At 41.5% G+C, this 103,937-nt stretch overlaps 8 protein-coding genes across 17 annotated transcripts; 6 read left to right on the forward strand and 2 right to left on the reverse strand.

The window, feature by feature from the left end:
* The first annotated feature begins 10,021 nt into the window (after positions 1 to 10,021).
* On the forward strand, positions 10,022 to 13,727 carry rpl27a (ribosomal protein L27a). Its single transcript, XM_080474370.1, has 5 exons — positions 10,022 to 10,054; positions 10,598 to 10,661; positions 10,754 to 10,829; positions 12,649 to 12,823; positions 13,558 to 13,727. Exons 1-5 carry the CDS (start codon positions 10,052 to 10,054, stop codon positions 13,684 to 13,686), a joined length of 447 nt encoding a protein of 148 aa, XP_080330496.1. The 5' UTR covers positions 10,022 to 10,051; the 3' UTR covers positions 13,687 to 13,727.
* Positions 13,728 to 15,298: 1,571 nt separating this feature from the next.
* Positions 15,299 to 17,442, forward strand: akip1 (A kinase (PRKA) interacting protein 1). Of its 5 annotated transcripts, none has more exons than XM_080474592.1 (6): positions 15,328 to 15,428; positions 15,699 to 15,838; positions 16,161 to 16,353; positions 16,469 to 16,543; positions 16,624 to 16,740; positions 17,017 to 17,442. In XM_080474592.1, exons 3-6 carry the CDS (start codon positions 16,195 to 16,197, stop codon positions 17,170 to 17,172), a joined length of 507 nt encoding a protein of 168 aa, XP_080330718.1. In that variant the 5' UTR covers positions 15,328 to 15,428; positions 15,699 to 15,838; positions 16,161 to 16,194; the 3' UTR covers positions 17,173 to 17,442. The 5 variants fall into 5 exon arrangements, with proteins under 5 accessions (XP_080330716.1, XP_080330718.1, XP_080330720.1 ...); XM_080474594.1 differs by having other exon boundaries at positions 16,231 to 16,353; XM_080474593.1 differs by having other exon boundaries at positions 15,335 to 15,607.
* Positions 17,443 to 25,707: 8,265 nt separating this feature from the next.
* Positions 25,708 to 36,384, forward strand: znf143b (zinc finger protein 143b). Of its 6 annotated transcripts, none has more exons than XR_013935803.1 (15): positions 25,708 to 26,157; positions 27,370 to 27,482; positions 29,068 to 29,256; positions 29,355 to 29,435; positions 30,136 to 30,332; positions 30,491 to 30,559; positions 30,650 to 30,766; positions 30,923 to 30,998; positions 31,249 to 31,374; positions 31,858 to 32,037; positions 32,810 to 33,037; positions 33,475 to 33,623; positions 33,846 to 34,005; positions 34,544 to 34,624; positions 36,033 to 36,372. XR_013935803.1 is itself a non-coding variant. In XM_080475431.1 (15 exons), the coding sequence occupies exons 2-15, from the start codon at positions 27,377 to 27,379 to the stop codon at positions 36,114 to 36,116; spliced, it is 1,884 nt and encodes a 627-aa protein (XP_080331557.1). In that variant the 5' UTR covers positions 25,708 to 26,806; positions 27,367 to 27,376; the 3' UTR covers positions 36,117 to 36,384. The 6 variants fall into 6 exon arrangements, 4 of the variants coding, with proteins under 4 accessions (XP_080331557.1, XP_080331554.1, XP_080331555.1 ...); XM_080475431.1 differs by having other exon boundaries at positions 25,708 to 26,806; positions 27,367 to 27,482; positions 33,846 to 33,998; positions 34,496 to 34,624; positions 36,033 to 36,384; XM_080475428.1 differs by having other exon boundaries at positions 25,708 to 26,806; positions 33,846 to 33,998; positions 34,496 to 34,624; positions 36,033 to 36,384.
* A 1,232-nt stretch (positions 36,385 to 37,616) lies between these two features.
* wee1 (WEE1 G2 checkpoint kinase) lies at positions 37,617 to 43,465 on the forward strand. Its single transcript, XM_080475432.1, has 10 exons — positions 37,617 to 38,606; positions 39,145 to 39,359; positions 39,723 to 39,789; positions 40,251 to 40,423; positions 40,755 to 41,023; positions 41,342 to 41,431; positions 41,532 to 41,617; positions 41,714 to 41,884; positions 42,032 to 42,177; positions 42,287 to 43,465. The coding sequence occupies exons 1-10, from the start codon at positions 38,121 to 38,123 to the stop codon at positions 42,441 to 42,443; spliced, it is 1,860 nt and encodes a 619-aa protein (XP_080331558.1). The 5' UTR covers positions 37,617 to 38,120; the 3' UTR covers positions 42,444 to 43,465.
* A 2,494-nt stretch (positions 43,466 to 45,959) lies between these two features.
* ireb2 (iron-responsive element binding protein 2) lies at positions 45,960 to 59,628 on the reverse strand. The gene is made up of 22 exons (XM_080475759.1): positions 59,550 to 59,628; positions 55,977 to 56,063; positions 55,472 to 55,637; positions 55,124 to 55,261; positions 54,793 to 55,035; positions 54,566 to 54,635; positions 54,169 to 54,352; positions 53,430 to 53,569; positions 53,082 to 53,253; positions 52,851 to 52,951; positions 52,533 to 52,649; positions 52,266 to 52,425; positions 51,997 to 52,132; positions 51,409 to 51,493; positions 51,179 to 51,335; positions 50,144 to 50,268; positions 49,592 to 49,696; positions 49,360 to 49,502; positions 48,057 to 48,204; positions 47,730 to 47,852; positions 46,811 to 46,996; positions 45,960 to 46,733 (listed from the first exon to the last, which is right to left on the reverse strand). The coding sequence occupies exons 1-22, from the start codon at positions 59,572 to 59,574 to the stop codon at positions 46,623 to 46,625; spliced, it is 2,922 nt and encodes a 973-aa protein (XP_080331885.1). The 5' UTR covers positions 59,575 to 59,628; the 3' UTR covers positions 45,960 to 46,622.
* Positions 59,629 to 62,480: 2,852 nt separating this feature from the next.
* slc25a44a (solute carrier family 25 member 44a) lies at positions 62,481 to 67,993 on the forward strand. The gene is made up of 4 exons (XM_080475815.1): positions 62,481 to 62,772; positions 64,284 to 64,983; positions 65,102 to 65,229; positions 66,292 to 67,993. Exons 2-4 carry the CDS (start codon positions 64,350 to 64,352, stop codon positions 66,481 to 66,483), a joined length of 954 nt encoding a protein of 317 aa, XP_080331941.1. The 5' UTR covers positions 62,481 to 62,772; positions 64,284 to 64,349; the 3' UTR covers positions 66,484 to 67,993.
* A 337-nt stretch (positions 67,994 to 68,330) lies between these two features.
* On the reverse strand, positions 68,331 to 76,408 carry skic8 (SKI8 subunit of superkiller complex). The gene is made up of 11 exons (XM_080474349.1): positions 75,870 to 76,408; positions 75,560 to 75,607; positions 75,455 to 75,482; positions 74,968 to 75,073; positions 73,467 to 73,639; positions 71,179 to 71,327; positions 70,899 to 70,992; positions 70,517 to 70,610; positions 70,119 to 70,211; positions 69,866 to 69,944; positions 68,331 to 68,818 (listed from the first exon to the last, which is right to left on the reverse strand). Exons 2-11 carry the CDS (start codon positions 75,569 to 75,571, stop codon positions 68,729 to 68,731), a joined length of 918 nt encoding a protein of 305 aa, XP_080330475.1. The 5' UTR covers positions 75,572 to 75,607; positions 75,870 to 76,408; the 3' UTR covers positions 68,331 to 68,728.
* A 2,738-nt stretch (positions 76,409 to 79,146) lies between these two features.
* On the forward strand, positions 79,147 to 97,393 carry crabp1a (cellular retinoic acid binding protein 1a). The gene is made up of 4 exons (XM_080474371.1): positions 79,147 to 79,475; positions 84,064 to 84,242; positions 94,124 to 94,237; positions 97,066 to 97,393. Exons 1-4 carry the CDS (start codon positions 79,406 to 79,408, stop codon positions 97,114 to 97,116), a joined length of 414 nt encoding a protein of 137 aa, XP_080330497.1. The 5' UTR covers positions 79,147 to 79,405; the 3' UTR covers positions 97,117 to 97,393.
* Positions 97,394 to 103,937: the final 6,544 nt, after the last annotated feature.

Below are 103,937 nucleotides of genomic sequence, written 5' to 3' on the forward strand. Positions count from 1 at the left end.
TGACAAATTACGTCGTGGAGGAACAAAATGTTCTACAAAGAGTATAAAGTTTAAAGACCTGAAAGAGTGAAAACTCCAATCATAAAACTGAAAGGGAGAGAGAGGAAAGACCACCGAGCCATATAGCACGGTCTAGGAGAAACACAGGCTGCAGCATCTGGCAAAGCAATCCACATCAAGATTTCGACACCGATGGAAGAGGTTTGTCAGCACATCTACTATGTGTAACTCTAAAGACAACCTCCAAGAAAAGCAACATGTCTTTAAATGCATCCGCCATTTTACCACATTTTTTTGATGTGGAATTTCTTTTCACAGCCGTGGGGTCTCACTAATCACACCCCGTGTCCTGCTTGTTCAACCATCCATTTTCTATTGCTTTCATTGAGTGGAGGTAGGATTCACACCAGTGCGAATTTAGGGTCAGAAGACACACAAGAACAACATGTACACTCCACAGTCCCACCACTAAGCCAGCATGTTCGTTGGTCTGGTTACTGTATACATAAAGCGGGTATCTCTGCTTGACTAGTACTTAAGTAAGTTAGTCAATAAATAGCTTTTAATACTATTTCCATACAAATCATCTTAAAACTATACCATCACAAACATCAAATTTAAACTAAGACTGACAAATATATTAAAAACAAACTGTCTTCCAGCTTTACTGGGGTCGTAAGTCTAATGAGACATGTGTCTCATGTGGGCTTGAAGCATTTACTCTGCTTTAATGATGTCGATCTGCATGATGTCACGCAGGGAGCACAGGCACACGTCTCATGTTTGTGAGACACTTGGCAGGTCTGTGTGCTCCTACAGAGACGATACACTGACCAGACAGGATGATGGAGCTCAGCAGCAGCTGAGGCCTCCTGCGAGGGGTCCTGTTTCCCAACAGCCAGCATCAAGGTGCTGTAATGAAAACTGTAACAGTCAGGCTGAGTAATACCTCTTTAATCAGTCATTTATGTTTTATTTCTGTAATTGTACATCACAGACTCCAGTTAGATTTGTTTGGTGAATACCAGGCATGTTATAGGTTGTAATTTCTTTTTATTGTCCCTCAGTGCTGCACTGGTAGTTTTCTTCATTTACTCTAGTTTTTTCACACAATCCAAAAACATGTGTTTGGGGTTAATTAGGGGTTAATTGTTGACAATGAGTTCTCTGTAGGTGTGAATGTGTGTGACTGTTTTCCATCCTGTCTTTGCCCTCTGAAGGTCAAACCTTCACTCACAGTGATTAAAAAGTGAATGGATGGACTTTCTTTCTGATTTCTATTGTACTCCAGTGTGTTGAGGAGCATTTTGATTATTAATCCCAATTCATACAGATAAGTTTTCTTATGTCAGATATATTTCAAATTTCTTCTGGATTTGCACATATAAGTGCTGTATTTACATTACATCACCTGCATGTATTTGCTAGAGGTTTGTATTTGTTGTATTATTTAAAATGACTACAATAACACAAAATCTCAGCATGGATGAGGACATGTTGTTGCAAGTCTCATTTATTGTTGTCATGAGGGACTATACAACAGAATCGGCATCGACCTCAAGATTAAACCAAACTCTGCAGATCACATTTACAGGAAGAACATAAAGGTAAGCAACCTGGATAAAGACGATATGACTGGAAAAATAAAGCAAAAACAACTGTTTTAAAATCCTTACAACAAATACTGTAAGTACCATTGTATGTGGCTCCAGCATCACATCTTTTAAGCACGCCCCCTGGTGGTCATGATGTGTAATAACAGCATGAATATGGGTTCAAACAAGAGTAAATGGAAAGACTTGGGATGGTGAAATGTCATCAAATATAGGAAAGATTAACATATTTTATTTTGGGGGGGGGGGGCATCTATATACTATATATTTGTTGCTTACCATGTTTACAAAGAACATTTAGACCTAGGTTTAGCTTTAAAATTACACAAAGTAGATTTCTCCTTTTGTCATGTTTGGGATTTACTGAGTAGTTAGGCACTGTTACATGTGTCTTTTTTCATGGCAATAGCCCAATATAAATATATTTCAAAATAAATAAATAAACAAACTAAAATATAAATGTTTAACAATTTAATATGTGTCATTTAAATGTAGTTTCCATCAACTGAATCACTCCAATGAAGTTTGATAAGGTTATAGGATATATTTTTTCCCGGGAAAGATGAATTTCTTCTGTCGGTGGTTTTCTTTCTTCTTCTTGGTGAGCCAGCGGAGGCGAGCTTTGTCCGTTCTGTCCTGACTGGCTGATGGGAATGTTTGGTCAGGAAAAATTTCTTTTAGCTTGCTCAAGAAAAACACCTCAAGGCTTCGACCAGCCTGGGCAACCTCTGAGTCCGGCTGTACGGGGGGGAAAACAAGATAAAAACCCATCATTTATCACACGGTGTGACTTGAGCCCCAAACACAATATAACCCTTCAAACCTATGAGCGTCCGTCCTTTACTGTTGCTTCAGGATTTATACAGTATGTTCAGGCATGGCAGAGCGAACAGAAGCAGCCTTCAATCGGTTGATCTACTGCTTTTTAAATATTCTTGCATCAATGATGTGGATTTTCTGGAACATTTCATCAGATTGTATCCATAAAACTGCCATTTCTCCTTTTAACTGCAATTTCTTAACACCCATTTGATATCATGTGATGTTGTTTTAGCCCACAAATATATTTGTCCTACTCAGGATTCATTGTAAGAACTCAAGTCAAGTCAACTGCAATCCTGAAGATAAACCCACTAACCTCAGTAGTGAAGCTGTTACTATGCTAAAAGAGCAAAGATGTATCATATTCTGAGCTGACAATTTTTTATTTCAATTTGGAGTGACTGAGATTTGCACATGTGGAAACTGAAGTATTCAAGGGGTCTGTGAGGAGCAGAAATGTTAATTATTTATCAGCATTTCTTCTGTCATGTATTGACTTGCACTGACATGAAATAATGGTAATTAAGGCGACCAAATAGAAAATTACTTTTGGAACTTATTTCGACAGGCTATAATGCAGACCATAACCGCAAAGTGAAAAAAGAACTCGGGATTAAAAACGTACGTAGTTGAAAGTAGCGCAGTTCTTGAACATGAGGAGGATGTCATCCACAAACTGCTCAGGGGTGAAATAGTGGAGAGTGTTGCTCTTGTCCAGTTTTTTGCGGATTACTGACAGGTCAATGGGCCTCTTGATGATCTGGTAGTAGTTTCGTGCCTGAAGCGAATCAAAGGAAGTTCAGTCACTCAGTATTGTGTCAGTCGTTTAGCCATGACAGAAATCATTTCATGTGTGTTTCTTCATTCATGGAAGAAGTATGAACCCACTTAACCTACATAGATGTTAAAAATCATTATGTATTTTTCATGTTGTGTAAAAACAAAAAAGGGGTAAAGATAAAGTAGGGGTTCTGAAGTCTATTCAAAACATAAAACTGAAGAAATTATTTGAAGGACATTTCTAATGACAATTTATGGTCTTTGGGGAATGGGGAATTTTGTTGACGCACTCCTTTGATGTCTTTTTACATTATTTTTGTGTCTTTACGTCAAGTATGAAGTACTCTGATAGATGCGCAAACAAATGTTATATGTCTATTTCTGTATTTTTGCATTTTTCTCTTCGTTGACAGAGAGTAAAATCAGTCTTGATATCAGGAAGGGAAGTGATCTTGCAATAATCTTTGTCAATTCATCTCCCCCCAAAAAAATGTATTTAAAGCTTGGTTGCAAGTGTGTTTAAATATATCTTATTATTGAACAGAAATTGCCCAAATAAATGAAAAAGATCCAATAAAACTAGACGAGTGAAAAAGAGCATTTTTACTTTTTACTCACATCTAAATGTATATGTGGACTAACAGCTGAGCTGGTTCATTCAGAATTTCTGTGGCATTTTAACCAAGAGGCAGAACACACAGGGGCATTTAGTGTTCGGGATGGTGGTGGCGCTGCTTTGGGGTCACAAACCCAGTAATCCAATTGGTCCTAATTGTGCTTATTTCTAAGTGGCGTCAGTTGTGATGTCAAGTTGCCTGTCACTGTAATATGAAAAACAAATTGTATTAACGAGCAGAACTAAGTTCAGTTGAACTTTGATATAGTTTTAGGAATATTTCTGTATGTCTGTTACTGTGCAAACTGAATTTTATCGACATCACATTTCTCTTCTTGCACACAGCTGATATATTTGATGTGATTCTGCCGGACTCACCAGAGGACTGACGGGTTCATGAAACGGAGCGCTGAGCACATGACAGTACAACAGCAGTGTCCCCCTCTCACACCTCTGCACAGAGTGAGAGAAAGACAGGACAAGATGACGCGCTGTCATATTTCAGACTCACTTTAATCATAATTATACAGCAGCACAGAAACCTAACCACTGACTTTCACGGTAGGGCTTACCCTCTGATCCCGGTTGGACAGTGTGTAAGGAGCTTTGACTCCCGTGCAGGATTGCATGTCCTCACAGTCGTAGGCCTCCACGGGCTCCTGGTCAGTTCTGCACAGTGTACACACCCAGTCACCTCTGCAGGACATGCAAGACTTCAGAAAGCTGTGCGAAAATACACTGAATGGGCTGCGCAAACAAGCAAAGCACGTTTTAAATGATAATCCTCTGCTGAGGCAATGATGAACAAAGACAGCAGAGAAACACACAATATCAACATTTGGCAATGCCAGGAAAAGTCTGAGTGCTTCTTTTATAGAGGAAAAGATTACAATTTTTTCATCACAAAGACCAGAAAAAACACATGGGGGGCGGGGGGTCAAGACTAATGCGGAAGAGAAACAGTAGCTTGTGAAAATCTTTAGCAAACTGCTTTCCTTGAAGTTATAAAAACAGAAGTTTCTATTGGACAGGGCTCAACCACAGGAAGTCATCACAACTAGTTTTTACACGTGTCCACGTCCTGGCTTGACAGGACGCTTCGCTCGGGGACACATTGTTACCAAGTGATATGTTGGCAGTGTATTCTCATGGGTCGTCCCTCCACAACAGCTCTATGGTTTTTCACATGGCCACTTGGGGTATATTATTGTCCCAATTGGCCTTTGTGCCATTCTGACTTATTTCTGGGTGTTCTACCATCATCTCACAATCTGGAGAGATGCTTGATAGTTTGGGTGTCCAGGTGAATTTGTAATTGCCTGGTCTTCACCCAAATGGCAGATCTGCTCCAGCTTCCCTAAGCTTGGTAAAGACTGTGTACAAGATGAATGGATGGAAGTGTGTATGAAGGACTAAAGGTTCCTGTGTATACCCACCAGATGTTTGTGTTCACGCGGTACTTACACTGGAAAGCCGATTAGCGGAGGTATGTGACAGGCCAGGTGGTAAACTTTCGGACAGCGGTCACAGCACAGCAGATCTCCTCCATTCAGACAGACGGCGCAGAAGTCCTCGCTCTCCATCGCTTCCATCTCAGCTTCAGCTTCACCCTGCTGGACAGGTGAGTCGGTCTGTTCCTGCCAGCCGCGAAGATCCAGTTTCTGATCTTCGCCGTCATCCATCTGAACAACATCTGCTTCATATTTAGTCTCAGAATCACCCTCCAGCAGCAGACATCGACCCTGATCCGCCTCCGGATCAAGTTCGATCAGCAAGGTCTGCTCTGCGTCTGGATCCAAATAAAATGTTCCAGAATCAATCTTTCCATCATCAGATTCAGAGTCACACAGGATGTACGGCTGATCTGAATTAGATTCACAGTCAAAGCCTGAGTCCTGCTCTGGTTCTATGGAAGGGGAGCTGTCAGGACAGTACGGTTCAGTCCAGGACGTCAGTGTTGTTTCTGTCGGACAGGGATCAGAGGAGTCGCCCGGGTTATGCTGAGGTGATCCTTTACTTATCTCCAAAATGTCTGCCTCGTTCTGGCTGAGTCCATTCTGTTAGCCAGAGATTAAGACAGACGCATAAAAACAAGAGTAAACTAATTATGAAACAAAAGTATTTTGTTTGTCGCCGAATGCCTTCATCTCTTTACCTGCGGAGGACGGTTTAGAGACGCATCACTCTGTCTCTGGCTCGGCAGTCGAGACAGACACACCACAGGCTGCAGAGATGATAAAGACACAGACTGGAAGTTCAGACGCTCCAGGCTTACCACGGCTATGGAGGCATTACCCAGGATCCTCTGGGCCTCCGGATGAATCCTGTGAAAACAAACCGAGGCCAGGTGGGCTTACCGTGAGAAGAACAGCACAGGGTTATGGCACACTGTCATATTACAGCAGTTTACAGTCAGAACATAGTGGGTTCTTTCTTTTTAAATGAAATGCCACACTTTCAAAAGATTATCATCCAAAATGAGGAATTTAAATGAATAGTGAAACACTTTCAAGGATTTTTGTCAAGCAAATTAAGAAAGTTAGTATGATTTAGAATTAAACGTGAAAGCGAATAAACTGGAGTTTAAAATCCAAGCCAACATCCCAACGCAAATTATCATGTGAGCTTGTTTGCTGAACACAAACCACAACCACATATTTTCAGATCTCATGCCTGACTTCTGGCGATATTGCACAGTTTGTCAGAAACATGCTATTGCACCTCTGTAAAACATGACAAGACTACCAGACATGCTGTGTCTATCCAAAATTAAGCCAATTATTACCTCAGCAAAGTAACTGAAACAAATAGGTCATACCTCTGAAGCTCTTTGCGTTTTACCTGAGTCTCTTCAAAAAAGCTTTCACTCTTTTGTCTGGATGCCTTTTCCACTTCTCAGAGGAAGGAGCGCGCACGTTAGAAATCCCGTTGTGGGACCAGTTTGGCCTCTTTTCCATCTCATGGGAATCAAAACTGTTCCGCTACACAAAAAACGGAGACACAAGCTGTGTTTTGTCATCATAACAATATTAAAATAACGATGTAAATGAGAATGACAATCCAAAATCACTATAAATTCATGTATGACAACTGAAGTTGTATTCATGAGGCTACTATCATTACATAGCTACCAATCCACCCTCATAAGGGTTTTTTTTTTGTGTTTATGGATCCAAACAGCCATTAAAAAGTAAATCTTTTCATCTCAAAATCATCAGGAAGTCAGACGTCTACCAGATTTGCTACTCAGCATATTGTATGCATACTACATGTTGTGTCTGAGTTTTAAGAGTTAATAGCCTGAGTTTCCCTGTATATATAACTAAGATTGTGTTTCTTAAAAAGACTGCTACCACACTGAAAATGTATAGGAAATTCCTTCTGCAGAATATGCATGTGCAAATTTGTCAGATTTAATATCTAATATTTATTATACTTTTTCTCTGATACATGAATATTATGTGAAATATCATGTACAATAATATTATGTAAATATGTAAATTCAGTGCGGAAAACAACATAAGACCTCGTCCTTTATCTGTTTGGTGCGATAGAAAATAACCAAGTGAAATGAAGCCCCTTCTTAACACTGTGTGCATTTGGTTTACATGTTCTCCTGGCAGGGTTGCCTCTCCTGGTGCGGTTGCCAGATTTGAACCAGTCTCAAGTGACCGGGCCTCCAGTGCCAGCAGTGCTACACACTTGGCTGCCCGGGGCAACACGGCGTCTCGCCTCTGTGGGAAGTTGCCATAGCGTCTGCGAGTCAAGTCTGCCATCTCCAGGAGCTCAGGCCTCTTGAGATACAGAAACCAGAGCAAAAACACAGAAGAAGCTGCTAGTTTGAAATCTCCCGAGTGCTCAATGTTTTGATGACATTATTCAGATTCAATATCCCCCAAGAAACAAAGGAGGAATCCATTGATTAAATATTTTGAGACCAGGTCGGCTACACTTTTTATCCAAAATGTATCCCTACGAGTCAAGAGAATGATTAAAATGCACATGGACCACTTTGTGAGCATAGTAATTAGTAAAAGATCACAATCGCCTGGTGAGAATCAGCTGCAGGTTGCATTATGAGTTCAACTTACCCGAGTGTGAATAGAGGGAATGAAAAAACCCCACAGATGTCTGCTTCAGAAATCCAGGTGAATGTGCCCTCAGGTGTATGTGAGCTGAGCAAAAGAGGGGCGGCACTGCTACATGTGTCCAGTATCAAGGGGAATACAAATGACCTGATTGGTAGAAAGATGAATCAACATGGGTCCCCTGACATTACATGGCTGCAGCCGAGCTCCGCGGTCGGAAAACGTTTCACTTCAAATACGTTTCAGGACTCGTTATGCGATGTTTTAATTTTTAGTGGTGGAAGAACGATGCAATTTCTTTATCCGTCCACGCATCCATCTGCTTTATGGGCTCAGGACAAACACAGAGATAAAAGACAAATCACACACATTCACATTCACATCAACAAGCAAGTTAGAATCACCAACGAGCCTCAAATGTATGTTTATGGACAGTGAGAGGAAACCAGAGTGCCCAGAAAGATCATGTATACTCAGAGAGAACATGCAAACTCCAGACACTGAGGTCCCAAGCCAAAACCCCATCATCATCAACACCATACTGTTCCTAATTAAAAAAAAAAAAGTACTTCTTATACATCAAATAAATTATTAACAGACCATTAGTTTGAATTTCCTCTGATATCAATATGGTACCAAGTCATCTATTCCAAATAATCACTTGACTATTGAGGTGAATATGTCTACATTCATATGTTTTATGCCTAAAACAAATATTTAAAATTAGTCTTTTGCAGCTAAATCTCTTAACATTTCATCGAAAGTTTAAAAAGTTTTAAAATCTCTTTTTTAAACAGAAAACAAAGTTTGGGGGAATTTATGTTTTTTTTTGTTTAGAAAGGAAAATTCCACCTAAGATTGTAAAAGAAAAATTGAGGTAAGACCAATAGAATAGAATAGAATAGAATAGAATAGAATGTTGCATGGTGGAGCAGTGGTTTGCGCTCTTTCCAATCTCCAGGTGTGAATATGAGTGAGTGTCTATCAAACACAAAGAGCCCTGTGATGGACTGGTGATTTATCCTGATTCCTGCCCTCAACCTATCGTTAGCTTGGAGTGGCTCCAGTGGCCCACAACCCTTCACAGCAGGGGTGTCAAACACAATGGCCTGGGGGCCAAAACCAGTCCAATCTGGACCACCAAACCACTCAGCCAAATTGTAAGAAATTCAAAGTAAACAGTCTTTTTTTTTTAAACAAATTTCTTAAGAGTAGTGGACACAACACAACACTGATATCCAAGATGAGATATTGGTCATGCTGCTGTGAAAGTGAGCTACATCATTTCTAGAAACCTTGCCTCAACACCATGTTGTCAGAGTTTGTTTTAAAAACACGTATAATGTAACAGCTTTTTGGACATTTCACTTGATTTTCCACCAAAATGTATCATTAAAAATGGGTTTAGTTTGAGATTGTAGTCATTTTCAACATTATTTGTCTGGTTTTGAGAAAATATAGACATTTTCTTCACATATACTCTGCACCACAACAAAGAAAAACCTAGGTTATTGGGACATTATTTTACCAGCTCCACCCAGTCAAGTTAAAATTGGGCTGCATGTTGACACCCCTGCTTCACATGAGAAGGCAGCAGAGGATGGTTGGTTAGTTGGATGGATGGATGGATGGATGGATGGATGGATGGATGGATGGGTGATCCCAGGGAGAAATTCTTTACAACGTTGATCCACAAAATCGTAATAATGATTTACAGTAAATAGGATCAAAAGGCTAAAATATTGACAAAATGTCAAAATAAAAATATGTCAATAGAATAGAATATTAAATAGTTAAATATAAGTATATACTGTATATGTCTGGATGAATGAATGAATGAATGAATGAATACAATCACCATCATTGACTTTCCACAGTTCAAGAGGGAAAAGAAAAGAAAAGAAAAGAAAAGAAAAGAAAAGAAAAGAAAAGAAAAGAAAAGAAAAGAAAAGAAAAGAAAAGAAAAGAAAAGAAAAGAAAAAAAATCTCATTGTTGTGTATTTGTCTGTAGTTCTGTTATTCACCGCTGGGTGGTGCTGAGGACTTTTTCTGCGCTCTCGTCGCCATGAAGGAAATCTCGCACAAAACCGCGTTGTTTGCAAATCCCGTTCCTCTTTCAACTAGCCTCCAAGATGGTAGGTGCTATCCTGTCTCCCTGGGCATTAAACCTGGGTTAAATCTTCTCCCATCCGTGGGCTGCTGTGCTCCAAACGCACTGTGGACGATGTATTTTCGTTCAATCACTTCTTACGACGAAGTGTTCGGTGTTATTAACGCGATGATGTTGACATTAAGCGGGTTTGTAGACGATGGAATGTGATAGCCCGGTCCTCCTGGGCCCCGTCTGAAGCACCCGGCTAGCAGTTTGTGTCTACCTGATTTTAACTCGCGTATTTAACACATACATACTTGTTGTCAGTGTGGAGTACGGCTGTTCACCGTCATCAACCTTTTCTTAGTTGTACTAGTGTTATTGAGTTTTGTTGCAAATGTCGGAGCTCGCCTTAGCTACAGAAGGTGCTAGGCAGCATGTTAGCACAGACACTAAGTGTTCAATTGAAGTCTCGAGTCTGTTGCTATTATTTCCCAAATAATTGTGCTATGGTCATAACATCTGTAAGTCAGTCCTCTCGAAATCTGATTTAGTTCTGTAATTTACATCCAAATCTTTGCAACAGCCCACCAAGAAGACCAAGACCAGGAAGCTCCGAGGGCACGTCAGCCACGGACATGGTCGCGTTGGTAAGCATCTTAGCTCTGCTGTAGGGTACACTTATAATTCATTGTATAAATATGAGAAGCTCATACTTTACTCTGGCGTGTGCATCCAACAGGCAAACACAGAAAGCATCCTGGAGGTCGTGGTAATGCTGGTGGTATGCATCACCACAGAATCAACATGGACAAATAGTAAGTCTCCCACAATGAAAGGTGCACACCTTTGTAAGTTAACACAAGTGTGTAACCAAAGGCCAAAAAACATGCAAAACTGTGATCAGAAGAACATATCTCTATCATTTCTCCATGGTTATACATTTCATGCTGATGAGTTATGTATATGTTGCACCATTGGAAAAACATTTGCCAAATGGAGCATTCTGCTATGGACTCTTTATCTATTGAGCCACGGTAACGCGTTGGACTTTATGCAGCTACAACAGCATGACTCCCGTTAATGCAGTACATTAGTCTGCACACACACTGCTGTGGGATTCAACCGGCATTTGTCCAGAGTTGATCATCATGGTTATGTTGGTCAATTTTGAATCAAGGGCGCAAATAAACATCTCTAAAGTTGCCACCAGGGTTGGGGTGAATAATCGACAGCCAAATATACTATGTGCATGAGCTTTTATTGTAGCTTTAACAACAAGTGTCTTTACTTTTTGTGTTGTTTACCAACCATCTGTATGAGAACCTCTGAGTTAAAATGTTTCTTCAGTCACTTTTTATAGAACTGGAGAATGCATTTTGTGTTCCCCGTCAGTCACGGTAGATATAATAAACGGTGTCTTGTTTTCTGTATCGATTAGCGAACATTGAATTCCAGTTTTTGTAGAGACTAGAGTCTCATCTTGACACACGTTATTGTCTTGGTGTGCTTGAGTCCTCTTAGATTGAAGGCTGGTCCTATTCACCGACTGGCCTCCTCTATAGTCCAGTCACCCACATGGGCAGTCACAAGCTTGTTTACATACTCCTCTGGTGTTATTGGGCATCAGTTGTGTTACGGTTCACGTGTTTGTACCTGGATTACGTGTTAAAGTGTGTTGTTGAGGTGTGATGTGAAACCTTTACTGGACATTTTTAATAGGCCTGTGCATCTCGTATAGCTAAAACAGTAAAGAACGGGTACAAGTACTAAGCTTTAGTTACTTGCCGGTACTGATGCAAGTACTTATTAAATTCCGTAAAGCCAAATTCAGACTTTATATGCAAAGGGTATACATGGCTGCAAACCACCTCCTCAAAAGCTCTGCTGAAGAATCATCGCTTGTGCTCTCTTGCGTACCAGCTTGACAAATGATGTTGTGTACTACTCGTTTTTGGTTTTTTTACGAGAGAATTTTATTGTGCCACTGTCAAAATATCAAGAAACATTACTACATCATAGTGAATTGTTTGTCGCTGCATCCATGAAAAATCATTTCCGTCCACATCGCGATGCATCGTAGAAACGATTAAATTTGACCTCCCCAACTTTTAGAAAGTATAGAAACTTTGTTTCTCTTGAACTGAAGTGAACTTGTATTGATATTGTCAATCGGTGTTATGACTCTAAATCAGCTCTTCTTGCTGGTGTGTTGTTTTTAGTCATGTTTCTCAGACTATCTGGGCATGTTGAGGTTTAACATCAGTTTTAATGTGCCGTTTCGTGCTGCATTCATTGGCTATTCAGATTTCTAGAGTTGCTGTTTTCGACTTCTCATGTCAGAATGTTAAAGTGCGGTAGAATATTTTCTCGAAACACAAATCTTTGTACAAGTTATTGGATTTCCCTAAATTGTTTATATTAGATTAATGAATTCGTTGTGTATTTTGAGGGGGTGAGATTGTACTCTGAAGTGGGGGGGAAATGTTTGCAATCCATTGTGCAAATACATAAATGTTAATACCCCCTCACGTTTTCACAGAGACTCTCAGTAATGTAAACGTGCTCATTACAGTGAATCTGCTTGACGATCCAGGTGAGATCCAAGGTGACTTAACTTCCTGTCTCCGTCCTCAGCCATCCTGGGTACTTTGGTAAGGTGGGTATGAGACATTACCACTTGAAGAGGAACACTTCCCACTGTCCCACCATCAACCTGGACAAGCTGTGGACGCTGGTGAGCGAGCAGACCAGAGTCAACTATGGCAAGAAGCCAGACGGCCCCGCGCCCATCATCGATGTCGTGCGCGCTGTAAGTTACTGCCACTGATTGTTTGGGGCTTCTTTGATAAAGACACAAGTCAAACACATTCTCTGCATTGAGAGAAATGCTGAAGTAACTAAACAGTTGGAGATTAAATGGTGTTTTGTTTTTTTAAAGACCAACACACGAGTGTGGTCACCTCGATCAGATGGTGAATAGCTTCTCAGGAGTTTAGTGTCAAATTAAATTTATTACTACTTGGGTACGGTTGAGTTTAGAAAATGCAAAGCTACGTGTAAATAAATCCTATCACGTGATATATAAAAGTGCTAGATGAGGTGTTGTAAAAAATTTTTTTAAAAAAAGATCTCCATGTAGTCTGGAAGCTGATCTTTGTTCATTTGTTTGGAAAAAACAACTGATGAACAATCAGATACTTTCATGTGTGAATTTTAAAGACTTGCATATCATGGCTTGTTGCTCTTTATCCAAAAATAGAAGTGATTATTGATGCTATGTTGATCAGTTTGTCCGGTTTGGCATTGAAATCTAATCTTTTAATGCACATTTGTTAAAATTTGGCTTTTTTTTATGTTATGGTCTGACCACGGGAAATCTAAGTCTGTTTTTCATCCATTTGTGTTATTTCTTCTCTCAATACCACTTTATTGTTGTGATCTTGTGTGGTCATGTGTTTACTTTCATTATTTGCTTGGTGTCAACACTGCTTCAGTGGTTTTCCCAGTGAATTAAATCCTGATGGGTTGTTTTTATCTTCACAGGGTTACTACAAAGTTCTTGGCAAAGGAAAGCTTCCCAAGCAGGCTGTGATCGTCAAGGCCAAATTCTTCAGCCGACAGGCCGAGGAGAAGATCAAGTCAGTGGGTGGAGCCTGCGTACTGATGGCATAAAGCGCCTGTCAGTGTGTTTTTGCAAAAATAAACTGTGTAAATGGAAACTGTCGTGTCTTATTGGTGAATATGTGAACGGTATCTGTTTTATGAAGGGTTTTTGTATTTTTTTGTTTTTAAAAGGCAAAGTTGAGCCCAATGAGTCAAGTTAGAAGTGCATAAGCACTAAAATTCACTTTTGGTTCTGATATTACACAAAAACCTTTTTGGTGGAAAAATAACTTGAGAGCAATGACATTGGAAACAATTTAAATCTGATTTCATGGAGGACATTCATCTTTCTACACTTTATCATGTTTAAAAGCCCCAAGAGGTGATGACTGGCATTTGTCGTAGTGTTTTACTAATACCAGTTGCACACTATTGAATGAATGAAATGAACAGGGTCGACATGTGTCCAAAATGTTATCTTAAAAATGGCTCATTACTGGTTACCTGGGAGGAAATGAAAGAACATCCCGGCTCCATAAGGAATCTGGACTTAAATGCTGCTTCAGTCATGGTTTTGAACTGGAAGGAAACATAAAATCACACGCAAACATCCAGATTTTTTTATTTTGAAACTCTTGATTTGAGGTTTGAGTGATAACCACTGCTCCACCATGCTGCCTGGAATTGAGCTTTGTTTTCTTTGTATGTGTCCTTCAGAGGTGCTTTTGGGCCTTGGCTTTGTGGGTTTGACTGGACAATAACTTGGTTTTGAACCTGTTGTTTGAGTTTTGAACCGAGAATGATCACACAAGTTTGTGCTATGGTTGTTCAGATATGCCTCCTGCCATTGCAGGTTACTCCCAACTTAATATAAGTGCACAAAGGTAGAATTATCTTATATGATTAGCTAATTTTTTTTCCCCACAATGATGGTTGCAGGTTAAATTCATCTGGAGTTCCAAATCTTGTTTCTAGTTTCTGTTTTGACATTTGATATCCTTGCACTCTTTACATGTTTCGCTATTTACATTTTTAAAGAAGTGCAGTTGTTAAATAGTTGCAACTTCCTGAAGGCAGATCCATAACTTGAATTGACATTATTGAAGAAACTGCAAATTATGTTAGAATTAAAAACTAAACATTTGGGTTATTCATTCAAAGTGGTGCTGCTTGGGTTTCTAGCAGGTTTGGCAATATGCATCTCTTGATTTGAGTTATCTCTTGATTTAAATTCTTGGTTTATTAGATTTATGTCTTGTTAATTTCTACTGGAGTGTAAATGTAAAGTGTCATGCCCTGTGTACATGAGATAATCCCTGTTGTTTGGCCAAAAGCAGGGTTCATGACTTGTGGGATGAAACTACAATAACCTGAGAACACCCATGCACATGAAGAACACGTAACTGCTGCACCACCATGCCGCTGTAATACAGGATTGGGGAGTTGACCGTTCAGTGAGTTTGGAAGTTTTTTGTCAATGAAATGCAGAACTTCCCATTAGGGATTTCTTTACCAAATTATATATTAGATTACTCATTATACTCCTCGTGAATCATTTTCAAGATTATTTTCTTTTGTTTTGTATTGAAATGCTTTGTTTTCTTTTGTTTTTCGTCCATTAATGTTAATAGCGACCTAAAGACTTTTCTATAAATTGTATGTTCGCTTTCAAACGGACCTTGAACGCATCACTCTGCGCCGGGTGGGCGGGGCTTCCGGGTGTGTCAGTAATTCAAAACAGCGTCACATGCAGAGCGAAGAGTCCGCGTGAAGAGATAAACCAAGGAAATGTGATCACTACACACCCCGGGGTAAGTCCAGATAAAAGTAAGTCTGTCTGAGGATGCGCTTTTTAAAGCTGTCCTCCTGTTTGACCCGACCGGAAGTTCCCGAGACGCGCTGAACGGGTAAACGGCTGTCACGTTCAGGCGTGCTCTCAAGATTCACATTAACTCACAAACACTCGCTTAAACTCTGTTAGTCAGTGAAGGTGAGGAGGATTCTGTAGCTGCTTACTACTCCGGATCAACGAGAGATAATCTCATTGCTCATAGTCTGTTTATCCACGTCGATCTCTGCAGGAGTAGTGATGCATTCAGGAGCAACTGGGAAGAGGGAATGGTCACATGTGTCCAGCCAGACCCCACTTCGGAAGAAGTAAAAACGCTGTTTAGCAGTGCGTCCGTACGCCATGCTTGACCGGAAGAGCATACTCAAACAGGTACAAAATTAAAGCGGCGTTCCCGTGAACGAGATTTCACCTTTTTATTAAGTTAGTTATATTAGAATGGTCAAAATTACATTAAAAACTCTCGAAGGAGAAGTGAGCCAAAAAACAAAGCAAAAAAGCGGAAAATAATGGTGCGATTCCTCCCAGAATTCACACACTTCTTTGTAAATGTCTGCAAAGACACTTAAAGGGAGGTGAAATTTTGATGACATCACGTGATGTCATATGTGAACTTTGTCATTGATGGCATATGCCTCTTTTCATAAACCAAAAGGGAAGCTGACTTGACTCTAGTGCCTGTTTCACTACACAGGTGAGTGTCACCCGAGTCTCTATTCAATCCGTTCATGGCCAGCCAAGCCAGGCTGGATTTTTCTCTGCAGCGCTCCGCCCGCTTGGGTTTGGAGGTGCTGGCACGCGCCTCCAGGCGGAGCGTCGACTGGACAAGCATCAGTGCGTCTCAGACTCCCACAACTACCGATCAAGACGTGCGCTCATCAGCTGAGGTTTCTTTTTCTTTATCTTTGAGTCTGACAGGAGAAAACTGACCTTGACTGTGGGATTCATTTATTTTTTTAGCTCTCTTTGACTGGTTGACCTGTTGTGATGTTGCTCTTTCAGAAAACTCCAACAGCACTGAGCGATGCCTTTGCAAACATTACAGAGTCCATGGCGCAAACAACATATCAATGCAAGGTGGGTGAATGTTTGTCACACATCACATGATTGCTGCAACTTCGAGATACAATAAGGTGGGCATTTTGATTTTACTGCAGAGGTTTTATGACTCGGGCTGTTGCACTGAGCCCAGTGACGCTGAAAGGATCCACATGTCCAGGTTCCACACTCGACTAGCTGGGATGACACATCCAGCAGTACCACCCACGAAACAGGTAAAGGATGAATTGTATTAATCTGTTGGATTAAAGTCTTCCAACGCTGAATTTACTCTCATCAGTATGTGTGTTGCGGTTTTATGTTACCAGTGTCGTAATAAACTAAAATACTGACCTTAAACTGTTGATTTACAGTGAGAATGACTGTACAAGCAGCATGTATATATTAATTAACCCTTTCATATCAGTGCTGATATCAAAAGCTGCTTTAGCTCACATTGTAGTGATGTTGGTTTTCAAAAGATTTAAAAACTGAAGTCTTGTCTCCATCAGCATCATGTGGTGGCGGCGGCGGCGGATGAAGATTTTTACATTGAGGTTTGGCCTGGAAGCTACACCATCACTGCCAGCCTGCCTGAGTCACAACAGCAGAGCCATGTGGTCAACTTGAAAGCTGGAGAGAGTGTCCACCTCACCTTTAACTTCTGACCCTAAACCTAATAACAACAATTCCTCATGCAGTTTGTGTGTCTTACTTGCTTTTGTACATTTCTTTTTTTATTCAGACTTTACAACAAAATGTTATTTTTGTGCACCACAAAAAGCCATATTTTTATTGCATTTAACTGACGTGTTTTATTAGATTGTATGTCAAAGTTTGGCCAAAATCAGTATATTAAGCACTCAAGAATATATTTTTTTAACTGTGCCTGTACCGTCTCAGTATAATGAAATAAAGTTGTTTTGTTTGTTTCAATTAATCTTTTGGTTGTATTTTCATATACATCATCAAAGTGTTCACTTTATACTGACATACAGTATCATGTATGAATCATAGTGGCTTTGTTGCAAGAAAAAGGGTGGAGTCCTGCAGGTGGGCGAGGTATGAAGTTGACGCTCGCCGCTCTTCCTTTAGTACCAGTGAGGGACTGGAACAAGGAGCTGTGGTTGTGAGAGGCACTGAACTGTGGGACGGGGAACATGAACCTCACTGGTTGTGGAGTTCTCCTGGCGAGTACACTACCTGTGGATGAAAGCAGAATCTTATTTAAATAGGTTACAGCATTTTGAATATCCGCAACACAGTATCATAAATTAGACTTTAGGGTATTTATTCAAATTTAAGGGGTGTGTTTGCACTCAACTGATCAGGGTTTCTGTACCAAAAAGATTTAAGTGATTATTAAACCTTGATTTTTCATTTAAATAATGAATATAAGACCACTGATCTCACAAGGTAATGAAGCTGCAAGTGCATTGTCTTGGCATAATGGCCTTTATACATTGGGAATAGTCTCCAAGATGGCTTTCACTTTGAAGGCTGTCACAATACTTTCAGTAGTACTTTCTGCTGCTCTGTAAACAAAGTCTCCTCAAGAAAAGAGCATGTTTTGCACCCTGAAGATATCAAAACATCGGTGTGTTACTTTTAATACCTCTGATTATATCCCCCTTTTAGTGTTCAATGCATGAGTATGACCTAATCCTTACTGGTTGTTGGATATATTTAATCAACTTAAGGTTAACAAAGCTAAGAATGGCTGTGGTTACCAGAGGCAAGGTTGACCTTACCGGTTGCCTTGTAAAATTATCAAGGCCGTTTCTCAAATTTTATTCTACATTTCAATGAGGTACAAAGATGCTTGCCATGTTACTCACTCCTCCAAGAAAAAGTTTCCTTTTGTTTTCTTCAGCAGAATTAGAGTAAAACTCCCTGACTGCTTTTCCAGAAACAAGGTTGTAGGAAGTGACAAATAACCAAGGAAGATCCGTTAGGGCCCATCAAAAATGTGTGGCGAACCAAAACTTTAAACTGACATGAATTTAAATGATGCCAAAGTGTATGAGACTGAGAGTATGGTGAGTCCATAGTATAAGCCACATCAAGATATACAAATCAATCAGCAGGTGACAAATATATTGTGACATTATTGTAAAAACTTTTGAAATATTCAGTCATATCTTATTATTTTATGAACGATTCATCTATTGACCTTGGCGAAGGTCTTGGATAACCTTTCTACTTATAATCACCATCGTGTTGAACAAGGTAACATATAGTAAAGAGGAAAACATAATTCTCGGATCTCGTGTAGAAAAGAGCTGTCAAAATGGTTTGCAAGATATTTACATTCATCGATCAGTATGAAACATGGAAACTGATGGAAACAGGAAGACCTGTTTTGTGATCTTCTGTGGAAAAAAATGGTCTAAATCCACATAGAGTGTCAGTGGAAATATGATTATAGAGAAGCTCAGGTGTTTTGTCTTACACACATTCTCCTACTTTATCCTGAAGACTGTCAGCTAACCACAGGCCAATTAAGACATGATCTTTCCTGCAGATCTTAGGCTTGTTTAAGGCGCTTGTTCTGAATTTGAAGTGTATGATCTCAGTCTTGTCTCTTGGATCCCACCTGGCTGTCTGTGCTGGGGTTCAGGTCCAGTTCTCCTCCAGTACCTCCATGGAGGACGCTGCGGTTTGCTCCTCGGCTTCACTTGGGGAGACATGGACCCAGTGGTCCCATCCTCCCAGAGCGACATAGAGGGGGAGGTTGGGATTTCAAGATCGCTCTTCGTCACATCACTGAAGTCCATTTGTCCGTTGTGGTCTGAGCTGTCAAATCCCTCCACGGTCCCAGGACTGGACCCACAGCTGGGCGAAGCGACACGAGTCTGATGGTTTCTGAACGAATAGCGGCAGGAGGAGGACACGGGGCAGCAATCAGTACAGAGCAGCTTTGGATAACAGGAGGAGCTTCGGGAGGAAAGCCAGCCACAGTATGGAAGGAAGGGTGTTGTTGGGATTTGGATCTCCCTCACTATTCCGTCATAGTGGGCAGATGAAATGGGCAAAACAAGGTCATCTGGGACAAGTGATACACAACTGTTCCACATTACCACCCGGAGGCTTGTCACAGCTTTCGCTGCAAAAGAGCAGAGCAAAAATTAATGCTGATGACCGCTGGTGGTCAAGACTATTTCAGAGTTTTTGATCATTTTCAATCGAAATTTCTGACCTTCTTAACTTTCAACATCATGGATTTAGACCTTACCATTAACGCCGTCTCTCCGCTCTGTGGCTGCAACCACACGCCCCGGACCGTATCTCCTCAGATCTGGTTCCCATGGAGACAGGACGGCATCACCCGGTAGCAGATGATGTGCGAGAGCTCTTCTGTTGTTTACCATGTCAAGAGAACAAGTCAACTGACGCTGAAAGGAGGTGTCGCCCAAGCTACCACCTCCTGGATGATCAAACTCAACCACCCAAACTCCGCTGCGGCCCTGAGTTTGAACAGGTGGGAAAAGGTGTCGTCACACTCTGCAGTGAATGTGTGGCATTTGTTTTTGATGTGAGCAGCACAGTCGTGCTGCAGTTAGCAGTGTTGCATTGCAGCTGTGGCTCAGTTGGTCCAGTGGGTTGCCTTTTAATCCCAAGGCTGCAAGTCCGAGCCCCTTTGTCTATATGTCAAAGTGTCCTCGAGCAAAACACTGCACCCGGAAATCTTCCCTGGCAGCCGGCGCCATTGCTGTCTGAATGGGTGAATGTGACCAACAATGTAAAGTGCTTAGAAGACTGCTGATTCAATGAAAAAGGAACATATGAGTAAGATTGAATTAGCATCAGTAAGTTTTCTAGTTCAAACCCACCAACTTACAGATTTCTGAGTGTGAATTTTTATGTTCTTTGAGTTTATTTATATACTTTAATTAGAGGGGGGATAGTAGATGGGTGTATGAATGTTGTCAAAGAGTAAAGTTCAAACTAATATATTTTCAACCTAATTTAAAAAGTATTGAATAAACAACATAAAACATGTCTATAAACAATATCAAGACCATTTCTAACACTTTTGATTTCAGGTGAATTGTTCTTTTCACACAAGCTTAAAATAAAAATTGGACTCAACACATGTAATTACACTGCTTAGTTTCACCTGCACTTGTTGTATCACGGTGCCCAGGTGGTACAGGCCATCCACCTGTCTTCTGGCGAGCACTCGGCATCCTGGGAAAAACTCTGGACCATCCAGGGTTTCACCAGTCCGGAGACAGGACACAAGTGGACAAGACGATTTATCAAAAGTGCACCTGGAAGACAAAGTCAAGCAAGAATAATAAGCTAGTGCCTGATTATTATTGTCTATTTACTGCACAATCATACAAACTAACCTGAGAGAGGATGGAAATGTTTGCTGCTGTGGTGCAATAAGAGAGGTGGATGCACAGCAACATTTCAATGGAGAGACCTTAGGTACTGATGATGGGATGTCACCAACATGCAAAGGAATCACCTGTCAATACCCACAGAAGCACAAACGGACTGATTTACACAAATAACGACAACCTAGAATTGTTGCATGAACCTAGTTTGCATTTGTGATTTTATCATTGGCTGGGATACTAAACAAAGTCAAAGTTAAGCTCAACGATTCCGTCATTGCCCAGGTGATTGATGGATTTACACATACTTTTTTTAACCCGCCACTCATGTCAAAGGGTATCAAAGAACAGCTCCCACGTGTGGCCTCGGCCAGACACTGCAGATAGTGCCTTGTGTTCTTGTTAAGCATGATCCCCGAGTGCTGCAGGTAGAAGATGCTCACAGGTCTCCCGGCTGCTAGAGCAGGCAGGGCTCTCAGCACAGCCTCGGGCTGCTCTGGGAGGTCTGTGCAGAGAAGGTGAACCGCCTGGCAGGCGGGGTCCGTGAGAGCCATGCTCAGAGCTGCCAGGAGATCCCTGCCGGGACTGCAGCATATTGAGTGAATCCAGGTCAGGGCTGTGTATACTGTGTCAGGAGTACAGGGGAGCATGTGGGTGGACCAGAGGTTCACCTGCAAGGTCAGTGTAAGAATTAGTAACTTGAAGGAGTGATTCAGTTTAATCAAAATCCCAAATGAAAGCATTATGTTCTCATTTCAAATGGAATCACATCAGTCAATACATGGGCCTATGCATAAAGTAAAAATTAGGACTGTTTTTAGTGATTGTGTAAATTTCCCAAGCATATTCATCTTTCTAGGAATCGACACTTCGGACTGAAAAACTCCACAATCAAGGCACAACATCTGCAAGAGATCAATGGTCCAAGCTTGAAGAGGTTTATTCCTATGAAATCTGGGACTCTGAAATCAATCGTTGGGGAAGGAGGAATCAGTCCCACCTCACCTTGCTGGAAAACGTCATGATGTTGAAGAGAGAGTCCCTGAGCGAAGCTTTGGTCAGCAGCGTTTGGATCAGTAGGCGTTTTACTGACCCCAGGATGGCTTTTGTGTTCTCGGAGTTGCTCACCACAAAAGTGATGTTGCATCCCTGCTGTCCCAGAAACAGTGGAATCAATGCAGCCTCCGAGGCTGCCAGCGTGACTGTCATCCTAACGCTGAAAGTAAGTGAAGACATTTATTTATTTATTTTGTCTTTGTCATAGCTGGCTGACAAGAAGAAAAAAAAGATAATGTTTGGAGCCATTTTTATTCAAAATATACAGGTGTCAAACTGTCACATATTTACAAGGATCAACTATCATAAATTAAATGTAATCACAGCTATTTCATTGGTGTATCATAAATTGAACCAACATTTGTGGGGTTTTTTTTATCTGGAACTCAACGTATATATTAAAATCAGCCATTGCTAGAGAGAGGAGGGTCCACTTCCACTGCGATTGCCATGTTTTACTATGTAGTCAGAGTTTTATGGCCTCTGTAGTTTTCTCCTACATGCAGAGAAGGACAGGCTGAAGGAGCAAATTTGCATTTTGCAATCTCCTTCTCATTACATTTAGCACATTTTTAAGGACTACTCGACATCTTGTCAAAATCTTTGTGTAACTTTTCATGTGAAAATATGTAATTAATATGAAAAGCTTTTCAATGCAAACATATTTGCATGATTAATTTATGTTGACTGATTTTGCTAGTCAATATCAAAATTAAACTGATGAAACGCCTCAATTTAGTGTACTTTGTTCATTTCTATACATCATTAAACATGTTTGCTACTTTTATATTAACAATTTCACCGATGTGACAGTGTTAAAACATCTTTATTGCATTCACTACACTCTCAAATTATGATATGAATCCAGCAGCAATAGAAAATGTAGCTGATTGGTCATTAACATGTGTACTTTTAAAGGTCAGAAATGTTCATCGGAATCACTCAACGGTAATCAGTAATCTTGTTTAGTTCATTTGCTGAAGAATTTTCCAAGTGTCTTTTGTATTGTTTGTCTGAATCACCATAGGAAATGAAGGTTTTAACAGAGGAAATTAATGTAGTAAGAACATGGAGATAACAGCAAATGGAAAGTAAAAGAGATCAACTGTACTTAAATACATTACTTAGTTTGTATTTGTACATTACCTAAAGTTTCAGTTGCTCACAGTCAGCTGCAGAAGACAACTTCATCACGCTGTTGTCACTGGTTCCCATGGACACACAAACAGGACTGAGTCTGTTTGGGTCATTGCCACCAGAGGTGCTGTTCACTTGCTGATCAGCTGATTCAGATCAGTTCCTACATATTACAGGCAGTCCCACAGTCAATGCAGCATTGAGAAATGACTCTAATCCTGCCTGGAGCATTAGTGATGTATTGCCCCTCCTCCTCTACTTTACCGTTCACTGACAATTTCCATTATGTTAGAGTGGTAGAGTCTTGTTTCATTAATAGCACTGGGGGCTGATTCTATTAAACCAGAACAAGGCCATGTTGTTTTGTATTCACTGAAACACTTCAAGTGGTGAATCATATCACAAGGATCACGTTTTCTGGAAGTTTGAAGCACATTTTACTGTCACAGGAAGTACAGAGACTGGAGACCTTCTAATTCCTATATGTAGAATACTAACATTTTTCATCAGCAGAAACTGAAATTTGCAGGTTTGACTCTCACTGCCAACAGGTTGTAACTGTGGGTAACTGAGGCCACAGCAGCTCCCCAGGCGCTGGATTGTGTGGTGAAGTTCGACTAACAATAAGATTGGTTATATGTATAAAAGAAAGGGATGGGCACAATCTACTTTCTCAGGAAGCTCAGATCTTTCAACATACTGGATGCCAAAAAAGGCTGAAAAAGTGCACAAGATCAATAGTTATCTGAAAAGCTATTTTGGGACAGGACCTGGAGACGCTTGAGTTAGTGCAGAGATTACATCACTGAACAAACTGCAGTCTATCATGGACAATAGGTCACATCCACTTCATAACACTTTACATTGAAAAGGAAGAGTAATCTACAGCAGGACCAACCAACTCCACTGCCAAAATATTCCGCACTTCATTTATTGCATACACAATAACGCTGCACAACAAGCAATTTCTCTATGACAGATAGGACTTCACTGCCTCCACTGGCCACATTCGCACCATGTACAGGCGTTCTGTTTGGCTTTTTCTGTACCTGTTCATTGTAAATATATGTCAATACTTACACGTATGTATACGTTCTTGTTTTCATCATTAATCTTGTTTGTGATCTTTAACTAGAAGGCCATCATCACCTGTTCAGGCTTCCTGTAGGAATTACAGACTCATACAGACTCTTAGAAACAACTTCAGACACTCCTCAACACTTGCAATGTCCTAAATGCTCTGTTCTGATTTGCACTATTGATGTATTTATATATATCCATATCTATATATTTATCAAGAGCTGCATAACATGTTCTAGTTGTTTCTTGAACAATGATCAACAATCATCAAGTTCACTGTTAATTTGATGAAAAGCTGTGATTTCAATGCAAATGTGTATTTTCAGTATGTTTAAACAGTTAAAAACTTTTTTCAACTCGGTCGAGGTACACTGTTTTCGACAGTTGTTGTAAGCAGAATCCTGAAGCTGCATCTCTACAGCTTCGAAAAACTCCACTGCACTACACACACTCCTTTAGTGAGAGTCAATACAACACATATACTGTGAATTATGTGGCTTCTAATGCTTTAAAAGCAACTTTTGTTTGTGTTAGCAACAATCAAGCATGAGAATGCTAAAATGAGATGCTTTTCTGATTGTATGGGTGAGAATGGAAGTTCAGTGCCTGAGGTCTCTGAGGCTGAGGAAGTTGTTGTAGAGAAGGGAAATGAAAAAAGAGAAGTGATTTTGAAAGGTAACACACTGGGGTTGAACAGATCACTAATGTTTAACGAATAACCTTCTGTTCTCATGCTTGAAATACAGCTGTCACTGCCTACACTTAGCTTCACACAATTTTGTTGTATTTGTTCTCCAGCATATCGAGGGTTTGAGTATTCATTCGGGAGACTTGTGCAGAGAGATGAGTAGAAGGGTAGGGAGATGACATATGTAATTTAGACTTGTATCACTATGTATCTGCATCCTTATATAATTTCCTGCTTCATCTCGTGAGGCTGTGGTTCGTGCTCATGCCTCACAGAAAAAAGGCCATGGGTTCAGATACTGGCTGGGCCTTTCTGAGTGATGTTTGCATGTTCTCCCACTGTCCAAAAACATGCAAGGGGTTAACTGGGGACACTAAATTGCCTCTCTGTAATATATTTTGAGTATGTCTGTTTGAACTGTGATGGACTGGCAGTGTGTCCAAGGTATATCCTGCACTCAATCAGCTGGGATTGCTCCAGCATTTTGCTACTCCTGCACAAGATATATAGCAAGTGGTATAGAAGATGGACGGATGCATTATCTGAATGCTCTTCCCTATAGAGCTGAATGCATCGTGTTTCGACCTTTTACGAGTAGATCATGACGCTTCTGATGTAAATCGATCAGCGCATCCCTCCATCCATCATATGGCGAGTGTATTTTGTAGTGTCAGCTTCATCCTGCAGAACCTCTTTTCACTGCATTGAATACTTTCCCTCATTGTGTGGTGAGTGTAGTTTGTAATTTTCAGTTCTCAGCTTCAGCTTGCAGAATCTCATTTAACTGCACCGATCACATCCCCGCATCATGTGGTGAGTGTAGTTTGTAGTGTCTATCGGCTTCATCCTGCAGAGCCTCTTTTCACTGCATTGCCCACATTCCCCCTTTTTTACCCACACGACCTTGTTTTCAACATGGATGCCGTCAATTCTCCGCACACAGCTCTGTTTACGTTGCCGAACCAGCCATTCGACGGCATTCTGCGGGGCGTACCGGCTCGGGATCTACAGTGTCGGCCTGGCGTCGTCTCACTTTGATGTTTAAATATTTATTTTCAACAACGACGCTGCGCATTTACAGTGAAAACCACGAGACAATACGAAAACTGACGCGGAATGGCGTCTGGCAGGGGCCCGGGACGCTGAATGACAGCAAGTAGGAACTGATGAGCATACACGTCGGCCAATGGGAGTAAGATGTGGCAATGATTGGCCAATCAGGATGAGGTTTGTAGGAATAGGCGGGACCCTACATGCGGGGATCGTGTTGTTGTACCCGTTCCCGGTGGTTTCCTGTACTGTTGCATGGCGGTCGAACAGGAGGAATTGTTGGAAATTTTTCGGAGGTTAGTATATAAATTGGTTTTTACCCAGTGTGCATTATTCCCACAGCCATCTCTGCCGGCGGAGGGAGTGACAGGCTGCGGTGGGGACTCAGTTCAGGGCTGGAACATGCTTCTGCATTATGTAATAAAGATGACATGCATCGAGCCAAAACGCTCAAGTTAACATTAATTAGCTCGCGGATTCCTCGCGCTTGTTGCTGAACTGCGTCGCTACTTATTTGGTTCAAACGAGGAGTGGATAGGGTTTTAACTAGCAGTCCGGCAGCCACACAGACCCAGGCGCAGACGCTACACATCAGTCTTAACATCAGAACCATCACCTGACAGCCTCGCAGAGACGGTTTGATCACAACCGGTGAAAAGTCGTGACTACTTCGGTTGTCGTAGTTAGCTGTTAGCATGGTGGCTAGTTAGCTCACTAAGCTGCGTTTGCGATGTGTTTGCTCCGTCATTCCTGTCAGTCTGCTCACGGAGCAGCATTACCTGTCACAGTTCATATATAAACGCCATAAAGGCGAAATAACGCAGGAATAATTGGCAAGACATAGCTGCGCTACATCACAGCTAGTCAGTTAGCCCGATGCTACATTCAAAACAACAAGCGGCAAAGCGGGAGAGATGACAGGAGATGATCAACACAAGAAAGCAGGTACAATCGTCCACTGATTGGGCATTTAACAGCTTACAATCACCTCAAATGATGCCTCTCATGGCTGCAATAAAGTCAGGTAACACTAGGATTTAAATTTTCAAACCAAGCAACCACGAAATGCATCTGAATCCCCCCCTTGCCCCAGTGACCCAGAACATCTGAATCAAGATTCTCCTCTGGTCGTCATTTACAAACACAATTTGTACGTAAATGTTTGTGTTCAGGACTTTAAGTGTGTGTTATTTTGTCACATCTACTTTAGAACCAGTCCTGAATCTTGAATAATTTTTGTGTGTCCTAATAAATTATGCAAACAAGTAAGTTTGATGACTTTACAGCACAATATCTCAATATTTATACATGTCAAAAAGAGACCTGCAGTTTACATTTACTTCCCTTTCTATGTCAGCTTATGTATTGCAAGTCATTGGCAAAACATAGTTATCGTTTGGCTTGTCATTAGCCCACTAGCAGCCTCATTTAACTGGAGTTTTTCCTCCATAGTTCCGTGCATATCTGTGTGCTTTTTAACAATCCTGTTGCTTGTGTCACTCCAGCAGCTGAAGCATGCTCTTGGCTCAGATAAACCGGGACTCCCAGGGAATGGCTGAGTTTCATGATGCAGATGGGCAGCCGGTTACTCTGTGTCTGACAGAGGCTGTGACGGTGGCAGGTGAGATTGAAAACCTGGACCTCTCTTTGTATCTTTATGTACTAAGATTTCTGAATTAAATCCTCTTAGAAGTATAGCCGGTTCAGAACAGTGTTTTCATGTTAGCTTGTTGAGGTAATGGGTTTATAAGGATTAAAAAAAAAAAAAAACTAGAATTGTTTTTGAAAGAATAATCATGTCAGTAGGTATTTGTCATATCTTAAATAATGTCAGTATAAGAATGAATATCCTTTTTCACTGTACCTGAAATTTTGTCATGATTACATTATTGTAATTAACTTATATGTTGTAAAAAGATAGATTATTTGTTATAAATTAATTTCAGTCCAATCCATGCTTATTTATAAACAACTAAATTAAGCCAAAGTGTCGCACACAAAGTAGATAATGGAATAAAAACTTAAAAGACAAATAAAGTAAATAATATTAGGCAAATTTGTATAAGTTCATAATGACATGACAGCTAAAATAAGTGTTATTGTTTTCAATTCCTTTTGTGATATATAATCAGTATAGTTTAGTCTTGCTTGTTTTCTTTAAATTTTTGAATGAAAAGAGAAACTTAATTTCAGGTGTAACCACCTGCAGAATCTAACACAAGTGAACTAAGGGCTCAATGTGGAGAAAATTGCAGAAACTGTTGGGTTTTATTTTATGTATTTATTTGTTTTGTCTGTCAAATGTCTTCCTTTTGACTGAGAACAACCTTAAAATATGATAAGTACCAGTCCATTGTAAATACAGTAAATACACTCACACTATCAATGCAACACTTAACATTTAGTTTTTACATTTTGTTTCTCAGCAGCACAGAAGTATGTTGTATGGTTACCTTTTTATATACAGTCGTAACATCCTGACAGTTGTCTTATTTTTGCAATAAAATTCCAGTTTAAAAAATCTACAGTCATTTTGCATCAGTGACAACATGCTATATCTAAATAAAGTAGAATTGGAGGCGGAGCTTTCAGCTTTCAGCTTTCAGGCTCCTCTCATGTGGAACCAGATCCCAGTTTCAGTTAGGGAGGCTGAAACAGTCTCTTTTAAGGCCAGACTCAAGACTTTTCTATTTTTACTAAAGCTTACTGTTAGGGCTGTTTCAAGACACTGCCATGCCCCCCACCCCCCCACCTCGCTCTCTACACCAACCTCTCTATTTGCCCCTCTGCCCCCTCTTTCTAGCTTTGTCTCTCTATACTTCTCAGCCTCTCTCTCTACCTCCCTCTCTCCCACCCACCAAATCCCCGCACAGGGTGTGAATCCCTACCCCTACCCTCCTACCCTGGCCGGAGTCTGAATCTACCCCAATCTGTCTGTCTGTCCTGTCCTCTCCTCTATCGTCTCACCCCAATCGGCCAGCAGAAAACCGCCACCCCAGAGTCTGCTTACTGTAAAGGTTTCTTCCTGTTAGAGGGAGTTTTTCCTTTCCACCGTCACTCATGTGGATTTGTTGGGTTTCTCTCTGTTAAAAGCACCTAGAAATGACTGTGTGGTATTTGCTGCTATATAAATATAGTTGAATTGAAATAAATATCTTCTTAAGGTGACAACTTTTAAGTGTGGCCACTGTCAAATCTTTTCTCAGATGGTGATCAGATGGAGAGCATGGACACAGTCAGCCTCCAGGCTGTTACTCTCGCAGATGGATCCACCGCGTACATCCAGCACGACTCCAAGGCCGCCTTTTCAGACAGTCAGATCATGGACGGCCAGGTGATCCAGCTGGAGGACGGCTCTGCAGCCTACGTACAGCACGTGTCCATGCCTAAAGCAGGTAACTAATGAGCCCCTGTGAAATATCAGTTGTCAAAGGCTTACATTTTTCTGGGGACTGACGACACAAATGTTTGATTTAATTTTTACACATTTTAGGTGAGGACAGTTTGCAGCTTGAAGACGGGCAGGCAGTCCAGCTGGAAGATGGAACCACCGCCTATATTCACACACCCAAAGGTAAACATTTATCTTTTAAAAGTTTTGATTCCTCTCTCTTGTGGTATTTTCTCATATTGTTTATCTATGGTAACGAAGGTTGACAAAAAAGGACAAAAGCCATTACACAACCATGAGAAAGGTTATTTGGTGGGAGGTTAATTCTAGCCAGTGAATGTAAACATGATGCATGGTATTTAAATCTACTTCACAGCATTTTCTTGCAACAATCAGTTCGAATCGGTGTGGAAATTCATCTTTATCGTATATCTACACTGACATCAAAACCTAAAATTAAGTTTTAAGATTTTGATAAAAATAAAACATTTAATTTTACAAAGGGTTTATTTATCTGGAGGGCCGATGGACCCTTGTATCGGGGGTTGTTCGGATCACATGGTATTTGTTGGGGTCAGGTGGTCATTTGACCATATTTGGGTCGGTCGCCTGACATCCAAATCAACATCAATAGCAATAGGTTTCATCTTGGCTGTTTACAGAAGTGAAGATTGTTCGAAGAAATGTAACTACTGGACTTAGAACTATTTGATATGTCAGTAAGATAAATTATTTTCCTTTTTCGTGATATTTGAAGGAGCTGATTTTTTTTATGTAGTTTGAAGTTATTTGATAACTTTGTGTACAGACAGAGGTTGTTCCTGAATCCGTAGCAATTTCTTTTTTGATACATGTTTGAATCCCCGTCTCTGTTTCTGTCCAGATGCATATGAGCAAGGCGGCCTGCAGGAGGTGCAGCTCGAGGATGGCAGCACCGCCTACATCCAGCACACAGTTCACATGCCTCAGTCCAACACCATCCTAGCCATCCAAGCTGGTGGAACCATCACAGATCTGCAGGCAGAGGCCACGGCCATCGACCCGGAGACCATCAGCGTGCTGGAGCAGTACACCACCAAGGTGAAGCTACTGTCACTACTTGTCAAGTGACACAATGTCAACCTTTACATGCTGTTTTTGTTACTTAATTTGACGAATTTTTACTCATGACAAGTACATTGTCAAATTGTTGTTGTTTTGTTTCTTTTCAATAAAATCTTTTCTTCTGTTTTTCCCAGGTGGAGAATATAGAAAACCCTTTAGGATCCTATGGTCGAGTGGAAGCAGATAATGGTGTCCATATGAGGGTAGCGTATCCTTATCGTCTGTTGTTTTTTTGTTTGGATCTTTTAGTTTGCACTTAACATTAAAGACGCAATTGTGATTTTGTGTCTTAGATCGTTTTACAAGGTCAAGACAACAGGCCATCAAGGGTCTCAAACGTAGGAGAAAAGTCTTTCCGCTGTGAATATGAAGGCTGTGGAAAGCTCTACACCACTGCCCACCACCTCAAGGTAAAAGCTGCTGCTTTTTATATGACTCTTCTTGTGCTCATTTATTCAGTAAATCTGACAGTTGGCTGCAATGCTTCATTTATGCTTCCTTCTATGTGGAATCGTCGGAATTCCTTCAGCTACTTGTTTGCTAAATATTGTTGTTCTGTACTTTAGGTACATGAACGCTCCCACACTGGAGACAAGCCGTATGTGTGCGACTATCCTGGGTGTGAAAAGAAGTTTGCAACAGGTACCTATGAACAGTTTCATGTTTCACAGTCAAAAGCGCTTCAAATGATCGCAGAACGTTGTCACTTTATCTTCTTGAGAAAAATGCCATCCTGACCTCACAGTGACTTTAACAAATTCACAGAATCAAAGTCTGTTGATTTAAAATCTCAAGTGTTTTCTTGTTGCTACAGAAAATAATCAAACTGAAATGATGCCGATATTGACCCGGTTTAAAACTGCAGCTGGGCCTCACTTTGTGACTCTTGCAGGGTACGGATTGAAAAGTCACTCTCGCACACACACGGGGGAGAAGCCATACAGATGTCAAGAGGCGAACTGCCTGAAATCCTTCAAAACATCTGGAGACCTTCAAAAGCACACAAGGACTCACACAGGTACAATGACTGCTGTCAGTATTTTAAAGTAACCGCAATATAGTCGGTTTTGGTCTCATGTGGAGTCACTTGTCTGGCTCTGGGGTTCACTGCAGTTTGTGTTTTTTTTTTTATTGATAACTGCTACTTGGCTTTGAGGCACTTAATTTAAAACAAAGAAGGCTGTTTGCGGTGTTTGTCGTTTCTGTGATTTTATTGACTTAAATTGTAAACTAAGAGGCAATAGTCACGCGCCACTGGCTTTAAAACTCCTTAGACTGTTTACAAATGCTTGGAGTGTAAACTCTGGGGTTGTATTGAATCCTTGGAACAGAACCGATAACCAGCTCCTGCTGGTAATATTAAAATGTTAAATGTTGTAGCTTCAATAACATTTATAATTTTTAGGGTTATAAAGACTAGTGAACACACAGTCACAAAATGTATTAGCACCTGTAATTTGCACATCTGAACACAGAGATGGTTTGTTTTCTTGATCTGCAGGAGAAAAGCCGTTCAAATGCCCAATTGAAGGCTGTGGAAGGTCATTTACCACCTCCAACATCCGTAAAGTTCACATCCGAACACACACCGGAGAGCGGCCGTACTACTGCTCAGAGCCGAGCTGCGGCCGCTCATTCGCCAGTGCCACAAACTACAAGAACCATATGAGGATTCACACGGGTGAGTCCATTTATACTGAGGAGGAGGAGGAGCGATTGAAATAACACATGAAAAACTAGGATATATATATATATATATATATATATGTTTTTTAAAATAATTCTGTTGAACCACAATTCAAAAGCAATGTCTGATTGTCATTGCTTAATATATATATATTTATACTTTTGTCAGATTCAAGTTATTCCTGTGACCATTGTGGGTTTTTCTTACATTAACAGAGAGTTCCCAACAATTTTGTCCATGTGTGTACATACATACATACATACATACATACATACATACATACATACATACATACACACACACAACTAAGTCAGATGGTGTTTTGAATTTATGTTTACAACTGTTTATCATTTAATTCATACAGATCTCGTAAAAATAATAATTTTTTTAAATAAACAGTTAAAGCTACACTACATCATGCTAACCATTGTAAACAGTGTGCTTACAGCTGCATGGGGTGGATCTAATAGTCCTCTGCATATTTTAGGACATCCATGGCACTGTTTTAAACCCCTTAGTAATGTCAGTCAGTACACAAAATCCGACACAGCCCACAGGATCTTGATTGTCTTGTAACATGTCTTCTCCATTTAAATGAGCTTTTTTTTCCCATGTGGAAGCTTAAAATAAAAAAGTAACCTCTTTGACAATACACAGAAACTCCTGAGCTGCTTTACAACACAAATGGAAATGGACGTTTTTACAGCTCCTTACAGTAAATGTAAGTCAACAGAACTCATTGTGACTGCTTGTGCTGCTTCCACAGGAGAAAAGCCGTATGTGTGCACAGTGCCTGGCTGTGAAAAACGCTTCACAGAATACTCGAGCCTTTACAAGCACCACGTTGTTCACACACCATGCAAACCTTACAACTGCAACCACTGTGGGAAAACCTACAAGCAGATCTCCACCCTCGCCATGCACAAGCGCACAGCCCACAACGACACCGAGCCCATCGAGGAGGAGCAGGAAGCCTATTTCGAACCACCAACAGGTCAGTGAGAACACGGTGGAGAGCAGCGGTTCTCGGTAACATCCATTTGTTAGTGTTAGTGGAGCAGCAATAGAACAGGTCTCTGAACATAATCTTTCAGTCATCACCACACCGACACGGTTTCCTTTCTCAGTGTAAATAGTACAACAAAGAATAATCCAATCTGCTCAAAAGGTGACTAAAACTTGCTGACTAGATGAATGTTTTTCTTCTGCTGTATATTTTTCCCGCTGCAGTGCTCCTCCTGAGTTTTTTCAGTTGCTTAGAAAGGTTTCTCATCAAATTGTTGGCGGTAGTGTAACATGAAGTAAAACATTAATCTTGAGCTGCTACAATCATTAGGACCAGTTGTAATCATTAAAAAGTTAAAATGTGAAGGAATTCTGCAATGACTCTGTTACTTGTGAGTTTTCATGATCATTTCTCTGAAAAATCAGATGCCATTGACGACCCAAATGTGAGCTACACGACGACGGTGGTGGATGCGGACGACTCCGGCTCAGAGCAGGTTCCTATGGAGAGCTCGGACATGGTGGGCCAGCAGCACGTTGCCTTGGTAACGCAGGAGGATGGAACACAACAACAGGTAAACAGGATGCATAGATAAAAGGAGAAACAACCACAACTAGCATTGTTTAATTTCCTAACAGTAGTTTTATTCTGTTATGGAGTACCTGTTGCATAACAGAGAGGGGTGTGTCTAGGCAGTAATTCATTTTAAATAAATTCATTAAAACCCCAAAGGTTTGATGGCTTACAGTTCATCAAGTTTTTCATGTTCTTCACTAAACATTGTGTTTCATATCAGGTCAGTATTTCTGAAGCCGACTTACAAGCCATGGGTGGCACGATCACCATGGTAACCCAAGAAGGCACAACCATAACCATCCCGGCCCACGAACTGACAACACAAGGGGCTCACTCCGTTACCATGGTGACAACAGACGGCTCAGAAGAACAGGTAAACGGTTACTGGAGCTCACAGTAGACTGTACAGGCGCGCTGGATTTTGTTTGTTTTTAGAGGGCTTCCATGTGAAACGTTAAAGAATGAGCCACTTACACAACACAGAGTGAGTGGAAATAAGATACTGCGACAATGAACCTCAGCACTGGACTTCATGTTTTCTCTCTGACTTTGCTGTGTTGGTGTCGTTTTTGCTGTTTTTATTTTCTATTCTGTTTTTGTTATTACAGGTTACTGCAATTGTAGTTTGGTAGTGTATATATTTAAGTAATTGTCTGTGGGCTTGAAGTATTTATCCAGCTATTCGGCCACCCCTTACAATCATTGAAAGCAGCCCCTTTGCAACATTCTTTTTTTTGGGGGGGGGCGGGGTTCTAGATTTATTATTGCATATTTAAACCTCTACAGTGTCCGTCTACTTCTCTACAAAACCTCACATAAAGATACATGTTGTTTCACATAACATAATTGTTTTTTGGTTTTCATCCTCAGGTTGCCATCATGACACCCGACATGGCCTCGTTCCAAACCGTGGATGAGGCCAGCTACAGCCATGAGCAGGATGACCTTCATCCTGTCACACTACTGGCCACGTCTAACGGCACTCACATTGCTGTGCAGGTTGGTCGACCCACGCTGTGAAAACTTAATCTTCTGGTGGAGTGTCTCCGTCTCTCTAACAGTGTTGCGTTCACCTCATAAAGAGGACGACTGGACACAGCTGCCACATCACATGTAAAATTTAGTTGCGGGAAAGTGTTAAGCAGTTAGAGGCCCTGTAACCATGGAGACAGTTGGTTCTGCGGAGTTTCTTGGCATTTTGTCATTCACGGTTTTGACAGGATTTTCTGTCAGGATAAAAGATACTCGTCGTATTTAGTTTCTGCTCCTTGAGGTCTCTCAATCAAAGCACCAACAAAAGCCAGTTCAGATGTCTAAAATTGTGCAGGATAGGAGTTTGTGTGTTCATTGTTAAAGGGTTGTTGTTGCCAGGCTGCATGGTTCACAAAACTGGGAGGATATTTTACCTCTGGCAGAAAAACTCAATCAAAGAGACCTTTTATGTTATTTAAAAACTGTAGATCAGGCTGGGTTTGAATCAGGTCAGAAATCAAAAACAAAACTGAATAAAAAACATGTGAAATTGTTGTAAAATGTGTTAAAGTGTGCCTTGGACCTTTAAGTTGATGTTCCCTAACCTGCAGAGTAGTTAACAATTGAATAAGGTTGAGGCAGGCCAGCCCAGGGCCATGTGTGGCGCAGCCCTCCTGCTGCTGCACCTACTGAGGATCAAAAGTAAATCCACACATTCATCTGAATGAGCTCATGTGTCTCACCAACTTCTCTCTGAGGGGGGGGGGGGGGGGGGGGGGGGGGGACTCTTTGTTTAGATAATGTTACAGTGTGATTAGATCTGATTCCATGACAGTGACATGGAAACAGTGAATCCAGGTATTTAACAGTGGTTTGACTTAGTGATTTCTTTAAAATATATGTTGAATTGGATATTTTAATGAAGGCAAACCTGATTCTGTTTTTCGTTAGGAAACATTGTGGCCAAAAAGTAAATTGAAACAATTATAAGGATGAGTGTGAATCAAAACAACATTTTGATTATATGTCTAATTAATTTGATGGCATTAGGAAAAAGTTATTTAATTAACAAAGTGGTCATAGCTTTTTAATACAATCCTATATTTACCTGTGATATGACACTATTTACCTTTAAAACTTCCAGTGAGGCCTTGAATGCATGAAAGGCCTATCAACAACTAATCTTTGTTCTCAACAACACTGTTTTCATTGAACACCGAGTGTTCCTTCTGTCTTGCAAATCACAAACAATTGCTCTCCTGCCTCACTCGTTATTTTCAACCATGTGATAGTCATCCATGAAATTCAGAAGCCCGTAATCTTCAGATGTTGTTTTGTTTTAAAGGAGGTGTAGAGGTTGTAGTGCTAATAGGTTGCCTGTGGTCATCTGCGAAATTAGAGTTTTAGAGGCATTGATGATTGTTTTTCTTTACAGTTGAGTGATCAGCCTTCACTGGAAGAAGCCATCAGAATAGCATCCAGAATACAACAAGGAGAGTCACCGGGACTGGATGATTGATGGACAAAGTTTTAGACCATTTGAAATGGACTATGTCAATGGGAGGAATTATGAGTCTTCCATGTTTCTTTTCCACAGAAGAACCTAGCTTTTACGTGTATATAGGATTTTGATAACTGGAGCTCTGCTATGCTATTTTGTCTCTCAACCAAAAAGAAGGGAGAGGGATAAAATCGTGCTTTCTAATGATTATAATGCACAGTTCACAGTGCAGTGTACAGCTAATGCTATTTCTAATAAAAGAAAATTATGTGGTATTACTCGACTCAAAATTTGTCCATGTTTACATGTTGCCTTTCCTTAAGTGTTTGAGATGTGATGGTTACAATACATACTGGAGGTAAGGTCAGTAATGTAATGTTGATGGTGGTTGATGGAGTGTCTGATCCAAGGCTTATTCTCCTTTTACCTATTATCAGCTGAGAAACACTCCTGAGTTGGCTAAAGCAGTAAGGAAGGTGGCTGAATGGATAATATGCACCACCTTAAACTTATTTTTAGCACAGGTGCTCAGTACAAGAAAGTGAAAGATATTTAGAGATCGGTTTTCAAATGTACAGTATGTGAGTGTGTGTCACTGAGGTGTTATAAAGCATATGTGGGGGTTCAGCAGAAAATAGGACCTGAATAGCATAACAACTTTCAACAAAACAGAGCCAACATATTGAATGAAAAATAGTCTTTCAATCCAAATTATGATGCATAACGGTGTCATACCAAATAACTTGGATCATTTCTGAAAAACAATACATGTATTAAATAGGATGATTTGTGACTTTAAGTTCCTTTTATCACTATTAATATGATCATTTGCTGTGGTTAAGAGTTCTAATTGGGCCTAATTTGCAAGCATTTTAATTGGTGAAGGGGGCCGTCAATTAGAATCGAGTTTCTTTATATCCTGATTAGTTTACTCTGTGGTACAAATGTGTCATCTTCAGTCAGTTAATAAGTGAATTGGTGAGGGGGAAACACATGCACAGTTTTTATTGCTTATGTTTCTTTTTCATTCATCAATAGCTAGTGCACAAAGTCATTTTTATAGGCACAAATATTTCAACTTGTTTTTGAAAAAGCCTTTGGTTGTCTCAATAAATTGCTTTGGGTAAAATTGTTTATTTCAAGTAAATGTAAAATTTAATTTCTGATTTACCAAACAAAAAAATAAATAATCTGAAGAAATAATAATTAACTGGGTTTGCTGGGTTTCCGCCACTGGGAACTGTCTTCAGTAATAATAATCATAAAGTGATTGGTGTATTTTGTAAAGTTGTAAAAAAAACAAAACAAATGCGATTCCTCTCTGATGTTGCTGCCTGAATAATGGACTCGTTGTGAACTTAGGTCTCTAAATGACGTAACGTCGCGAACCACGCGCATTCGCGCCACACTGCTCCTCCGCCGTCCATGACGTCACGCGTCCGAGCGTCTCACTGCGCCGCCCATCTTTCAAAATCCAGAGGCGTGCCCTGATTGGCTGCACCGCACCACGTGACCAACGGTCGCGGGAAGTCCTTCGCCACGCGCGTATAGGAAAGACGGGACGTCTTGACTCATTCAAACTTTTCTTATGTAAACATTGGCTCGGTTTAAGTGCGGAAAGACGTGTTTCTGTGGCCGCGTTGTTACGAAAGAGGTGACGGACGACAAGACGCGACCGGAGGAGCGACTTTTGGTACCATTTTTTTTACGTTTCGAAACGTAATTCGATCGGGGACCTCGAGCTCGTGCGGAGCCATTTGCGAGCCGTGGATGGGCGTGTAGCTCTGTTAGCAAACAACGTTTTCAAGGATGGTGACGAGGATTCTGCGCTCTGCGTTACTTTTTGCACACTTTTGAGTATTTACCTTTTCGTTAAGGTAACTAAACGTGAACCAGCGCGGTGATTGTTTTTGGGTTTTTTTTTCCGAGAGACGCCTAAGCTGCTGTGTCTCGGGTCCCACCGCGTGTTTTTTTTTTTTTTTTTTTTCCTCAGTCGACGCAGCCGGGGTTTAAATCCTCAAGATGTCCAGTTACAGCCGCCACCGCCACGGATCCCCGTCTCCTAAAAACCGGCCGATCCGTCAGAAACTTCAATTCACGTCCAGCGACGGGGAGGACGAGACCATCGAGGACGTTAACAACAGCACCGGGGGGGAGTCCGGCTTCACGGAGATCGACTCGCCGATGCCCGTGCGCCGGGACGCCGCCGCCGCTCAGCGGCTGCAGGGCGGCAGCAGCCCCCTGAATCACACCGGGGCGGACGACGACGTGGAGCTCTGGGACGAGGAAGGCTTTGGCTCTCCTTCTCTCCTGCGATCGCCGAGCATCTTCACCAACAGCTCTCCGTCACCGAGGAAGAGCTCGCGGCTGTACAGCGGCTCCCCGGAGCGCTCCTACGTCCAGGACGACGGAGAGGGATCCAGCTCCCCGATCCCGGACTGCCCCGACACACCTCCCCACAAAACCTTCAGGAAACTGCGGCTCTTTGACACACCGCACACACCAAAGGTTAGCGTCGGATTAAGTAACGATCTCTAACGTGTGTGTTTTGCTTTTTTTTTTTTAATCCACCTTTCAGAGCTGGACTGAATATAGTCCCACTGTGTTTGCAAACACAAGTTTTGCATCTGTGCAGAAAACGAGAATTTAATGCATTTACACATCTGCAAAGTTTGCCTCGTGGAGTGAAGTTATTATGAAACTCCTGTTCAAACTGGACGCAGGCTTTTAAATTCCAGGTGCATTCCAATACTGCAGCTTGTAACGTCCCAGTGACCCACTTACTTGTTGCATAACACTCCCACTGTCTGCAGGATTTGAAGTGCAGGGGTAATATGTTGGGACATGTTCTGGTTTTCTTATCAGTGCTTTACACTACAATAATACTACTTTTGAAGCTTTTTTAAAAAACAGATATGTCATGAAACTTAAATGCACAAGTGCCACGTTTTTTTTTTTTAATTTCTTCAGCACATTTGCTTTGTGTATTTCTCCTCCAGTTGCTCTTCTCGGTGATTAACGGAGCTTTAAACCTGTTGTTTTGCAGAGTCTGCTGTCCAGAGCCAGGAGCTCCGGCCTGGGCTCTTCCAGCAGGAGGGTTGCTCTCTTCAAGAATGTGGAGGCTTCAGGAAAGTCAGCCTTAGACAGCACCAAGAGACAGCAGACCCCCCAGGTCAATTTTAACCCCTTCACTCCGGACTCCATCCTCATTCAGTCTGCCACACAGCAGAGGAACAACAGGAAGCGGACACATTGGAATGAGTATGTTGCATTCGTATTCTGTTTCTCTTTGAGGATGGGTTCGACACACGCCGGTGGACCTGGGAGGGTGGCAGGAGTTATTTGATGCCCCTTTCCCGTTCTAGTGTATTTTATCTTCTCATCTCAGTTGTACCAGTAACTAAAAAAAACTGTTAATGACATGTTATCTTAGACACAGACCAAACCCATTATTCAGTTAGAGCCGTTAACCAAGACCAAGGGATTTGGCTGGGAACCAAGACCTCATGGTTACTGGTGAAATGCGCCATGTGCTTGTGAAGCCCCCTCCTCAGTGTCGCCCCCTGCTGTACAGAATGCTGACTCATGCTCTCTTGTTTTTTTTTTTTTTTTTCCTGCTTGCAGCTCCTGTGGTGAAGACATGGAGGCGAGTGACGCTGAAGCAGAAGAGGAAATCCTTCCACCATCTAAGGTGAAAAATAGTGCAGTGATTTGAGTTAACTGCATTTGAAGTCCCAGGCTTCGAGGGGCAGGGCCGTACACCAATCTAGTGTTGCCTCACTTTTCCGCCGGTTCCTTACAAAGAAAGAGAGAGTGTGTTGAGAGGGGCAAGTAATTCAGGTTGGGGCAAAAGAGATGGCCAGAGGGCAGTGTGGCCACCTGGTCCTGCTCGTCCTGATTGTCATGTGGCCGAGTAGGACGTATATTCAGTGTTGAGTTTGGTATGTACTTTAAAAAGTGAACTGTCTTAAGGGGCCGACCCTACAAAGACAGCTGCTATTGTTTTGCTTCAATATCTTTTCATGTGTAAATTGCCTTAAAACCTTCCGGGGAGTAAATCTCACTGGTTTCACTGGTTTTTCCAGGTAGAATTTGTGGGAAACTTTGAGAACGAGTTTCACGTGTGTTTGTGTATTTGTTTGTCTGCTTCAGAGGCTCACCATGATGGAAAACAACATGATGTCCCGTTATGACTCCGAGTTCCTGGAGCTGGAGAAAATCGGAAGCGGGGAGTATGGTGCCGTCTTCAAATGTGTGAAAAGACTTGACGGTTGCATCTACGCCATCAAGAGATCCAAGAAACCTCTGGCAGGATCAGTCGATGAGTAGGTTCTCTGTTTGTTTTTAGGTTAGAATAATAACAGTCTTTAAGATGTTGGATATTTCTTCAATCCAGTGTAACTGTGAGTAACTTAAGTAGAGTGGAGCTTGGGTTAGTAGCTCAAATGCAGCAACTTTGTGTTTGAGTTCATATTCAAGTACTTGAAGTACAGTTGAGGGTTTTTCCCCTGATCCCGTTTCACATATTTCAAAATGTGGTTTAGCTAATGAGTATTTTGTATAAACACACAAGCCACTGCTCCCGCCCGTCTCCATCTTGACTTCAAAGACGCCTTTGCTCTTAATTAAAACAGCCTGCTTTCCTCCTGTTTCAAGGCAAAATGCTTTACGGGAGGTATATGCCCACGCCGTGCTGGGCCAGCACCCCCACGTGGTGCGCTACTACTCGGCCTGGGCCGAGGACGACCACATGCTCATCCAGAACGAGTACTGCAACGGCGGCACGCTCTCCGACGTCATCGCCGAGAACTACAGACAGCTCAGCTTCCTGTCGGAGCTGGAACTGAAAGATCTGCTGCTGCAAGTCACGCAGGGCCTCAAGTACATCCACTCCACCTCCCTGGTGCACATGGACATCAAACCCAGTGAGTAGTCCTTCACACTTTTCAAGCCTTGGCAGAGTTGGAATAACACATTTTAACTTCTTTTTTTTTACTCTGGAATGTGATAAATGTTGAGTGATTTGTGCTTTAAGTTCTGTTACACTGTTATTTTACCTCCACTTAGTCAATAGAAGGAGACTGGTGGTTCAGCAGTACTCATATCCCACATTTGGCTGTTTGCTTTTCAAGTCTTCCACGAGTTTTAAAACCTGACAAAGTCTATTAAGAGAAGAAGAAAAGAACAATGTTTATCGTTTTCCGAAATACTTTGTCGGAACTAATATAAGATCTTTTCCAAAGGTAACATTTTCATTTCCCGGAAGTCTGTACCGAGCTGTGACGAATGTGAAGAGGACGACGGACTGGCCACGAGTGTCGTCTACAAAATTGGTACAGTGCTCTGATTTTATATGACGGCGTTTAGCTTCTGCCTTTGGTTTTACTTTTATTGTCTCCATGTCCGAATTCACACCATCTTTTCCACTTCCAGGCGATCTCGGTCACGTGACGAGAGTGAACAACCCGCAGGTGGAGGAGGGCGACAGCAGATACCTGGCCAACGAAGTTTTACAGGAGGTTTGTAATCCCGCTGTTCAAACGGAGACCGTCGAATTCGTACAGCTTTAGTCGAGATCGCTAACTTTCTCTCTGTTGGCCCGGCGCCCTCTTCAGGACTACAGCAACTTGACCAAGGCGGACATATTTGCTTTGGCGCTGACTGTGGTGAGCGCGTCGGGAGCCGAGCCTCTACCGACCAACGGAGACAAGTGGCACGAGATCAGACGAGGGAAACTGCCCGCCATCCCTCAGCTGCTCTCTGCAGACTTCCTCGGTCTCCTCAAGGTAACTGTGACGCACATATCTTCATTGATGTTTCATTCTCACTGCTTGGAAGTGATAGAAACAGATTTTAGAATACATACATTCACTTGTGTGTCACGGCTTGTAGTGAAACTTTCCTCGTCTAATCCCTTCGTCTTGCTCGTCCAGCTGATGATCCACCCCGATCCAAGCAGGCGGCCCTCCACCTCCGATCTCATCAAGCACCCGGTGCTCCTGACCGCCGCCCGCATGAGTGCAGACCAGCTCCGAGTCGAGCTCAATGCCGAGAAGTTCAAGAACGCCCTGCTTCAGAAGTAAGCCGCCGCTCTCGAGCCGCCGTGGCGTTGACGACGCGTTAATTTTACACGGTGTGTCGTTCATGCTTTCTGTTTGCTGATGAAAGTCTGACTGTGTGTCGATCAGAGAGCTGAAGAAGGCCCAGCAGGCGCGAGCGGCAGCGGAGGAGAAGGTTCTATCCACCGACAGGATCCTGACCCGCTCCACAGTCCAGTCGAACCTCAGAACCTCCAGACTCATCGGGAAGAAGATGAACCGTTCGGTCAGCCTCACGATCTACTGAGACGAATAACGGAAAAAAAGGCTCATGGACCTTTAAATCAGACCGGTTGAGTTGAAACTCAAAGCTGTAGACTGTCCCCACACCCAAACTGGATCTCATCCAACCAGACTGTTCATGCCAATCTCATGAAGCCCCGCCTTTTTTTTTTTTTTTTTTTTTTTTTTTTTAAACGGATGGGCTTTTGTTTTTTTGTTTTGTTTTTTCTCTCTCTTCATTCTGTGAAGGTAGTTGCCTTACCTTTTACACTCAGTCATTCCTTAAGCTTGCACAGACGCCAGGCTCTCTTTCCACTCCCGTCCTTGCACTTCCCTCGACGAAGCCGAAGCCGGTTGGCAGCGGATCAAAGCCGCAGTGAAGCTCTCTTCAGTGTGAATGTAGCCGCGAGCACCTTACTGCCTGTCACATGCCTGATGCCGGGTGCCCGAGGGTCCGAGAACCGACCGCGTCTGTGTCTGTAATGGAGCACTTTGGAGGCAACGCGTGGAAAGTTGCCACGTAGTTTGAAACTAGAAGAAACCTGCTGCTATTGATGTTTTCTTTTTTTTTCTTTCTTCTTCTTCTTTTTTTTTCTGTGTGTACCAGGGTACGGCCAGGTTCAGGTGGGGGTCATTATTCAGAGATCACCGGTTCTCAGCAGGAGGCCGCCCCCCTACCCCCCCCCCCCCCTTCGTTGAAGCCTGTTGGATTTAGTTTCTCGCTCGGGTGGAAAATGGATCATGCCATTTGAGTCGACCAGCGAGCGAGCTCGTCCCCCGCGAGTTCCGTTCTGATCCCGTTTTGAAATCTTCCCTGTTAATCAGTGCTGCCGCCCTGCCTGTAGCATTATTAGTGATCATTGTCCTGTTCTCTGGATTCTCATTTGTTCTGTTGTTGTTGTTTTTTTTTTTTTTTTATCCTTCCTGCCATCATTTTCACTAGATTCATCCTTAGTTTAAAATGTATTCTTCATCACTTTGTTCTTGTAACACATCTGTTGTAACATGTACATGTGTTCTTTTAATAAATTCTCACATCGACCCTTCATTTCTGCTCAGTTTGACTTTTTATCCAACTCGAGCTTCTCAAATATGTCAGTTATGAGATTACAGGTTGATCCTTTTGTCTTTGGCTGCTTTCAGTCACCCAGCACTTTAATATCCACATGCAAAGGATAACCCATCTGTACAGTTTGGTCAGTTTAGTCTTCCTTTTTGTTAATTTTCTGAACTATGAAGAGGAAAACATTAACATTGATCGCGATAAAGCAAAAATATTAGAGCCACATTAGACCTTCTTGCTCCAGGACAGAGCTAATCCAGAACAAAGATCTCGGCTCAGATTTAAACCAGAACCAGAAACGTCAACAATGGAAACCCCATCACGAGTTCCTGCCGGACGGCAGGTAATCTACCTACATCCAAACCACCGTTAACATACACGGTCAGAACAAACACACAATGTTACAAATGAAAATATAATTTTCTTTTTAAAAGGCTGGTCTCCTACAGTCGTGTTGCAGTTTTATGTTCATGCTGTTTCACCAGGTTGTTATTGTGCCAGATTTCAGTCGTACACGTTACATTTTGTAAAACATGTAAAAAGTACGATTCATTGTTTTGCTGCTCATTGCACGTGCGTGGCAATGTGACTCCAAACGACGCGGGTGAGCGACGCTCTGGTGAAGTTTTCCATCCATCTTCTGTAGCACCCTTTCCAAATTTAGGACGTTCCACCGTATCTGAAGATCCGCCTCAGGATTTGACCTCGGAGCCATTTAGGGTCACAAATGAACCTCAAACATGCAAACTCCACACTGCAAGGTTGTCATGTCCGATAACTCAGACTGTCTTTCTAGTCCGATACCGAGGGATGGATTAAATCACAACTTTCTGCATTATAATAAATACTATCCCTCCTCCAAGAGGCACGTTCGGTATCGGTCGTATCAATACTTTTATACCAAACTTGAAGTTCAAACTTCACAGTATAGAATTCTACCTTTGGACTGTGAGAAACAACTGCTGATACGTTTGAAATGCGAGAGCTGTTTTCTTTGAATTCTGGAACCGGTCAGATCCGTTTATTAGTAACTTTCTTCTGTATTTCAACATGTTCTGGTTGTATCAATTTAGTTTTAAAAAAACAAACAAAAACAAACTGCCTCAACTGGAATTCAAGCAGGATTCTCGACACTCGATATCGATGCTATAAAAAGCAACCATATTGTGTGAAACTAATGTATTTTCATATAATTCTGTTATTTAATGAGTTTATCAGTCTACGTTAAATTATGTACTCTAGGGTCTGATCACAAGTGTCAGGCAAAGATACAAAAGAACAGATTTGTGCTATAAGTATATATATAGATATATATATATATTATATATTATTTTATAGATTGAATAATTTAACTTCGTGTGAGAGAAACTGGGCTGCGTGAAGAACTTTAAATGATAATAAATACTAGGTTTACCTGACCTGCTGGTCAAACTTCCTTCTGTTCTGTGAAGAACTCAAACACATTTATAATGTGGCACGATTCAGAACGGGGACCTCTCTTTAATGACTTGCACATGTTTTCAACAAACCTCACACATCTGAAACACGCACGCACGCACACACACACACACACACACACACACTCCACATCTGGAAGTTATTGTGCATGAACAGCTGGTATTAAAGCACTTTAAATTTAAACTGCAACTTCTCTTACTTTACCTAATTACTTTTTATTATCTTTTTGTATGTGCTCTTCATTTCTTTGTTTAGTTTGTTTCAGTGGGTGGGGAGGGATAACCGGTGACCACTGACTATGGACCGGGTGTAGAAGCCGTTCTGGTTTAATGTTGATGATTTTTTTCTATCTTCAACATACATTACGTGGAATTAATCTTTTTGCCTTGCAGCCCATCAAATTGAACACACTGAGTGTTAACTTGATGTACATAAATGAAAATTCATTGAAAAGTTCTTATTTTGTCACTTAAAGTAAAAGCACTTTTCAGATTTAATTGTGATAATGACATTCCATTATCAAAAAGAAACAGAAAAATATGAGATTGTCTGAAAGAATATTCCAAGCTAAACTTTTCTTTTAAAGACCAGAAATGTTTCAGTTTATGTGTAATCCATCGGAAACATTCGGAAGCTTCACTTCTCAGTGTGTTCATGTTTTTTTTGAGACGCATCACTACTTGATAAATGTAACAAAGAGGAAAAGTGCTTCAGTTAACTGTTGAAAATACGTGACTTGATTGAAGCAGAGCTTTTGTCTCCCTCTTGTGGTCAAAGAGGGAAACTACAAAAACACTTTACAGCGAGTCATTTTACCCGTTATGTTGGCATAACTGATGTAAAAGCAAACACTTGAGTAATTTCTCTCATATTCACTCAAAAGTTTCCAGAACTTCAGGAAAGAGAAACACCTGATTTCACGATTTTATAAACTGACACTATTAAGAATCAAACAAAACAGCTTAAACTGTTTAAGTGTACAGAATCTAAAATATGAACGTCTCTCTGAACTACAATGATAGATTGTGTTCTATTTATTTGAACGTGATCCAACACTGTGTGAACTCTTCTGTGAAAAGTCAAAGTTGAGTTTATGTGCAGGACTTTAAAAAGTGAGTGTAACAAGAGGAAATGAGCAAAAAGTTTGATCAAAGAAATATTAACAGCACTTTAATTTACATCGGATTGTTTTGGCCCCATTTAGAAATCTGGGGAACTGACATCGATTCAGCAAATTTATGACATTCACACCATTTGACACTTGAATGTTTTTCTTGTTTGTTGTTTTTTTTTGGGGGGGGGGGGGGGACGGGACGTACCAAGCACCATGTCAGCTGTTGGAGGATTTCTTCTTCGAGTGTAATGAAGTGCAAGCTACAACTCAGTAATGCAAGAAGAGTCTTTTCGAGCGCGCCACCAGAAGAACATAAAGGATGTCGGCAGCTCAGATTCTTCATCTGCTCACAGGCTCCGTGGCGCCACTTCTGACGGTGGGGTGAGGAGAAACGTCGCTGCTGCAAAGCCGGCCGTGAGTAAGGAGCACACTGCTTTAAAAGTCTGGATCCAGCCTAAATGAACAGAAACACTTCGGCCTCTCGTATCGCCTCCATGGCCTCGCTTGTTTTTTCTTTTTTTACTTTTGTTCGTGTTGTGAAGACATGAAATAACGGCTTGAAGGCCGTTTCACAGCAAAGTCCGAGCCACGTATCGAAGAAGTCCTCCGTGTTGGAAGAAGATGACGTCCATCTCGGTGTCGAACAGCGCGGTGACGGTGAAGGACTTTCCCTGGCTGGTCTGCAGAAGAAAACCACAGTTGAGACTTGCTGGACTGTCTGAAAAAGGTTTTTGCGAGCCGTGTGGACTGGAGCTACCTTGACGGTGAGCTGCGGCCTCAGGTCCAGGCTCTCTGGCAGGCCGATGCTGAACTTCTCCTTCCCGCTGAGCTCCAGGGAGTTTGCGCTCTGGCCGGGCAGGAACTGCAGCGGCATGATGCCCATTCCAACCAGCTGGCTCTTGTGCAGCTTCTCGAAGCTCTCGGCGATGACGGCGCGGACCCCCTGCAGAGCACCGCAGAGAACATCGTCACTTTACTGTATGTGGTCACTTTCTCTCAGCGGTGCTGGACATTGAAAGATGTATACATTATGAAAACACTGCCGTTTCAGAACACTTACAAAACCCTTGTTTTATCCTCTGACACCAATTTTGACGCTCTGAATCGTGCAAATAAAACTAGTGCAATTTAAAGTACGGATATTTTCAACTATTTATTTTAAACTATTTATGCTCCTGTTGTGCCGTACACAAGCAGTGAGAGCCGAAGTAGAACCATCGTCTACTTTATCCCCCCTCCCTCTTCAAGATCTAAGATGTGACTTTGGTTGACTCTTTATCAAACACGCATGAGAATTGTGAATTTTTTTCTGATTAAAAACAATAAAAAGCGGTAAACAGTGGTTGGTGATTGTGTAAATATGCACATATTTCATTAGCTTCAGAAGGGGCGTGGTCCAGATTTGATTGAGATTTTCATTTCGTTGTGTTTCTATTCAGATCGACTGCAGGGAGAGAAAAGCCGGGAGGTTGATGTTGAAAAGGTACAATATATTTAGACCATGAATCCAAGGAACTAGTGAAAATGTATTTTTCCATTTAGCAGGAATCTTGAAGAATTCAGTTAGAAACCAATTGGCACTCATTTCAAGATTGACATTTCAATAATAAAACAATAATGATTTCATGGAATCTTTGTCCGATTCTTTAAGCTGATCATCGTGTGCTGTTGTTTACCAGCAGGTACGGTCCTTTGGCCACCCAGTCCCGGGAGTTTCCAGAGCCGTAGTCTTTTCCTGCCAGGATGATGAGGGGAACGCCGTCTCTCTGGTAGCGATCCGCCGCCTCAAACACGTCCATCTGACAGGACAGACGGGTTTATCAGCAGCAGGTTCCACAAAAGCAGCGAGAGAAGAATGGAAAGCTCGAATCCAGCCGGAGCCGGGAGAAGCCAACAACAATGCTCCACATGCAGGTGTCGCTGCTCAGAGGTCAAAGGTCAAAGGTCTCAGAGCCTGGATAGGATCGCTATGCCTGACGGCGATTCACTGGCAAACAGTTTACCGTCTGGCCTGAAGGAATGTGCAGAGTCTTCGGGCCCGGTTTGCCGATGAACCGATTCTGGAGTTTGATGCTGGCAAACGTGCCTCGGGTCATCACCGCGTCGTTCCCTCGGCGAGCGCCGTACGAGTTGAACTCCCGAGGCGTCAGTCTGAGGGGAAACGTGACAAACGGATATGATCACTGATCTCTGGTGTCGGTGGTTTCACATTGTGGAGTCTGGGGGTGGAGTTTGCATGGTGTTCTCGTAGAAATGCCTCCTGGGGTTTTTCTCTGGCTTTTCTCACAGTTGCTAAACATGTTTGAGGTTAACCAGCGACTCCATTAGCCGGGACATGTGAACGTGAGTGACTGCCTCTCTGTGTTTGACCCATTAGGGACTGGAGACCCGTCCAGGTAGCACCCTGCCTTCAGCCCATTAGCCGCAATCAGCTGCAGTGACCTCTGACCCTGAGCTGGACAGAATGTAGAACAGGGGTGTCAAACGTAAGACATGTGGGCGTTAAAACTGGCCCGCAAGAGGCTCCGCATTCGGCCCGTCAAACTACCAAGCAAATTGTGAAAATGTCAAAGGAAACAATGATTTTTCTAAACATATTTCTAAGAGTAGAGGACAAAAGACAGACCTGAGCAGAGACATCAATGATGCTGCCATGAGAGAAACTACCTTGTTATTAAACCAGCCTGAAAGCCAGGGCGAGTCTGTAAAAACCTGCATAATGCAAAAGACGTTACACCAGAAGATTTCATTCAACTTAACTGTATTTTACTGGTACAGCCGACATAGGATGAAATCTGGCTCTACGTATCCCCTGAACTAAAATGACAGTCCTGCTGAAGAAAATTGTCACATGGAAAGCTCTCACTTCTTAAGTTTGCCCATTTTAAACTCGGTATGGCACCGTAAATCTCCTCCTCTATCAACACCACCAAACCTCCTCGAAACTTTAGTTTTCTCATCGGACAGAAAGTAAACAGACATGTGACGCAACTCCCCGTGTTTTCAAATCTCTTCGATACGAGCGAAGAGTAAAACGTTAACGTGACTAACAGAGACAATTCTGAAAGGAAAAGAAAAACACCAACAAAAGGGAAACTAGAATTTGAGTGTATTTAAAGTTTGTTATTCTGAACTCAGGCTTCTTTCAAATTTTAAATCTGAAAGAAACGTGTGATTTATGGTGGTCAAGGTGTAAATTAAGGGCAAGAGAAAGAATCATGTTACCTGTAAGAAGAAACCTCAAAGCAGGACAAGCACATTAACGTCATTGATTTCAGTAATTTGAATTTACCGCCTCAAACTGACCGTTTGCTCAGCAGATACTTGGCCGCCGCGCTGACCCTCGCAATGCTGCCTGCTGGCGAGATGTGGTCGGTGGTCACTTCGTCCCCGAGGAACAATAAGGCATGAGCGTTTTCTATCGACTGGGGAGCGGGCACGTCTTTACTCTGCGACAGGAGGACATTCAGAGGTTAGTTTCTGGTCTTTGCTTCAGCGTGAAACGGTGCGAGATGCTCGGAGGGCCACGGTCACTTACCAGTTTGCTGAAGAATGGCGGTGAACGGATGTACGTGGATTTGTGATCCCATGGGAAAACTACATTGTCCGGACATTCAACGCTGTTCCAAAATATGTTCCCTTTCTGGAAAAGAAGCATTCGTAGACCTTAATGCATTCCTGCGTGATACATAGTGCTGCACTGCACAGTCAAGACACTTTACCTGGAACTGTCTGTACGTTTGAGTCTGTTTGGTAAATGTGCTCACAGGCCTACGACCTCCTCTGTGTACAGCCCGCTAAATCCCTAAATTACCCCCGAACCAGGGATTTTACATCTCCATGGGTCTTTTAATTCGATAAGTAATACCCAAAAGAGAGTTCTGTTGTACAAGCTGGAGACAATAAGTACTAACAAGTATTACACTGGCTCTGTCTGGATGTGTTGAAACAGGAAGGACAGAGGTATCTGTGCTGAACGGGAAAACCACATTGTTTACTGAAGCTTCAAACGCACTGTGGGTGACCTCTGCTCAACTCTTATCTAACCACTGAACTCTGTGCTTGCTCTGTACATATGATGTAACCTCACCTCCATCCGCCCCCTGAGATCCTTAAAGATGGAGCAAATGACCGTGTCCTCCTCAGTCTGCTGGACCTCCTCTCTGGACGGCCAAATGTCGCGAAGGTACACCTGCTTCCCGTCGGGCGTCACGCCTGTTTGTGCAAGAAGAAAGGGACGTTTGGGATCATGTCGATGACAAACGGCTCATTGTGAACGCTTGGCATGGTGGAAATCTGGAGCACAGAGCACAGGTACATCCGAATAGTCTCTCCTTTCCCATCCACTCTTCCTTTACCCTGTGGATGATGTCATGCGATTAAGGAAAGGCGCTAGGAGTCTTCCTAAAGGTTGATCATTTTATTGTGACAGTCGGACCACATTACCATTAGGTGACGTAATAATAATCCAATGGCGCCTCAGGTTAGTGACGTCTGCCGTGGTGAAAAAACTACAGATTTCTGAAAATGGGACTACAAAAAGCACATTTCTACAACTTTCCCCGGTGCCTCTAACCACTGATATAATCTCAAATATCACAAGGTTTGAATTGAAATCAAAGGAAAAGAGGCTGCCAGGTGCATAAAAAACCAATCAAACTGAGAATAGGCTGCACAAAAGTTTTACCTCACTGTGTCCGTTATACAACATCCGCATAACATTCATAGTTGGGATCTGGGTTTTAGATTATTTAAAGTGGTTCAAGGCAGATTTGCGTTGTGTCATCGTGAGTTTTCCTGAACGCTCCGATGAGCGGGTCCCTTTAAATGTCGCTGCAAGGAATTGTGGGGCAGCATGATCTTGTCTCCTTTTGGTAAAGGATGCATCATGCTTCCTAGGCTAAAGGAGGTTCTAAAGGAAGCATTGAACCTCCTTTCCTTAACTTATTGAGAATTCGAACGTTCCTTATCATGGCCGGCACTTAAACACTTCCCGGGTTCAGGAGAAGTGGATAGGAAAGGAGAAACGAGGGACTACTCGGAGGCACCCTTAGAAATGGACCATCAACATCTTCTTGAGAAGATTTGCATGTTAAAACTTGCATTCATTATTCAACCCACTTACCCAAAGGCTCCTTTTCAAAGTCGATTCCCACGGTGCCAGCGATGGCGTAAGCCACCACAAGCGGAGGGGAAGCCAGGTAGTTGGCGCGCACGCAGTCACACAGGCGGCCTTCAAAGTGCCTGTTTCCAGATAATATTCCACAGGCCACCAGATCCCCCTGAAACAAAAAAGGAGATCAAGTTAATGTCGGACTCTTTCTGAAGTTTTCGTGGAAGAGGAAGGCTCCGTACCTGTTTGATTGCATCCACGACAGCTTCTGGTAATGGCGCAGTGTTCCCCACGCAGGTGGCGCAGCCATACCCAATCACCTCGAACCTGCAGCGATGACAACAGCACGGCGTTAAGAGAAAAAAAATAATAAATTCAGATCTGGTCAAACCTTTACAAATCATGATTCGCAGAAATACACAACTCGATTTACAGTTTTCTGGCAAACATAAATATAAATTCTGTTTAATTTTAAAGTAAATTTTCTCTCTTTTTTTTTTTAAAAGAACAATTACAACCACATTGAAAAGCAAAGGATGGTAAAGTTTAAATCACTGTTTGGCTTTTGAAACTATCCCTGTTGGCAGGTCGTGTTTCGACTGCGACTGTTCATGTAATCGTATTTGAGAGATTATATGTAATTTGCCGAATCAGCAGTTTATTCAGCCACTAACAGTCTGAGGTTTCAATATGGTCTTTTGTTTATGCAATGATCACAACAGAATCCAGAGAAAGACGATTAGGAGGGCTACAGTGACTTATTCAGGCCATTAAATAAAACATTTAACGTTGGTTTGTGTGTCGTCCTCATGTACACGTGTACAGCTCACCCCAGCTGGCTGAAGTAAGGCAGGACTCCACTGGTGTTGAGGTAGTGAGTGACCATGCCACTCCCAGGAGCCAGGCTGGTCCGGATGTAAGGCTTGACGACAAGCCCCGCCTCCACCGCCTTCTTGGCCAGGAGACCTGTCAATCACACACCCAGGTTACGTCACGCAAATGTACGCGTGGAACGGAAAAGTTAAGTAACGAGTGACAAATAGCGCCAATATAATTCCATTGACGTATGAATGAGATGCTTTTGTTAATAGAGACTCACCCGCAGTCAGCATGACAGACGGGTTGCAGTTATTGGTGCAGCTGATGACTGCGGCGATGACCACGGAGCCGTGGGCCAGCTGGTACTCCTGACCACTGTGCAGGAAGGGGACACGGGTCTCCTGCTTCTCCTTGGCGATGTGGAAACCTTTAAAACCAACCTGGAGACGCCACAGGGAACTCTTAAATCAGCAGGATGTCACTGAGGTTCCACTGTAACCCTCAAGTTCAGCGGGGAAACTACGGAGACACGTTGATTTCATTTTACCTTCTCGTTAAGACAACTCTGGAAGTCTTCCTTCATGCAGCTGACCTCTACTCGGTCCGAGGACCTCTTGGGTCCGCTCACATAGGGCACCATGGAGCTCAGGTCGATCTCAATCACCTGCCAAAACATCACTTGTCTCACTTGGAGTTCTTCAAACACACTCCCGTCCTCTACTACGCCTCTCAGAGTGACACATGCAATTTAATTTTACATCATCTTAACCTTATTAGTCTCCATTAATTGTGCATATCAGCACCAAGTTATTAGTATCTTTATTTTGGGGGGGGATAGCAGCTTGGGCTCAAAAGTAAAACTTACCTCAGAAAACACTGGGTCTTCGGAGCAGTCTTCATAGCTTTGGAAAAGTTTCACAGCCTTCATGTATGATTCCAGCAATTCAAGCTTTTCTTGTGTAAAATCTGAAAGGGAAGATTAAGACACCGTGACGTAAATAACAAAATTCCACCACAGTACGTGACAGAAGTAACAGGTGTACTTGTTCTTTACATTCAGCTCGGAGTAATAAAAAGCGTCACTTGAGTAACTCACGTGTCTTTTTAAAGTGCTTTAGCGTTACTTGGTCGACGGGGAAGAAGCTGACTGTAGCGTTGTACTCTGGGCACATGTTGGCGATGGTGGTCCGGTCTGGGACTGACAGCTGGGAGACGCCAGGTCCGAAAAACTCCAAAAACTTCCCTGCGATGGAAGCTTGCCGTAAGTGCTGAAAAAAGGAAAATCAATCGACGCATTAGCATTACACATCTTGGCGTTCCTGTTTCACTCCTGATTCCTGTATAATGTCTAAACCAAACCCGTCAACCCACTTTATATTTGGTATGTTTGCTTCATATGTCTGTCAAGCGTTTCTCATAGACGAGCGAGTAAATGGAGTTCTACCTTTTTGATGCCGAGGACGATGTCTATCGATGTGGTCAGAGGGTTAATGGAGCCCACCAGTTTACAGCCCACCACCTGAGGAAGGGTCAGAGACACCGGCTGGCCCAGCATCACTGCCTCAGACTCGATTCCTCCAACACCTGTTGAAGGAAACGGGTACAGAAATACAAGTTTAACAGAGTTTAAAAGAGAAATGTTTGCAATGCAAAGAAAAACTGTTATTCAAGCACTACCGTCGCTCTGATTTAATACGTCTCTGAAATTGTCCTCCCGAAATTTCAAAGTCAAAATGGCCAAGGTAACAGCAAACTGGTACACAAATTAGTATTGCCAAATGATTAAACATTTTAATGAGATTAATCACAAGGTTGCTGTGGATTAATATAGAATAATAATGATTAAATATCATTCATTTGTAATCGCGTTTCATTTTGCAGACTCATAAAAGGGAATATATGTACAGTTGACTTGTTTATTAAACATCTTAACAGTTCGTGTTAACAAAAAACATCTCTTTTTCAAAACAAACATTTATTCACATTAATGTGGCTCCTTTTTCAGCAGCTTCTAAGACAGACTAACTTGTTGAATTTTAGTTTGACCCTGAAACCTTATTATTCTTAATAAGCACTCTTAGTCGTTACAAGACTCCTTCACACACAAACATGTTTTAAGAGTAGAGTTATCAATAAAATCTATAGATGCTAATAAATATTGGTTTGGTTCTAAAATGACTCACCCCAGCCCAGGATGCCCAGGCCGTTGATCATGGTGGTGTGAGAGTCTGTTCCTACGACGCTGTCAGGGTAGATGAAACCGCCGCTGACCTGCACCACTCTGGACAGATACTCCAGGTTTACCTGGTGGACAGCGCCGACGTCCGGAGGAACCACGTTCACATTCTTGAAGGCTTTTGAACACCACTGTTTTCACACACGATGAAAAAAAGGATGGTGTTCACAAACATCACGCCTGATGCAAAGACAACCATGGTTTTGTTTGCAGAAGCAGATGGATTCGACTTTCTTAACCTCTCAAGCTTTAATGACCTAAAATTGAGTTTTATTCAGAATTCAAACTACTTTATCTCACACAATCTTAAAAAAAAAAAGAAAGAAGAAGAAACATGATTTCACCTTGAAGAACTGGAGCCTCTCTTTGTTCCTGGTCAGCTCCATTTCCTGATTCTTCACAGCTGTGTCAGTTCTGCGGAAACGAAAACAAAACAGGAATTATCTTCATCCATGACTCAATGGAGAGTCGGCATAAAACAGAACAAGACGACATAGATGTATGCAGGAAGCTTGAAGAGCGACGATCCTGAGACCTTCACATTGAGCACCAACAGCTCATTCAAACTTACTCGGAGACGGGCTTCAGGTGGAAAGGGCAGAGGAGAGGAGTGTTCTCGATCTGCTGGACAGAAGACGGAGGACGGCCGGGGGAGGCTGCGGGGTCGCTGCAGGACGATTTCCTACAGGAGCCACGCTGGCCTCCGCACTGTGAGCTCCCTCTGGACGGAGGCCGGCTGGGTATGGAACGGGAGGGGCCGTGGCTCTGGTTTGAAGCTTCGCCTCCGCCAGGGTTCGGAGCATTCTGTATGGCACTGGGGACAAAAAGTAGAAGGACATCGTAAGCAAACAATGACACTTTAAGCTATGGTTTTAGAAAGGGTAAATGAAGAGCAAGCAAACCATTTGCTATAATCGATCTGCAGTAAGTGGTCGACTATGAGATCTGTGGGACATTTGGGGTTGACCAGGCCAGGGTCCACGCCATGTTTGGCCAGCGCGTCCCTCATGGCAGCGAGGTCCACCATGGCAGGAATACCACTGTCAAAAGGAAAATGCATTAAAACCAACTTATATTCATATGGTTTCAAACAAGAAAATTGTTGACAGGAAATGAAAAGGTCATATAAGCCAGGTGCAGGTCGATCACCTGTTCTCCAGCAGTCCTCTATTCACACTTTCCTAGCGATTACATCTCGTGCTTTACAGCAGTGTTGCATGAGATGAACATGAAGCCCCAGTGAAACTCACGTGAAGTCCTGCAGGAGGACACGTGCCGGCGAGAACGGCACCTCGGATTTATTCTGCTGCTGCTGCCAGTCCAAGATGTTCTGGACGTCGTCTTCTTTCGTGTAAAAGCCATCACAGTTACGAATCGCTGCTTCCAGTAAGATACGGATGGACAGAGGCAGCTTCTCTACACAGAGCAAATCAAACAAAACAAATATCAATACCCCTCACTAAACATTGTGGGATTAAATGCAAATGTTTGTTAACTGGTGGCAATCTGACGCTGAGAAGTTCTTACGAATCTCCACTTCAGTGTAATTGCTTCATTCAAACATACCTACGTAATCTCAAACAGCAGGTTTACATCTGTTATGACATGAATACACGTTTACACAGCCATTCTGGAACACACACTGTAAACATGACCTTAGAAAGTGACTGTGATGCACAGACGCAGGCAGATTGCTGTAGTCCTCTTTAAACACGCTGCATAATCAATAAGTCTAAGGTCATTGAACTCACTCACCATATCTTGGATCATTTATTTTGCATGGATTGAAGAACTTGATTGTGCCATCCTTTAGCGAGTCAATTAAATGGCTGTATGGGTGCTCTGCAAGAGGAAAACAAACCATTCATCAACCTCGCAAATTACAGGACATTTTTCGAAGCAGTCCCTTGGCATGTGTTTTTAAACATGAGGCCCGCTGGCCAAACAAAGAGGCTCCAATCCGACCAAACAATCAAGCAAATTTGAAAAATTGAAAAGAAAGCATTGCATTTTTAACACATTTCTTAAAAGTTGCAGACACAGCACAACACTGAAACCCAAGCTGAGATATCAATGATGCTGCCACGCACAGCAAACTGGCTTCAAGGCCAAACTGGGTGAGCTTGTAAAAACATGTATAATACAAAAGGAAACAGTTGTGTTTGACATTTCACTGTATTCTGCATCATTAAAATTGTTTTTATGTTGAGGTTACAGTAATTTAGAAAAATAATACTTTTTTTAGTCTGTACCAAGACAAAGAAACTCTAGATGTGCACCATCTATGCCTATAAATTATTTTAGAGATTTTTTTTCCTAATAAGACACAAAGTGCATTTAGCTACCAGGCAGGAATCATTTTTCAAAGTTTGTCAATGGGAACAACGGAGGATTACAACTTGTATTCAACAGGGACAAAAGAAAAGCATGAAAATGATAAAGAAGCTTGTAGAAAGGGTATATTTTTCTTAGATAGCATGTAATCTCTGGAAATATTATGGTTGTAGTAACCAAGCTGTGTCTAAAGTATTCAAGAAAGGAAAATTAACCGCTGCAGCCCCTCCCAGCTTCCAGCGCACCCCCACTGACTCTAAATGTACAGGAAGTCACTCGTGTGCTTCGGTCAGTGAACCCTAGGAGGGCTACAGGTCCGGATGGAGTTCAGGGAAAGTGCTGAAAGCCTGCGCTCGACAGCTTTCTCAGGTCTTTACAGATATATTCAACCTGTCTCTGGCCCAAGCGAGTCCACTCCTCTAGTCTCTCTACACATCCGACTGCAGTCCCGCCCACCCAGAGAACATCATCATCAAGTTTGCTGATGACATGGTCATTGCGGGTCTGATATCAGGGGAGAACGAGGCAGCCTACCAGAATGAGGTCCTCTGTCTGGAAGGGTGGAGTTCAGTGAACAATCTCGCACTGAACACTGCCAAAACCAAGGAGCTCATCCTGGACTTCCGGAGGGACAGAGCTGCCCCGGCTCCCCTGTACATCAACGGAGAATGTGCAGAGAGAGTGGAGTCTTTCAGGTATCTTGGCGTCCACATCGCAGCAGACCTCTCTTTGACTATGAACACTGCCGCAGTGGTGAAAAAGGCCCAGCAGCGGTTCCACTTCCTGAGAGTTCTCAGGAGGGACAACCTGAACACTCAGCTGCTGGTAACCTTCTACCGCTCCAGCATAGAGAGGGTGCTGACCTACGCCATCACGGTGTGGTACTCCAGCTGCGCCGAGGCAGAAAGGAAGAGGCTGCAGAGGGTAGTGAGGACAGCAGAGAAGATCATCGGCTGCCCTCTGCCCTCCCTCCTGGATATCTACAACTCCCGCTGCCTCAGTAGACTCATCACACGCCGGCCATCATCTCTTTGACTTGTTGCCCTCTGGCAGGCGCTACAGGTCACTAAGAACCAGAACTAATAGACTGAAGGACAGCTTCTATCCAAGAGCTGTCACTGCACTCAACACAAACTAATCCTGCACTCATAAATTCCCACTTCCTCCACGCACTTTATTGGTGACTTTCTCTATAGCCACAGATCTACCTCTTTTAATCTTTTAAATTTGTATTTATTCCGTGTTTTTGTTTTGTATTTATTCTGTGTTTTTCACCAGGGAGCTGCCACTCAATCTCATTGTTCGTTTTTTACGACAATGACAATAAAGGCTTTTGAATTTGAATTTGAAAAATAAATGACATGGATTGCAAATCAACTGGAAATAAAGTGTGAAGACAAACAAAGTAAAAAAATATATCTCAGCCTATTCCTTTAGTAACAGGAGTGGGTTTTCAGTCTTTCACGGTGTTGATGTGATGCTGCTTGAACACTCCTAATTGTAATGTGTGTCTCATTATCAGGCTTTCTGCAGCGCATCAAAGTAACATGTTCATTGGATTCAGGTGTTTGAAGACACATGAAAGGATAGGGAGCGGTGTCCACAAACTAAACATGTACATACAATTGTAATTTTGAAGCAAAACAGGCTCCAAAGGGGAAAGATTTGATTAAAAAATGTGTAAACACAGAGCTATGAAAGTACTGAACTCTTGAGTCTTGGCGCATTACTTTGAGGTCTCTCAGCAGGACATCAGGCTGTAACCTCAAAGATCAGGTTTCTAACTTTTTCAAGCAGCATAGATATACACAGAATACACTGGCCCGAGAACCAATTCTAATATTTTCATAGTGTCAGCTTTCAAAACCTTAAACATACATTTACAGAACAAAGCAGACACAAAAAAGGACTGATTGTCCTAAAGGGGCAAAGGTCAAAGAGATGGTGCTCAAAAAAAACTTGTTCTGTAAATGCTCATTTATAAACCTGGTTTATTGAAATTCCTTGAAATCTGATAATGAACTGAACTGAACTACACACTAAGGGTTTCCTTTCTCTTTCATCTGCAGCAGTTCCTCTCAACACACAGTGGTCATTTCTGCTGGTGGAAAAGATGGGAACAAAATAAATAAGAACATGAAAAATATAGGCACGGGACGGTTTTAAACCTGTGTTTATATTTACTATTTTCCACAGCTTTAGTACTTTAATCCAGCTCCACTTTGAAGAATCCTTAAATGACATGAACTTAACCTCAGCTTTTACTGCCTCGGTGAAATGATTTTGCAAAGCCCAGCAGGATTGTTCATCTGTTACCCAAAACACTGATTAGTCATGAAAGTAATCCTTGTGTGAACCTGTTATAATCACTGGAAGGCATGGGGGAATTAAACACCCTGCATGAGACCCCACATTACTGGAAGAGGAAACTGGAGTATTTCGTAAATACTTATTAATAACGCTGGAACATCACGTGGCTGCTTTATACCAGTCCAAGTGTCTCAACTGCCACTCTCAGAAATGATCTAACTCTAAAACGTAAAGCTTTAAAGCACATTTCGTCCGTCTGACTGGTGTTTGAGTGTCCTGATGACAGGAGGGGACACACAGCTACCATGCTAACTGCTAACACTGCTTCTTATCGTCAAACACACGCGAACAAACTACTTATCTGCTCCTGCCTGGACGTCTCAAGGCGATAGGAGGGAACAAGATATTTCAACAAAGAAAAGGGCCTAACCGGTGTACATTCAAGTCTTTATTTACCGCCAACAACAGAGAAAGCACAGTATAAGCCTTGTGCAGCTAGCCGATGTTAGCTTTTACGTCCCTGACAGAACGACGCCGGTCCTCTTGAAGCGGCGCTCACTGGAATCCAACCACAGCTCGCTTTCGGAGCGAGAGCAGCCCCGAAGTCGATCCCCGACGCTCGCGGCTGAACTGCAGATCGAATGACAGTCTGCTGTGGATAGATTACAGGCGACATCTCCTTACCTTGGACTGTGGAAGCGAGCGCCATGATGACTCCCGAAACCAACACGAACCGCTCTCACCAGCGATCGGGCCGCAGGGAGCCGGCCAATCAGAGCGCAGGGCGCAGAAGCCCCGCCCACTGTCAATCAGTCCAATTAAAAACATTTGAAAGGGCGCGATACGAGGATCAAACGATCTCAAAACACCATGAAAATACTCAATACTATGCTTAAACAACATGTCTGACGGTAAAATTAGGCTTAAAGTGTTTAAAATAAAAAATAAAATAAAAACTCAAAATAGAACAAGATGAGACTGGAAAAACTTCCTAAAAACCCAGGCTGTAAGTGTTAAAACACACTGGAAAAAAATGTTCAACCTGTCAACAAAAGGCTCCAAAAAAAAAAAAAAACGAAAAGAAAAATCCCTCAAAACAAGTCAACATGAGGCTGGAAATGGCATAAAGCCCCCAGAAATGCCTCAAAACAAGTCAGCTGAAAAATGCTATAAAACCCGAGAAAAATAAATCTACACTAGGCTTAAAATGTCCAAACCCAATAGAAAATGTCTCAGAGAAAGTCAACATGGAGTTTAATCTAAAAAAAAAAAACGAAAAACGAAAAACACCTAAAAGCAAATCAACATCATATAAAGAATAAAACAACAACTGAAAAATGCAACAAAACAAGTCAACATGGGACTGAAAACATCATAAAACCCTGGAAAATGTCCTAAAACATGTTAGCACGAGGCTTTAAGTGTTAAAGTCCGAAAAATATCTTAATAGATGTCAACAAAGACTGATAATGTGTTTACACTGATAAACATATTTACAACAAGTCAATACAAACATTAAAGTGTTAAAATACTCTGAAAATATCTTAAAAGAAGTCAACATGAAGCTTAAAGTATCAAAACAATGTGGAAAGCAACTTGAAATATATGAACATGAAACTAAAGTGTTAAAAAAAAAAGAACTGAAAAATGCTCCCCCAAAAAGAAAATGAAAAACTACTTAAATCCAGCTGACATGAAGATGGCATTGTTTTAAAACAACAAAAGTTGCTCCAAAACAATTTAGCATGAGGGTAAAAAAGGTTTTAAACCCTGCATTCAATTTAAAAACATTTTAAACTTTCACTTAATAAATATATGAAGTGAAATTATAATCAACCTTAACTGTAAAGCTAAAGCTGTTTCAAACTAAGAACTACCCCTTCAGAAACAAGTGAAGTTGAAGACATTTTGAGTCAATAAAAGCAGTTACGTCTCCATGCCGAAGATTTTTATAGCTCATCTTGAAGCTGAAAATGTTTTTACACAATAGAAAACAACTTCACACGCAACTGAAGGTGTTTTGAAACCACGACCAATGTTTATGAATAGCACAGAATTAAAATGAAGTCATTTATAAACCATGGAGAACTGAAGTGGACACAGGAACTGACTTCAATATGATTCTTGTCAAATAAGTGTGACAACAAAGGAAATAAACCCTAGAGTCTTGTGAAACTTCGTTCCTGGTGGTCTGCGTGAGGAAATGACACAGCCAAAGCCATAAAAAGTAATCAAGAGGAACAGAAAGAAACGAAATAGCCAAAATCACGTATTATTTGTTAAAATTGCTTATAGGTCCCACGTGACAGCGGAGCTGGACTTGTGTTGCATTCAATGACTCTTGGAAAATAGACTCTCGTTTGTAACCCTTGAAAAGGTCAAAGCCGCTATAAAAGTGAAAAAAAAAAAAAAAAAAAAAAACGTACAATCTTCAAACTTGCTATTACAGAATTGGTATTCTCATTCTAAATTTCATTAGCATAATACAACAAAACCCAGCCAAGTGATTTTATTGTTAAGACACCAGAGTACATAAGAGAAGAAGCACCATAATTATACATGACAGGGATATTTAAACTTTAAGCTGTATTTAATAAAAGATTTAAAAAGTGATGTAGTAATAATATATAAACCACCTCCTTCCCCAGCCGGATGTCAACATCTTTATTACATAATAGGATATATTTGTTAATTGCCGCAAAAGTAATAAAACAGATGAAACTCTTCCTATGGTAATAATAGGCTTTTAATTTAAGATATGGGAGGTCTATGTAGATATATATATATATTTTCTGTATGAAGAGTATTTGATGAAGTCGAGAAGGATGAGAGGCAGCTCAGACAATATGACTATGTGACATATGGATATATTATTTAAGAATATTTTAAAGCTTTTCATGGTCTGGCGCCCAGTTATATTACTCACCTGCTGACCCAATACAAGCCTGCTCGCAGCGATCCCTTCTGGTCATCCCAAAGTCAAAACTTAAATCTAAGGGTGACGGTGCGTTCTCCACCAGAGCCCCTCGACTTTAGACTGACCTGCCCGAGGCGATAAGGCTTGCAGAATCAGTGACTTCTTTTAAATTTCTTTTAAAAACTCACTTTTATAAACTCGCTTTTAATTGAAACCTCCATTTTTAATAAAATTCTTCCCCTTTTATCTTTTTATATGCTCTCTCTTTAAGCCACCTAGGCCTGTGGTGTTTTGTCGCATATAATAATATATGCTTGTCTGTCTGTTTGATTGCTAGTCTCCTCTGTCTCGCCTGATTTTTTTTGTTTGAATTTTTACTGTAACGCACTTTGTGCAGCATGTGTTCTGAAAAGTGCTAGATATATAAAGTTATTATTATCATTATTGTTCTATTATATTAAACTATAGTAGACAGGATGATAAGACCATTGGACTCCACCACTTTGTTGCAGACTCTCACCAAAGAAAACAGTTTGATTTTGATATCATGGATTGGTAATTTTGGATCAATTTTAGTAAATTCTTTGTTCTTATTTTTGAATGCTGTATAACTGGATGTACTCAGGTTTGAGTTTGAGGTACTAACGATAATGGTTATTCCTACGTTTACAACCGGCCATGAATGCATCACCACCGTTGAATAACAAACCTCTGTAAACAGGGAAGGTCCGGTCCGGTTCGCTCCGGCGGGACACCTGGAAGAACACACTCATTTTACGTATTTTATTTGTAATTATTTTCCCTCTCAGAAAAGTCACGAAAAGTGTGTCCGCCGGACTCGTGACCTTTCACCTCTGACGGAGTAACGTACGGGAGCCGTGACCCAGGTCTGTCCCTGGGAGGAGCGCATGTCGGAGCGGCTCGGTTCGGCTGCGGTGACCCGGGGACCAGTGACCTCCAGACGTGGCAAAGTGGACCGAGTGTTGACGGGTAAGTCTTCCCGGGTTTTGCTGCGGTATTTTCCCCCTTTCTTATCGGCGCAGCGTCCCCCGCGCTGTTAGCAAGCTAACGCACGGCTCGAGCACACAGTGTGACATTACTGCACGTGCTTCCTCTTCTGCAGCAATAAACAAGCAAACCAATAAAGCGTTCTCAACATTTATAGACTGCGATCCCTAATGTGGAGTTAAAGATGCAGATGAGGACTAATCGGTGCCGCTTTTAACGTTTTATTGCACGAACTTCCCCTTTTTGATGACTATTTTTCTTCACACCGTGTGTCCATAACACCGAGTAGAAGACATGGAGTAAGACAACATGTCACTACTTAGATAAAACATGAAGTGTGGTTTGTTGAGGTGATCAGTATACCCCCCCGCCCCGCCCCGCCATTGGCTGTAACCAGTCTGTCAGGATCTGACTTGTTGCAGGTCAACAACTCACCAGGAACTCCTTATTTTTCATGATCAGTAGCTTTTTTTAATAATAAAACGTGGTGCAACATGCACACAGAACCTGATTCATCCCACACACTCTACCCACCTTTAACCTAAAACTATTAACTCTTTATCAATTGGTCATATTTGGTAACTTTCTTCCTGTCGCCCAATCTAACAATGGCTAAAACACAATATAAGATTTGAGAAAAAAAGATGAATTTAAATATGGGTTTTGTGGGCTTTCTAGAATTTGAATAAATCTTCTGAAATGCTCATGTTTTGGTTCTTAACAGACTAAATCCCCATCATAATAATGCAATACACACTCAAACATGCTTGATCATATATAAAAATATAAAGTAAAGGAGTGCTGAGTTTCATTTGCTTTTGTCATATTTTAGGTTTTTGTTTTTCCAACATCAAATTATATTGTCTGTATCAATCATCTAAAAGTCACAAAAGTCATGTTATAGTTCAATAACATAAATAAAATAAAATAATCTATTAGCCAGTCTCAGATGATGCAGCTCCACGCCTTTATTCAGGTACCTTCATAGAAGAATTTGTGGGTTCATGAGTATAATGCAGCTGATCATTTAAGGATTTCTACTGACTGTCATTTAATGATTATAGAATCCAGTCACTGAAGTGTTCACATGTTCCGACCAGTAACTTTTTATTTATTTGCACAAATCATCCACAACTCAAACTTACTTTATAATCCAGGGCGAAAAGAGATTTATTGCATTTCTGTTTTATTTGTATTATATACCAATGTTTCACAGTACCAGTAACACGTGTGACACGTGTGGTTGAAAAAGGCTCCTGATGATGAAGCCTCAGGTGATGTAGCTCCAGCCAACGAGTTCAGCCTCCACCTGACCCACACACACACACACACACACACACACACACACACACACACACACACACACACACATCATCTGGTGTCCTAATTTTCATTTGAATATTTAAGTACGAAGGTAAATGTGTGTATGAGCCTTTCTGGTTCTTTCAATCAGGATTTAACTGATGTCAAACAAACCTCTGCGTGTCTCACAGATATGACGGCAGCGTCGGGGCTGATGCCTGCGGATCTCCTGCTTTAGGCCCATCCTGTCCGGCGCCATGCAGCAAAAAGGCGCCATCAGAATTATCGAATGGGAGGACCTGGACAAGAGGAAGTTCTACTCCCTGGGCGTGTTCATGACGCTGACCACCCGGGCCACCGTCTACCCCGCAAGCCTCATCCGCACCCGCCTGCAGGTGCAGAAGGGGAAGAGCCTCTACACCGGCACCTTCGACGCTTTCTGCAAGATCCTGCGGGCGGAGGGCGTGCGCGGCCTCTACCGAGGCTTCATGGTCAACACCTTCACTCTGGTGTCGGGACAGGCCTACATCACCACCTACGAACTTGTGCGCAAGTACGTGTCCCAGTACTCGCCCAGCAACACGGTGAAGTCGGTGGTGGCGGGAGGCGCGGCGTCCCTGGTGGCTCAGACCATCACGGTGCCCATCGACGTGGTTTCCCAGCACCTGATGATGCAAGGTCAAGGGGAGCACCTGACGCGCTTCAAGACCAAACCCAAGATGATGCTGGCCGCGTCGAAGCGCATGCTGACTTTTGGGCAAACCCGCGACATCACGGTGCAGATATTCGCAGCCGACGGCTTCCGGGGCTTTTACAGAGGCTACATTGCATCGCTGCTGACTTACATCCCCAACAGTGCCCTCTGGTGGCCTTTTTATCATTTTTATGCAGGTAAATAAACACATCTTTACTGTTTTTTTTTTTTTTTTTCAGGAATATAAAACACAAAGTCGACGATGTGATCAAACTTTTCCTGCTTTTGATGGCGTCCCTCTGTTTGTGTCCTCAGAGCAGTTGTCTTTATTAGCGCCCAGTGAGTGTCCGCACCTGATTCTGCAGGCTCTGGCCGGACCAATGGCCGCAGCCACCGCCTCCACCATCACCAACCCCATGGATGTAGTTCGAGCCAGAGTGCAGGTTGGATGCATTTCACTCGTCCTAGTTTTGTAAACTTCTGATTTACAACAGCAGCGATGAAATGAAATCTTCCTCGCATAAGAAAATGTACAAGTGTGCAAAACGTCCCCATCTGCTGTAGCGCGGTTGAAATACTTTCTAGAAGTTGTTGAAGGTAAAGACTGTTCCTTTTTAAGCCAAAGGTGCAGTATTTATAAAGAGTATCTGCTCTTGGTTTTTCCTGTAGAGAAACACTATTCCTACGTAACGCAGCACTTTGTTTTTACAGTTTTCTTTAACAACCTCATAAACTGCTTCATATCTCTTCATCCTTTGACATGAAAGTCCCTGCAGTGTGATACGGGAGCCAGACGTTTGGCTTCAGTTCTGGATATGAGTTTAGAAATCTCTCTAAACTTGGATTTATTTTTCAAACCGACGGTCAGCGAATTGTTCACGCATTAACTCGAACACAAAGTTCTGCAACCTGCAGCTTGATTTGCTGGGCAGTTGTTAAAATTGCTCTTAAAGTCATAAAGCTTGCAGACCCACACATTTAATTATGATAATTTTTTATTTGAGTGCACGTTAGTTTATGTCAAGTAGTGATTATACAGCAACAAAACAATATAATGAAAGTCATAAAAGCAACAGAACAGTTTTGAGTTTGTTGAAGGAGTCTACGGACTCGGCTCAACCATAACTGTGTCTACTTTTAAAACAATACTTCAAACATTCCCAGTTTAAAATAATGTTGAGTTTGCTGGTATGGTAGTGGTTATTTTAGAAGCACTGTGTCTATATTTGTATTTGTACTATAATATCTATGTATATAATGTTTTAACATAAAGTGCATTGAGTTTTGTTTTTAGTTTTTAAAGTGAGACTTTAGAATCTCTAGTTGATATTGAGTCGTTATCATACAAATGCGAGATATTTATCTCACCGCAGCACAGGAAGTGAATTCAAGGTATCCAGACTGAGGAGCGGATCGACTGAGCCGGTAGTCGATCACAGGAACAAGAAGAGCGTCACTGTTATTTACGCACAACCAAAGCAAATTATCCCGTGTGTCCTCCGCAGGTGGAAGGACGATCGTCCGTCATTGAGACGTTCAAGCAGCTGCTGGCGGAGGAGGGCGTCTGGGTGATGACCAAGGGGCTGTCGGCCCGCATCATTTCCTCCACGCCCACCTCGGTGCTGATTGTGGTCGGCTACGAGACCCTGAAGAGGCTGAGCCTGCGGGCCGACCTGGTCGACTCCAGGCGCTGGTGAGAGCTGCGAGCGAAGCAGCTCAGGGACTCCAAATCGGGCTTCCACATGCCTTCCAGACCCGAGGACGTTTCACATTGGCTGTTAAGGGTGAAACCCAAAAAAAGCGACAACATAAACTATGCTCATAAAAAGACTGAAATGTGACAACGCATTGCCTCTGGATGTACAATAGATACTGGAGCTCCTCCAGGGAGTGACTGTTGTAATGAGTGAATATGTAATGGATCCATTCTTCTGCAGACCGTTGTGGTTTTATATGCTGCTGGTGCAACAAGGCAGTTTAAGATTGTAAATATTTGGATTTGCTCGCCTCGGTTCAGCAGTTCAACGTAAGGTAATATCGCTTAGACGTCATCCTAATGCAGGGAGATTGGATATGTGACTAAAGTCTGACTTTATATGATTGAAAACTTCAAGTTCTTCACCTCATATCAGCAGCATATCTGTTGATATGAATGATGCCTCATTCTTCTGGGTGGCACCCCCCCACCCCCCTTTTTTAGTTATAAATTCAGTAACAGTCTGGATTGGTTTTGTATAATATTAATGTTTCACAAAAATGCCTGACAAAAAGTAGAAAGAGCTCAGCGTCCGTCTGCATTCCAGTGGAGAAGTTTCAAACTGAGGCGGTTTTCTTTTCACAATATCACTGGTATTTATAACAAGGGAGCAGAAGATGGAAACAACACATGATGGACAAGACTGCCATGCTGAGCTAAATGCAACAGGTGGATTTTTCACAAGCGAATAACTCAGGGTTATTTATAACCAGTGTGAACACACCATAAAGCCTCGATGAGGCCTAAATCTCTAAATGTGACGATACTGTACAGAAGGACTCATCAGATATGTGTTTGCCCTCACTTCTCTGGAGGCCCTACGCCGTTACTTTTAAGGTACAAGCGATCTGCGAAAGCATCGTGTTGCTTTTACGTTTATGCAAATGTTTGATCGGGCCAATCGGGTTTTCACTCCATTGTTTGTGAAGTGACTGAAAACCAAACTGGAGCTGGATGAGAAAAGAAGGGTCAAACACACAACGCCGCTAGCCTTAGATCCAACCGTAGAGGAGGGAGTCCTGCATTTCCTCTCTGTAGTTCTGTACAGGGATCAAATATAACACTGTCTGGATGCTTTATATTGTTTGGATTGAGATGAATTGGAGGGAATAAAGGCAGCAGCGACGCAAATAAACCAACCACACAGTTGCCATCAGAGTTCACTCGTCACTGTCGAGCACATGAACAATTGGGAGGAGCTATAAAGTTATAAATACTGCCAGAAATCTCCTTTGTGATACCTGCACACATACACACACACCCCGTTTGGGATTCTCCTATTTTCCAGTTTGAACACAGACGTATATGTGTGTACAAATGACCTCGGCTTTGTTCCACTGTCAATAGCAATTTAAAGGAGTGACTTGTCAAAAGTGCAGTTTGATGTGTTTTAAACATTGAGAACTTGTGGATCTTTGAAAAGTAATAAATTCTGAATTACTGTAAACTGTCTCGCCTGTACACTGCCCCATCCTTTTCACAGTTGTATTTAAATCGAGGTCCATGCGAGGAGAGAACATGCAAAATTTCCATTTTAGTCTTTTTTTCCCATTGAAGCTGCAGTACACGTGTTTGTCCACTGGAGGAAGTGTTGGGCCTCTGATAGATGCTCTAGTCCACATCCAATTAGTTTTTTTCCACAGGAGTGCAGCTTATATAAAATTAACCTGTTGCCACCTCACTTCTTCAAGGTTGCAGCTTTTTGCTATTCAGACTCATGTCTGATAAACACAGAGGGATGTAATAAAGTCGTTCTCCAGGAGGAAACATTGCTTGGAGACTGTTGTTACGAGAAAACAAACATTTAATGTATGATTGTTTTTTTTAAATGATAGTGACATTATGTAAAACCGTATTTGTGAATATGTGGAAGACGACTTAGACTAAATAATTTCTATCACAACTTGATCCATTCTTTTCAGCGACGTCCTGTTTTTATGTACTATATGGATATCTGACATCACTAATTCAAACGACATTGATCACTCAACTTACTGCACAAACGTCTGAGAGCTTCACTCATGACCAAAAAAGCACCACAGATACAAAAGTACAAAAAAACAACCCTTTAATTGAGCGTGTTCGGCCAGTGCAAAATAATCCATCACATTTACAACCTAATTTCTTCCCTCCCTCCCCAATGGCCAAGTTAACGCCATGATTCGGATGACAAACGGCGTCCTTCATCACATGGGACAGTCGTAGATGTGGATGGCCCGGTCGTCTCCGGCTGAGATGATCTTTGAGCCGCTGCTGTTGTACTTCACACTCCAAACCTGAGGGGGGCAGCAAGACCACAAAACAAGGTCGTGAGGTACTGAATCCAGAATTTCAATAGTGGTGAGAATCTCACACTCGCATGAGCAGGATGTAAAATGGGGTGAATGAACATCTTATCTTTTTCCACACACCATCATGCATCTCTACAGTAACCCACCTCTGTGTGAGAGAAAGGACTTCACAGTCTCTACTCTCCACATTAAAACCACGTCCATGTTTTCCTTGGCCTCCTATAGCTCTTACCTATATGGCTATTGTAAATATAGGTCAACATGTATTGTACATTTTTTCATTACTCTGTATAGTTGCTATTTATTTTCAGAAATATACTAAGAAGTTTCTTTTTAATATATTTATTCAAAATATCCCATGATATTTTTATTACATCCTTTTCTTCATTTCCTTTCCTTATTGGTATTAAACAGTAATTACTGATATATATATATATATGATCTTTCCATTCATGTATCTAAAACCAACATTCCTTTCATCAACAGCTAAACTCATATTGAGGTGAGTGCATGTCTCCACATGCGTCAATAGTAAATTCAGTTTTGTTGCATCTTTCCTAAATGTATGCAGGCATTGTTTGTGCAGTCGCCGCTTGTACTTCGGCACACCCGTGGCTTTTGCTTTAAAATAAAAAGCGAAAGTGAAGAGTAGGAGAAGTGACCACAATATTCTGTCAGGACGCTGAAGTCGACACAAACCTAAAGCCGTGCAGAAATGAAAGGAAAAGCTGGAAATAAATAAATAAATAAAAAAACTTTTTGAAAGAGAGGTACTTGGTTGCTAATCCTCCCTGTGGATTATTTGTTTCTGCAGTCGCATAACGATGAGGCAGAAACAGCGAGCTGTGCTCTCAGTCCCACGGATCAAACTCTCGGCGGGGGTCTCAGATCTAACGACAGTTTGGCTTATCGGTGAAAATCTGAGCTCAAACATCAGAGAGCGGCTACGTGACCACGATGATTCCTCCTCCGGCAGCCGGCAGACTTTCTCACTCCGGTTGTTATTCAATGAGGAGGTGCAGAGTTTGTCACCTGGTCTTGATGGTCGAAGAAGGTGTTGATGCACGCTCGGGAGCTGGCGTCCCACACCTTCACGCTCTTGTCGGACGAGCTGCGAGGCGAGAACAGGTGACGTTTGAGGAACGTTTGTACAAGTGGAGGGAAAAACCACCACAAAAGAAGACACAAGGAAAACGTACTTTCCCTCTAATTTATTCATGTATTAATGACGCAGCACCAAGTCATCAGCCATAAAACCACCCCGGAACATGAATGTTTCCTGTACCTGGACACAAAGTGAGTGTCGTCCGGGGAGAAGGCCACATTCAGAACCCAGGAGCCGTGTCCGCTCAGCGTGCCGGCCAGGTTGGCGTGTTGCCTGTGAAAGTTTCAGACTGTTAGAGTGAACAAAACAGTCTCCGATTTATAATGCAAATGAAATAAAAATCAAACCCAGTGTATTGCCATCTGATATTCATATTCCTATATTGTTTTCCCTGTTGTTATCTTTTAAAAGTCACTATAATTACATACCAATAAGTGTTAATTATATACAATAAAATCAATTAGTAGATTAATTATTACATCTCGATCAGGGATGTCAAACAGATTTGTCTGTGGGTCAAAAGGTGAATTTGACCGTTCCTGCTTTGAGATTGTTTCAACAGAGTGACTGAAACTCACACGTCGTAGATTTTGATGTAGCCGTCGTCCGACGCTGTGACCAGCAGCTGGGAGTCTGGAGAGAAGGTGAGCGATCGGATGGGCATGGCGTGACCTGAAGGGAACAGGAAGCAGACGTCTCACTGATTCTCTGACATCACACAGCATGAGGACGCTCAGGATTATTGATATTAACTGTTTATACCAAGTTGACTGGTGGAAACTGAAAACTATTTGTCTTTTGCTACTTTTGTGTTTAATATGATTTAAATAGATTTTGAGTTTTCAGCGACTGTCTGCAGTTTTTTCCCCCTGCAACATATAATGCCCAAATCTATTTTTTAAAAAAAAGACTTTCTTTAGCAGTAAATATAGCTTAATGACAGTGTGTAATTCCGGATACCTTCCAGCGTGTGGAGCAGTTTTCCAGTGGCGATGTCAAAGATGTTGATGATGCCGTCGATGGCGCCGCTGGCCAGATACTTCCCATCAGGACTCTAAAAGTGTGAACAAACGAGACTGAAGGTTGTAGATGAAGAGTGGAGAACGAGGTATCCCAACGTGGACTGTGAGATAGCAGGCGAAGGGTTGAAAGGGGGAGAACCGCAAATCTGAAAGAGCGACGGGAGCCGAGGCAGCGGGGTCCCGGTTTACCCGCCGAGTGAGGATTTAAGGCTCCTTACGTAAGCGATGCTCAGGATGAATTTTCCTCGAGTGTCCAGAGAGTACTCCTTCTTGCCACTTTCCACGCCGAAGATGTTGACCTTGCCCAGGTGGCTTCCGGTGGCGATGTATTTGGAGTCGGGGGAGAAGGCGACGGTCCAGGCGTCAACTGCAGGGAGGAGCAGAGGTACAGAGGAGAACAAAGTCTGTCAATCAAACGCCACTTTTCGACAACTTCTTTTTACTTATTTTTAAGAGCGTTTCTTTGACGTCGGTAAAAATATCCAATTACTCAATACCTACCGATAATTTAACAACTTAAGCCATTTTAAACGCAACAATAAACATAAAACAAAAACTTAAAAAGTGCAACAAAAGTGTAATTTGAACCGTTCTCATCAAAACATTTTGCAAATAATTTAATAAGCTATAACAGTAAGAAGTAGCACTAAAAAAAAACTTTCAACATGTAACAACTGCATCCAATAAATTAATAATGCATGAATAAAGCAGCAGTTCTTGTAATTAAAAGCTTGTTTCTTTGGCAGGTTTTATGCTTTTAGCTCATCAAACATAAATGTAGTGGCTGGGAAAGTCATGTTTATTCAATAAGGATGCATATTACTCTCAATCTTAGTGTTAATAATAAATATAAAAGACTTTTATCTATTTCATTAGATTATTGGCAAGTTATTACACTATTTCTTAAGTTCAAAATGGACAAAATTACTGGCAGTTCTTGGCCATTATTGGTCGCTAAATAGTTTTGTGAATGGTTGAACATGTGTGGAATGTTTAGGTAAACGGGCCAGCCAGAGATCACTGCAATAGTAAACTACGGCCTAAAGCAAACAATAATATCTTAAGTTTATCTTTGAATTGATAAAGGTCAAAGGTAAATTATGATGCATATTATATATACTGCACATAAATGCTTCAATCACACAATTAGCAGATGAATCACAAATTGAGGTTTACTCCTATTTTCAAGACAACAAAACTCTCAAAAATTATGTTTTCAGACCCTTCGTGGAGCAAAAAGAATAAATATAAATAAATGCTTCCTTTGGGGAAATCTCTTTAAAAGTCAAGTGGCAAATCAAAGCGAGACTCCTTCACTTGTCAGTTAACATATATAAATGGTGCGGATGAAAAGAAAAATTACTTTACAACCGGCACCGTTAGAGAAGAGCCCAGACCCGCCTTTTGTTCATTTGAGTCCATTTCGATGAGATTACGACTGAAGTAAACAATGTGAGGTCAACCGAGATGAAGTAAAAAGAGGGAACCTGGATTTGAAGAAAAGTTCTGTCCAAAGGAAGAAAAAAATAAATAAAAAAATCCTGTATGGAATCCTTTGACCTGGACCAACCACTGAGTGAACCGGAGCGTCACTAACGAGAGCTGACATGGCATTTAGATGAAGCCCACCTGGAGTCACGGCCACGGCGCAGCACACATATCTGGCTGTGGGGTCCCTGAGAGGTGAGCGCAGGAAATAAAATAAAGACAAGGCAGCTTGTTGCACCACAGAGCAGACGAGCCGCCGTCTCCTGCAGGTTCGTTCTAATGGAACCACACACTCTGCACCGACCTCACCTCGGTGGTAAAAGCTGGTTTTTATTGATCTGGTGTCAGACTGGTGGCACGCACACAAGTCCATAAAGCTTGGTTTCAATAAATCCTTCTTTTCTTATTTCAACTTCTTTTTTCTTAATTCTCAAGATTGCAAAAAAAGTAAATAAATTCATACCCCTTCCTTCTAACTGCAATCATCAATTTATCTATCCTCACAAAACAGAAAGCATTCATCTAATAATAAAGAATAATCACATACAAACACTCTGAATAAAAAAAGACTACTTCATAACTAGAGTCATTATTTTCAATTTGAAAACAGTAAACTAGTTTTTATATGCTACAACTTTTACCACAGAAATAAATCTGTATTTGATCTCATTCGTTGGAAAACATTTATTCATCTTGAGAAAAAAGTAACTTTTTTATTTTTTTTAAATTACAAATGACTTCAGTCTTTTTCCGTATTGTTAGACTTCATCTCATATAACTAAAGAGAAGTTCATCTTTTTGATATTTCCAGACATTTTTCAGGAAAGTGAGTTTTGAACTGAACTGTGCAGTTAGATAAAGTGTTACACCCCTTAAATTTATTGAGGTGTCATATGTTATACAGGATTTCTGAGCCCCAAACATTTACAAGGTTTTCACAAAAGTCTAGATACTGAAGAAGACCGCTTCAGTCACATCCCGGGGCAATGTGCTAATTCTATCTGAGGGGTAATCCCACCTGGTCCAGCATCCATGGACTTGATCTGTTTTCCAGACTCGAGGTCCCAGAGACGGATGTGTGCGTCGAGAGAGCTGGAGGCAGCGATGGCTCCGTTGTGACTGATGTCTACTGACACCACACCCAGCTGGTGGCCCTCCAGGGTCCACTGCAGCTCCAGCTTCTCATCCGACCTGCACGGAAGAGACATTATTTAATCACGCCGACTCGAATAAACTCTACTTTTTAACCTAGACGGTAGAACATGATTAAAAACTTTTCTATTAACAAATATCTGCTGCTTGTTCAGTTTTTATTCAGAAAGGAGATTAATAAAAATAGAGGAAACGTCCACTTCTATCACATGTCTGGGCTGTTTTTATATTTGAGGAACAGGAATTTAATTAAAGATTTGCAAGGACAATAATTAAAAAAAAAAAAGAGTATAAAGAAAGGCTGAAATTAAATGATCTGGAATGCTAATATTTTAAACTATGAACTTAAATTCATGACAGATCAGGCCACATCTTCTTTCCTGCTTTGTGTTCGGCTAAATGTGAAACAGTGCTTGTCGTCGCGGCGTTATTACACCAGCTGAAAACTCACTCACAGCTTAAAATGACATTATAATATCAAAACCGTGTCAAACTCCTCTGTAATGAACACAAATACCAACATAAAAGAGCAGCTTTAGTCTGTGCTACGTTCAAACTACTGTTCAGATGTTAAAGTTACATCAGTGTACGCTCAGTGGGGGATTTAGCAGAGCTGCAAAGCATAAAAAAAAAAATTGTAGAAAAATTAATTTTCCGACCATAACTCAGAATTTCCCATATATTGCACATCTAATTCACAAACTGAAATATTGAAACCCCTTTTGTAAATTACTCTCCATTATTTTAGCTCACAATTTATGCAAATGCATCATGAAACCATTTGAATATTTCACAACATCAGCTATTTGTCCTATCTTTTTCAAATCACGGGCCACAATCATCACAATATAATTTCTTTAAAAATGCATTCAAAACATATTAGTTGATACATACTGTATGTAGAAATAAGTGACCGAACGATTCAATTTATGTTGTAGTTTAGCATTCGCAAATAAATGCAATCTTTCAAATCAGCTGTAAAGTGTAACCTCAAAAATATTTTTCTTCTCCTCCTCCTCCTTCTTATTATTGATTGAGCTTCTGGTTTAGAGAGCAGAAGTGGGAGAACAAGTCCCAGGTGCCTGAAGGGTTCTGCCTTCTGTTTATAGTCTAAATGAGGTTGATAGTTTAAGTGATATCTCGTTGGCGGCAATAAACATCTGCAAACGGAGTGCAAAAACAGAGGAACCATTCTAACACAGATTAAACTTCATTATTTCCTTATTATTTTAAACAATTACGTTTGTGGACTGAAAAAAATGTTTTTTGTTCCTTGGATATTCCTTTCCTAAGCAAGGACCCTGAAAAAGACCCAGAAGACACTGACTAACAAGATAAATGGCAGCCGAAACCATGAACCAACGTACCATTTCCAGACTTTCACCATGTCATCTAGTGAGCCAGTGACGATGGTTTCTGAGCCGTCTGCTTCACTTTTACCCCACGCTGCAGTCCAGATGGCATCATCGTGTGCTGAGACAACAAAAACATGTTGAAAGAAGATGTGGGGACAAAAAGCACTTTAACCAGAATGGACACTATACAGGCTGTGGGATTACATCATTTCTCTAATGACAACAGACCCTATAAGAGATCATCAATGTCACACTAAGAGTTGATAACACAAGGAGATCAGATTAATTACTCTGTAAAGATAATTGCAAACAAGTTGAGACACATTTTGCTGTGAATAGATGAATGGAGTTGGGTCAAAGTAAGCACCAACACATGTTGGAACAGAATAGTAGCGCTGAAGATAAAAAAGCCTGCACGTAAACACTGAAAGGTTTATAGACCTGGTATACGTTTGACGTTTATAGACCATGGTATACGTTTGATAACCACGCTACTCACCGTGTTCTTGCTTGAACAAAATGCTGTACTGAAATCAAAAGAGAGTTTGCAGTTAATCTCTGAGAGAAGTCTTTCACATAAACTTTGCATTAGTGTGTCGCTTACTTGAGTGCTCATTGTTTTGGTCCTGATGGTCGGATGATTCACTTCGACCTGAAATTAACATGATTTCGTGATAGCAACACTTTCAGAAGCTACAATCAATTGAGCAAAAGTGTCGTATTTTTTCATTGTTTTGCAGTTAATCGGGTCTGAAACAGCAAAGCAGCTGAAAAGTGATGCTAAGCTAACGAGCTCGTTAGCCCTTCTCGTCACAATAACAAAACGCACCGGGCCTTTGAAACAGTTCTATCACTGCTGGCTGCTTCAGAAAATTGAATAAATAGGTTGACATTGATAATAGGGGCTCGCTTACCTGGAAAATCCTTGATTTGATGTTATATTTAATGTTTCAGACTCGATGATTTACATGTGGGTCGCCATGACATTTACGTCACTTCCTGTTACAGGCCTCGTCTTCTTTACTTTTCTCCTCACAAAGACTGCTGAGGCGCCACAGCGCCCCCAGCGGAGCTTTGTTCAACTAGACTTCCAATATCTGCACAAGAAGATGAATTCATGAATATAATTATTACAAATAGAAGTTTTTGAAGGGCTTTAGACAGGAACTGCAGATGCAACAATTGTCCGCATGAAATTATACTAAGTAACTCTAATTTAGATAGTGAATGGGAGTAATGAAACAGATTTTTTAAACATTTGTATCAGTAGAAACAAAGTGAAGTGAGTTAAATATATGGACTAGGAGGGACTAAGCAGAAAACTGTTTCAGCATAAATTACAGTCTCATAGGGATTATTTCAAGCAGTGTTAACAAAATATTGCTCAACTATTCTATTCTTGAACTAAGGAAAAAAATCCCTTGTAGAACAGGCAGGAGAAAAGTATATCTGTATGATTCTCCTGACAGCTCAAGACACAAGTGAGATACATGAGTGATGTCCTATTTATAACTAGGAGTGAGAGAGACATTCTGGAATATCGGCCCTACGGAATTGCACGCCATCAAAAATGATAGATGCGACAGATACAGCAGAATATATGAAATCCTAATCAGTTTCCACAGCCTCAGTTGGAAACGGTGATAAATACAAACACTTTTTGTTTTCCTCAGGCACTTGGAAGTTTCTCACTGTTATAGACATCAGTGATAATGATGCAGCTATTTTAAGCCAAGAGATTTATTTGCATGTTCAGAAGACGGCCAAAAGTCGAAGATTTAGCTGCAATATTAGTCAAAGAATCTTATTAGTATTCACGTTTGGACCAAACAAAGTGCTGCAGGAGCTTGAAACATCATCTTCATGCTAATTTTGTAATGAACTTGTTTGTAGATCATATGAAGGCTATTTGAGAGGAGGGAATCTTTTTGATATTGTTTTTATATATTCAGATTTGCCATTTATAAGAAGGTGAATGCTGTTATTCTTGTAAAGCAAGGATTTATAAAGTATGGCGAAGAGCCCCCCTGAACCAACTCTCACAGTGCATCTACTTCATTCCACATTAAGTTGTAATTTTTGGTTAAATGAGCGACTTCCTATGGTTTCTCATATCATAAGATATTAAAGTAAGCAGCTGTTGAAACCCACCAACTCTTTTTGAGCATATAACAAGCTGTCAATTTGAAATATTTGCAAAAATTGTATAGTTGTGTTACATAAGAAAGCTTGGTTTTTTTTATCATTTGTTCAGTACTAACAACGGGTATTCCTCAGAGATTTGTAGTGATGTAGCTGTTACACCACTGAGGCCAAAGTTAAACAGGTGTTTTCAGCTGCAATCACAATTTTTGGGATTTCGAATGATCAGTCCAGTCAGATTCAGGAGCTTCGTGCCTGGTCGTCTGTGTCACTGGAAAAAAATTGAGATGAAGTGTCCATTTGTAAAAGTCCTAGTCGTTCAAATGTTTCATTTGTGATGATCTTTTTATCCATCCAACAACTTACTTAAGAAAAAGAGTCAATACGTGTGGGTGATGCGTGGATTCCCATGTGTTTGTGGTTTCCATTCTTTCTGTTACGTTAAGCTACTTAACTTATACTGATCTTTTTCTGTTGTTTTTCTCGCAGGTTAAAAAGTACATGTAGGTTTTATTATAAGAAAGTTCATTACATTTACTGCAAGATTTAAAATATCTTTAAAGTAACCTACAACAGACTTTATATTAGAACATTATAGACTTCAAACACACACTTAAAGGTGTAATTGAGCTGAATTTAGAAAAAAGAAAAAAAAGACATGTTCATTGAAGAGATGTGGCGTGAGGTGACATGGTGCATGTCTTCTTAAAATCAAGAATGATGGTTGGAGTTTATATGTTTTTCCTGAGAATTCAAAGAGATACATGTTAGATTAATGGGTGATTCTTGGAAATATGGACAGTTTTCTACTATGATTTCATTGTGAGGGCACAACAGAGACCCCCCCCCCCCATTTTTCATTAAATTCTTCCAGGTAATCTTAATTTGTGTGTCAGTTCCTCTGTTACCAACAGTCCAAAGAACGAGAGGTAATGCAGTACAAAAACTTATGACCCCAAATTGCCATCAGGTGTGAATGTTTTTTTTTTTGTCGCTCTGTTTTGGCTCTCTAAGATGAATTTAGGATGCAACTTGCCTTTATCCTGAGGACGTGGCTTATAGGATAAGGCCTCAATATGAAGCAATTTGAGCTATTTCACCATACCAGAATATACACACACAATCAGAATATTCTTGTTTGATGCTGGAGCTTCGGTCGACACTGTGTTTGCTCAAGGGCATCTCAGCAGCGGTTTTGTCCCAACACTGCAATTCAAACAAGAAGTGGTCACACCCTGGTTCAACAATACACAGTGATACAGTCCTATAGATAAATAATGCAGTACAAAAACAATGCATAATGAAGATAAATCCTGCGGGAACGTGCAAGAAAACTGCATCTGTTACTGAGGGAATTGAACCTTCTCTTTGATCTATATTTACAGTTCACAGCTGGTTGTTACAGAACAGTTTGCTGTAATGAGTTAAACTTATTTGAAGAAGCAAGCAGAAAACAAACTTCAGAAAATGAACAGAAGTGAGTGAAACAAGAAACAACGTGGGTGGAATTGGATTATCTTTATAGATGATGCAAATATTTCAACTTCCATCAATTTGTTTTCCATTTTATACACCCAATGCAGGGAGAGGGGGCAGCCAAGAATAGGTGAAGGCAGGGTAAACACAGTGAGTCAACCACACACACACTCACATTCGCACATGCTGCCTCAAAGTCATGTGTTTGGAAGAAAACCCAGTGAAAACATGCAAACTGCATGAAAAAGCTCCTTAGCCAGGAATCAAACTGGGAATCACGCGGTGGAAGCGGTTTGAACTAATAAAATGACCTGACAGGTTTGTTTCAATTTTATGTATTAAAAAGACTTTTTGACCTCCATCATGACGGCAAAATTAAAACTAATCATCATAGAGGCACCGACAATCCGAAAGCTCTATAAATACACTGTGAAAGATGGGTTTGAGTGTTTCTGATCCCAGGAGGGGAGCCCACACGTCAGTCCTGCTCTACTGTATTAATGGGACACAGCTTCCAGGGGGGAGGGACCGGCTCTGCCTCCTCTTAAAGACAGTAGCTATAAAAACCGCTAAAGACAAGAGTGCAGTGCAAGAGTGTCCACTGTGATGCGGAGAAGCAGCGGCTGAGCGTGCGTCTGCGTGGACAAGAGAATTTAAACCGGACCATCACTTGGGTGGAAGAAGAGGTTTTCAGCCCAGAGCAGAGCGAAGAAGGAGGAGGAGGAGGAGGAGGAGGAGGGTGAGAAAGACTCAACGAGAGACGGAGAGAGAGGAGAGACGGGACATCAGAGCGTGGAACAGGTTCTTTCTGCAGCACTCACACTTAGCAGACATGGCCAACTTTGCCGGCATCTGGAAGATGAAGAGGAGCGAGAATTTTGATGAACTTCTCAAAGCTCTGGGTAAGACTTCATCTTTTTTTTTTTATTTCAATTTTTTTTTTATACTCTGCCACCTTCTCTTCGCTGTCCTCCACAGCCAGAGCTCCATCCCTGCGTGAGGTTGACATATCCATCATGTTTAACGAAGGAAAGGGCTTTTCTTGTTCCTCGAGAATGGCATGCTTGACTCCCAACAACATCATATTGTCTGGAGGAGCTCCCTGGGAGCCGGAGGCAGAGATTGAGGAGATGCTGCTGAGGGGGAAACCCCTTGATTTTGCAGGAGATAAGAAACAGTGGATGCTAAATTCAAGCCTAAACAGACGTGGTATTGTTGCATGAAGAGAAGGGAAAGGGGGGGGGCACAACATTATTCATGTTAAGTATTTAAGTAGGGCATGGATTAGCGATGCCAGGGGAGGTCTTTGGAGTCCAGTGTTGCTCTCTTGTCTCCTGTTTTTGTTGTTTTCTTTTCCCCATTCATTTTCACCCGTCTTAGTCTAAACTGATTGTTTTGATGGTTTAGATTTGGACCAGTTTAACTGGGTCATTCAATTGTGTGTTGCAGCGTTTCGTCACGCCGGGGCTGCTTGGACAGACAGGGCGCCGCAAAAGGCCCGGCGTCTTTAGAATAATGTCAGAAACCTTCTGGGAGAAGTCCCACTGCGAGTACACAGAAAGGCTTCAGCCACGCCGCAGGAACTGTTGACACTAAACTGGATTACATTTCAAACTTTTTGGACACAAATGCCACAAATATTTGCACCATCTGGGCAGGTTGGGTGAAACAGGGGAGTAGAATCAGGGTGGTGAAGCTGAAACAATGTGTGCACTGATGTAAGACTGAGTTCACTACAAGTCTGAGAGGCTTGTGCAGTATGGCCGTGGTCTATTTATAAATGACGTTTTATTAAACTTACCAGCCATGCATGAAAAGTTGGTCACACACTACATGTTACATTATAACGACCCCAGTTTCGATGCAAAATATGAACAAATCGAAAAGTCACAAACTGTACTTTTGTATAAAAAGTGCAATAAAAATCATGGTATCCTCTTTCTATTTAACCTGCAGCATCGAAAGAGTCAGAAATCCACTCCAACAATAGTAATGTACAACAAAGGCATACTTGGCTTCTGTTAAATAAAACTACGGGGTCCATTTTTCCTAAGAAGGGACGACAGAACTCAGACTTCAATTGTCTGTTTCCTTTGCATTAACCTGAAGGACTGATGTCCCGGGACGAGAGACACAGAGAAAACATGAAGGAGAAGAATGTTGCACAAATCGCAAAAATGTGGGATGAAATTCACCTGCAGTCACTTGATATTTTAATCCAACGTTAGTTTAATAGCGAGACGACCTCTGCTACATAAAACAACACATATGGTTCTTGGTTTCCTATGGATGCACGAATATCGAGCAACAGTTGCACAAAAGTCATTTGTGCGTACAAATGTAGGATGTCCCCCAAGTCCAGCTCAGTACTCAGTAACATAACATAGAGCTCACAAAGGAAGTGCAGGTGTTGATGGATGATGAATCTAACCGGGACAAACATGCAGAAGGAATAGTTCTCATACTTTTTAATTCAGAGAAACTAAACTGAGGAGGGTTTCAGACACATTATGATTGAAATGATCCTGAAAATTCAAACAAATGTTGGCGAGGCCTTTCTATTCCCACGAGGAATCGACCAACCCTTACAAATATTTTGAGTTACTGTGAGCTCCTTTGCTAATTGGGTTATCCATTGTGGGCAGCTCAATTACATTTAAGGAGTAAAGAAGCTTGAAAATAAGATCTTGAGCCCCAAAAACCCCAGAGCAGGTTCAACATGAAAGTCTTTGTAGACAATTGAAGCAAAACTCCTGAAGTCCCCAGATGATTTCAGCTCCTCCTGAGTTTGGTTTATCAGAATGCATTAACCACATCTGTGGGAGCAGATCACCCGATTAGCTCTTACATAAGGGCTGCGTCCCCGCGAATGAGAGCTGCGATGGGCAACTAATGAGGACTCCTGTGCTGCGGCGCCGCCGCTTCCTATCAACATCCACAGTATATAATTATCTGATGACTCAGAGGTTCCCCGACCGTAGGAGGGGGATTTTTCTATCCAGTTAGTGGTTAACAAAGCTGTTTAAACTGATCAGGCTCTTGCACGTTGACAGAACAGGCTCGGATTTCATCAGAAAACACCTGCACACTTTATGTCTCATTCATCTATATGGAATCGGCTGAATTTATGTGAATTCTAATCATGAAATGCTAAAAAAACAAATAAATAGAGGTTTGGTGAACATGTGTGTATAAAGAGCTGCAGAAACTTGTGCTATAAAATGTTGAAAGTTATCATAGTGAATATTCGAAGTAAAATCTCAACGCACTGGCAGTCTGTGATGCCACAAAGTGCCCCATGTCTGACGTCTAAATTACAAATTCAGTTCAGAAGAGTAAGTAATTCTCTTGAAAATGAGAACTTGAAGTCTGGCTCTCTCTCTCAGTCATGCATATTTAATGCTATAAAAACACATGGCGTGATCCTCACATCATGGGTGGGGTCGTGTAAGCTGTCACATCACTGTTGGTTTTTTCAGGGTGTTGACCGTTCAAGCAGGACCGCAGTGATTCTGGGACGAGATGATCGCTCACATCAAATAATTTTTTGGGGAAAAATCTGTAAAATCAAGCATGATTGTTTGGAGGGAAACGGACTGCGATTGTATGAATCAATACACTTTGCTTGCAGGTAGGAGAGAAAAATGATCTATGCAGGACTTTGGCAGGATAAGAAGCCAGATGGCCTTGTAGAGTCACACCAGGCAAACAGTTTTTCACAAGTGTGTCCAGTGCCATGTACAAAATCACCAAAATCTCCACAGGCGGTCAGGGAGGAAACGTCTGGCATGAAAAAAAAAAAAAAAGTGGATTTCTTTGTCAAAAATCTGCAGAATTCTCTCAGTTTTGGAAACAACTGAGGTTTCTGTCACAGCTACGAACACATTTCTGTAGTTCTTGGCTTCGGTCAATGCCTTGCACACCAATGTAAGGGGACACACAGTCTCTCTTTATTTGAAGGTCATGAGATGATGGGAGCTGGCATGTTTGCCCAAAGAGGTTCAGAGCTGGGTGGGGTCAGATTAATACTGAAAGCTGTTTTGCAGTCAAATCTGGATCATACAGACACACACAAAAAAAGACCCTCTTCTCTGCTTCTTGGTTTTTCTGGTGATACTTGGACTTAGATTTTCTTCATGCAATAACACCTTTCAAATTGACAAAACCTTTTAGAGATCCACAAGCAACCTGCTTTCTATGTATTCACTGACGTCTTTTGACATTAACATGCTACTTACTGATAATTGTTGGTCACAATGCAGCTATAATTATTGAAGTTTCTATCGGCCTGTTACTTTTGTTGTGGATGAAGAGAGTTGGAGAGCTGGTGTCTCATGGAGATTCGGCATTTGTCACACCAACTAAATAAACATTAACTGTTCTGTCGTCTCAGCTATTCTGTTTTACATTTTATGTTGTTCAAGAAAATGTGCCATACCAGATTCTGCATAAGCGCTGAAAACTCTTCATCTGCCACAGAACGTTGAAAATAATAGTCTAATACTGACTGAGTAACTGAAACTGACCTCCGACTGACCGATGTAGCTTTAACTGAACTTAATGAGGGAATCAGTCATTAGACTGACACACACACACACATGCTGGGGGCTCAGCTGACGTGTCGCAGCAATACATCTGTGTACACATCACTAATGAAAGAAAGAATGAATGAATTGTTCATTTAAAATGTAATAAGTAGATAAGTAAATCAACGAGAGTTACTTTTCCAAGCTTTCAACTCCAATACTAAGGAAATGATTGTATTCAAGTACAGATTTTCCCTCTGATAATGACGGGCAAGACGCAGAATAAAATGCCACGTCTTCACTTCTTGATGATCCATAAACAGAAAAGCACAATCTTCAGTCTTAAACACGATTAAAAAAAAATAATCCTAGAAAGTGTGTTGTAGTTAGTCATCATGGGTGTCAAACATAAGGCCCGTGGGGCAAAACCAGCCTGCAAGAGGCTCCAAGCAAATGGTTATAATTTCAAAGAATTTTTCTTTTCAACAAATTTCATAAGAGTTGCGGCCACAACACAAGACTGAGACCCAAGCTGAGGTATCGGTGATTCTGGAATAAAACCGTATTGCGATCAAACTAGCCTCAAACTCTGTAAAAATCTGCTTAATGCAACAGTTTTTTTGGGGGGGGACCTTTCTCTGTATTTTGCACCAGAAAGTTTCATTAAAGTTGACTTCATGTTGACATTGTTTTAATTTGCAGTAGTAATTGTTTGTTTCTTGTGACAATATAGACATTTTCATCACAACAAAGAAAAACTTTGAAGTATAATTTTAAAGGTCATTATGGCACTATTTCACCAGCCTCGCCCCCTCAAGATGACATTCAGCAGAATGTGGCCCCTGAACTAAAATGGATTTGACACCCGTGGTCTACAGGGATATTCTGTGCTGTGGAATTGTGTATAATTTGTCAAATCTGTTGATCTAAACTACTCCTCCTCCTCCTCCTCGTGTCCCTTCAGGAGTGAACGCCATGCTGAGGAAGGTGGCCGTGGCAGCGGCCTCCAACCCTCACGTGGAGATCCGTCAGGACGGCGAGCAGTTCTACATCAAGACGTCCACCAGCGTGCGGACCACCGAGATCAACTTCCACGTGGGTGAAGAGTTCGACGAGGAGACGGTGGACGGACGGAAGTGCAAGGTAGGACGGCAGATCAGATGTTTTTGTTTGATGTCTTTGCCAAGGAATTATACACACTGGATCAGATATCTCCATGCAGTCCCATAAGACAAAAAATAAAAATGGTATTGAATAGAGTTGGACAGTTTCAAAGTCAGAAGCTTTTTGGTGGAAGGTGTTTCAATGGATCACGATGAAGGCTGTCATAGACTTGATCCACATTGATTTATAGTCTAATTCATATAGTTCAGTATACAAATGCATCACCTTGTGTTTGTAAGTGACTTAAAATTCTTTTAGGGATCGTAGCAATTATTTTCCCTGTGATTTCTGCCATTTGAGGGTCCACGAATATCTATCGACTGTTTCATCCAGTTTGAGGCTGGAGCTGATCCCAGCTGACTGTGGGTCCAACAGATCCAATACATCACAATGCAGAACAGCCATCCACACCGAATTCGCCTAAGAGAGAAAACACACAGACTTACAGGGAGAGCATGGGGGGGCTTTTCTGTGTAGCGTTTGCATGTTCTCCCTGTACTCCTGTTTCCTTCCATGGTTTAAACATAAGGTATAAGGTGTCTCTGAGCTGACTTCACATTGTCTGACTCTGTCCGCTGTGAAGGACTGATGGCGTGTCCAAGGTGACATTCACTCCATGACACTATAAGATGGTTAAGCAGGTGTAGAAAAATGACAGATAGATTCCTGCCTCAAACTTTATGGGCTTTAAAACTCAAACTTGACCATCACTACGAGTCAAAGACTGCTGGATAATCAACCATGGTGTACCGCCAGGTTGTATCAAACATCTCCATCACGCTCCATCCATGTTGTTGTATTCAAGGTAAATATGAAGGGAATACAGCTAATATGAAAGGCCGTCAACATTTTCTGAGACTGTCAGTTGCAACACATTTCAAGAGGACAATGAATATAGAAATGCTTAAATATTGGTTGATTGTCTTTCAAGTAGGAGAAGTCTGTGATGTGTGGATTACAGATCACATAAGAAAAGTGACTTTAACTTCACCACAATGTTTATAAGGAATCTGGGGGAGCGATCCAATGAAATATAATGGTCGTTACCACTTGCTTCCAGCATTGTCCTTAACAGAATTTCAAAATCAGTTGGTCAATCTGACCAGATATCACATTTAATAGACTTTTCTACTGTTCACATCTCTTCGAGTTTGTTTCCTCGGCTCGGTCCATGCTATTGTTTCTGAGGGTTCAAGGAAAAATGAATACCTGCTTGCTCCATCGCTCTATTGGTATCATGCTCACGTCTGAGCGAACAGACAGACTGAAGCCGGAGCCGGGATGGTTGAGATTTTCTCTCTGAACCTCTTCAGCTCTCGCAGGGTGGGGGTGTGGCGGTGGTGGGGGGGGGGGGGGGGGGGGGGCACGCTCCCACCTCCATAAACACTCAGAGCTTCTTTTATCTCAGGGAAAGTGTCAGGCGCTCCAACAATCCTGGATCGCACAATAAATAATACATGCAAGGGGGAAAAAACAATTCCCTAAGAATCTGAAGTATAACAGTGAAACACGGGGAAAAAAATCTTTTTTCTTGATATGATCCCAATAATACTGCGACAAACTTCATTTGAAAACCCTAAATGAGCTTCATGTGTATTTCCAATTTGTGTAAAAGTATATAAATGTCCAATATAACCATTGTCTGGAACAATCATACTTTTTTCCGTGTGTATTTGTACAGAGACAAATAAACAGCATCAATGAAATCCACACACAAACAGAGGAAATAAGGTACTTGTTCTTAGTTTTCTTGGGTATTTAGTTTTTTTGATCACAGTCACTGATACTAAACAAAAGCAGAAGATGATGCCACAACCTATTGTTTTTATTTTTTCTAAATATTTTAAATGTAATTCACAGTGTTCTATATTTTAATATATATTTAACAAGTTTTAATTGTGACGTTAGATTGGATGTAGTTTCTTCCTCAGATTTATTGATAGAAGATGAATAAAGGTTTGAAACACTACTGATAATTGACATAGTATCACAATAACAATATTTCTACAGAAAAAAAATTATTTTGTACAAGGTTATAAATGATTTCTACTTTTGTACTTGACTACATTTTCTAAAGTGCAATATGTATATATTTTTTTTAACTTTTAGTTACTTCACAAAGTGTAATTATGAAAGTAAATATACAGATTTTTAAACACAAATTTCTTTGCTTCTTCTTAAGTTCAGAATTTCAGTACAGTTTCCAACTTAGCATTGGTGAGCTGATCTGATCTGAAATGCAGATTCCTGTATTTTGCATCAGGACACAAAGGTCTCATCAGAGAAAAAAAGAAAACAAGTAACGCCAAGCAAAAAATACAGGACGTAATATACAAACCATAACATCTAATTATCAGAAAAGAATAGGAAGTTATCTAACAGTTTATTATATGCCAGAGGTTACTCTGAATATGTTGGTTTTTGATTGATGGGACAAATCTCTGAATTAAATGTGAAAGAAGGAAGAAAATCTGTGCGTGTGAGGGAATTTATTCTCCACCACTGAACGCTGAAGAATTCAAGATGCCAACATTCTAATGAAGAGAGATGATAAAACAAGCCTGCATTCATTCTCCAGACGTGTGTTTATCTGCCGAAAGCTGGGGAGAAGGTCCATCTTGTTTTTGGTAATGAACTCGTGATCCATCGTTTCCCCTCCCAGGTATCAGACAAAACACAGCTGACTCAATCTGTAGGAGACACTGGAGTTTGCAGTCAGTGAGAGTTGCTGCTGCGGTAAACTCATCTGAACTTCCAGCGTGTTGCAGTGAAGCAGAGGAGCGTTACATAACAGTAGAACCAAGACGTCAATAAAACCTGTCCAGCTTTTCTCCCAGCAGCAAAAAACTGAAAACCTTCTGATCTCTGTAATGCGTTGAGCGTATATTAACGTTTACACCTGCATACACTCTGTGTGAAAAGCTCCCAAATGAGTCAAAGCTATTTGTAATGCGACACATGCTGGAGCTAAATACGTTGGCAAAGTGTGAGACTTTGAGCTTTTTGCTTAAAACTAGTCTTATAGAGACTATAAAGTATTATTATTTTACTTCATCCATATGAATTCTCATATTACTCAATGGACTAGTATTAGTACTGACAGAAACTAGAAGAGGTCAGATGTTCTCCACAGACACTTTATTTCATCTTTTTCATACAATCAAGGAGAGAATTAAAAAATCCAACATGTACAATTTGAGAGGCTGAATCATTGTAACATCTTCAGCTGAGTCCCACTAGGATTTATTTCATATCAAACAGTGAAGGAGTTGCCACAGTGCTGTCATTTTTACTGGAACATGAAGATTTAATGAAGTTTTAAGTCTATATAATTTTGAATAGATAGATTAGGACCCTTGCATGGCAGCTGCCTCCATCGGTGTGTGAATGTGTGTGTGAATGGGTGAATGTGACTAACGATGTAACGCTCTTTGGGACCGCTCAAGCAGTTGAAAAGTGCTACATAAGTGAAATCCATTTACCATATAAAAGTCATATTATTGTCTCTCTGAGCGTTCATTCTGTTCTTTCGTGATCAGTGATTATCATTGTATTGTCATTGAAAATGAGAAAGAAAAGAATTAAAAGAGAACCAGAGTAAAAACATACACTACATCAACAAGAGTCAAATCAAATCGTATCAAAATAAAATAAGATAAAATGTTACCACATTACTGTGTATTAAACGCCAGTCTGAATAAATAGGTTTTGAGCCTGGCCAAAGTCGGTTAAGGTGCGTCTGTCGGGGGGCGGTTTGTTCCAGAGTCTGTTTATACTTACTGGACTCTAGCGACTTCCAGTAGCAGCTGATTTGTGGACCTTAGCATATAACACACAGATGAGCAATAACACCCCATCCCTAAACTCTGATTTACACTGTTTATTCTACATATATTTTGCTTTCCATTCATTTTCTATTAAATGCCATATATCCCTCTATTCTAATCAAAATCCCTACTCATCAACAAGATTTCTATATCAGATTAACTGGCTCCACTTATTAATCTATTTGGCTCAAAACTGTCATTTCAGCCTGCATGATAGACTTTATTTATTTATTAATATAATAGAACAAGAAATCTGTAAATTCAGTTTCATCCCAGATCATTTGTTTCACTTCAAAACATTTTATTTTCATACAAATTCAGAAATTGTGGATATTTATATACACACGGACACAATGCATCCTTTGATGTATTTGTATATTGTGTGTATAATGCTACGGTAAAGTAAATTGTAATTACAGTTGCAGAAGACTATCACAGACAGATAAAAAAAGGTTGAAAATAGCAACCATTGCGTGCATTTTTTACATCCTGGGCTCCAACAGGCATAAAGGAACATTTGATATTGCTTGATGTTATTGTATAATCTCTCTATTGCATCATGAAGGTTAGAATTGTCATGTTTGATCTTATTAAAGGTGCAGCCAGCCGCTCCTTCTCTCCAGGCTTCATGGCCGCTGGTCTGAACACCCAAACATCATTTTAACCGCACCCACTCTGTGCCGTTTGTTTTCTGGTCTGAGCTACACGTTGCAGACAGTCGGAGGAGACTTGACCTATTTTGGTCCCGGGAGACGTGGCGACTCCTTGTGTCTGAGCCCTGGGGCATGCTGGGTTACTGGGCAGGGCCAGACAGGCTCTCAATGTGGCTTTTCGCCACATGTAGGCGTCTCTGCCACCGAGTCGAGTTGTCATCACACATTTCTCACACGGGCTTGTTTGGCTGAGAGCGCCGGCATCGCAGCATTTCCCTGCGACATGTTTTTGCTTATAACACTGACCAGAGCCGCCAGGCCGAAGTCACTGAGGGCAGAGAGCTGAGTTTCAGTGTTTTGGCTCTCAAGCACTTTGGATTGATAAAAGAAAACACAATGACCATAAGGTTTAAAAGGCTTTCAGTTTTGATCCAAACAGAGCCCAACTTAGGGCCTTTTCATTCATATTCTATGTCCATCTTCTTTCAGACTACGCAGCTTTTGAACATACTATTAAAACGGCATCATTGCTAATGAAGGAATCCTCCCAAATCTACTGACATCTATGAGAAAAATGTTCCAACAGGATTCAGTTTCAATGCTGAGGAAAACAAAAATAAGTGAGAAAACGTTCAGAGTGGTAGCAGGATATCAGTATATAGCAACAACTTCTGTGTTGCATGACAATAAGATCATGTTTTGTTGTCATTTACTTGATTGCAAGTCTTTTTTTTTTTTAATGATTTTTTTTTCACGATTCAATATTGATCCAGTAAGGACCTCTACATTTTGACAATGATGTCATAGCATCCATTAGGCGCATCAAAATATTTTGATGCTTCCTTATAGTATCAATATAACATGGCGGTGGTAGTTTTTTTTGGTGATCTTACACCAGACTGCAGATGAAGCTGCAGGAGTTACTGGCTCATGTTGGGGGGGGGGGGGTGTTTGGGGTGTTGGCGGACCGTCAGGTGGAGCAGGTTGGGACGAGGAGGGCTAAGCAGGATTTGGCCGAGACGGTCTGCACCTGTGGTTAAAGGGCTTTACACACTGATCTGAGCCTGGTGAGGAGCAGAGGGCTGATTATCACAGCCACAAGGTTAAAAAGCTCCAGCTAATCAGTGCGGGAGATGAGACGGCCGCTGCTCACTGCCAGGAGGGAAAAGTGATCACTGAGACAGACAGCAGACTGATGGAAGTCATCATGAGGTCATTATCTCCAATACACAAGAGTATTCACAGGAAGAAAGCAACACCTGTAATATTATTTTTGGGTAATGTATTCAGTCATCAAACATACCAAACAATATTCTCATTTTTATAAACTACCCTTCAAAATGACGTAAACATGTAAACATCTGGATACTCTAGTTTTAAAGGTACTTAATGGATAGATATTTCGCTCCATTGTTTCCACAGTAGAAGTGTAAGATGAAATAACAGTAAAAAAACAACAACAACATATTGACTCAAGGTGTAAATACAGATGTTTACGAAAGTGATTTTCATTCTCTAGCCGGATGAGGGTCATCGGCAGGTTTGATGAATGTAGATGAGGACATGTTGTTCTTGAATCTTGATGCTTTTGCTTCACGGTGACAATATATGTGGATCGATCACACACACAGGCAACTATCAAGAGCAGTACAATCACACGCGGAGACCAACCCAGGCCTGAGAGAGTGACATGAAAAGGAAATTAAATGCATCCAGAGTGTGTCCTTCCTTCACTCAAACCCAGCTGTGATCCGGCGCTCTGTGAGGATAAAACAATGTGTCGTGTGTTGGGAGTCAAAGGTGGAAACTGAGTGGGTGTGGATCTACGTTGTGAAATGACATCGCAGAGGAGATCATTTATATTTTATTTTTGTGCATAAAAACACAGCTGAGTGTTCCCACTGGTGAAAAATGTTAGAAATAACAAAGTGAAGACTTTCTGTTATTTGAAATACAGCTAATTGAAAGGGGACACTTCTCTATGTAAATTTACATTTGCTGGCAAATTTGTTGTTTATGAATCAGAGTCTATTCAACTATCTCTGTATGGATGGATGGATGGATGGATGGATGAGTGGATGGATGAGGGTTTATCATTAGAAGGTGATTTAAACATGATTTCTTTATATTATAATATTCCAAAACATGCACGAGCAAGACTCCCCTTCAGAACTTTTAGAAGTATTCCAACTTTCCAGAATGTATTTGACTGATGCTTTACACTGTGTGATGATTTCTTTAATCAATTTTGTCTGCTCCTGCGTGAACATGTGCCGTCCTTAACAATCACAGGCGCCATTTGTCTCTGTGAATGATTTGAAATATTTTTAATAAAGCAAGCTAATGTCATCCTGAAGCGCCTGGGAAAAAGCGATGAACATTGACATTACCAAGATAATGTGATCAAACTGTGTGGGAGAGATGAGTACAGAAGCTCAGGGAATGGGTTATTACAGGCTGAAAAAGAAGCGTGGTAAAAGTCAATGTATGAACTTTAAAAGCAGCAGGAAACGAGATTCTCTCCTGCTCTTCGGACTCACTGGTCGCATCTGATTAGCAAGAGACGCTGAAGCGAAGCCAAAGACTGTGAATATCCTCAATTAAAAACAAAACAAAACTCAAGAGCAAAACCAGGCGCGGGGTGTATTCACCATGGTCTCAAATGTGTGTGTACAAGCTCTTTGGATTAAAACAATAAAACTACACCTGGGAATTTGTCTGTGACTGAGAAAAATCCACCGAACTACCCGAGACCGACGCCCGGGCCGAAATGGAGCCGTGACTAATTGACTCTCTGGATTCCGGCTTTATTGGGGAAAAACTCAGAAGGAAAGCTGTAGAAAAGCCCCGCTGGTTTTCTGCTTTTGGCAGAGTGTGCAGACGGCAGCCCGCAGGGATCCACCATGGCTTCCCCTCACCTTTGATATGGTGATTAACATTTGCCTCTGAAGAGACCGCTGCCTCATCCAGAACTTTTTTTTTCCACACAAAAGAGAGAAAAACTACCAAGTTTCTACATTTGAGACGCCTAATGTTTTATTTTTTGTTGGATTTGAATGTTGAGTTGAATGAAGCAGTGAAGTGGGATTACTCATTTCATACATAAAAGTAAAATATATTCTATCCAAAACAAAAACAGACAAAGACAACAATTAGTCCTGGTTTGTTAAGATTTGAGGCAAAAACTCATGAAAGCAAAAACATATTGGCATGATGGACTAAGACTGCAATGACAGTCCGAACTTAAAATACACCTCAATATAAATTCCCACCAATGTTCAGACTGAACAGCAAGATTTAGAGATTCATAGAAAATGTGTCATCAGTAGACCCGAGTCATGTCATTTCCGTTTGTAGTTTCATCATAAAAACCTGTCATTTAAAATGCTACGTTTACTGTTGAATCTAATGCGAATCTCATGTGACCACATTCTAAAACACGGTTAAGCATACGATATGCAAGTATAAGATAGTGTTTGCTTTAGAGATAAGAGTGTGGAAAATTACTCATGAGAAAGTCATAGTTTTGTCATAGAATTTAGCATTCAATTTTTTCTTTCATAATATATCCACTAAGCCATTAATCGTTGCTTAAATATAAAGTTAACCAGCAGCAACTATAGAGAAGACAAAGAGTGAAGAATGCAAATGACTAAACCTGGCACTGTTGTGTGTCTAATGAATAGGTTTAATGTAGTTATAATTAAATAAAGTGTATATGCCATGTTAATTGATTCACATCACTCGAGAGTTGCTCAACTTTGGGTTTCCCCCTCTCTGTGTGCAGATTCTGTGCTAGATTCATCCACCTACAGTGGTTAAATATTCAAACTATTGGCCCAGAGAATATCATATTCTAAACAACTCGTGGTCTAAGGCTAATAAAAGTTACTAAAATTTAAAGTACATGTCTAATTGTCATTTCAAAGATGAAGCTGCAGGTTAATTTATGCAAAAGGAGGGAATCAACTTCCCTGACTCTGGGTAAAGTTAAGAAATACATGTCTAGCAAATTTAAAATGTCATGTTTCTGCGATTTCAAAATAAGAACCCATAAAAATGTTGCTGATATATTGACAATGACATAAAAAAAAAAATTTTCCCTAAAGATGGTCTCTTTAAAAGAATAACTTGTGTGACGTTTGATGCGGCAAATGAAATGTGGAAACACCTTATGGATCCAACATGATCTATCATCTCCTTTAAGTATAAAGTGTTGCCACGGGATGACTTTTGTCTTGATCTTCTTGCTTTTCATCACAGTGATGAGCAATTTAAAGCAGTTACTTCAAGAAAAATAAGTCAGATTCTGAGTAATCCCATTGAGGTCATTTGAAATGTTACTGAAATGAATTAGCGACCTTTTCCAAGCCCCGGTGTTGAGAAGAGTTACTGTTTTTTTCTTCTCAGTCTGCTGAAGATTAATGATGCTGACTCATGATGTCATACTTACACAGTGGCCATAAGTGTATTATTATAATTGGACATATTTCTCCAAGTCGGCCGCAAAATTGGTTTATCATCAGTCATCAGATGTGGTTGAGGTCAGAACATTTATTGTTTTTGAAATACTCAATTATTCTGTTGATCTCCTTGAGGAATATTTTTAATCTGTACTCAACCCACCCTGTTCATAGCCTTAACCTTAACTACACTGCAGTGGTGATGTAACTCCCATTCTCCAACCTGTTGAGAGATTACCCGATTGTACATAAAATTACTAGTTTATGAGAACTTAACATCCCCATACCATCCCTAAACTGTCACCACAAAACTGAAAGCTTTTGGTCAATATTATCCTTATACATCTACAGATCCATCAGGTCAATCAGTGTCCATTAATATTTTCCAGCACAAACAGCGGTGGAAGTTGATGAGAAAGTAAGTCTGTATGAGCATGGTGTTGTGGTGGTTGGCAATCTTGCCTCTCCAGTTTGAGTTTGGGGGTCTTTATGTTGTCCAGGTTCTCCGGTTTTCTCCCCACAATTAAAAAACAAACAAACAAAAAAATTAAATTTTGGTCAATTTGTGTCTGAGTGTGAGTATGACTGCCCAGTGTATCTATCCACGGTCAAATGGGATCAGCGATGGTCTCCCCATGATCCTAAGCTGGATAAAACAATATATAAGATGTATCAGAGGCTATTTCAGGAGTTTTTCTATCTGTCATACAGGTTTCATGATCAAACCTTCAGTGGGAAGTTAGTGAGTACAGCAACTTGAAATGTTTCATCATGTTTTTCCTTATATTTTCAAAACAGACTTATTTCAAGATGTCTCTGACTGACTATTCATGCTCGGTTAAACCTGCACATAAAGCTATTTCCCTCAGATCGTGATGTTAACCTTGACATCTCGTCCCGGCTCATTCTGCCCGCAGAGCCTCGCCACCTGGGAGTCAGAGAACAAGCTCTACTGTCAGCAGACTCTGGTGGATGGCGAAGGCCCCAAAACCTACTGGACCCGAGAGCTGAGCGGAGATGAGCTCATACTGGTGAGAACAAACTCGACATGTCTGAATATGAAACAAAAAAAACCCAATTCAAATAACTTCAGTGGCTTTATGAAGTTCTGGATCAGGTGAACCAAGGAGAGAGAGAAACGTAGCAGTGCAGAACATCTTTGGATGGGGGAGCTCATCTGTATGGTCCGCCTGTTCTGGGACTTGTTCTCATGGAGACCCAGAAGACATCAGCTGCATTAAGATGGGATTTTCAGGCAGCTAGTGTACTCTGAGAAATGGTTAATGAAACGAGGCAGCGAGTGTATGAAGTCACCCGGGAGATTCATCTGTAAAGGAAATGAGGGAGGCTGTTTCCCAAAGGGCCGAGCTTTCATCCACCCCGCGGAGAGACGTGAAAGGAGAACAAGGGGAGCTGCTACGCTGACATCGCGGTAATACCCGCCGTATTTAACCAGATTAATATGGGCAGGAGTCAATGGGTCCAAAGCCCCTTGAACGATGAGCGGGAGAGAGCGCGGTCCAAGACCAACGCACCGGACGAGTGGTTCTCAGGGACTCAACGCTCCCACGCTCTGCTTTGTTGGTGTTCGGGTTCCTATTAGATGAATGTCCAAGGCTCGAAACAACAATATGGAAGGTTTAAGCGCTGCAGAGTCATCACAGGATGTTTGTGTAGCTTTGTGTCAGAGGACAGAAGCAAATACTGAAGAGGAGAAAAGGGTTTGTAATGAAATACTCCGCTTCTCGAAGCTCCTCGTAGTTCGGCCGGACACGAGCTGAGAGGGCAGCGCATGTGAAATCTTCTCTGGTGCTCTGAGTGATAAAAGCAGAGTGTGTTACAGCGCCTGCCCCGCTGATGACACTCTGGCCCCGCTGCCCCGGAGGAGCTGAAACATTCACACTCTGATGGAGATTGATCCGCTCATGCTGCGACAGCAGACCCCAGAATTCTCTGCTCTTCTCACCTCAGTTCTCTCTGCACGCCATCGTCACACAAAAAAAAAAAAAAAAAACCCTTGCCACCGCCACTCGGTCCTCATAGAGGAGCCGCAGAATCCCGGGTCTGATCATCTCTAATCTGCAAAAACCTGCAGGAGGCCACATCCGTCCGCCGTTTTCAGAAAGGTGCACGGCGTGAGACTGTCTCTCGTTGCGTGCGACTTGCATTTGTTGCCATGACAACTGCAACAAGTGAATGTCGTCATCTCTCACCTGAGACGTCTGCCCCAGTTTAGGTGCCACGAGAAGCATGACAGTGTCAGTGTGAGCCTGAAGGACAACATCAATGTATATTAAATAAAACCAATTATGGAAGCTGGGAAATTAACATTTCCAATAAGTTGCCCCTTGGACACTGTTATTAAAGTTAAACAGTTTAAATTCAAGTACAAATGATAACAAAGCAAACAAATCAACACAAAGGCTGTTGTGCAGATAAAGTATTTCCTTATGATGAAATCCAAAATAAAAGAACTATAACAGACTGAGGTGGAAAGACGTGGTCCATCAACCTTGAATATGGGGGTCCTGAGTTTGAAGCCTTGTGGTGGAAATAAGGGCATCCAGCATTAAAAAGAACAAAGTAATCCATGTTAAAAGTTGTATTTGAAGGTGGATGACAACACTCTGTGTGACCAGGTCATCCTAATGTGATGACTGTTTTAAATACAGCCCCCAAATGTGTCCTCCGCTCCCAAGATAAAGGACAACCAAGGATCCAAGAAATCTATCCTTCACAGCATCATAAAGTCACAAGACACGGTGGCATGTCTTTAGTGACGCTAATAGTTGTATTAAATTAGCGGCTAAGTTACAAGTTGTAGAACTTCTGGGAAATTTCAAACTGAGGTATGATCTTAGTGTTATTCAATTCGGATCAACACAGCTGAACCAACGTGATCCAAGTGTCAGATTAAGCTTCTGCCTTAAGTAACAAACAAAATAAATCACCCACCATCATTTTTCTTTAAGGCTCATTCCACATATAGTGGAGGTAGCGAGAAAAAGAGCCCAGACATTCATGTCCATTGCAAAGTGTTTTGCCCATCTTCGATACTTAACCTTATAAGAGGACGGAAGCAGTGGTTGCTCGGCAACCAGAGGAGGCTTCAGGGTGAAACTGAATCCAGTCATAAAAATTTGGAATGTCCTCAATGTCTTTTGAGCATCCCTCCAAACAGTTGGTTAGGAATATCTCACAACTCAGACTGCAAATGTTGAATTTGAGATGATAGTTCAAAGAAGGACAAAGACTCCTGAAGCGATGATCTGACGTGTGTGAGCCAGTTCACACTCTCAGACTGTTTACATGACTTGTTTAACTGGTTGTGATCAAAAAACTAATAAAGCACATTAATGCAAGAATGTAGTTTTCAGTGTAGCTCTCCTGCTCATCCCACAAGTGCACATTTTCTTACAAACGCGGCGGAATTTAAAGGGGAATTATTAAAACCAGAGTTCAATCAATATAAGGTTTATAGCCAGAAAGCATTAGGAAAACAAAGAAATGATCTACAGAGCACAAACAACCTCACTTCTTTTATCTGTTCAGCTTGGCAGCTTGAATACGGTTTACTTGAAACAAAAGATGAACGTATCATACAGTTGAAGATTTGCATCTATTGACAATTTGGTTAGAAAGTGACAGAAGACCATTTGTAGAGGATGGAAAATAACAATTTGACCTCTGACCTGGGTACTTGCTTGTACACTGAGAGTTTCCTCTTACTGACTTCCAGACCCTCCGAGTCACAGAGTGGGCGATTTTTCATCCCACCTGTTGAAAGTTGTTAAGGTAAAACGGTTGTGGATGCAATAAAATCCCCAAAATGCCAAAATGATCTTTGTGTCTCTTCCAGACTTTCGCGGCGGACGACGTAGTGTGCACACGGATCTACGTACGGGAGTGAAGCTCTGCAGTCCTTAACCCAAACAGCCCAATGGCACGCTAACAAGCTAACCAGCTAACACATTTTGCCAAGTCCCCTGTGTAATGTCTCAGCATCAGTCTGCATAGTCTCTACGAACAATAGCAGTGTTTCTATAATCTGGTAATCGGTAGTGAGTCTTGTGTCTGCAGTTCTGGAGTGTCTGTACATCTGCAACCCTGCTGTCCATGTAGGTTTAGCCATCAGCATTCATATTTGATGAAGGGAAACAATTAAAGAAGACGTGGGAATAATCGTGTTTGAGTCTTTTTCTTATCGACATGAATTTGTATTCGACTAATGAATCAAACTCTACAAGACAGCTTGAGCAAAATGTTTGAAGTTTATGAAGATACAGGAGAAAACATTAGAACGGATCAAAACGAACTGAAAGTTGAAATGAAAATAATGGAATACACAAATGAACGCTAAGATTTGAGCATAAATGCAACGGATACATAAATATATGTGAGCATATATAAATGTAAAAAAAATACTTTGAAAATTCTAGTGCATGCGCAAATAATTCCAGTTTTACATCCATTTTATAAGAATCTTTACTGTGTTCCAAAGTATTTGTAATTTTATTTAAAAACCAATGTTCAAACTACTGACTGTTTATTCACAATGTGGCTTCGAATACATTTGTACATATGTCATAAATAATTTTGGGCAGCTCTGATGTATATTTTTTTAAAATCTGGTGATCCTGACAAGCTTCTCCCCCATTGTCTTGGTTACCATGGAGACCAAAAGTGGCAGTATGATTGATAATCTGAAGAAGAAGCGCTTCTTCTTAAAAGTGACAGTACAAAGCAGTCAGACTGTGTTCAAATGGGGCCATGATGATGATGCTCACTGCGTACTTGCTCTGATGGTTTCCACACATCCTGTTTGAGTAATGCACGCACACACTGTCTCGATTTATCAGCATGGAATTGCAAAGAGAGAACAACCGGTGGAAGTCCTCCCAGACTGTGACATACCCAGACACGCTGCTCCTTTGAAAGAAGCCGCAGGTGGAAAACCCCAAATCCCATCATGCTCCAGCCTCCTGCTCCCTGCTGCGACTCTTCAGTCGCCCTGCCTCCCGACGGACGCTGCTCGGAGCCCCGTCTTTGTGTCTGACACGGAGTGAAGCAATAAGAGCCGACAGACTGGAGCATGAAAGGCTTCCCAGCAGGGCCTCGCTTTGCATGAATCGAGCCGTTCCACAGGGACGTGGAGAGGCGCGCCTGTAAATTAGAATCATGTTCCGATATTTGGGGAGAATTTGCGGGCGATAACCGTATGAATTGTCCTCATCTGACTCTCCCCTCTGGGCCCTGGGATGCAGCGTTATTGGAACGAGCAGACTCAGTAGCGTTATGGTCACTTCATCTATCTGACCTCGTTTGCTTCACTAACCCTTTATTTTTAAAAACAGGATTGCCCAGTCATCTACACTGCCCCTTGTTTCACCACCAAGGTGAGAACCAGCACATGGCCCAATAAAAAAAATGAAAAAAATGAAAAAAAGCAGCACAACACAAATAATTGTTGAAACCAGTTAAAGAGTTAAAGTTAAAGGTGTTAAAGATGTGCCAAACCTTTAAGTATCACCCTTAAGTCCAAACATGTTTAGACATATTCTCATCAGCATCATTTATAATTCAACCTCACAGCAGTTAACGTATTTATTAACATATTTGTTAACCTTGCACTCAAACTAAGAACGGAATGACAACGATGCACGACACTTTATATCTTCACAGATCCAAAAGAAGCAATAGTCCTCATCATTTTTTACCTAAGTGCAGATACGTGTGAGAAAAACCAGGCTTTGCCAAAAGTAGAAGTACATATTCATCTTCATTTCCTCGGTAAAAGTAAAAAAGTACAGAGTCTGAAATGCACTCGAGCACAACAGGTGAATTTATTTTGAACTTTATTTATGCCGAAAGTTTCTTTTAAGGCATCTTGAACGTTTTTTGGGCCGTATGCGTGTACATGCACAAACTTTATGACTATTGTTATTATAATACAATGTGTAATCATTAGTAATGACTCAGATTATAATCCATCTTGCAAAATAGTTTTGAGTTGGCTAAAATATTTTCTATTTAGATTTAAAAATAACCCCCCCCCTCAAAAAAAATGGCAATGACTTGTTTACATAAAACGATGAGTTTCATGGAAATGGAAACAGGAGGTTTTAGTATTCATCTGTGATTGATATAACTTCATCAATTTCTTCTTGTCCCAGGTTTAGTGTATTTCTCAATACTATCGGTCTTAGACTGTTTCTGATATCTAGAAATGTCATAAACTACTAGCAAGCAGAGGAATAAATGTTTACGTTCAAATAGTAAATATACAATTTAATATAAAATCTAATTAAACAAAGAAAATATCCATCAAAATAAATATAAATGAAATTATAAATAGAATTGATTTATTCAAATATAAATATATATTAGATTAAATCTAAAATCCTGTGGTACTTCTGCAATATGACAAAAAAACTGAATAACAGTGGTCTGGCAGGCAGGCCAACTGACTTTATTTTGGAAAAGAAAAAGGCAGAAGACGACATAAAATCAACATGAATCCTCTCAATCTAGTATTAAAAGGGTTCAAAGTAACAAGCAGTTTCTGTTTCCTCGCAAAATCTGCAAGTTCTGGTTTAACTTTCCTCAGACTTTGTTCCCTCCTGTGAGGAGCTGAGCTTGTTTTTATTTCCTACAAAGATCTTCTCAATGCCAAATCCTCAAGACAAAGAGATGAATGAAACCAATTGCACAAGTTGAACAGTTTTAATCTCCATTCAGACTGAAGAAGGAAGATTGCTTCTCTGATAATCATTTGGCTTTTGATTTATTGGGACTGTGTTTCGGTGTGGTTCACCGTCTGCAGCCAGGCTCTTCACTGCTAACCTACAAATCTCTGCATTGAAAAACCCAATTTATTCAAGAGACTTCCCCTGAGCAGGTGCACGGCCCACGGGTCCGGAGCCAAGACGGGCCCAGTGAAATGTGGACGGTGGTCGGAGGCCTTGGCGTGGACCACGGTCCCCGTCCTCGGGGTGCATGCGGCGGGGAAAGTGGCACGACATCAAAAACAAGAAGGGAAATCTGTCTTTGTCCTTCACGGCTGCCAGGGATTAAAAGGTTGTGCTTTCAGCGCTCGGCCTCGCGGGGGCCGACACGGCAGCGCGGGCCACGGTTCCCATTCCTCAAAGCCAAGAGCGCAGGGACGAGCCTGCGGCGGCCCTGCTTTTTGACCCGGGATCCCCCTGAAAGGATGAGTTTCCTCCCGAGTGCACCACAATGCCCGGGGAAGCAGGGGCCGGGGCGCGCGCCTGCTGTGATGTTAATTTAATGACGAGCCGCTGTTCGGATGGCAGGTCCAAAACAGCTGAATAAAGGCATTGTTGTGTTTTTGCTCCATTTTGTCGGGACAGGGGGGCCCCTCTGCTCGACTCGCTGCTCTCTTCTGGGCACAAAACAGTGGAGCCTCTGTGAATACAGCACTGCTTCCTCCAGGTTTTCTTTCTACATTTCCACCCTCTTCTTCACTTGTTGAGCAGTTTGAAGGTCTCGTGAGTTTTTGTCTTGGCACAATAACAAATTTTTTTTTTAAATTAGTGCGTAACAGAGGGAAATATTGTTTTAATAACCCTCTGTTTTCTATTTTAGTCTAAACCATTTAACCTGCAGTCACCACGTTTATCAGTGAAATGTGGAAGTGAGAAAAAAAAGTGAGGCGGGACAGAATATTTATCATATTCTTGCTTGCTTTATGACATTTAAAGTGATTTTGTTTTATAGTTTTAGCTTAGGTGACTCAACTAATTGGTGTATACATCCTTTGTAGGGGTTCATAAAGTAATAGTACTTTTTTTTTTTATGCGCATGTGGTGTGGTTTCCTCTAAAATACTTTTTTTTTTTTAAGAACTGAGCAGTTGAACAATAAACAATAAACTACAAACACGAGGACAGTGGCTCGCTTTAAAAATAAGCCGATGATTCTGAAATGCTGCTGATGCTTCAGTGTCTTCACAGGACGGGCCTTAAAGTCACAGACATGCTCTGGTGTTTAACCCCATGTCTCATTAACCCCTTCATCCCTCTGGAGCTGGAGGGGCAACATGCCTAACATCAACTTACACGCAGTGGAAATCGGCAACAAGCGCTGGATGGAAAAGGTCACGTTCAGCCACGTGTGAGTGTGCAAAGGTTTGTTTGTGGAGGAAAAGCTGCCACACTGAATTAGTGAGCTTGGTGCCTTTGACAGGCCCAAAGACTTTGGCGTAGAGATGAATGATTTTACGCTGAAGTCTCAATAAGCTCAAAAGTCTGCATCACTCTAATCAGCTTGTATTCTTCCATGGAGATTATGACAGTTTTGACAAAACTTCTATGATCAAGTACACGAAGAGACTAAAACCTGAGACTGAATGCTCTCAAACAAAACCCAATTTAACTGACCGGACTCCATTTGAATCGACTGTGAAAAGCTGTTTCAGTCCTTCACTGTAGAGGTGAGAAGTTGACCTGCTGCTGACTGGAGGGTGAAGGTCGGCAAGTTGAGTGAAGCCGACAGGACTCATTCTCTGGGGACCACCAGGCAATCAGTCCATCTCTTCAGATATGTCAGCGGGCTGAGCCGAGACGATGTCTTTAAAGCCGGGCTGTGACACTCAAAATACCAACACGCTCGCTTTGCGGTGTGTTTTCTACCTCCAGAGCAGCGGAGTGTGTGAAAAGAACTCATAAGGAATTAGAAAACATCTCGTGTTTGACAGAGTCGGTGAAAGATTAAAGGTTTGGAGGAGTTTAGCCTGTAAAATTGTCTGTTCAGCACAAAAGCTTGCAGTTGTCACGTTAGACAGCCAGAGTTTGTTTAATCCTTTCATTAAGAGGAGAGAAAACCAACCAGAAGATTTCATGAAAATTGACTTTATGTTTAGATTGTAGCAATTATCGGTAGTAATTGTTTTTGCAGAGATATAGACGTTTTCATCACATAGATAATCTGCGCCAAACTTTAAAGTTTAAATTCCAAGGTTATTATCTCACTATGTTACCAGTCGGGCCCACCCAGGATGAAGCCCAGCTGTTTGTGGCCCCTGAACTCAAATATGTTAGACAGTGCTGCTTTAAAGTATCATTATTTCAGCTTTCCATCTATAACCATACCAAACAAATCCTCACTTAAAGTGAAAAAAATCTCTGAAATTAACAAAACTAACGAGTGCTTTGTATTATAAATAGCAGCCGTAAACCTTTTAACCTGTTCCAAAAATATTTCGTAAAGCATTATTAGTGTCGGATAATAGGCCCATTTCCACACGCCGCTTCTTTGATGGAGCAGACCATCTTGGAAACCATGAATTTATTGCAATGGCGTGACCGTGGGTTCTCAGACTTTGTTCCACTAACGAGTCCTGCAGTCCGTGGAAGACTGACGAAGCTTCCTTTTTTCTTTTTCTTCCAGCACTGTAAGCTCTCTACAAACGAGGAATAACGAGCAGAAAATCTAGGTGGTCACTCCGAGTGAGTTAATTGCTGTGCATTGCGAGTGCCAAGGCCTCTGAGCTCAGGGGGGAGACAATGCCGGCTCTGTAGCTGCGACAATAGCTCTGCTTTCTGAGTCAGAAGTTGCGGAAGCGGCAATCTTCGGGAGCTGAAAGCCGCTGAGAGTTTGGGAGCGTGCACTCCAAGGAAGTAATCACGCAGAAAAGCTTTGGAGAAGAGGAGAGGGACAAAAAATAAATAAATAAATAAATAAATAAAAGCCCCTCTCTGCCGGTGCTGCCTTTGAGGAGCTCATTGTCCATGCTGCCAGTGGGAGGCACACAGGGCTCTGCTGGCATGTGTCGGCTTCGGTCTTCGTCAGGGTCTGAGCACCGTGACCGCTGAGTGGGTGAGGACGGAGTCTTTCTAGGGTCTGAAAGGCTGCAGGTACATCAAAGCTCTGGGACCATTTGTAGTCTCATCAATTCACACAGCCAAAAGAACACGTTCACATATTATGCAAAATTCACCGTTGAGTGGTTTTCCAAAAGTAATATGCATCCCCATAGCTGGAATGACGCCCCAGAAGTTAAGAAAGTCTGTCATCTCTCTCCCAGACTTGTTTCTTTTTTGAAAAAGCTCCAATGAGCGAATCAGAAATCACACCAGGGGTTTAGCCAATCCCAATCAAGGTAGGCCCTCTCTTTGACCCTCCCACAATTAGGCAGCTCTGCTCTGGCACCATGAGAGGAAGGACTTCCTCCTCTTCCCAAGATGGGCATGTGTGGGCGGAGCCAGTTCCGCTCACACAGACACAGCAGATTGTGAATGCAGCTCCTGTGATCCAATATTCAAATGGATGAAAATCAAGGAAAAGCTGGATTCGGGTCAATAAATTTTGAATAGAGCATTTTTAGACCAATGAAACCCACGTGAAAGTGCTGAAAAGCTGGAGAATGTGACTCCTTTAAGTCTTGGGGAGTCGACAGATTGGCATCTTTCCAACTACAACCACGAATGGCTGGCACTCATCTGGACGGCACATTTAAGATTCCTCAAAACTCTCCCAAAAGACAAAAAGGAACCAAAAACACCTTCATATTCCAACACCGTCAATGATCTGTTCCGTCTTTAAACTGCACCATTTAGAAGTACGTCCACCCTTCTGTTCAGGCATCGGTTAATTTTAGTAGATGAAATAACATCAGATCGCTTTGTAGGTTTTTTTTTATTGAACAAACACTTCCAAAGTTAGTTTAGTTGGAAATGGATGAACGTCTGTACTTCCAGTAGTCGATCAGACG

Source organism: Lipophrys pholis (genome assembly GCF_963383615.2).
Source record: "Lipophrys pholis genome assembly, chromosome: 11".
NCBI classification, from domain to species: Eukaryota; Metazoa; Chordata; class Actinopteri; order Blenniiformes; family Blenniidae; genus Lipophrys; species Lipophrys pholis.

Bases quoted from the DNA above. Each gene is read 5' to 3' on its own strand.
- slc25a44a (XM_080475815.1), top strand. From the start codon at position 64,350: ATGCAGCAAAAAGGCGCCATCAGAATTATCGAATGGGAGGACCTGGAC. The intron at 64,984-65,101 runs GTAAATAAACAC...TTGTGTCCTCAG, and splicing joins TTTTTATCATTTTTATGCAG to AGCAGTTGTCTTTATTAGCG. The intron at 65,230-66,291 runs GTTGGATGCATT...TGTCCTCCGCAG, and splicing joins TAGTTCGAGCCAGAGTGCAG to GTGGAAGGACGATCGTCCGT.
- crabp1a (XM_080474371.1), top strand. From the start codon at position 79,406: ATGGCCAACTTTGCCGGCATCTGGAAGATGAAGAGGAGCGAGAATTTT. The intron at 79,476-84,063 runs GTAAGACTTCAT...GTGTCCCTTCAG, and splicing joins TGAACTTCTCAAAGCTCTGG to GAGTGAACGCCATGCTGAGG. The intron at 94,238-97,065 runs GTGAGAACAAAC...TGTCTCTTCCAG, and splicing joins GCGGAGATGAGCTCATACTG to ACTTTCGCGGCGGACGACGT.
- rpl27a (XM_080474370.1), top strand. The intron at 10,830-12,648 runs GTAAGTCTCCCA...CTCCGTCCTCAG, and splicing joins AGAATCAACATGGACAAATA to CCATCCTGGGTACTTTGGTA. The intron at 12,824-13,557 runs GTAAGTTACTGC...TTATCTTCACAG, and splicing joins TCATCGATGTCGTGCGCGCT to GGTTACTACAAAGTTCTTGG.
- skic8 (XM_080474349.1), bottom strand. The intron at 71,328-73,466 runs GTGGGATTACCC...TCCTCCCTGCAG, and splicing joins GTCCATGGATGCTGGACCAG to TTGACGCCTGGACCGTCGCC. The intron at 68,819-69,865 runs GTGACAAACTCT...TGCCCCCCTCAG, and splicing joins TCTTCGACCATCAAGACCAG to GTTTGGAGTGTGAAGTACAA.
- wee1 (XM_080475432.1), top strand. From the start codon at position 38,121: ATGTCCAGTTACAGCCGCCACCGCCACGGATCCCCGTCTCCTAAAAAC. The intron at 38,607-39,144 runs GTTAGCGTCGGA...GTTGTTTTGCAG, and splicing joins ACACACCGCACACACCAAAG to AGTCTGCTGTCCAGAGCCAG. The intron at 42,178-42,286 runs GTAAGCCGCCGC...TGTGTCGATCAG, and splicing joins AAGAACGCCCTGCTTCAGAA to AGAGCTGAAGAAGGCCCAGC.
- akip1 (XM_080474590.1), top strand. From the start codon at position 16,195: ATGGCCAGCCAAGCCAGGCTGGATTTTTCTCTGCAGCGCTCCGCCCGC. The intron at 16,354-16,468 runs GTTTCTTTTTCT...TTGCTCTTTCAG, and splicing joins ACGTGCGCTCATCAGCTGAG to AAAACTCCAACAGCACTGAG. The intron at 16,544-16,623 runs GTGGGTGAATGT...ATTTTACTGCAG, and splicing joins AAACAACATATCAATGCAAG to AGGTTTTATGACTCGGGCTG.
- ireb2 (XM_080475759.1), bottom strand. From the start codon at position 59,574: ATGGCGCTCGCTTCCACAGTCCAAG. The intron at 55,638-55,976 runs GTGAGTGAGTTC...TGCTCTGTGTAG, and splicing joins AATAAATGATCCAAGATATG to AGAAGCTGCCTCTGTCCATC. The intron at 49,697-50,143 runs GTGAGGTTACAT...CTTCTTTTCCAG, and splicing joins ATCTCAGGGGGCGGATGGAG to AAAGGGAACATATTTTGGAA.
- znf143b (XM_080475431.1), top strand. From the start codon at position 27,377: ATGCTCTTGGCTCAGATAAACCGGGACTCCCAGGGAATGGCTGAGTTT. The intron at 30,767-30,922 runs GTAAAAGCTGCT...TCTGTACTTTAG, and splicing joins CCACTGCCCACCACCTCAAG to GTACATGAACGCTCCCACAC. The intron at 32,038-32,809 runs GTGAGTCCATTT...CTGCTTCCACAG, and splicing joins CCATATGAGGATTCACACGG to GAGAAAAGCCGTATGTGTGC.